This window comes from Globicephala melas, chromosome 11 (genome assembly GCF_963455315.2).
Source record: "Globicephala melas chromosome 11, mGloMel1.2, whole genome shotgun sequence".
NCBI lineage: Eukaryota > Metazoa > Chordata > Mammalia > Artiodactyla > Delphinidae > Globicephala > Globicephala melas.
This window is the reverse complement of record NC_083324.2, coordinates 98,106,400-98,232,663: the sequence shown is the minus strand read 5'-3', so window position 1 is coordinate 98,232,663 and position 126,264 is coordinate 98,106,400. Positions and strand designations below refer to the sequence as shown.

The 126,264-nt window shown below is 48.7% G+C and overlaps 1 protein-coding gene across 1 annotated transcript; it reads left to right on the top strand.

The window, feature by feature from the left end:
• Positions 1–7,873: 7,873 nt before the first annotated feature.
• On the top strand, positions 7,874–57,482 carry LY86 (lymphocyte antigen 86). The gene is made up of 5 exons (XM_030881491.2): positions 7,874–8,033; positions 32,399–32,485; positions 33,740–33,868; positions 53,467–53,519; positions 57,102–57,482. Exons 1-5 carry the CDS (start codon positions 7,907–7,909, stop codon positions 57,183–57,185), a joined length of 480 nt encoding a protein of 159 aa, XP_030737351.1. The 5' UTR covers positions 7,874–7,906; the 3' UTR covers positions 57,186–57,482.
• Positions 57,483–126,264: the final 68,782 nt, after the last annotated feature.

Sequence of the window (126,264 nt, the reverse complement as noted above, 5' to 3'; positions counted from 1 at the left end):
GGAGGGAAGAAGAAAGATTTCTTATATATCATGAGGGACTCTGATGTTAACCAGAGGGTGGCCTTGAGCAGTGCTGTGAAGAGGTGACATCCCCCCAGGTGCACAAGCCTGTTTTAGGGGGATTTGCCAGTGGTGGCAGTCGTGGCTCTGAAGGAAGTTCAGGCATTAAAGCAAGGAAGAGGGTGAGCATTCCAGGGCAAGGTAACAGCATGTGCTGGAGATGCTGGGTAAGGAGGGAGCAGGGTTGCTATAGAAACAGAGAGAGGGCTGGGGGCAGCAGGGGCTTGGAACGGGAGAGAGGAAATCAGGGGCAAGGCCTTATGGACGCATTCAGGGCCCCCCAAAGGGCTTTGGATCTGAGAGGGGGTAGGGAGGATCCTGGGAGACCCTGAGGCTTCCCGTCCCGGGTGGCAGCGGACGGACATGGGTGGGATGAGCGATCCTCACACAGTCACATGGAAAGCGCTTGGTAATGGACAGACTATTTTAAGAGACTTCATCTCTGACTCCCTGCTGGGGAGTCTACAATCTTAAGTTCAAAAGCTCAAACAAAGGAAAGACCAGCTTTTTGAGCAGGAAGTGACAACACAGGGCTGTGGCTTTTTAACACAATTAAATCCTACGTGAGTAGAGGCCACAGCCATGGAAAGCACTGTTTTGCCTGAAAAGTACAAAGTGATTTTTCCCGCTTTATTCAACAATAACCTTACAACTGGAGCTGACACATTCAAGCTTCAAAGCAAAAGCAAAGAGCTAAGTTTGTGAGTATTAAGTGACTTGCTGCGAAACGGTCTGACCTTTGTTTCAGTGGCATCCGGTGGACACAGGAAAGGGGATGCTCATTAGACCCCTTCGGGGGCTGGTCATCTCACAGGCCACCTTCTGTGGCCTCTCTCTTCTGAGCTTTCAAGGTCCTGTTTTCCATCGTGACTTCACATTTCTAGTGGGAAGATATTTCTTCTAATGAGAAGGTGTTTACGTCCCAGGAAGGTCCATCCCTTTAGTCCCTTGCCAGGGGGTGTAGGGCCTGAATTTGGCTGAAGTGAAAAGTCTGCAAACTAGATTACTGAGAAACTCTTGAGCCTGGCACTCAGGGCATCTCCCCGTATATGGTTTCCTCTAAAAATGAAAGTAGTAATTAAAAAAAGTTTACCATTTATTAATTATTATTGACTTTTTCAAAGGTAAAGAAACTTACATTCAGAGAGGTTATGTGACTTGCCAATGCCACACAGTAGAGGCAAGATTTCAGTCCAGGCCTATCTGACTACAAAACCTGCTCCCTCTGCACGACTCCAACTTGCCCTCCTCCCCCATAGCTGCAATTCTTCTCTGAGGGAAGCCAAGGTCCAGCCCACTCCTGGAAGCTTCGCAGGTCATGTCTCATCAACTTCCAAGTAGTGGGGATAAGTTGCTTCAATATCACTTATAGGGGAAGATAAGCAAGCATAAAGGCACAGGGGAGAAAAGATAATTTTCTCAGGGGTCAAGAACTTGGGTTCTGGGATCCAACCATCTGACTTTCAACTTGACACTAATACATGTGTGATCTTGGACTAGTTACTAACTATGCCTCTTTTTTCTCATCCGGAGGACAAGGATTAACATAATACAAGCCCAGAATCCCTTAACTAAAACCTGTGGGAACAGATGTATTTTAAAGTTTAGAATTTCTTGATTTTAGAAAGGCAAGAGGATTTAGACTTCATAACACCCCCAGTGGGGTCGGGTGCAGGACCCATCACCCACTAAACAGTCACTTTAATATTTCTGCAGTGAAACAAATTAATATTCATATAGTGAGATAAATTAAGACTGTAAATTAAACCTATTAAACTGATGACATTTTATAGTCTCATCAATTTAGATCAGATTTTCTACCAAAAGGGTTCCAAAAACATATATATTCTTTCCTTTTTCAAGACCTGGGGATTTCAGAGTTGTGGATGGGAGAATCACGATAATGCACCTACCTTGAAAGGCTGTTGTGAGGATTAAAGAAGTGAGGAAGTATGTGTATTAAAGTGTTCAGAAGAGTGCCCTGCATATAACGGGTCCAACACACTTGGTTGCTCTTACATATTCCAGAGGAGAAAACACACAGGCCACTTCAAAGATTATTATTTGTATGTCAAAATTACTGCTGGATAATAGGGAATAAAAAGGGAACAGAAAGCTCTCCGTTGTACCTCTTCGGAAGAATCCTAGGTGGATCCAGCAGCCACTGCAGGAGAGAGAAATGAAGAAAATCTCCAGGGGTCTGATGCAGAGAACAGGTAAGTTCATTTATTCCAGCTACCACCTGCCAATCCAGCAAAATGTGCTCTCGGATAATGTGGCTTTTCTGTGACAGGTACCAATGCCCCCATGACTGGAAGTTTTGGAACCAACCGGAATTGGTGGCGATATTGAAGCCCAGGCATAGGGCGCCAGCTGCCACAATGAATCAGGAATCTTCTTTATACCACGGAAGAGAGATCCGTCCATTCGTTACCACACTCCTGGTTCCCTCCCGAATGCTTTTCCTTCAGCTTATTAAAATCACTTTGATCTTATCCGAATGAAATCTTGAGAGCACTCTCAACTTGAGCAGAGGTTTAGCTACAAGTTGCTGGTTTGTCCCATGCTGTAGAGGATTTTTAGGCAACGTGTGTCAGTCCTTTCAGACTAGACCTTTCCTCCCTGAATCTCGGAGCAGTTTCTTCTGCCCTCATCAGATACTGCAGTTTGCTCTTTTCATCATTGGGAAATTGATCAGATGGACCTACAGAGCCCACCTCCTCCTTGGTCCAGCACAGGTGTTCCTCAAACAAGCAAAATTCATTTCTGTTTGTAGTTTGTCATAGGACTTATAGATCCGTTTAGAAACCAAGTACTTTGCATGTAGTGTCTCCAGGATAATTAAACATGAACAAATGTTGCTTAAACATTAGTAATGATAATAAACGGGGCAATAATAAGGAAATTGGGGAGCGATATTTCAGATAGGCCTGCTACAGTTTGTCTGTTGGAGCAATTATCAAAGAGCCCTGGTGAGCTTCCAAGCTGGGGTATTTTTTTTTTTAATTTAGTGCATATATGCAATAAGTTGAAAATGTTTTGGAAAGCTCGGTCCAATTTTCTATGGAAAACCCAAGCAATCTTTCAAGAAGCAAAGTCTCTTTAATAAACAATGATACTAAATAAATCTGTTGACTGTTGTCTCCCCCCACTAGGAAGCGCCCTCTATGATAACCAAGACTTTGTTTTCTGTTTTCCTGGCACTCGCGATCGTAGCTGCCATGCTGCAGTGCTTCATAAATATTTGCTGAACAAACGAGCGAATGAATCTGAAGCAAGTAGATGAATAGATGCATTTTCCCCTGTTTTCTGTAGAAAGCAGACTGTTTCTATGCTTTTCTATCAGATACAGACATATACTCCATGATATCAAGACTCCAAGGGGTTTTAGCAGAATCTCACACTTTCCTTGGGATGAATGTCCCGGAAGCCTGGGAGACCGTGGAAAGACTCTACTGAAAAGCCTAGCTGGCCGGTACCAACCCTACAAGATGCTCGTGTAGTCCACATAACAAACAGTAGGTGTGAAAATAAAAAGCAAAACCTCAGCTGTTAGCCCTGGAGGGGGTTGGGGGGTGGCGCTAAATGGTGTTACACAGGAAGTAGCACAGCTTCCTGACTTCTACACACGAGGGGAACGGTTTTTCGGTGGCACTCAATCTGGAAGACAAAAGTGAGAAGAGATCACACCTGTCTCTTCTCTCTGCAACGTGGCAGAAACCCAGGGACAGGCCACAGAGAAAGGGAGCAAAGCGGCAGTGCTGTATGAAGGGAAAATGTCACCTAAATATTGGAAGGGCATTAAAGGAGAGCAGCCACCGTTGAACGCAAAAGACGGTGAAGACACATTTGCCTCTATTAGCGAGAGTCCTCTGTCAGCAGGGTTGTATAGTCAGGGCTGTCGGCCAGCCGCTGGCACGCGAAAGGTGGATAGAATTGGTCTGAAGCCCCTGTCGTGCACTGCGAAAGTGCGGAGCCCACCCCGGGACTGAACCACTTTCCAAAGGGAGCTGTACATCCTGGGGAAACACAAGCTGAGGCCAACGTGAAACCCTGTCCTCTTCTCAGTACACACACACGCACACACACGCACACGCATGCACATGCACGCACACACATGCACACAGGTGTGTACACGCGCATTCCTGGAGTGTTTAAGTCTCCACTGAACCTGTGAGAGTCACAGGATGGAGAGGGCATCACACAGCATCTCCACAGCAAGCAATTTAGAATCTGTCTGTCCTTAGATGACCTTGGGCTCTCCCAGCTGCTTCCTCCTAACCGGCAGCAGCGGACTTTCAGCGGCTCACGTCTCCCTCCTTCCCTCCACTCCTTTGTCTCTCCTTTCCCTCGCTCTCTGCAGCATAATCCAGTAACCTGGTGTAATATATTTTTTTTTGCATAGTTCTTTTTTTTTAACATCTTTATTGGAGTATAATTGCTTTACAATAGTGTGTTAGTTTCTGCTGTATAACAAAGTGAATCAGTTATACATATACATATGTTCCCATATCTCCTCCCTCTTGCGCCTCCCTCCCTCCCACCCTCCCTATCCCACCCCTCTAGGTGGTCACAAAGCACCGAGCTGATCTCCCTGTGCTGTGCAGCTGCTTCCCACTAGCTATCTATTTTACGTTTGGTAGTGTATATATGTCCATGCCACTCTCTCACTTTGTCACAGCTTACCCTTCCCCCTCCCCATATCCTCAAGTCCATGCTCTAGTAGGTCTGTGTCTTTATTCCCGTCTTACCCCTAGGTTCTTCATGACCTTTTTTTTTTTCTTTCTTAGATTCCATATATACCTGTAATCTTATCTTCTCCTGTGGAGGAGCTTCACCCTCACTTCCTCATGTCGCTGGACTCTTACCCTCAGCCTCCCTTTTATTCTTAAAGCCTCTCCTTAAACATCAGAGTTTTCTTAAGAACACTGTCAGTGACAGCCAGCCTGACGAGAACGTTTCCACCTGGCAAGAAAAGAAAGGCGGCATCCCCAAGCGAACCTCTGTGGAAAGAAAGCAGCTTGAGACACAGAGGAAGAGGATTATTTAAAAGAGTAGAAGAGAAATCTGAACGGGACAGAACAGCACAGCTTCTTCAGCAGGACATGCTCAGGGGCTGGAAGTCTACACCAGAGCCTGATGGTATATTCAGTTCCATTTACACAGATGTAACCATATTTTAAATAACCATCATAAACTGATCCTAATTTTATTTTAGAGTTAGGGAACAAGACCTTCTCAGCTAACTCTTTTACTGTCTTCATGAAGCTCCTAATTAAAGAACTCCTCAAGACACTATGTGCTGATTGAGCTAGGCGAGCCGTATCTGATGATTTCAGGTCAATCGCGGCTCTCAGTAGCAGAACTCCTTAGAGAAAGTGGCTTATTCCTATTCCTATACAGATGTGCTACATGTTCTACAAAATGTTGCCTGTCGTTTAGCAGAAGAACATTTTATTAAGAACTTAGATGAGGGGCCTATTCCGGGGCTTCCCTGGTGGCGCAGTGGTTGAGAGTCCGCCTGCCGATGCAGGGGACGCGGGTTCGTGCCCCGGTCCGGGAGGATCCCACATGCCGCGGAGCGGCTGGGCCCGTGAGCCATGGCCGCTGAGCCTGCGCGTCTGGAGCCTGTGCTCCGCAACGGGAGAGGCCACAGCAGTGAGAGGCCCGCGTACCGCAAAAAAAAAAAAAAAAAAAGAACTTAGATGATTTTTTAAAAATTGTACACTCTGCAGCAGACCAAATCCCATCATCTAGAGCAGAGGTTCTCAAACCTGGGCCCCCAGCCCAGCAGCAGTGGCCTCACCTGGGAACTTGTTAGAAATCAGGTTCTCAGGCCAGACCCCAGACTTCTTAGACTGTGTAATCTGTGTGAATGAGCCTTCCAGGCGATGGTGATGCCCTTTCAAGTCTGAGAACCACTCCTCCAGAGCTACCGCGTCACCAGAGTCCATATTTCTAGACGTCAGTGCAACCCCTGAATTATGATTCTTTTCATGGCTAGGTCCTTTGATTTACAAAAATCTATCGCCCGGCCCTAAAAGGAGGATCTCGTTTCCCTCTTGGGGCCGCTCGTGGTCTCTGCCTGGGTTTCTGCTCCCTGCCCCGCGCTCCGAGGTCCTTCAGCTGGTGGGCGGTGCTGCCTGCGGGGTCGAGGGGCGTGGCCTCAACTGCCCCCCTGGCTGACTGTTCACAGCTGTCTCAACAAGGCGCTCTCAGAAGTCCCTCGGGAAAGCCAGGCTCCACCTTGCTGTCCTGGAATCAGCGGCGCTCTCAGGCTTCCTCTGGAGCCCACGGCCCTCCCCATAAGTTCTCACCCCCTGAGCTCCTGTTCTCAGCCCATCCGCCCTCCCACCCACACAGACTAGATGGGGCTACCTTGTCTCTTCTTACAGCAACTTACCCGCCTCTCGGGCGGGGCTCTAATTTCCCCTTGAGTCTCACAAAAGCCAGGGGTCCTTCAGCTGGAGCGTGTGTCAGACCCACGTGATGGGCTCATTAAAGCACATCTGCAGCTCCACCCCAGAGTTCGTGCTCCAGTGGGTCTTGAGTGGAGCCCAAGAACTTGCATTTCTAACAAACTCTTGGTGGAATTGATACTTGTGGTCCAGGAACCGCACTTTGAGAATCGCTATTAAAAGCCAATGTCACTGAACTTAAAAAAATCAATCCCCAGGTGACTATGCCCTGCTCTCTCCCTAGAAATCCGAAGTGTCCATCAAGTAAGTCAACTTATTTGTTTGTCTTCACGGATAATTAAATTCCGCTTATTACAAAAACAAGTTTGGAAAGGCCTTTAATTCTTATTTAAGCCATGGGCAGAAATCGTGAACTTACCCAGGGCGCTCAGAGAAACGCTTTTCCTCCCGAGGGAAATAGTGTTTTCTGTTGCTTCTAAAATCTGCCGGCCCTGGTCCTGACTCTGGTTCTCTTAAACTACGGTGGAGCTGGGGCTGGGGGTGGGGAATTAGGGTTGAGAAACTTTGCCGTCACGATGCAGGACCGCAGAGGAAGGGGGATAGAGAGACAGATTCTTGGCTTTGAAAAGGAAGTGGGACATGACATTAATAATCCTGCCACTGACCAAAACAGGTCTTCAAAGGGAGGCCCTCACTTCCCCGTCCTTCCTCACCCTTCCCACCAAGCTGAGCCCAGAAATAGAACCCAGCTCGCTTCTCAGGGCTCTTCTCTCCACCTCGTCTCCAGAGACCACAGCTACTGCCCCCAGAGCACTGCCCTGTCCTCCCGGCTGCACAGTCGCTTCTGAAATCTTAATCCTGGAGCTGAAGCCAGAGAAAAGCGCCAACAAGGCAAAAGCCTAATTCCAGATCCCACATGTCCTTCTGCAGCCCCCCAAATGCCAAAGGCTGCTGGCCGGCCCCAGCCAGGCCCCTGGGCCACAGCCCACATCAGAGGCCCCTGGGAACAGGGGACCCAGTGATGGAAAGCCTGTGGAGGCCTGTGGTTTCGCTTTCCTGAGTTCTCTGCCCCACCCGGGAGGCAGGGCTGTAAGGAGGGTGGGGCAGGAAGGAGGGCTCTTTGGGGGCCCAGTTGTAAGGTCCTGCATCACTTGCTAGCCCCTCTCTTTGAAAGCAGAAAGTCAAACATTAGCCACCCCGGACCCAGACGAGCCTGACCCGTTGATTCAAGCGCCAAAGGTTCTGGGGAACAGCATTCAGAGGCCTCAGCTAACTGCCTTTTGCTTCTCAGAGTGGTTCCCCAAGGAGCATCAAATTTGAGAAGTGAAACTGAACATGTCACCCCTTTATGAGAGGAGGGGGAGCACCCTGAGGGCTCTTTCTCTTGGGCCAGTTATTCTTCTGTTGGTCACACACAGGACCTCGCCATGCAGGTGCTCATGGCCGCCTTTCTTGTCTGGACTCTGCTGTCTCCCCAGGGCCGTGGCGGGGAAGCCTGGCCCACACACACGGCCTGCAGGGATGAGAGCTTGCAAGTCCTCTACCAGAGCTGCGGTAAGCGCTTTCTGAATGTCCATTTCTGTTCATGGGGAAATTAAGGCCCACAGATGTGAGCTGCTGGAGTGTTTTGTTGGGGTGGGGGAAGGGTGAGGGGGACAGTGGCCAAACAGGTCTGAGAGGACCCCTGGGAGCCCTGGGCAGAAGCAGCGATCGGCCGGGAGAGAGCTTAAGAGTATGGCAAGAGGAACAGAAAAAGACAGTGAGAGTCTAAATACAGCAATTCATTAACATCACAGAGCCCGAAAAAGGACAGACTGACCGGGGAGTCTACCAAACAGTGAAACATCGCCAGTTCAAGATCAGGAAGAGATGCTTCTGTCGCCTCCCTCGATTGTACGCCCGGGACACCTTGCCAAGTTATTTCATTTGCAAGTTGAGTGAAAAGGTCATTTACGCCAAAGGAGAACACTCCTGTCCTCCTGATGACACTCCCAGAGCTTCTATCAGAGCAGCAACATCATTCATTCATTCAACAAACACTTATCTGGCAGCTGCCGATGCCAGGATTTTCTCTAGGGCTGGACATAACAAAAGGGAATGAGCTACGTTACCCTATGGGGCAAACGTAGATACCAGCCAAAATTGCAATCTAATGAATAGAATGCTGGGAACTGCCGTAATCAGTGTCGGAACCGAGGCTTTGGAGTGTATATTCATCTACTGGAGCTGTTAGAACACCACAGACTGGGAGGCTTAAACAGCAGAAGTGTATCGTCTCACAGTTCTGGAAGCTGCAAGTCCAAGATCAAGTGTCGGAAGGGTTGGTTTCTCCTTAGGCCTCTCTCCTTGGCTTGCAGACGGCCGTCTTCTTCTCCTGTCTTTGCTTGGTCTTTGCTCTGTGCCCACATGTTCCTAGTATGTCTGTGTCTCTTCTTATAAGGACATCAGTCATATTGGATCAGGGCCCACAAGTATGACCTCGTTTAACCTTAATCACCCTTTGAAGACCCTTACTCCATATACTGCCATATTTTAAGGTACTGAGGGGTAGGACTTCCACATATGGATGGGGTTGGGGAATTCAGTCCATAAAGGGGGCCTGAGTGGCCAGAAAGCAGCCCAGTCTCAGGATCACAGCTTGAATGAAGATTAGGGGGACTGGCTCATGACATTGTGAAATAGGCCACTTTGGAGGTAGACAGGAGTCAGAATGCTGTTGCACTGTAGGAGGTGGAACAGAGATGCTCTTTAAGCACCCAAGTCGGCTGCATGATAAGCTGAGGAGTAGGGTAGATGTTACACTGAGCAGAAGCTGATCCCTACGGCTGCCACCCAGGGAGCTGCCTCACAGAGGTCCACACTTTACTCTTTTAAAAAGAAGGAACATCGAACATTGAAATGCACACACACATTTTTTTAGCGTAAAAGAGAAGGAATGGCTGGATGCTGGAAGTGTTGATCCCCGGACTCCTGCTCTGCCTGCGGGGATGGGATGCTTTCTGTCTGTTCATTTCAGATGCAGGACCCGAAGCAAGACTCGAGATGAATGCCCTGCTCAGGATTTGTTTTTCCAATTCGCCCTCCCGTGAAGGGTTGCCATGGCTGGTCGATCCCTCAGACCAGCCTGACGCCTGCAGCATTCGTCCAAGCCTGGCAAGCCCCTGCCATGAGAGACGAGAGGAGCAGATGTATAAGGGAAAGGGTGAGAGCTTCTCACCCACCTGCCCAGGGAAGACTCCTCCCTCTGAAGGGGTGGTGGCGCCGTGGGGTCAATGAATGCTGAGCACAAACGCTGCTCCGGGCACTCAGCAAAAGGAATGGCGGAGACGCAGTCCTAGTCCAAGAGTGGTGGGAGGATGAGACAGGCACCAGGGTACAGGCTGTGTGTGAAGGGCTGCAACAGAGGCACAGGTCCGGCACCAGGGGACATGATGGTCGGAGAGGGTGAGATTGGGACCTAAATCCATTGGGGAAAGGTCATCAAGCTTGAGTTCAACCTTAAAGGATGATACAAACAGTAATTATAGCATCTCATGTTCATAGAACGCTTACAGGTGCCGGGCACCGCGCTAAGGGCTTCCTAAGAGTTATTCTCATTTACAGATGTGTAAACTGAGGATTAGAGACGTCAGGTAACTTTTCCGAGGCCACAAAGGTAATAGTAGCAGAATTGCATCCCCAGTGGCATAGAAGAGGCGTTAGGTAAATATTTGTGGAATTAAAATAAATGGATCCCAGGCCTGTCTGACTCCAGAGCCTACTCTGAATCACCTGCCGTCTAGAATTTTGTCAGAAGGCCAATGGAGTGGAGGTGGGCAGCGGGAAGGAGCATTGCGGCAGAGAACAGCGTGTGTGAAGTTCGGGAAACGTGCCCAGGATTAGAGTTTACGGAGCTGCAGTAGGGCTGGGACGTGGGGGAGGGGGAGAGATGAGGTGGGAGATGTGGGCAGAGCCCGGGTGTGATGGGTAATTTTAGTGTCCGTGTGACTGGGCCACGGGATGCCCAGATAGCTGCTTAAACTTCATGTCTGCGTGTGTCTGTGAGGGTGTTTCCTGACGAGGTTAACACTGGAATCAGGGGACTGAGTAATGCACATGGTCCGGCGATGTGAGGGGGCCTCAGCCAACCTGCGAGGGCCTGAGTAGAACACAAAGGCAGAGGAAGGTTGAGTTCACTCTCTGCCCAGCTGCAGACCTGGGGCCCTGATCTCCCACTTGCAGCCCTCCTGGTTGTCAGGCTTCAAACGACACCACCAGCCTTCCTGCCCCATCTGCGGGGGGCAGATCGTGAGACTTCTCAGCCTCCATCCTCATGTGAGCTGGCACCTTGTAATAACTCTCTTTCTAGAATAGAGGCCTATATGTAATTCCATTGGTTCTGTTTCTCTGGAGAGCCCTGACTAATACACCAAGAGACCCAGACAAGGTTGGGCTGTGTCCTTTTGGCAATGAGGAAAGGATTGCGTTTTGGCAAGATTCCTCGGGTAAGGGTAGGAGCGTGGATATGAGACTGAAAACTGTTTGAGGCTTCAGGCAGGATTTGTAGCCTAGAGAATCAATCATCCAGGAAAGAAATCATGGGAGATAAATAGCAGAATTTCAACAGGCTTCATGTCAGAAGGAATCTTTGGTGTACATTGAGATCAGCAGAGAGGAAAGCAGTGTCCTGGGAGCTCCTCTAGGGATGGGCCTCCCTCCTCTCTTGAGAGCCTTTGAGCTAGCGGGGACTGAATGGCTGCATACCCCTCCGCAGATGGAGGTGCCGCCTCCGCAGCTGGATTCACAGCGGGGCAGCCCCTCGAGGCCTTCGCACTGATGACACAGACATAGCATGTCCTTCAGTTGTGATGCTTCATCCAGGCCTGGGGTTTAGACATCCCTGGGCACATCAGGGGTCCCGACATGTGCACAGATGTGGGAGGATCAGCTGACAAAGATAAAGGATCTACTGTCTTCTGGGTTTAGCGCGGAAAATCCTTCATTTTTCCTTTCTCTTTTTGTTTTATCATTTTAGTGGGAGGGGGGATTTTCAGCTAGAAACTGTTCTGAATAAGACAACAATCCTCGAGGTGAATGAAAGAATTTCATAATCAGTTATGGGGCTCTGAACGCAGACCAGGAAGTGAGCAAAAGTGTCTGAAAAAGCAGAAGTTCTGCTCTGTCCAACCGTTAGTGCTGCAGCAAAGAAGAGAGGGACAGTCTTCATAAAAGCCAAAGGGGGAACAAACGCAGTCAGGGGCCTTTCTTTTGTTAAATCATAAGACAATTTCCAGGGCTAGAAAAAGCCCAGGGGCCCCACCCCACATACATGCCCCAAATGTCCACCAATGTGTTTACTGAGGTGCTGCTTCTACCACACAAAGATGTGACGTGGATCACCAAAGTGCACGTGGTCGGAAGATGAACTAGACGGTAGGGGAAGCGGTGGGGTGGGGAGGGGGAGGGGAATAATAAAGCCGAGGCGGGGGGTTGGGGAGGTCAGGACAGTTACAACAGAGGGGGCAGCGGCCTGAGGGATAGGAGCTTGGGGTCTGGAATCATTCCAACCCCTAGGCAATACTCTCTGTTTCCTGTCTTTGATTGTAAAGTGGGTTTCCTTGGTGTTTGGTGGCTTTAAAGGAAGTGCATTGATTCTTTTAGAGTTTTGGAGGCCAGGAGTCCAAAGTCAGTTTCACTTGGTCAAAGGGCACCCTCACTTGGACTCTCCAGGGGAGGATCCTCTCCTTGCTTTGTCCAGCTTCTGCAGCTGCTTCCCTGCATCCTTTGGCCCACAGCCCCCTCCTGCATCTTCAAAGCCGGTAGCATTGCACCTGGCCTCAGCTGTCACATTCCTTCCTTCTTCCGTGTCAAGTCTCCCTCAGCCTCCCTCCTGTGAGGACGCTTGTGATTAGGATAATCTCACGACCTCAGGATCCTTATAGCTTAATCACTTCTGCAAAGTCCTTTTTGCCACTTAAGGTACCATTCACAGGTTCTGGGGATCGGGGCATGGATATCTTTGGGAACAATTATCCAGCACACTACAATAGGGCTAATCATTTTATCGGCATCTCAGGGCTGTGTGAGGATTGAGTGAAAAGGACTGTGTGAACAGTGCTGAGCACATACTATATGCTCAGTAAATCTTTGCTGCTGCTGACTTGTAAGATATTTCACCGTCACAAGAGGTATATTTGACTCTGAGCTCCCCTGAAGCCAGATCAAACAAGGAAATTACACTGTTTACAAAGTCAAACCAGTTTTCAAGGAGATGTCCAGCTTTTCCTGACCCTGGAATAAGCTGTGAGAAGCATTTCTCCCTGGAGCAAGTGGCATCTGGAGAACATCTCTACAAGAGATGCCACAGTGACTCACATCCATGGCTTTTTGTGGTGCCCCTCAGTGTAGACCAGGGGCTCATTACCAAAATGAAACTCAGGATCGATTTTGCAAAAGGCCACAGTAGAACCGTCCTTGAATACAGCACTTGCAGGTCTGGGTTGCTCAAGGGGAATTTGGACACCCATATGAACGGGTGAGCCGCAGGTGCTCCAGGACCCATCCGTAAATACCATTCTTGTGGCCATTCCTGCTGTTATGGGGTTTTTGATAAGGGTTGGAGAGCAGAGATCTAAGTTGTGTTTTCTGGCAAGAGCCTTGAGTGTACACCTCAGTGTTGTCAGTTAACCTGCCTTGACGTCAACCAGGCAGAGAGAGAGTCATAAAAAGTAAAGGACCTGGGCTTCCCTGGTGGCGCAGTGGTTGGGAGTCTGCCTGCCGATGCAGGGGACACGGGTTCGTGCCCCGGTCCGGGAAGATCCCACATGCCGCGGAGCGGCTGGGCCCGTGAGCCATGGCCGCTGGGCCTGCGCGTCCGGAGCCTGTGCTCCGCAAGTGGAGGGGCCACAACAGTGAGAGACCCGCGTACCACAAAAAAAAAAAAAAAAAAAAAATAGTAAAGGACCTGTGACACATGCCCAAATCACTTCATGTCCCCTTTTTGGTTTCTCTGATGCTCACAGTCAACCTGGCCGTTCACTTGGCTCCTGGGGGTCGTCTAGGGCAAAGGTCAGCAAAGGAAGCCCACAGGCCAAATCCCACCTGCTGCCTGTTTTTGAACAGCCCACGAGCTAAGAATGGTTTTTACATTTTTAAATGGCTAAAAAAAAAAAAAAATCAAAAGAAGAATAATATTTGTGACATGTGAAAATTATATGAAATTCACATTTCTGTGTCCACAAATAAAGTGTTTTGGAACTGTGCCACAATGGCACAGTGAGGAGTGTGACAGTGACTGAGGGCCCACACAGCCGAAAATATTAAGTATTTGGCCCTTCATCGAAAAAGTTTGCTGCTCCCTAGTCAAGGTCAGAAAGAACCTCTCAAGCTCTTCACCAGATCAGAGCCTCAAGTCCTGGGTCTTCTGGATGATTCTAGCCATAAAGAAACTCCATGGCCAAGTGAACTTGGCAGCAAAACCACCACGACTGCAAAGGACTTGTAGGATCCCGTTGAGAGAATCGTGGTTGCCATAACAATCTCCTGCTTCTGAATAACGTTTTACAATTTATAAAGTTCTTCCACTTGTAAGGTCTCATTCAGTCCTCATGAATAGCCCTAGGAGGTATGAAGGGTGTGTATTTCCATTTTCCAGATATAAAAACAGAAGCACATATATATTAAATATCTTAACAAAGTAACATACCTGAGCCCTTGATACACCTAAGTGACTCCATGCCCGGTGACCTAAAGCTGTTATCGCGGAACTCTAATATGGAGTAAAAGCCATGCCAGCTGACCCCAGAAACATAGCGTGGGGACAGGGAGAAGGCACAGCTGAAAAACGAAGGCTTTGGGTGAAGAGGTGAAAACCCTAAGTACTAGCAAAAGGAGGAGGAAAAAGAGGAGGGGGGAGAGGGAGAGGGAAGGAAGACACAGGGAGAAAGGGGGCTGGGCAGGAGAGAGAGTTGTCTTCTGAGTCAAGGGTGGTTTCCCCCTCCCACCCCTCCCCACCAGTCTCCCCTCTCCGCACAAGTTGCGAGCTGGGCCAGTATGGCTCTTCCCAGGTGTCCACCAGGACCTGTAGCAGCCACAGAAGACAAGGAAACTCACATCTGTGTTTATCAGCCTTGGGTACCAAGTCCTCTTTTGCGGCAAGGTGTCTGGAAATGACACCTCCCAAATTAAAAGAAGCAAATGAAAGGCCATTCTCCTATGGGTGAGAACAACATATTTGACGGCAGAGCCCTCCTGCGCAGATGTCATGCTCACCTCATAGGGAAACCCTATTTCCCTCACACCCGAGAGCAGTTTCCTCTGTGAAGAAGCTGGGGGAAGCCCCATCTCCGGCAGTAAGCTGAGGGCTGTGGGTGGTACCTGTGGGACAGACCAGCCACTTGGGATGTCCTAGGGTCAGGGGACCATGGCATCTGATCACTGTGATTCAAACTTGCAGCCAACACCGGCTCTCGCCCCTTGAAGGGATCAGCTTGGTCCACTTCTGCCCAACTCAGTTTCACTTTATCTGACCTCCAAAAAGTCCTTAATGACAAAGTCAAAATCAGGTCACATGCGCCTGAATAAGCCATAAGGAGAGTCACACAGGACAATGCATCAGACTCTAAGAATGCGAAGCGACGCTGGCCACATTTCCTTCCGAGCAGAGGGTGAACCGCAATGGCTTGGCTGCAGAGCGGAAGGACTTTGATAAAATATCCTAGGAAAAAAATTGTTTTAAACAGCCTGGAAGGAAAGGGAGGGGGAAAACCTCCTTTCCTCAAAGCCTAATAATTCTTCAGTAAACGGAGCATAAAACAAACAAAAGAAGCAATGACATCAAAAAATAATAATATGAATGGAAAACATCACACGCCATGTAGTCATTTAAAAATACTTTAAAAAATTACACGCAGAAAGCAATTTCTCTGTTTATTTTCCTAGATTAATAGGGATATAAATACTGGGCAATTAAAGAAAAGTAAACAGTCAGAGAAACAAAGATGCAACTTCAAAGGGAAAACTTAGGGCCTGCAGGATTCAACAGCTAGTGGCCTTGAGCAGAGTGGGGCCTTTCTACCAAACTTAAAGACAGGAAGTTGATTAAAAAAAAAAAAGAATGTCAACATTGAGATGCAGATTTTGAAAAATGGGAACAGGAAAAAGTCAAAACTGGACAGGAGCTGGAGGGGAAACAGCCCAGCCCACAGATGTGCTTCTGCCAGAGACCCTGTGTTCCTCCCTGTTTCCCTCTGGTTGTTACCATTTATGGCCAAGTCTCCAAGGTGGTGTTACTTCTCCTAAGAGCTTTTTAAGAGATGCTGAGTAACTTACTGAATAGGGACCTATGGAGACAAAAGACCCAAGAGTCTGTGAGTGTAAGAGGCTCTTTCCATCCTCAGGCAAAATCGGAGGGGCAGCTTAGCTCGAGTTTGGGGAGGAGCCTCTTTGGAGAGTTCCGATGGGCGGGGGGTGGGGGGGGGGGTGGGGGGGGGTGGGTGGGGACCGTCCTCCAGCTCTGCAGCTATTTTGGTAAAGACTACAACGCAGAGGACACACTGCAAAAGCAGCCGCCAGTGTGAGGTCCTGGGCCGGGCTGCAGACTTAGGCCGGCAGAAGGGGCAGCGCGGGTCCAAAGCAGCTTTTTTCTTAGAGGCCGAGGAAAGCGAAGGAGAGAGCCCCCTTCCCAGCTCCAGCTCTTCTCGCTGGAGCACCTGGCAGAGCCCGGCAGGTACCGGGCTCCCGTCACCCAGGAGCCCCAGGCTGGCAGCGCCTTCAGCATCACTGGTGAGAGCAGTCGGAAGGCACAAAGCAGGGGCGTGCTGGTCAAGCATACAGGTGGGGAGTGGCGGCGGGGGCACCCTCCAAACCTCAACCCTATACAACAGTTCAGGGAAAAGGATAATTGAAAGAAAAGGGCCACCCACCCAGGAACTCTGTGCCATCTGGCTTAGCGTGCGTTCCTTCTCTGGGATGCCTTGTGAAGTGACAGCCCAGGCTCCTGATCTAGTATTTCATTCTGGGGTCCTAGAGTAGCCAGGTGGGCATCCCTGGAAGTACTCTGGGGTCTCCCGGGAAACAAGCGCTATAGAATTCGCGCATGCGTCTGGGTGCGGCCGGGGTGATTCCTGCGCAGTGGGCAATGGGCAAGCCTGTGTCTGCTGGCCTCCCTGTGAGGGATCCAAGAAGGCCGAGTTGTGCCTCCGTGCCTTTTTGAAATTCTGCGCCCGTTTCCCCTGCGGTGCCTCTCCGCTTCCGGAACAGAAGGAAGTAGTAACCAGGCCGGGAGGTAATGGCCAGGAGGAAAATGAAAAAGACCCTTAGCCCAGAAAGCGCTGCTTCCAAGCACAACTTAACAGTGGGAGATTCACACAGGCTGTCTGGGGACCTAGAGTGAGGTCAGTGGGCTCCCTTATTTGAAGCCTGGCATCTCCCCTCTGGCCAGGTGGGAACTGCGCCAGCCCCGGGGACAAATCCAGACGAGAATGATCAGGGTTCCCTCTGCCTGTTCACCGTTAGAATCCTTTCCCGTAGCTGGGAACTTTCTTATTCGGAGGGCTTCTCTGTACGTTTCAGTGCTCAATTTCATGCTTCCCGTACTGAATTAAAAATAGCCCTTTAAACAGTTAAACTCTACTTGCATAATTAATAAATCAAAACTTTGTAAATTTAACAAATTACTTTTATTGCAGGCATATATCCATGGGTCAGAAATTTTTTAATAGAATTCTCTTAAGCATGGAAACAAATACAGCGGATTTCCTTAAATGCTTTAAAATCTTTAAAGGCAGAGGCAAGGCAAGCACAAATTATCGCGGTGATTGTTCCATTTACTATGACCCTTTCCTTAAACTAGTGTCAAAATATCGGTACTATGCACTTAACTTTATTTCTTTATCATCTTTACATTGATGTTTATTCTTCCCTGTATTCTTATTTTTCTTGGAGTTATAAAAATACTTAGTGCAGTATTTTCCTAGCTGTCTAGTATGTTCCAGACAAAAGATGAATACTATCACTCAGACCAGCCAGGACGCAGGTTTTGAGTTACCAATCAGTTGATCCTAGGCCTGGCGGCACCGGGTCAGCAAGTTGAGGTCTCTGTACTTAAACTTGACCTATACATCCTGAAGAGCTTTTCAGCCCCTTGCTTTCACAGGGTTCCCTGTATCCTGCTGCTCTTTCATCAGTTGATGAGTGTTTTGCTGGGTCATTGTGATGCCATCCTGGCATAATTATGCATTAACCCAGCCTGTCAGCATTGCTGGAAACGTACACCTACCACCCTAATGTCAGAAATACAGTGAGAGGGGTCATTTAGAGGAGATGAAGAAAATTGCCAATGGCTCTCGGTTTACTTGAAGCAGTGGTTGAACAGCAAGTATCAAGTGTCCAATTATGTCTGAGGTTTTAGAGCTGGGAGCCAAAATAATGAGCTAGGAGTGTGTAAACACTGCCTGCTCTCGTAGTCTCAGCGGTGCTGGCTTCCTGGGGGAGCGGACCTTCAGAATTCTGGAAAGCGGTGACAGAGAGAAGACCATGGTTCCCTTCCTGCAAAACTCATCATTTCCTTACATCTCACCCATTCCAGAAGCTATAGAGCTCGGCTCAAACGCTCAAATACACTCATGGAAAAGGCAAATTATGAAGGAAGTGGGTCAGTTGTAATTTACAATAGGAAGTTACAGGGACTATAGCTCTCCTCTCATCTCGAGGAGGAAACTACTATTCAGCTCCATCCGATTGCTGTGTGGGATTGTGGGACCTGGGACATCTAACCTTCTGTTATACTTTTTCAGAAGAAAAGTTCCTAATCTAGAAGGACAACCTCCTAATTTATGAATACAGCAATTAGCCTAAGTGTTTTTTTTTTTAACATCTTTACTGGAGTATAATTGCTTTACAATGGTGTGTTAGTTTCTGCTATATAACAAAATGAATCAGCTATACATATACATACATCCCTATATCTCCTCCCTCTTGTATCTCCCTCCCACCCTTCCTATCCCACCCCTCTAGGTGGTCACAAAGCACCGAGTTGGTATCCCTGTGCTATGCGGCTGCTTCCCACTAGCTATCTATTTTACATTTGGTAGTGTATATATGTCCATGCTACTCTCTCACTTCGTCCCAGCTTACCCTGCCCCCTCCCCGTGTCCTCAGGTCCACACTCTATGTCTGCGTCTATATTCCTGTCCTGCCCCTAGCTTCTTCAGAACCGTTTTTTTTGTTTGTTTTTTTTTTTGTTTGTTTTTTTTTTAGATTCCATATATATGTGTTAGCATACAGTATTTGTTTTTCTCTTTCTGACTTACTTCACTCTGTATGACAGACTCTAGGTCCATCCACCTCACTACAAATAACTTAATTTCATTTCTTTTCATGGCTGAGTAATATTCCATTGTATATATGTGCCACATCTTCTTTATCCATTCATCTGTCGATGGACACTTATAGCCTAAGTGCTTTTAAACATTGTGCAGGCCAAAAAACACATCTGAAAGCTAGGAGCAAATCAAGCTCTAGCCATTTATGGCCTCTGCTGTAGAGAGGGGAGACTTTAGTCTGGTTATGCCTTTTTTTTTTGCTACCTAGACCCGAATGGCTTCCCTTCCTGGACTCAGAGTATCTCTAAAAAACCATCTTACAGTTCAGTTTTAACAGCACTATCCTCTGTATCAAAGTGACGTCACCACATGGATCCCCAAGATTGCCAAATATGTACAAGTTAGGTAACCAGTTACTCAATTTGGAATATTCTTGCTGGCCTAAGAATCAAGTATTCAAGTATGTCCAGTCCGTGCTATTTCCATCATCATCCAAACACCTGGAACTGCTAGTTAGATTTTGACCCAGATCTGTTGAAATGCTTCTTGCCACCGACAAACTTCACTAAAATGTGTATTTCTAAAAAAAATGCTAGAAAGCAGGAGGCCTAGAATATAAACTACTCTAAAGATGAAACTATTTCTTTGCATTTGTCTTTGAAACCACAACAATTAGTTCCATATACATAGTCAATATTCATTATAAAGTAGAGGAATAAGTTTAAGTGTTAAGTTTAGAGTCTCCTGAGAAATGATCAGTGACACAGGAATTGAGTGCAAATTTATTTAAGAAATGATTCTGGGAAGAACCAGAAGAGAGTGAAAAAGTGAGGCAGGGAAGAAAAGGAAGCCAATCCAGGTAACCACTGTGGGCAACTGAAGCCTGGTCCTTCTGGGGACCCCTGGGAGACCCGTGAAACATGCCTTATGGTGGTCAGGTCTGAAGGGAGAAGGAATTGGGGCATTGGTCTAGCAACTTCTATCTGTCATGGTTGTTCCTGGGTACATTGACTCCCCAGCACTACTGGCTTGACAGTGTATAGAACAAGCTCACTCCCACACCCAGAGAAAGCCCTCAGGCAGTCATAGGTATCTCCAGGAAGGCTTTGGAGAGAATAAATCCCCTTTGTGCATTGGAACTTCTCATATACACAAAAGCATTCATGAAGAAGACGCTGACAAAACAGAGACAAAGACAACCCACAAAAAGTGGCCATTGCAGATGGAACGGGCAAGCTTCTGGTCTCCACATCATGAAAAACTGTCTTGCTATAAAACATCTGGGTACAATGTGACACAAATCTTTTTAAATGCATAGGTAAGCTTGCATGAAAGAACGGGATGTTTCCAAGAGCCAGAGCTAAAAGAAAGCACAAAAGCAGAGTGGAAAGCCAGCACCGAAGCTATGTCTGTCCTCAGAACAGGTGTTTGACTCCGTGGGCCAGAATGTGGCTTCAATGGCTCTGTGAGAGCCTGGCAACCATGCCCTGCCCTGTGCTGTGCAAGACGGAAATCAATCCCATCATGAAACAAGGACCGTCAAAGGGTTATAGCCACAATTAAAAGTGGACAAAAAAAAAAAACAAAAACACATTCTTCAGCAAAATGGAAGACAAAGAAACTTATCTGACTCTGCTTGGCCTCTGGAAAAAGTAACTCTTCCCTGAGGAGCAGTAACTCCAGACCTGATATCACCACTGGTTTGGGGCTCAAACCTCTATATACAAAAATGTATATTCCCTTCATGATCCAAGCCTAGAAATGAAATTAAAGTGGGTCTTGACTGGGAATACCTGGGACATATTGACAGAAGAAAATGCAAACTTTCTCTGGAGGAATACATACTCTCAATTCAGGTTTCACATGATTTCTGAAGATTGAGCTCAAGATCCAAAATTTAAAAGCACAAGGAAATAAGCCACCATGAGGGAAAGTCAGCAGAAAAACAAAAAGCAAAATTATAGCCCTATATGTATTAGATTTGGAAAATATAAGATACCGAATATAAAACTGAGAACATGTCATTTGTTTAAAGAAATAAAAGAGGGAATCTAAAACATGAGCCAGGAAAAATACAATGTAAAAAAACACATCTGAAAGATTTGAGAAAGAATCAGAGAAGCCCTTAAAATAAAATATTTAATTGTTGAAATAAAAAAATCATGGCTAGGTTAAAACACAGATTTTAAAATAGCTTAGAGAGAACTAATGAACTGGATGAAAGGTCTGGAGATATGACTCAAAATGCGTCATGGAGAAATCGAGAGATATGAGCTACAGCTATAAAACAAAACAGAGATAATAGGGAAAAGGCAACTTCTGAAGAAAAGTACTGGGATTTCCTGGAATTAATGAAAGACATGAATCTTCAAATTCAGTAAACACAACAATTCCCATGTGGGATTCATAAAAAGAATTCCACAACTAGACCCATCGGAGTAAAACCACAAATTAACAAAGGAAAAAAAAATAACTGGTATAAATATATAGCAAGAGAAATCATGTAGCAAAAAATTATATTTAGACTGATAGCAGATTTTAATATAGCAACAGCAATATACTCAGAGAAAAGAGAAAACAGCAATCGACTTCAACTTCTCTATTTAACTAATTACCACTCAAAAATAAGAGGAAATTAAAGACTTTTTTTGACAAACAAAATCTAGAGTTTGCCACCAAAAGACTTACAGTAATGGAACTTTCTAAGGCAGGGGTCCCCAAGCCCCCAGGCCGTGGACCACTACTAGTCCATAGCCTCTTAGGAACCGGCCCACAAAGCAGGAGGTGAGTGGCGGGTGAGCAAGCGAAGCTTCATCTGCTGCTCCCCATCACTAGCATTACCGCCTGAACCATCACCCTCCCACCCCCACTCCCCCCACCCCCGCACCCCATCTGTGGAAAAATTGTCTTCCACAAAACCGGTCCCTGGTGCCAAAAAGGTTGGGGGCCACTGTTCTAAGGGATACTTCAGAAAGAAATAAAATGTTCCCAGAAATAAGTTCTGAAATGCAAGATGGAATAGGAGAAAAGAATTAATACATTAAAAGAAACAATGAATGATAATAATATCTAATTTGAAACAGGAATGTATTTGTTTCCTATTGTTGCATAATGAATTACCCTAAAACTTAGCAGTTTAAAACAACAACCATTATTATCCCACAGTTTTTAATGGCTGAATAACTTACATATATATAACTATAATAAAATGTTTATCCATTCATCCATCAATGGACATTTAGGTTGTTTCCGTGTCTTGACTATTGTAAATAATACTGCTGTGAACATGGGGGTGCAGATATCTTTCCGAGTTAATGTTTGTGTTTCCTTTGGATCTATTCCCAGAAGTGGAATTGCTAAATCATATGGTAGTTCTATTTTTAATTTTTTGAGGATCTACCAGATTGAATTTTAAAAATAAGCTCTCTGCTCTTTAAAGAAATGTACCTAAAATACAAATCTACAGTGAACATCACACTTAATGGTGAAACATTGGAAACATTCCCTTTAAAACCAAGAACCAGACAAGAGCACCCACCATGACCAGTTATATTGAGCATGACACTGAAGGCCCTCACCAGCACAGTAAATAAAATGTTTAAGGATTTGAAAAGAGGATACAAAATATTATTATATGCATACAATATGACTGTCAACATAGAAAAACCTAATTAAAATTTATTGGAATTAATGGGAGTTGAACTAACAATTTATTTTGAAATCAGTGTATTATATTATTCCAAAAGATAGCTAGCATACGTAGCTTTGGTTAATTCACTTTCACAGATGTAGAATATATCATTATTTGCATAGACTAAAATTATATACATTCTCCTTTTTTTTAATCTTTTTTTAAACTTATTTATTTTAGTTATTTATTTTTGGATCTGTTGGGTCTTCGTTGCTGAGCATGGGCTTTCTCTAGCTGAGGCGAGCAGGGGCTACTCTTTGTTGTGGTGCACGGGCTCCTCACTGTGGTGGCTTCTCTTGTTGTGGAAAATGGGCTCTAGGTGCACGGGCTTCAGTAGTTGCAGCACACAGGCTCAGCAGTTGTGGCTCGCGGGCTCTAGAGCCAGGCTCAGTAGTTGTGGCGCACAGGCTTAATTGCTCTGCGGCATTTCGGATCTTCCCGGAGCAGGGATTGAACCCGTGCCCCCTGCATTGGCAGGCAGATTCTTAACCACTGCACCACCAGGGAAGCCCCTATACGTTCTCCTTTTAATAAATATTTAGGTTGCCTCCAATTTTTCACAATTACAAACGGTTGTGAGCATCTATTATTTATGTCTCCTTATGTCAGAAAATGCTTCCCAACCCAGGACTTTTCTTTCCATTTCTCTGAGGCTTAATTAAGCCTAGGCAAAGGTATGTAGAAGAATTTCTCTAGTTTAACCAGTTTTGTCTAGTAATGTTTCCATACAATAACAGTTTTTAAATGCTATGTTCTGAAAACACATGAACAGATGGCAAAAAAAAAAAAAAAAAAGGCTGAACGATATCCAAATGGTTCCAATGATGGCGTGAAGGAGATGGGTGAGGTGTTGAGTCAGGTCTGCTTGAAACTTTGCAGTGATCAGCTCACATGCTGCACTGAACTTGTGTGCAGGTCATTGGGGCAGGTAGTCTGTGGTTATTCAGTAAGTGCGTGACTCATTTATTAATCTGAAGTCAGGTTTCCATCTTATTTTTCATGTCAGTTTGCAATCTTCCAACAGAATTATTTTTATATTTTTAGCAAAAGTATTTTTAATCCTCTAAACAGGAGGAAACTAATAGGATTGTGTTGATTCAGGAAGCAGAGAAATGAGTCCTTTTCTTAATTAGTAATTTATTTTGCTGGCAGAGGATCCAAACTAAAGGCAGCTGGTTCTTTTCTCCTCCAGTATCGACCAGTGAGTGCTTGTAGACCTATGTCATTCCTGTCACGGGATTCTGTTCCTGGGTGGTCCATGCCACACAATGAGAAACATCCTTCTCCTTCCCATCAGGGAGAGCTCTACTGCAAAGCTGGGACATCCAGCAGATTCATTCTGGTTCCATCTCCTAATGTGAGACATGCAAGAATAAGTGGTGAACCAGTTCTGGGAATTCGGAATCCTGCTTCCCGGATTTCAGTACAAGACATCCTGGTGGAAACTCTCATTGGGTACCGACATTGCGGTGGTAGTAGCTGAAGGAGTGAATAACAACAGCGTTACTAAGATTGTGTTTAACCTGCAAAGGGGCCAGGCCAGGTAGTGTGGAGTGAGAGCATGGGAGATACGTCTTGCATGCAGAAGACAGTTTGACTCTATGTTGACTATAAAATGAGAGATTTAGAGTGTACGTGTATCTTTTCTTGAGTTTGTGTTTGGGCCACGTAGTATCGTAATTGGGTGATGGAAGTGTTATGCTCCAGGTGAAAGCAGCAGCCTCTTCTGGTTTGTCTTTGTATCCCCAAGGCCTAGTGTTCTTCCTGCCATGTGTCGGGTGCTCAGTAAATGAATGAGAGGCTAAGTTGCAGTTCCCATTCTCCAGCCGCTAAGATGCACTGTCACCCGTAAGACAGGTTCAAGTCTGCTCGTACGCTCATGTTAAGATGTTTTGTGGCGCCGTGACACCCCCTTGGTAACACACAATAAAACTGCATTTAGTGTTTATTGTCCATCTACACTTGAGATGCAAAAGATCAAGCTTAATAGCTTCAAATGGGTCGTTATTTTCCTTGAGACATTTGGCAAGGTGTTTTGGATGGACCCTCATCCTCATTGCCATGTCTCTCCTTTTGGTCTCTAATGCGTATACTATCGCACAAAAACCATCTCCCCCTAAGCTCGTGGAAGCCAAACACAGGTTACTCCTGGGGAGTGGAATTCAGAGGCCAAAAGAGGATGCAGGTTCACACCCCTTCTCCATCAATACTGAGTTCCAACGAAGCCGATTTCCTTTGCAGTTAGAAGCAGACAAGGTGAGGGATCCAGAATTTTGAACTTGGCCGCCCAAACCTACCTTCACACGCAAAAATGCATGCACCAGGCTTACCAGGCAGCCTGCGGGCTGTAGGAATTCTTGCCCTCTGTACAGCTACAAACAGGAGCTGTTCCACTGTGATGGTGTTCATGCATTTTGGTCGTGTTGGGTATCAGGGACCATGTTTAAGCATTTTCAAACACCCACTCTACACGTTCAAGTTGAAGAAACAGAAAGCCAGATTGTATACCCAACTTTGGCCAGGTGAGTCAGTTCCCAATGAAATGCTGACCAAAGAGACTGGAATGGGGGCAGAGCTACTACTATTTGAAATATAATAGCCCATCAGGGAGCTTTGCGGTGCTATTCTATAGTAATAAGATTTGACAGGTGGAGAAAAAAGGAAAGATCAGGAAATAACAGAACAACTAGCTAGAATACATTTACCACCTTGTTAGTCATTTCTTTCTCTTCAGTGGCAGGGAAGGAGGATGAGGGAACGGGGAAGAAACACACCACAACGCATCCAGGACAAAAAAGAGGATATTAATTTTCTGTTGCCATGGTAATGGATTTCCAGCAATGGCTTCTCACCGAAGACTTCCCCCCCATCCATATTTTTTAGGGATCCATAATGACCCTTGAATGTTATCCTAGGAATCACACAAGAAAATTAAACCCCCCCCCCCATGAAAATACTGCCATGTAAGAAAGGAAACTTTCAGATCCGTGCACAACCAGGTCTGTACTGTAAACAGTACAAGCTTGCAGTACAAGCTCACCCAACCTAAAAGAAGAAGTCAAAAGCAAGGTCTGTTTGTTTTGTTTTATTTGCAAAAGAATTCTGAAAGATAGTAGAGGTACATCTGCTAATATTTGGCCTGGGACTAGATTTTCAACCACACTCAGAAACTCCATCCTAAGTGCCAAGGCAAATACCCTGGTTATGATGATGATGAATTAATATGTACTAACACCTTTCCAAAGAGCCTTCCAAGTGTGGGGAAAATCAATCACTGGCTTCAAAACTCAGGCTTCCCAAGTGATCCCTGGCACCCATCACAGATGGACGTGAAAGCCCAGCTTCCCTCCTGGTGTCATCAAACTGCCCAACCTTCTCTCCTTTTCATTTATTTGTCCAACCAGCTGAGATTCGTGGGCATGTCCAGTACTAGATGCTGGTTATGTAAGGATGGATAAATAAGACCGAATTCCTAACCTCCACAGCTTATACCCTAGTGTCGTCGACCTATGCGAGATACAAACCAGCAAGAGTTCCCGCACTTCATGATGATAAAGGTATGATGAAGACGTACAGAGCGAGCCGTGCATGAGAGACCTTAGGAAGGACAGATCTGGAAACTCCAGGGCATCCTGGGAGGAGAGTGGTTGAGCCGGATTGTGAAGATACAAAAGGCAGGAGAGAGACGAACAAGGTTTTCCTATGTGAGATCCAGCCGTCTCTCATTTACTGGAAATTGCCCAAATTTTCATGCTGCAGATAGAGGTAAACAGTTTCAAAAGGTAGAGAATAAAGCGAGAGCCATTTATCCTGCAACTCTGAGTTAGCACCTGCGCTGGAGATACATGAGGTCAGACGCAGTGAGAAGGGGAAAGTAATCAAAAATATAAGAGGATATAACAGAATGATACATAAGGGAAAAGTTCCATCCTCTTGGGCCTGACCTTGGTTGAGGAGGAAGGACAGTATCATATAAGATAGTGTGTATGTAGTATGAATACTAGGTAGTCTACGCTAAGTAACTGGCATAGATCTAAGTTCGTAGGGGCAGAGAGAAAGAAGCTGGGGGAACAAGGCAACATTTCCCAGAGAGGCCAGGATTTGGACAGAAAGGAGAGAACTGATCGCAGGCAACGAAAGCACAGGTCAGATCCTGTCACGCCCTTCCTCTAGAACCATCGATGGCTCCCCAGGCACCGTTTCTGGCTCACTCTCTATGCTTCCCTGGGACGAGGACAGCCCTATCTATAATACTTCTAAAAACTAAGTTGGCTTTTTCTCACCCTCAGCCCCTCTTATATGAGCCAGTTTCTTAAGATAAATCTCTCGATAGATATTATATATATTATATTTCTATATATGTACATGATAAATACCCTCTATGTGTTGTATCTGTGTCTATGTCTAGCTAGCTAGCTAGATATCATCTCTATATATCCTATTGCTTCTGCTTCTCTGAAAAACTGTAATATATCGGGTTTTATTAAAGAGCAAGAAGCTATCCAGTGCTATTTTATTAACTAACCAGAAGCAGATCAGCTTTGCTCACATTCTGTTTGCCCAAGTTTTTCTTCTCTCCATAAACCATTAGAGTCGATTTCACCAGTGCATCCGAGCGATGTGCTGACAGTAAGTCCCTCCGCTGTCTCTGTTGTCCTTCTCTACCCTCCCCAAGCCATGCCTCTATTGGAAACGTGCCATAAAACATGCCGTGGAATATCGAACTCCCCTGGAGCAGCCTGTTTTCTGCCAACAGCACACGGAGGAAGCGATATCAGCTCCTAAAGTCATGGGTTAAGGGATGGGTGGGTTAAGGGATGTTAGAAGAAAGTCAGTGCTCTGGATCTCAGGATGTAGCCCACCTAAGTGCTGGAGGGGAGCACAGAGAAAGAGGGAAGGAGTGGGAGGGAGAAAGAGAGAAAGAAGGAGAAAGAGAGAGAGGCTACCTTCACACAGCAGGAAGGTCGTGGACAGCCTTGGATGGACTTGGACGTGAATGTGGGGAAGGCTAGTGGAGGGGAGGCCGGAGGGGTGTCAGCTCTTTTTCAGGGTGACACTGCTGTCGGAATTCCACCCTCCCCACCACGGGAGCAGGAAAGCCAATTCTTCACCCACTTTGCAACAATATTTAAAACCTAAGCAATAGAACTCCAAGCACACGTGCGCACACGTGAACAAGTGTGAATAACACTAGTCAAATCTGAAAGAGCCCTGTGGGTTGTACCAACATTGGTCTCTTTGTTTTGATACTGTACTATGCGTAAGATGTCACCGTGGCGGGGAAGCTGGGTGAAGGGTACCTGAAACTTCTATCTTTTTGCAACTTCCTGTGAGAATATAATGATTTCGAAATACAAAAATTTTGTAAAAGCCTCAAGCAGAGCTATGAAATTGGAAAATGAGACTCGCAGCATGAGAGACAGCCCCCCGTCCTCTGTCCTTCAAACCATGAAACCAGCAGCACAGAGGATGGACACAGGGCACAGAGCAACAACCACGGACTCGAGGACCTAGGGATGCGTGGCTCGCCCGAGACACACCGGCTCCTGGCCCCACCAGGCCCTCGGCCCCGCCATCCTCGGGGAGGAACTGCACTTCCAGAGGCTGAGTTTTGTCTTCTTCTCCCTGATTCCAGCTGAGAGCCCAACGCTGGCCAGAAATACCCCAGGCCAGCTCATCCTCTCCTGGACAACTGCCCAGGGCCAGCCCTGCCAGGGAGAGCACAGGCAACGAACAGAACTCAAGGCCCAAGAATGGCTCTGAAGCTGAGATGTGTAAAGAACCTGCACATGCTAAACCTTACCCGTTTATCCAAGTCTATGCTACTCCATGAAGGCGCATGAAACAGTTCCAGGACGCATTTGACTGCCCTTAGCAGGAATGCAGATGCCGCTGGCTGCTTCCCCAGCCTCTCTCCCCACCCACCGAGGGATTTCCTGTCAGCCGTTTGGAGGAGTCTGCCTTCCAGGCACACCTGTCCCTGGTGTGTGTGGACAGCAGGGCAGGTCGCGGCGCATCGGCCTCGCCCACTGTAACTGCGGGCCTCTCTTAGGCAGAAGTCACACATGAGGACAGAACAGACAGAAAGGGGGTATAGCTTAGAGGCAAAGGAAAACATATTTTCCATGAACAGGTCATATATTTTCCTATGAAGCTTTGCCTCTTTCCTCAGTCCATTCACTGCTATACATTCAAGTGTCTGGAAGAAACATTTATCTCTGCGCTCGAAGCCCAGGAACGCCAGCTCTCAGTAACTTTCCCATTTTATTCTTTCAGAGAATCCACATTCGGATAATCCAACGTATATGTGCTCAAAACTACCTGAGGCAAGTGTCCAAGGAAAAATCCCCCCACCCTTGCCCCCAGTCAATTCTTACACTGTATAAGGAGAACTCCTTTAAAAATGCAACCCACTGTCTTGAATTTTGGTAGGTGATTCTGAGGCATTTGTCTGGCAATTGAGAAAGCAATTCTTTAAAGCAATGGTTCTCCACCAGGCGAGTTTGTCCCCCAGGGGATATTTGGCAATGTCTGTAACCTATTTGGGCTGGAATTGGGGCTGGGATGTTACTGGTTTCTGGTGGGTAGAGGTGTTGCTGCACAGGACAGCCACCCCCCAAAAAAGATTTCTGACCCAAAATGTCAATAGTGACCAGGTTGAGAAATCTGGCTTTAAAGTTCTGCACAAGTTGATTACAGATAACCTCTATTATTCATTCAACAAACCACTACTTGGAACCTAGTATAATCTTAAGATATTATGCTGGGCCCTGAAGCAGGGGAGCCTGCCTTGAAGCATCTAGTAGAGGTTTACAGGAAAATATAATGTCGTGTAAAGCAGCGGTCCCCAGTGTTTTTGGCACCAGGGACTGGTTTCGTGGAAGACGGTTTTTCCACAGACAGGGGGTGGGGGGTTTGGGGGTGTAGGGGTGGTGCACGCGGTAATGGGAGCCATGGGGAGCACCAGATGAAGCTTCGCTTACTTGCCCGCCGCTCACCTCGTGCCGCGTGGCCCCGGTTCTTAACAGACCTTGGACGCTATCGGTCCAGAGCGCATGAGTTGGGGACCCCTGGTATAGAGCATGCCAAGCGCCAGAGTGAAAATACAAGTCAAAAGAGGAAAGGCTATAAGTGTGCAAGGCTGGGATTGGGGGGATGGGAGGAACGGATGTCATTTTCCCCAAGACAACTGCAAAGTGCATACTCACTCCCAAATATAAAATTCACTCTTAAATATAAAATTTGCTCTCAAATATAAAATTGAAATAACTGCTAGAAAAGAGCACCAAAGCCCTAAGCACTTTTTACGCAATCTATCTTTCTGTTTTTATACTCACATCCTCAGAGAGGAGCAATCTGCTGCTTCCTTTTTAACTTTGTTTCTTATTAAGATTATTTTCCTAACAAGAATATTTTTCCAGTGCCAGGGAGATGTTTATTTCCTTCTCCTGCCCTTGGTTTATTCTCTCCATCTATACATTTAAAATATTGATAAGCACAGTGTCATTTTGCACCTGCTAATTAGCTAAGCGACACACGGTTAGCCTCTTTTACCTTTCCGCAGATCGCAACTTCAATTCGCTCACAATTTTGAGGATGCTCGTTCCCAAACGTCTGTTCGTTGGTCTCTTTCGATCCCGAGGGCCAAATATGTGGCAGAAACAATTGTCTCCTTACCCCCTGGTCCCATTTTCCAAGACGAAACAAACCCTGGGATGACACGAAGATGCCAGTGAAGAACTAAACTAAGCATAAGAGAAAATGGCTTTTATCCCCCCAGAAAATTAGTGACCAGATCGTAGGGGGGTTCATCAAACGAAAGTGCACCTAGATTGATTCGCAAGGCTGAATAGCCTAGTGCTCATTTCCACGGCAGATATCACAGACAGTTATATGCCCTCCAGGTCGGCGATGTGGGTGATTAAACGGTCTGGAACGCTCCCATCGACAATGTGAGCTCATAGCTAAGCCGAAATTGAAGCCAGTTATGAAACAGAACCGCCAGATGCCATATGTCTGCATGCAAATGCCATATGTCTGCATGCAAATGTTCCAGGCGATCTTACTAATCAGAAACTTAGCATACGTCTTCAAGGCTCTACTTGTGAGTGCCTCTGTGCAGTACTGGGTGGCAACTTCTTATTTATTTGTTTTTAAGTCTGGGTTTGAACCTTGACTCTGCCACGTTCTAGTTCTTGAACCTAGGTAAGTCAGCACCACCTCTCTGAGTCTTTATTTTCCCACCTGTGAAATAAGGACAGTCATGCCTATCTCTCAAGATTGTCACTCATTCTATCAGTCTAGGTCCGGTCAGGAATTCAGAGACCCTGTCAGTCATCTCCACGGAGAAAATTTAATACAGAGTGTTGGTTAAGCAGTTGTTAGAGAACCAGAAAAGCAGAAGGAAGCAGTGAGGAAGCAGCTGCTCCCAGAGGGCTATGAGCAGAGGACAGAGGCTAGGGTTGTTAGAACCTGGAAGCTTGAAAGAAGGGCCTGAGGTGCTGAGACGCTGCCAGCTGGGGAAGGGGTGATGGCCTCCGAGGTACCGTCATCACAGAAGCTTGGAGCCAGTAGAGCTGAGCCTCAGCTGATGCCAAGACGGTGCAAAACTCCAATAATAAAAAAATAAGGCAAAATAAATAAAGTGTAGTATAAAGTAAAAAAAAAAAGAGAGAGAGAGAGGGAGAGCTGGACACTGGAACCAACAGCCACTGCCAGGGTGACAGGCCATCGCCGGACAACACGCTCAAGCATCAGCAAGCAGGGAAGAAGAAGCAAGTCCTTCGCCCGCTCAGCCCCAGTCTGACCTCCGGCACATCTCTGGCAGGTGGCAAAGGAGAAACGTGGTTGAAGAGCGCCCCCAGCTTCACACAGCAGAGCCCTGAAGGGTGGATTTGAAGCTGAGGCAGCTTCATACGTAGCCCATTCATCCGCTCATGTGTGCCTTTATGGAGTGTCCGACTGCAGGGCTCTGTGCTAGGCACTGGGGAGTCGGAAGAATTAAGTCGATAGCTCACAAAGTGCACAGTTCAGTGACTCACATAACACAGACTCTCAGTTAAAATCAGTCGTCCTCTCTGGGGCCCAGTGGGAAACATGAAGGAAAAGGACATGGAAAGCAAAACAATACAAACAAAACAAACACTGGCTCTTGCCTCTAGGAGCTCTGTGTTTAGGTTAATTGTTGTGGGACAAGTCAAAGAGCAAAGTACAAAGTCATACGTGCTTGTATACTTTAAAAAGTATTTCGAAAAAAAAAAAAAATTGGGGCTTCCCTGGTGGCGCAGTGGTTGAGAGTCCGCCTGCCGATGCAGGGGACACGGGTTCGTGCCCCGGTCCGGGAAGATCCCACATGCCGCGGAGCGGCTGGGCCCGTGAGCCATGGCCGCTGAGCCTGCGCGTCCGGAGCCTGTGCTCCGCAACGGGAGAGGCCACAGCAGTGAGAGGCCCGCGTACCGCAAAAAAAAAAAAAGTATTTCGTATACAGGAAGGAAGGAAGGGAGGAAGGGAGGAATAAAACAGGTATTGAGGACATGGGGAGGGGGAAGGGAAAGCTGGGACGAAGTGAGAGAGTGGCATGGACGTATCTATACTACCAAACGTAAAATAGATAGCTAGTGGGAAGCAGCTGCATAGCACAGGGAGATCAGCTCGGTGCTTTGTGACCACCTAGAGGGGTGGGATAGGGTGGGAGGGAGGGAGACGCAAGAGGGAGGGGATATGGGGATATATGTATACGTATAGCTGATTCTCTTTGTTATAAAGCAGAAACTAACACACCATTGTAAAGCAATTATACTCCAATAAAGATGTTAAAATAAATAATAATAATTAAAAAAAGAAAAAAGAATTGCTGTACATTTTGAATATGAGCTTGCAGCATGTGCAGTGTCTTCACACCTAATCTGCTGTCTTCTTCTTGGCAGACGCATTACAAGATTTTGGCTTGTCTGTTGACCAGTGTCTCAAACAAGTAAAACCAAATATCAACATCAGATTTGGAATCATTCTGAGTAAGTAAAAATTATTGACATAATATAAAACATTACACAACCTCTTCGCGGCCCAGACGCCCAGTTGCCCGTGTTTACTGTGGCGGCTGTGGCGACACCACTGCCCCCATCACTCTCTGGAATTAACTCTAGTGCCATTTTCGTCTTCATTTCTCTCTCTGGGTAACATCCAGATAGAGCAGAACTCTCACTTAATGCTGTGCTTTTGTACCAAAAAGACCCCAGGCACTCATTTGGGTATTACAAGCACCTGGAATCAGTATATGCAGCAAAATAAAGAAAATATTTTGAGCCTAAATATTGGTGTCTGCTTGAGAGACCTTTTTTGCTTAGTTATCTCAGCCCCAAACAAGCCACAACCAGCAGCATGGTTTATCTTTGCATTATTTCATTCCCCAAATAGCTCTTATAAGTTCTTAAACCTTGACACAGGCAAAGACATGGAATATCTTCTCCCTGCACCCCAATCCGTGAGCCAGAATGCTTTCTGATTGTTTATTTTTACGTGGTCGTGTCATTACCGTTGGTCATTACATTGCTATAGCTGCTAGTGTATCTCCTTTCTAACACAGATTCATCAAAACCAGGGCAGAAGGAGTTAATAAACTGAGCATGTGGGATCACTCCAGAGAAACGGAGGGAACATTCCGGAGGCCAAGAACTCTCGCGCATCTTCATATTTCCAGACCCTGCACAGCCTCTGGGCTCTATACCAGCAGCTCCATGGATGCTTTAGGGAGAGACAGAGAGGAAAGAGGAATAGAAGGAGGAGTGAGTGAAACATAAAAGGGAGGGATGGAGAAAAGGCAGAAAGTCGGGAGCCAGCTCTGCAGAGCAGCCGGAAGCTTCCCATGTGACAACGGGACAATGTCTGCCTGCCATCAGCGGTGAGGGTAGGCAGGCTGGACCACAGCCCACTGCTCTCAGGGGAGGCACCTGGGACTACGTAGCTGAGAAGCTGTGGAAGCCAGGCCCCCGGCCGCCACATTCAGGGGCCATGGCATCAGGCCAGGGGAGCAGGTCAGCTACCTGCTCCAAGCAGATGAAGTTCGTGAAAGGGCCGCATTTCATCCCCAGGGCTGTCCCAGTAGCGTTGCCCCAATGCTGTTTTACCAAAAAAGAAAACTGTTCCCCATACAGTGCAGATTTCTGGAAAAGAAAGGTCCTTTGGCTCATGCTTTTATGAAGTTGGAACACTGTGACGCACAGCAAATCCCACACTAACAGGAAAGCTGGTCTTCCCTTTCCCTTCAGGGGAGGACATCAAGGAGCTGTTTCTGGACATTGCTCTCTTCAGTAAAGGCCTGTCCATTCTGAACTTCTCCTACCCCATCTGTGAAGTGGATCAACCCAAGTTTTCTTTCTGCGGAAGAAGGAAAGGAGGTAGGTGTCTGGCTGGCTGATGGCTGGCTGAGGCCCAGAGGGAGGTGGACAGGAGCTCACGTTGGAGGTCAGGACACCCAGGCCGGCGTCTGGGTCTCCCCCCTCACCTGTGGACGAGCTTAACCTCACGTATCATCACGTGTTGTACAAAAACGACCACACGGCCCATCCCACAGGGCCTGCCTTACAGGGAGTGTGAACAGCAAATGAAATGTGCCTATCGGGTGTTTACAAAGAGAAACTTGTTACTGTTAGTGGTGGCACCTTGTGAAAAATGACTAGCGACAGAAAGAACCAGTAGCTTCCCCAAATCCACTGAGATTCAGTGTTTCCAGGCTTCTCGTCAGCGATCCCTTTAGTGCAGGGTCTCCTCGATATACGCTGGCGGGATAAAATGAAGCTTTCCAAATGTCACTGTTGAACTGTGGTCATTCCCTTTGAGCCAATGTCCAATAGGGACATTAGGTATCTTGATTCAAAATATATTGAATAGAAGCGTGAAACCCGCTGTATTATCTCCTCTTTCTCCAATTCACCAACCCCCAACCCTCTGCTAGTCGTACCCCACTCTGGCCTGTCCCCCGCCACGTCCTCCTTTGTCCTCACCACCGTCTTCACTGAGGCCCTGAGATGCCTCTGTGTATTTAACTAAAACTTGGGTCTGACCTGTGACTGACCTTCCCCGGAAGCTGCTCTCGTCCCCCTTCCCAGGGCCTCCTTCCCGTCCCCGTCGGCCAAGGGGGAGCAGACCCTTAATCCCACAGCCCACAAACACCTGCTTCTCTATTTCCACATTCACGCAAACTAGAGAGAAATCAGCCAGTTATGCTTTCTGAACAAACAATCGAGAAGAATTGGGGTCCCCTTCCCATCCTAAGGGATGCAGACAAGGGAGGTTTGTGCAGGAAAATGGGGGAATTTAGGGCGTGCAGGCTGGAAGGAGCAGGCTGGACTTGGCTGTGACGTGCAGGCGACAAGCCTCAGCTCAGTCCTCCCTCGCGACCCTCCTCTCTGCTCCCCGAAGTGCGGGACTCATAACTCAGTTCTAGCACCTGCCATGTTGGCCTCCAATCGCTCACTCTCATTTGTCATCCCCCATAGACTTCCTGTGGATGGGGTGCTACCATCTCCACCTTCTTATTCCCAGGATATTGAATGCACTGATACATAGGGAGTGCTAAGAACAGCACATAGACAGAGTGAAACAGCTAATGCAATATTAAGCACTGGTACCACACACTGTTCTAAGAGCTTTTCATCCAGTGAGTCATTTGCTTCCTACCCCACCCTCAAGAGTTAGTATTATTAATACTCTACAGATGCAGAAAACAAGGCACAGAGTTTTAGGACCTTGTGCCGTCACAGAGCTGGTGAGGGACCCATGGCTTCAACCTGGACAGGCTGGCTCCAGAGCCATGATCTTGGCTTCTAAGGAATGAATGAGCAAAAGAACAAACAATGAAATGTATGAATGTGCTTTTGACCAGGAGTTTATTTAAAATTTATTATTTAAGAACTCTTTCTGGCCAGTGGTCTGACTTTGTTTCGAATCAGGACATTTTAAAATTCTTAACTAACCTACCAAAGAATGATTAGTCAGTTTTCCTTTTTCAACTTACTGGAAATATTTCTGATTAATCGGGTGCATTGATGTATTTCCCCAGCACGGTGAACTCTTCATGAGTTGGCCCCTATTTAACTTTTTCTACCTGCCCTCGGCCATGCCTGTACCAAACTCCTCACCCTACAGTCATCCATCCTTCCTACCTTCCTTCCTTCCTTCCTTCCTTCCTTCCTTCCTTCCACACTAAGTCCTACTCCATGCCAAGCACTTTGGGGAGCCTGAAGATGAACCAAAAATAGTTTCTGCCTTCAAAGCCATTCATGACGGTCTGAAGGGATTGGAGAGTCACAAGACAACTCTTCCAAGTTGCATTAAAGAGGTATAAAATGCCAAGGAAACTGGATGGGTAGAGGTCATTCCCAATGGATTCAACCTGTTGGAACAGGGCAATCTGGGAAATTTAATACAGAATTACTTTCCTGATTGCCTTAGGTTCTTTGAAAGCCAGTTAGAGGCTATATTAATATAGCATAAAATGCTGATGGTCTGCCAGCATTCCTGATTTTACAGAATGTTTTGGAGGACCTCAAAGCATCTTGAACTGATAACTAAATAATAACCCCCCTGAGAAAGATTGACGTCTTCATAAGCTGATACCTCTAGCCAGCGTCTACTGTCCTATCTCCTGTCTTTGGCTTATCTTTCCAGTGTTCTTCCCAAATAAGTATTCTTGAACCCAAATGTATGGTATGCATTCTTCCAAGCATACTGGCATAGTGGTATGCTTGGAAGTACCGCCAGCTTAGTAAGAAAGGACACATACTGGGCTGTCCTTCACTCCTCCTTCCTTCTACTCCCTGGATAAAGTCTCCCCATCTCCCTCCTGGATGACAGAAATGGCTTCTAATTGGTTTCCCTCCCTCCCTACTGCCACCAGCATGGTTTTCTCAGATACCGATCTGATCACGTCTCCCCTCTTCCCAAAAGACTCCAAGAGTCCCCATCTCTACAGAACAAAGTCTAAGTTCTTTAGTGACCAAAGTTCATCACACATTTGACTCTAGCCTGTTTCTAGACACATGCTGCCCCACGAGGATGCACCCTTAGCGCCAGCTTTATCATAAGTCATTTGCCACTGTCCGACCACACCCTGTGTTTTCACTCACATGACGTTGCTCTGATGGTCCCCTTGGCCTCGAATATCTGTTCCCCCTTTGTCTTCTGCCCAGACCTAACTCAAGGATCACCTCCTCTGGGAAACCTTCCTCCAGCCCCCAGCCTGGTGAAATGCTCCCTCTGGATCCTCCTGGAGTATCACATTCTTACTTATCTCAGTTGAAGTTATACTATATAGTGTGTGTGCGTGTGAGTCTTCCTTGAAGGAAGACACTTCAAACTGTGATCTCCCTGAAGGAAGGGGGAATCTTTCTTGCTCCTTTCTATCTCTGCAGACCTGACAAAGAGAGCCTGGCACCGAATAATAAATAATTGAATTTGCATATGATGGACTAAATGCAAGTTTACCAGCCCACTTCAGAAGTGACCATCTGATGATGTTTATGCATGCCACAGGCAAAAAGCACATCAAACCCTAGTAAATATCTTGGTCCTCCAAGTTTAAAAACACTGAGCTAGTTTTTCCTCCGTGAATGGTTTTAATAAGTTTAACAAGACGGAAGAGATATTATTCCCCAAAACGGAGGTCGTCCAATTCAGTTCAGCAGCTTGAAAGGCTGGTGTTTATCTTATCTGAACACTGGGCAGCCCTGCAGCCATTTATTGGCTTTCTTGCTGTGGGGTTAATAATTGCACCGGGGGGCTGAGAAGCCAAACTTGCGGAATCGCCAGGAAATTTGATCAGAAAAGCGATACACAAATGCGGCATAAACAAATGCTTATGTAAATTACATAAGCCAAGAAAGAGTAAAATCTTACATTCAGAGTTATTAAATTTTTTTAACCCACCCACAAGCCTACTGCAGGAATGATTCTATTGAAAAGAAGTGATTAGAAAAGGGGACAAAACGGCACCAATGAGCAGTGAGGTCAATTCCAGCTCAAACACCAGTGATGGCTGGTGATGTATTAAGGAGAAAGCTGAGTGCCTCCGGGGTTGCAGGTCCTTCTCAGCAGAGCGGTGACAAGACTTGTGTCCCCACCACAGGCCACACAGTACGTACGGTATCAGCCACAGTTGAGTTATGTTTCCACGGCATTACGAGGCATTCCTCTGCACCCAGCCGGCTGCTCCCCAAGCCAGACAACACTGCAGAATGGATCAGGCTTAATAAGACTGTGTGAATAAAATGTTGCCTTTTCTTCTGCATCTTCCTCAGCTAGCTCTAAGGCAAAAGCGCATGGGATTCGAAGAGCCAGTGATGCTCTTTTGACCTTCCCATTTAGGGTGTGATGGATAATTTGGGGGAAACAGCCTATAGGTCCAATTATAGGGAATTGGCGGAATTCAGCCAATTTTTCAGCCAAACAAAGGTACAATCTGCTGTGCTTTTAAATGATGCTGTAGGAGATTATGAAGGTACATAAAAGGATACTCATAAAAATATTGTTAAGTGACAAAGAAGCTGCCATAAAGAGTACCCACTATTGGATTTTGTTTTTATTAAAATGTATGTAAGTGTATACACCGAAACACTCTGCAACAGGATACACTTGGGTGTTAATCATGATTACCTCTAAACGGTGGCACTGCAGAACCTTATTTTCATCTTTTTGGAAATCTCTTTCGTTAATATAATAAATTTACAAGGTTGCTCTTTTAAATATTAGTTGATCTTTGTAGGAAAGACTAGAGAGGATGAATTCTCTCCCCTCCGGATAGTAAATAAGAGTCTTCAAAAAAGAATCATAATCTACTTAACACTCAATGATATTTGGAGTTACACAGAATCTGAATCAAAGTGTTGGATCATCTCGTATCCATTCTGTACTCTTTCCCTGTGTTCCCACAGCGCCCTTTACTGGCTGTGGGTTCATTTAGCAGGAACCAAACTCGGCCCCTGTTTTACTTCCTACTCTACTTCCTGCTCCTTTCTCTCCTCCTGGCATCAGGTCATATAGATCCATTTGCTTTGCTTGGTCTTGATGCTTTCAAACTGGCTCCATTGATGTTTACGACTGAATTGGGATTAAACTGAATGTCCCTAGAGACCACACCTAATTACTAACCCTGAGGAGGGAAGCTGCAGTAAACTTTTTTTTTTTTTAACATCTTTATTGGAGTATAATTGCCTTACGATGGTGTTAGTTTCTGCTTTATAACAAAGTGAATCAGCTATACATATACATATATCCCCATATCCCTTCCTTCTTGCGTCTCCCTCCCTCCCACTCTCCCTATCCCACCCCTCTAGGTGGTCACAAAGCACCGAGCTGATCTCCCTGTGCTATGCGGCTGCTTCCCACTAGCTATCTATTTTACATTTGGTAGTGCATATATGTCCACGCCACTCTCTCGCTTTGTCACAGCTTCCCCTTCCCCCTCCCCGTATCCTCAAGTCCATTCTCTAGTAGGTCTGTGTCTCAAGTTATAAGACTAACGCCGGTAGAATCTCCATGTGGTTAGATAGCGTGTGCCTGCGTGTGTGCACATGTGCATGTGTGTGCACACGTACGCACAGGATATATAAGATCATAAACTAGGAGACCTTCAGGGTAAGGGCTCTTCTTTGACACTTGACGGCTGTGATTGACATGGAGGAAACATGATGAGAGGACTTGACGTCATACATGTGTCAGAATCGCAGAGAAGACAGCAGTCCCGTGAGAACTGCTGACGCAGGTGCACCCATCCCTGACCATGTGCAACAACCGCTTTCCAGAAGGAGCAAAAATCTATTATGAGATACACACAGCAGATATCGACATACCTCACTTCGTGCAATATATAGGCTACAGGCAAACATCAGTTGTGGACTTAATTTTAAATGCATCGGGAAAGCTTGGAATTAAAATAAGTATGATAGTGACACGTTTTGCAAGCTGATGAGTCAAGAGATAATTGCTCCCTAGTTTATCTTTTGTGTAAATCCAAGCTTACCTACGTTCAGTTGTTTGTCCAAAGTGGGGAATACATCATAATTAGATGAATTTCAATATACGGCAGAGAAGATCCCCTGAGAACAGTTTTTCAGGACTGACTTGACATTGCCCGCAAGGCAGATACTATTCCTGACGGCAGCTAAGGGAGGCTCCTGCACATCTCACTGATTTCACGCCTATGAATAGATGAAGGTGAAATCTGAGTGAGCGCTCATGCCAGCCACCTGTCTTCTCTCCCTCTTGAAAAACCTGGGCGTTTCTTGTCTGCCCTGGTTCACACTGAGCACGTGAGCCCGGACATCGCCCGAGACCATCAGTTGCAGAGGCTTCTCAATCTGACAGTAACTGTAGAGTTCAGTCCTAACAGCTCTGTCTAGATCAGCAATTCACGTTTCATCAGCGAGAGTTCCATTGCCCTTGCTGTCTCTGTTTCTAAGTGCTCTTTTTCTCGGGTCTAAGAAATGGAAGAAACTTGGAAATTGCCTCGATTTGGAAAAATTCCCACAAACGCCTTCTGCAAAATGCCTCATACCTTGCACCTATAGGAGAAAACAGGACAAAACACCTTCCAGGCAAGTGCTACCTTGAAGAAGCTCCACCGTTTATCCATGCCAGTGGCCCAAAAGCCTCTATCAAGCACACCGCAGCCTGACCTCGGGCCTCAATTTTCAAATGTTCTGCATTCCCGGCACACGTTATTAATAAACGCAGGCCCCAGGAACGCAGTCACTGATTTCTGCTCTACAAGAAGGGGGATAAGTGGCTTCACCTGAGGCCTCGGTTTAAGAATACATCTTCTCTGGGGTAGCATCGCCTGCCTGTTTGCTCATCTTCGATTTCTGGGCCGTTGTAGACCTCTTGCTTCTCCAAGTTGCTTTGCTTCAGGCTTTCTGCTCTGCTGGTCCTTGGAATTTTTCCTCAGTCTCTCCCCATCCCAGCTTCTGGGCCTGTCCTTCACCCACCACTGGTCAGAGCCCAGATGACAGTGTGGCCTACGTGGGAACTCGTGTGTCTTGGTTCCGTTTCCTCTAGATGAGTCAACAGACCCCCGGAGGGGGCGATGCTTCTCCGCCACCTGGGAATCACACAGGTTCTCTGCCGTCAACATCCTCACTGTCATGTTAGAGCTGCAGGCAGCATGCCAAAGCCACTATTACTTTGTAAGGATTTTCTGCTGCCTGCCTCACCCCTGGAGAGCGGGCAGCTTAGCCCGGTCCAGTGGTTCTCAAACTCGAACCTGCCTCAGCATCACTTGGAGGATTTCTTCAACCACAACTTGCTGGACCCACCCCCAGTGTCCCCTTCAGCACCTCCGGGGAGAAGCCTGAGAATTTTCCAAGTCCCCAGATGAGGTTGATGATGCTGGTCTAGGGACCACACCTTGGGAACCTGGTTACGAATAAGCACGGGGTTGGAAGCCACACTTACATAGTGACGAACCGTTACTGTCCCTTATGGTTACGTGACTTCAGGCAAAATTACCCTGAGCCTTGGTTTCTGCATCTGACAACAAGGAGGTACAAGTGACTTCACGGGATTGTTGTAAGGATAGAATCGGACAATATACACAAAGCCCTTAGAACAGAGTCTGCCATACAGGACGCCCTCAGCAAGTGATGAATGGCAGCGACTTGCTGCAGCTGATGCGGGATTTCTCAAGCAAGGGCTCTGAGCCCCTGAAGTCGTCATTCTCAGAGTGGAAGTCTGCATTTGAACAAGGCCTGGAGAGGCAGCAGAGCCTTGGAGGCTTAGAAGTTTAGGACCTTCTTCCTCAGAGGTAGCAGGAGCCTGACTTTGGTCCAAGCTGTGTATTCTCTGGTGGCTGACGAAGCAGAGCCTACGCAGCCCCCTTTCGCCTGAGGAGAGAGTCCTGTCTGCATTTCTCATGGAATTGGAAATTTGAAGCACCAGCAGTTTAGCCTTCAGCCTTTCTTCTCTTCATGTTTTATTCTTTGTCTGCATACTTCAGGTAGCTGTGGATTTCCTGCTTGTGGTAACCAGGCAGCAGCTGCTGCTGCAAGTTCATGGAGAATCAGCAAAAACGGTGGTTTATTATTGCATTGGCAGAAAATGCCCACCTTGAACTGCCCAAAACAAAACAAACAATAGAAACAATGGTCACCCTAGAGAGGGTGCCCGCAATGACCAAGCAAAAAAAAAAAAAATGACTTTTTTTACTGAGAGAAGAAAGAAAGAAAAGGAAAGAAGGAAGGAAGGAAGGGAGAGAGAGAGAGAGAGAGAAAGAAAGAAAGAAAAGAAAGAAAGAAAGAAAGAAAGAAAGAAAGAAAGAAAGAAAAGAAAGAAAGAAAGAAAGAAAGAAAGAAAGAAAGAAAAAGAGAGAAAAAGAAAAGAAAAAGAAAGAAAGAAAGAAAGAAAGAAAGAAAGAAAGAAAGAAAGAAAGAAAGAAAGAAAAAGAGAGAAAAAGAAAGAAAGAAAGAAAGAAAGAAAGAAAGAAAGAAAGAAAAAGAGAGAAAAAGAAAGAAAGAAAAAGAAAGAAAGAAAGAAAGAAAGAAAAAGAGAGAAAAAGAAAGAAAGAAAAAGAAAGAAAGAAAGAAAGAAAGAAAGAAAGAAAGAAAGAAAGAAAGAAAGAAAGAAAGAAAGAAAGAAAAAGAAAGAAAGTGAGAAAAAAGAAAGAAAACATATTGCCTGTTAAGCATACGGCCTGTTAAGGAATCCTGTAGCCCTGGGAGCTTTCCCTCCATCTTCAAATTCATGCCTTTTTGTAAATGAGCCAAGAATGTGTCGAACTTGTCCTTTGAAATCCATCAATTCTTTATTTTTGTCGAGCCCAGAATATTGAGGCTAATGATGACCTAGGACCAAAGAATTTTTAATTCTCCAAGACAACATGGGATCCTTTACAAATTCTCGGCCTGTTGTGGAATTTCATAAATCTGATTCAGTGACTTACACTTCCGTGTAATAATCATTTAAGAAGCTAGTTGAGAAGGCCAACTCCCAGCTCCCCTGGATCACTCCAAAACTCGGACCCCATGGGTTGCTGGGAACAAAGAGCCTGAGAGCTCTGAGACCCCCAGTCTGAGGAAGGCCACACTCTGTGATGCCTATTTCATCCTTTCCAGTCACACTGCTGTTTCCCGTGGCCGCCACAGGTGCCTGAAGATCAACTCAACTTCTCTTCTCTTTCCTCCCACCACCATCTTCTTCATTTCTATTTCTGGGAACCTAATCAGCCCACCGATGCACAATTTGTACTTTGAGAGTCACAGTAAATGCTTATCCACAGAAATCCAAAACTAGCTTGGTAGGGAAAAAAGTTCAAATCCTCCTTCCCTTCTTACTGCCAGATGTTACAGGTCTCACAGAGGAAACCTGGGCAGCAAAGACAAAAAATCCTCGTAGGAGAAAGGAAGTGGGGGAAAATCATTTCACCTCCTGGGCCACCATGATGTAATCATTAGCCCTGTCCAGTACAGTAGCCACTAGTCTCATGTGGCTTTTTTTTTTTTTTTTTTGCAGTACGCAGGCCTCTCACTGTCGCGGCCTCTCCCGTTGCGGAGCACAGGCTCCGGACGCGCAGGCTCAGCGGCCATGGCTCACGGGCCCAGCCGCTCCGCGGCATGTGGGATCTTCCCGGACTGGGGCACGAACCCGCGTCCCCTGCATCGAAAGGCGGACTCTCAACCACTGCGCCACCAGGGAAGCCCTGAGTGGCTACTGAGCATCAGAAATGTGGCCCGTCCAAAGAGAGATGTGCTCTAAGTGTAGAGTATATACCACATTTTGAAGACTTTGTACAAAAAAGTAGTATGAGAAAAGGATTTAAAATATCTCATCAATACTTTTATATTGGTTGTATATTGAGTTATAATATTTTTAATATTCAGGTCAATATACATGCATTATTAAATTAATTTCACTTGTTTCTGTTTCCTTTGTTCAAATACGAATTACAAATGTGGCTCACATTATATTTCTATTAGACAGTGCTGACCTAAAACTGCACTGTCCGATATGGTAGCCACTAGTCACAGATGGCTATTTAAATCATTTACATTTAAATGAAGTTAAAAATTTAGCCATGCTAGCCACATTTCAAGCTCTTAATGGCCATATGTGGATAGCGGCTGCCACATTTAATGCTGCAGATATAGAACAGTCGCATCTTTGCAGAATGCTATATTGAACATCACTGACCTGGTAGTTTCTATATGGCTCTAAATTTTTTTAACCATCTGTCCTGAGTTCAGCTGTATGAATTTATGCTAGAAATTTCACTCTCTAGTCCAGCCATAGGCCCGGGTACCTTCTCTTTTGCTGAAATCCTAGATTATGCTGGTGTCCTGGTTCCAAAGGGCCCTTTGCTGGGACCCCAAATCCAAACAAGCCACCACCCTTGGCCCCTCTCTGAGTCCAAGATCAGTGTGTTAGTTTCTTACTGCTGCTGTGAAATCACCGCGACCTCAGTAACTTGCAACACAAACGTATTCTTTTACGGTTCTGGACATCAGAAGCCTGAAATCAGGGTCAGCAGAACTGTGTTCCTTCTGGCGGCTTCGGGGGCAAATCCATTTCCTCGACGTTTTTAGTTTCTAGTGGCAGCTGGCATTCCTTGGCTTGTAGCCTCATCACTCCTCTCTGCTTCATCCTCACATCACCTTCTCCCTCTGAGCTCCTCCCTCTTATGAGGCCCCTTATGGTTGCACTGGACTCACTCAGATCATCCAGGATAATGTCCCAACTCAAAATCCTTGACATGATTGCATCTGCAAAGTCCCTTTTGCCTTGTACGGTAGTATTTACAGGTGCTGGGAATTAGCACATGGACATCTTTGGTGGGGCGGGGGGAGGGCATCAGTAGCCTGTACAATCTCCAAATGGAAAACCAGTACAGCTTGTCCGACCTCTGCATACCGTGACCATGTGAAGAGGCCAAATCATTGTCCATAATCCAAGGAAAACTCATACTCTGTATGTTTTCAATGAAACATGCCCTCTGAGAAGTCACAGTTCTGAGAACTTCACAGATCATATAGCTGCTCGTGTAGCTGGGGCAAGATACGGGTTTCTTGGTTAGGGGATCCTATCACTGCTCAGAAAAGGTTTGCCTTATTGGGCTGTTCTTGTCGCCCTTTCCCAGACCCCATAAAGCTCCCACCTGCCATGTCACCTGCCCAGAGAAAAAACTATGTGGCTAGAAGTCAGTGACAAGACCCACGTGTGAGAACATTTCTCTAAAGGGAGTAAGATGGACAATGAGCCCTGATAGGAGTTTGTCATTGAGAAGAGGGAGCGTGATATTAGGGTAAAAAGGGCGGGGTGACAAGCTGGAGAGGTGGAATGGCAGGACCATGAATGAGTAAGCCCTGGAAGGATGCTCATTTTATAGTTTTATACATGATCCATTGCAAGTACACAGTGAATGTCTCCAAGTATAAATAACAGTAGGTTTCTCTAGTAGTAAAAGGTCATACAGGGCTTCCCTGGTGGCGCAGTGGTTGAGAGTCCGCCTGCCAACGCAGGGGACACGGGTTCGTGCCCCGGGCCGGGAGGATCCCACACGCCGCAGAGCGGCTGGGCCCGTGAGCCATGGCCGCTGAGCCTGCGCGTCCAGAGCCTGTGCTCCGCAACGGGAGAGGCCACGACAGTGAGAGGCCTGCGTACCGCAAAAAAAAAAAAAAAAAGGGTCATACAGAAGATCTCACAAGCCTGTTTGAATGCACAGGGAAAGAAATCAAAGTAGTCAGCATGGGCAAAACTAAGGTAGCTTGTGTAGGAGCCCAAACTCTGATTAGATAGTCACGAGCTCCAAAGCACCACTGTGATTCTGACAAGGACAAGCTACGATTCCTGGAACAGGCTGAGCCTCCATGCAGCCAAAGGGGCCAACAACGGGCTGGACATCTCGTGATATGCTGGGGATGAAACTGATCATGTTCTAACCACTGAGCCTCCAGTAGCAGCAGAAATGATCCTCCCAACGAAAGGGTCATCTGACATGCCAAGGAATCCCAAAGCTCTCAACTCCAGGTTTTTCAAGTTTACTTTATATATTACAGGCTACACCACTGGGCGGACTACTCAGTGACAGTGCAACTCCATCCAGCTGAATGAAGGGGAAAAAGCCCGCGAGGCTGGCCACGCGCCTCTCCCCTCCTTTCTCTGCTCCCTCTTCCCTCAGACTTGCCGGCGCCCTCCTAGCCGCACCCACATCCAGCTCACCCTCTTCCGGGCACAGCTGCGGTCCTCACCTCTCTCTTCGCCGTATCCTCTCTGGAAGGGTGATGCTGGAGCCGTCACAGGGACGACCCAGGGCATCCACCCTCCTTCCTGTTCTTTGGGGCTAAAGTCAGAGAACAGGTTCCAGGGGCTTCCGATTTACATTCTAGGCTGCGTGGCTCCATCGCCAGAAACAGGTCCAAATATACTGGCAGCCAGCTTTCCAGGACCACCTCTAGCTCCTACATGGCCTTCATACAAACTGGGAAAAGTGTACCTTCTGCCAGGAAGCGTCTCAGTTTGGGGTCCCTCCCCGCCCACAGCAAAGCCAGAGACAAGGACTCGGGGGGTAGTTTATTGGATAGTGATGTCAGGAAGCAGGGTGAGAGAGGACTGAGACGGACTCGGGGCAGGAGGAAAAGCCAGGGAGCGATGTGTCAGGGACCTGATTACCAGCGTGGAGTAGGGTCGGCCCACTGGACCCTTGGGGAACCGAGATGTGTGTCTCAGAATCATCCTTCTGAAGGTCAGAAGGCTGCGGGCATTTATCCCTGGATTCCAATCCTCCCTGGTTGAGGGCGTCCTCCGGGGGACACGGTCCTGCACCGCCCAGTCGCCCTCCATGGACTGCTGAGCAGCAGGAAAGTGGGAAGCCCTTGACCTGGGAGGATGTCGGAGAGCGTGGTGGCTGCCACCTGGGCTGCCGTGATTCCACGGCGGGCTAAGGGACGTGGCCCGGGACACTGGGAGTCTCCGCTCCCACTCACATCCCCTGTGGCCCCGTCTGCCCTACTGTACCGGTGTAGCTGCAGGATCGCTCTTGAGATGGTGCAGGCATGCTCACAGCACGGAAGTCCTCCTCTGACCTCCCCTCAGGGGGGACCTGCCGAGGCTCTAGAGGGTAACAGGCTGCATGGCCCAGGAGACAGAGAAGCTGACCAATCAGGACACACCAAAAATATATAATAAAAAAATCAGATCTGGGCCTGGACTTAGCCTGGGGCTACCTGCCCACCCCTGCCCGGAATCCACTGAAACCTTGATAGAACCTCAAGGCTTTGGGGCCGCACAGGGGTTCAATCTACAGCCACATCCACCCCAGAAGAAGTGAACACTCCTCTGTGTCCCCACCCCAGGCAGGTTCTTTATTAATTTAAATGAGGGCCCTACCCAGCAACTAGCTCAGCACTGCCCGGTGGGACCAGAGATGCTGACACACCCTCTGGGGTCGGAGACCGAAGGAAGCAGGGCCGGTCAGGGCTCGGGAGCTGAGGATGTGGTTCACAAGTGGCTGCATCTGGTGCCTTTAAGGAAATGCCGGAAGGCAGAGAGGAACGACAAGTGTAGAGTTTACTCAGAGTAAAGCGCTCACTCCCTCTCACTCCAGAGACGAGGCTCTTGGTCTGCCTGGAACCTCCCTCTTCACCCTGGGACCACTGCCCACAGCAGCCCTTGTTCACGCTTCCTGGACCCCATGACGCCGCCCACTCACGGGACGGCAGGACGTGGGCTGTGTCCTCCTAGTTCAACGCTGCCCCCCAGTCCCTGGGGGTCAAACGGGAGTAAATGAATAAAGGATCCATGTAAAACAGTCTTTGCTCTGAATATACAATCGGCCTATTTTTGATAAATTGTAACTCGAAGTATTTTTATACCGTCAAGAACCTTAATGATGCTTAAATATTGATGACATTTTGTAATAAGTTTGAAAGACCGCAGGGAATTCCCGTAAGATACTAGCAAGGGCTGGGAAATGGTGAGACTCCATCTAACGAAATCCACACAATCAACAAGCACTTCCCTCCGGGCCAGGATCCGCCCCGGTTGCTGAGCAGCTCGTGGCCTCTTATCAGTCTGATCCACACTCTTTGGGACCTTTAATTTCCACATTTTAAAATCCATTTCCTCTCTAAAAAGACACTGTGTGCCAATCACACAAAGACCTGGGTCCCCGGAAAAGCTGACCGGCAGAAATGACTTCAAGTATTCAGAGGCAGAAGGGTGAAGTTCTTTAACTCACTGCAATTAAAAACTGATCAAGGGCTTCCCTGGTGGCGCAGTGGTTGAGAGTCTGCCTGCTGATGCAGGGGACACGGGTTCATGCCCCGGTCCAGGAAGATCCCACATGCCGCGGAGCGGCTGGGCCCGTGAGCCATGGCCGCTGAGCCTGCGCGTCCGGAGCCTGTGCTCCGCAACGGGAGAGGCCACAGCAGTGAGAGGCCCGTGTACCACAAAAAATGAAAAAAAAAAAAACTGATCAAGAATCCAAAAGAAGGAAAGGAAGAAGTGGATACAGACATACTGAGGCTCTTTTTATCGTATTGGAGTGTGAGGATGTTAATTAAAGGAATCTCCGAATCAGAGATGATCTGGAAAAGGAAGGTGTTGTTTCATCCGGTTAAAAAAAAAGATAGTTTCATGAGTTACTTGCAGCAACTCTCAGGAACTTCGTGGGTCCCCAGAAAAGCTCCAGTTGAAACCGTAAAGTGAAGAGGATCTAGTTCATGACACTCTTTCATCCCAGTAAAGGACCTTAATCGTGAAGCACAAATGAGCAAATCTTAGAGCATTAAATGAGCAAAACAAATGCTAGCTATCACTCGACTGGTGTTCTTCCAAGAACAGCACTCATACATTTTTTAAAACAGAAGTTAAAAGAAAAACAAAAAAGATACCAGCAGAACTTAGCAGTTCTGCACATGGGCTCAGGAAGAAGGTTCCCAAACCCAGCCTTGGTGCGTTTCTCAGCATCCCCTACGCGAGCCGTCACACCTCACTCTCCTTCACATCCAGTGAATAATTGTACAACGAACAACTGCTGTCTCTACCCTTCCTGGGGACCCCAATCTTCTCCGTGAGCTGACACACAAGTTCCGAGTCCTCTCAATGCCTTGCAGGTGAGGTATTCCTATTTCTATTTTGCAAGCGCAGAAGCTGAGTCGCAGGATAGTTGAAAGCAAATCACCCATCGACACTTAGTGAGTAGGAAAGCTGGGCCCTGAGCCCGTCTATCAGCCTCCAGGGTCAAGCAGTTTGCACTGTGTCACCTCAGAACACTAGATAGAAGTAGGAAGTGGGTACGAGACGTGTCCGAGGGAATCCAACCAGACCTGACACGGATGGACACACTCACTCCCGTCCTGGGACCCTGCCCCTGCGTCGGCTGTGTCCCATTCTCCAAGGGCCGGCATGAGGGATTTTAACTGGTTCCTGCCCCTAGCAACCACGGTCCCTGAGCTGCAGGCAGCAAAAACCTAGTCCAGCCAACAAAAGCAAAGGGATTTTCTTGGAAGGCTACCTAGGAGTCACAGAATCAGCAACAAGGCTGCAAGTGGACAGCTCTGGGCTGAAATGAAGCAAAGCATCTCTTGCCAGAGTAGATGGGTCCCCAGTCTCTTCGACCCTCTGCTCAGATCGTCCTGACTCGGGTCAGAGTGTACACTAGGGAAGAGATAATAGATCACGTCCTAAAAAGAAGCCACGTACTGGCAGCTGGGCCCCTGTGCCGCACAACCCCAGAGGCAGCATGGATCCTAACGGGAACGGTATGCCCTGGGGCCGTAGACCCTCCAGCCCTACAGATGAAACCCGGCAGCCCCGCTGAGCTCTCTGCTCTCTTAGGTTCACCGCCCACACCCTCTGCTCACCCCTCACACAGTTAACTCTGTAGCTAGTCATTGTCTCTTCCCCAGTCGCACTGGAAGATTCCTGAGGATATGATTCAGGACCTCAACATTTCTATTTCTAATACCACATCGTACAGAGCAGCAGTTTCCAATAAGCCTCTTGCTTACATCCACAAACAAATATGTTTCCTTTTAACAACGAATGGAGCAGTACATTTCGAGCAATGAAATAGGGATGTCTTCCCCCCCACCAGGTTTGCGTGTCATCCCTGCAAGGTACCAGGAAGTGACCGTGGGAAGGAAGGGTAGGACATGGGCATTGAACAGAAGCCAAAGGCTATGCTAAGCACAGGTCTTGTGGTAGAAGTTCAGGTCTCGGGTTGCCCTCATGCCCCTGACATGGTTCCATGTGGGCAGCTGCTCTGGCACCAGCCACGCCGCCCCTGCCCCTGCCCCTTAACTGGGGAGAGCTTGGTCTGTCTCCAAATACTAACTGAGCAACTGTTAAGCAGCAGGTGCTGGGCGAGGTAGGAAATCACCGTGCCATTAAGGAGCCCGGCACCCAACGCCATCAATAAACCGATAAGCGTTTGTTCTCCTGCCTCCTCCCCCACCATCCCTCCACCGTCATCACCGCATTGGCTGCTCTGAGTGGCTCCTTCCCTAATCCTGTCTTCTCTGTCAGCACGTGCCAGGCCTGGACCCTTCCAGCAGAAGGAGGATTACAATAGCGTGAGCAAGAATGAAGTTGGTTGGCAAACCGCACCCTGGCTCTGGGTCTGCTCGCTTGATGGCCTCATTCATTAACCGTATACTGCTCCCCAGCCGTGTGCTGGGCTCTGCGCCGTGTACAGGGAGCTGTGTAAACCAGGAGACACAGAGGTCCTCACCGGAGAAGGAGACAGCCCTGTAAACAATTGGGTAGGGTTCTGGGTGCTCAGTGATTCAGGTGGTTCACATAACATTCTTGTCTACTGTGGCATCAGCACCTAGCATAGCGCCTGGCCTCTTTTAAATAGACGCCAGTAGTGTGGGTTGGCGGACGAACTAGGCAAGTCCTAGTTGAGTGTTTACCATGCGCCCGTCCCTCTTCGAACTCTGTTACAAGAGTCTTACATGTGCTCAACGTGCACAACACATGGGGTGGATGTTATTATCACCCCATTTCCTGATAAGGAAACTGAGGCACAGAGATGTTACGTAATCCATTTACTTGGCAAGAAAAAGAGTCAAGATTCAAGCCCAGCCCGGATAGTCTGGCCCCAGAGTCTGTGCCACCCTGCTCGTCGTATGCTAAGTGCACGGTGCTGGGGGATCACAGAGGAGACGGCCACCGTCTGAGGTTTCAGTATTCAACACTGACACGAACCCACCCAGCACCACGATGTCTCAGCCCCTGGACCCCCTCACCTCCAACACCCAAGCCCCCCTTTCCGCCTCAGCACTGTCTCCCACGTGAGCCCTGCACGTGGTCACTGCAGCAAGGGCGCCATTTCTGAAATCTCGCCGTCAAGCCGTCCTCCCTGTGGCTTCACCACATCCTTCAGCTCAGGTACTCTAGGTCGTGGATCGCAGTGACGGAAACTCCATTCAGCCGACTCCACCGCAGATTTTACTATCGATCAACCCCTCCCGCCTTCATCGTCTCCCGTACCCTCCTCAGATTCCGTGGTCTGTTATCATCAACTTCCCTGCATCTCTTCCCATCATCATCTCCCGTACCCTCCTCAGATTCCGTGGTCTGTTATCATCAACTTCCCTGCATCTCTTCCCAACAGCCTTGCCTTCCTCTCCTTACATTTGTCCAGCAAGACCCCAACTCAGCCATCTACCCCCTCTACCCTTGATCAGAGCTACTGAATGTTGCTGAGAAAATACGCATCTGGGCTGACTGCAGTCTCTTGAAATTTATGCCACAAATCTCAAAACAAAACCCAAAAAACAACAAACAAACAAACAAATGCAACACTGCCTAGCAATCCTGTCGTTTTTCAAGTAACTTTCTTCCGCACCGTCCACATTCCTCCACCTCTTTGCCCATGACCTTCACTAAGAAACAGAAGTAATCAGACAGGAGCCTGCCATCGATCCACTGGCCAATCTACAGATCTGCCTACGTCTGAACCTGTTCTGCTCTGTTTTCTCTCCTATAAACATGGGAACAACCCTTGTGCTCCTCTCAGGGTCAAATCCCTCCCCTCCCGCCTTCTGAAACACTCATCCTTTCCATTATTTCCTCTCTTCTGCGTCTTCAATCTCTCTCAAGATCATTAACTTCAAATGACAAATATGGTACAGTGTCTCCAGCTTAGAGAAACAACCTTCTTAACCCACACCCTCCTCCAGTTTTCATTCATTTTTTCTGCTTCTCTCACCTCCGTATTGGTCTTCAACTCACCCCATTTGGGCGTTTGTTCTCACTTCTCCAGTGTTTCTGTCAAGGTCACCAAATGACCTCCATGTTGCCAAGTCCACCGCACATTTCTGTCCTTATCTTACATAAACTCTCAGCTGCATTCAACATGGTTGACTGTACCCTCCTTTTTGAAAACCATCCACCTCCTGGCTTCTCTGCTCCCTCCATTCCCTGGTTACCCTCCACTCCATGGCCATTCCTTCTTAGTCTCCTTGGCTGTCCTCCCCTCTTCTCCCTAACTCCTGAATGTTGGAGGGACCCAGGAGTGGTCCTGGCCCTTCCCCCTTCTCTGTCTGTTAAGTCTGTCTTCTTAGGGGAGGTCTCATCCTCATCCTGACTCCAGTAGGTCCTGGCTCTATCCCTGACCTCTTCCCCCATATTCCAAAGTCATGTGACCAACTGCTTTCAAGGACCCTTAATAACCACCTCCCAGAAATAGGGCTCTTTAGTTAACACACACACACACACACACACACACACACACACACACACACACACTCCTTCTTCTCAAGCCTCCCCCATCTCAGTGAATGGTACCCCATCTACCCAGATGCTCAGTCCCAAACCCTCCCGATACCATCCTGATTCCATTAGTTTTTCTCCATCTCCCCCCTACCACCATGCTTCACCAACCCATCGCTCTCCTCGGCCCCTAAACAGCCTCCACTCTAGGCCTCTCCACACAGCGGAACGATCTCCTCAAAGCATAGATCAGGTATTTTCACTTGACTTTTTGCCACCTGGCTCCTCACTGCGCCCTCAAGGTCCTGGAACATCTGCCTCCCCTCAGTCTTTCCAATCTCTTCCCAGCATGGACCCCTGCGTTCACTCTGCTTTGGTAAATCCACCTGCCTTCCATCCTTCCACATTCTCAAATTCTTTTCCACATCAGGGCCTTTGTCCCTATTCCGCGGCGTTGCAGTGCTCTTCATCCAGCTCTTTAAATAACTGCTGTATTTAAAATAGATAGCCACCAACAAGGAGCTACTGTACAGAACAGGGAACTCAGCTCAATATTCTGTAATAACCTAAACGGGAAAAGAATTTGAAAAAGAAGAGACACGTGTATATGTGTAACTGAATCACTTTGCTGTACACCTGAAGCTGACACACAACGTTGTTACTCAACTGTACTCCAATATCAAATAAAAGTTTTCAATAATAATAATAATAATTGCCTCACTCTCCTCCCTCAGGGAGATCGTATCATGCAACGTCGTCTCCTTAGCGATGCCTTCCCGGACCAGCCACCTTCTCAAAACATGGCATCTCCCAGTTTGTAACTTTAGTAAATATTTATTGAGGGCTTTCCAGACATTGTTATCAGGGCTTTATGTTGATTAACTCTCCTCATTCCTCTCAGCTCTGTTATTGTCATTATTATACCCATCTTAAAAACGAGGAAACTGAGCCCAAAGAGATCAGAACTGTCTAAGGTCAATCAGTTGTCAGAAGTTGTCTTAGGATGTAACCTGGAGCATCCCAGGGCCAGCCTGGCCTCCTAACCGTCCCTCCATCTGCCTCCCTCCCGTGACCTGCGTGTCTCCTTCTCGCGCTTTTTACAGTCTGGATGCTATCTCATTTAGGGATTTAGGTTCCGTCAGTCTCCTCATTAGCATATAAACAACGTTTGCACAAAGACATTTGTCTTCATCAATGGATCCCCAGAGCACAGCAATCACAAATAATAGAGCAAATCGTTCTTGTTTTCAATGATTGAATGACCTTACGTGTGTTTTCTCTGTTTCTCCAGAGCAGATATCCTATGCCGGCCCTGTCTATAATCCTGGATTTGAAATTCCTGAGGTAAGGTTTTGGTTTTCTGTTTTGTTTTGTTCCTTAATGACTATATCTAGCAGTTTCTTAAAGAAGGAGACGCAGAGGAGGTGGAGGAGCGAATTAAACTAGAAACGTAAAGCTTTTGTTGGCCCGTCACGAAGAAAGCCCTTTCTCAGTGAAGCGGCTACCTCGTCGTGGGCACTTACTAATGCTTGACGCACAGGTTTCGGCATTTTGGTTATTTAACACTTTTGTCCTGTGGGGCAGCCCCTGTGTAGACAGCTCCCGTGGGGAGGGATCCTGGGGCCCTGTCCCGCAGGTTGGCCTTGTCTGGGGAGTCTCCACACTGCTAGAGCTGTTGAGGCAAGGGCGGCAGCCACAGACGGGCTGTTCGTTCAGAGAAAGTAAGAAACACACAGCCCGGAAAGCGTAAAGCTCCCCAGTTACTGTTCTCGCACAGGATTCACGAGCTACCACCCAGCAAATAAAATGACCACGTCCCGCACATTCACTACTGAGGTTCACAGCTACGAGTAGATTTTTCCTCTAATTCCTTTTCATTCAATATACTGTGACTTTATGAAACAGCTGCACTCCAGCAGCTCTGACATAGCGATCCATTCGCCACACACTACTCCTGAGAGCATCCTTCAGGAATACATCAAAAGAGTCACAAAAATGTAATCATTTTCATTTTTTGTCATCCTTTGCATCTTCCGAAACCTGATATGACTCTAGAAAAGAATCTCCTTCTCCATAAAGAATCTCTTGAACTCGTTTCATTTCCCTGTATGTCTCCTTTCTGTCCCAGCCTCTGGGTTCCTCAGTCTCAAGCCATCAAGCCTCCAGACTATGTTGGACTTTCACTAGTACTCCTCTGGCAGTTGGGAAGTGTCCAGCCTTCCAGAGTTTTCTCCTCAGGCCTTTCAGCATAATATGAGAGTTGTGCAAACTCTCTTCCCGTCTAGGATGTGAGACAATTTCTCTCACGTAGTTTTTTGCCTTAAATCTTTGCCATTTGAATTCTTTTTCTTCCTCCATTTTCCTTTGGACCCTCCCCACACCTCCCCTGGAGATTGACTTAAAATTTGCAAACAATTAACTTTAGTCTTGCATTATTAACTTTTAAAGAAAACCAGTTACTCTTAGCAATTGCTATGAAATAGAGGCGAGAGAACTTAAAGTCACAGGATCACTTTGAAAGAAAAGGTAGCAGAGATGTAAAAAGCTTTATTGCAACCACCTGGGATGCGTGAGTGAGCGCATTACCTGCGTCCCTCAACAACAGACGGTACTCCTCGGGGGCACTGCCCGACGTGAGACTGAGACAAGGCCAGGTCACCTGGCCCCTGGCCTCCTTGTTCAAGCATCTACAGATGCCCTCTGCCCAGCCCTCCTACCTCTTCCCCTTCTGGGGCCTGGGCCTGGGGAGCAGAAACCCGGCCAGCCCTGACCCCGCCCCAGCCAGGCCTGACAGGGGACAGAAGCAGAGTGGACACATGTGATCTGTCACGTATGCGGCAGAGGCAGCTGGAGGCCTTAATCCCCAACTTGAGCTCCCACGCTGGCCCAAGACCAGCCCGGCGCCCCTGGCTGACAGCCAGCCTGCAAGGCTCAGAGACTTTGCTTCCTAATATGGGACAGAAATGGTGTGAAGACGTTTGGTTTTAAAAGACCTGCCCCAGATCCCGCCTCTTCCCGCCAAATCCCCCAGAGATGGGCTTTGTGCTAATTCTACTCCCGCTTGGCCGAAAAATTTTCCACTCAGCAGTCAGTCTTCAGTGTCTTGGTGTTATTTTCTTTTTAACGCAACCAGCCCCTCGGCCCCGACTGAAGCGCTGCCTGCAGCGGGCATCTGGCTGCTGCTTTCTGACTTAGAATTTAGAGGCCCTTCGGGCTTCCAACTTGGACGCCAACAGGCAGGTACGGCCTGGACTGTGTAAGTGCAAAGGGTGCAACTACAGACTCCTACCTGACCAATCCAGCGCTCTTCAAACAGCAGAAAGACCCCTGCTCTCTGGGCATCATCCTCTCCTCCTGCCCACAGGTGGGCCCTGTTGCCTAAATACTCTCGCCCCTTAAAGCAGAGTATGTGTGTCTTGTAATTCGTCATCTGGAACGCCTTCATTCAAATTCTACTGCTTTCACTAGGCTTAGAAAGCGATGGGGAAATTCAGTTGGTTTTCAATAACTTTGTGTGGTGTGTACTTAAGGGCACAGGGACAGTTAAAAGTAGCTGATGGTGATACAATGATGAAACACCATCAGACGCAAACGTGAGCTGGTCTCTACTCAGAACGAATTCTCTAACTTTCACACTCTGATGTAAACTCCCAACACTGCTTCTGAAATCACAGCTGCTGATATCTGAGCAGACTCAGGGAGCCCAGACCGTCAGAGAAGCTTCAAGGTGAAGGGTGCTGGAAGACACCCTCGGCAGCCCTCATGCCCGAGACACCATCAGTGCTGGGGAACTCACTCACTCCTGGGCCTCTGCTAATTGCTAGAAAGCGCCTCTCTCGTAGCCCGAGACCTTTCATGCAACAACTATCCAGTGCTCTGATCTGTTCCTTCCCTCCGGCTTATATAGATTAAATGTCTTCCCTTCCTCGGGTGACAGGGAGTCTGCAGGTTGGCCCTACCACGTGGCTTGCGGGGCCGGTGGAGCTTCAGCCACGAGCACGGCACACGTGGCTCAGGCCTGGGTTCCTTCTGCAGCTCCACACTGCCTGGCTGGCATTCCCTGACCACAGAGGAGGTCCTCTGCAGTGCGCTGTCGCCAGAAAGGAACCCTAAAGGGCAGAAATACTTTCTTTAGCGGAGCGTTTGGGTTTCATGCCGTTGGATTTGGCTCCCCAGCTGCCTCCCCCTTCTCAGGAAACAACACTTTATCCCTCCTGTTGCTCCGGCCACAGTCCTCGGGGTCACCCCTGACCCCTCTCTTTCCCACCCACGTGGGTTTCCTCAGCCAATCCTATCGGCTCTTCTTTCCGAATCCATCCAGAATCCCGCCCCTCTCCCCATCTCCACCACCTGCTCCAAACCTTCGCCACCTGCTACCCGGTCTTACTGCTTCCTACCCGCCTCCCCGGCTTTTCTCCCCACGGCAGCCGGAGGGATCCCGCTGACAGGCACGTCGGGACAGGCCACGCCTCAGGTGGAAGCCATCGCCAGCCTCTTCCCCTCTCCTCCTGTGGGCATCTCCCCCCGAGCCCATCGGGCCCTCGCTTTCCGCAGCCGGCATGGCGTGCTTCCGTACCACCTTCAGGTCCTCACCCCAACGTCACCTCCTCAGGGGACCTGCCTCGACCACCACCCTCCCTAAAGCTGCACACCAGCACACGCCAGCCCAGCACCCCCTGGCCAGCCCAGCACCCCCGGGGGAGCTCCGTCGGGAACACGAGAGCCCTCCGTCTTAGCCATTCATCACGGGCACCACCTGTCTCTCCCAGCCAGCCCGGGAGCCACAGCGGGTGGGGACGGTCTGTGCGGTTCGACTTTATCCCCGGTGCGCAGAGCAGAGGCTGCACGTAGAAGGGCTCCGCAACGCTTGCTGAAAGTTGATGGTTCTGGGCTCACACGCCTCCTGCTTTCCCCGTATCCCTTCAGGGAGAGTACCAAGTTCTGCTGCAGCTGTACACCCAGGACCGCTCCACCGTGGCCTGCGCCAACGCCACCATCCTTTGTTCCTGAGCGCGGCGAGCTGTCCCGCGGGGACCGCAGCTTCCCACACTCGCCCTGCCGTGAGGAAGGACCAGTGACGACAGAGCAAGCCTCTGGGGACGCGCAGGTGCTGGTTTCAGCCCCAGGACCACAGGTCCCCAGGCTCCGCGGATGTAAGGAGGCCCCCCGAAACATCTGCTTCTCAGGAGCTCCTGGGGGTCATCCAGCAGTCTTGAGGGGCCGTCCCTCTTCCCTAAGTGCTCACCTGACATCACTCCCCTTTTTTCAGCTCCTGGGGGCCCTTCCTTGGTCACCCAAAATAAAGAAACCGGCACCACAATTGTGCCTCCTGGTCTGTTACAGAATCTTGGTACAGTCCTGTAGCTCTAACGGAAGTTCCTCTGCACACAGAGCCGGGGCTGCCACGGCATCGGTGATGCTGAGAGATTCAGGACAGTGGCGGCCCAGTGGCAATGACAGCACTGGGGAGTGAGCCGTTCCTTCTCCTGGGGAAGCCCAGAAGCCGACGAAACCGCACAAGCAATACATCACAGTCTCCCCTGAACACACCTCATTATCCTGAATCGTGGCTGTCCTGGCCCCGGCGCACCATGGCCCTCGTGAATGTGTTCGTTAATTCACTCAGCAAGTCACGGCCGGTCACTCACATGCTGGGCCCTGTGCTCAGCACTTAGGCTACTCCAGGGAGTAAGACAGACACTGTCCCTGCCCTCATGGAGCCTGCAGTCCCCTGGAATATTAAAAAGCCACATGTCCACCAGGGGCCACATCACGCATGTACGGAGCCACCTCCTTTGACGCCCCCTGTAAATGACGAGGTGGCCTGTATGTTGCCAGAGCCGTTTGGTGTCCCTGGTGTCTCCTGTCCCCGGATGTGCAGCATCCCTGGGGGGCTCCACCTCCCCTTCCACATGCTGCGCTCCCCCCACCTCTCTCCTTCCAGCATCCCTGGGGGGCTCCACCTCCCCTTCGACACCCTGTGCTCCCCCCACCTCTCTCCTTCCAGCATCCCTAGGGGGCTCCACCTCCCCTTCCACATGCTGCGCTCCCCCCACCTCTCTCCTTCCAGCATCCCTGGGCTCTACATCTGGCCCCCTTGCTCCTGTAGAGGGGCCGAAGTCGGGAGACTGGGTTGACCTTCTCAGTTGATAAAAGTGCCACTGTGTTAGAGATTAAAGGAGAAAAGAAATGCATAGTTTAAAAATGTTCGTTGCTATTAATTACTGTCTGTACACAGTTGAACTACCCGGAATAGCAGGCCATAAATGCCTGGTGAATCAAAACCTTAAAAGCAGCATCTGAGGTTTTCTGGGTTGTGGAGAGAGAAAATTATAGCAGTGTCCTCGCCTACGCCCAAAATGCTCCAGAGAAGTGCCCTGCTGTGGCCATGCCAGGCTTGGGGGCAAGCGTCTGAGCACACACAGCGGACACTGTTGTGTACCCAGACAGCAAACTGGACTGCTGGTCCTTCCCCATCCCCTCTGGTGAGACATTTCCTGCTCCCTTTCCAGAAACATCCCTACATCCAGTTAAGGGCCCTGGGTGGCTCCCGAGTGCTCACATGTTCCGACGGCTCAGGACGGCTGTCACAGCCTTGCATAGACGGGGGCAGGGAACAGGGAACAAGCAGACCGAACTGTTCCCTTTCCTGTCCTTCACTCTCTTCTTAAAATTCATTGAGAGTGTGTGTGTGTGTGTGAGAGACAGAGAGAGAGAGAGACAGAGAGAGAGAGAGAGAGACAGAGAGAGGGAGACAGAGAGAGTGAGAGAGAAAGAGAGGAGAGAGGGAGAGACGAAGGGAGAAAGAGGTTTAGTTAAACAGAGATTTCTGCACATGCACAGGCTGACCCTAGCCTTGAGCACACGGGAGCACACGGCCGCTGCACTAAGGGTGTAATTTGAGGGGGGAAAAGAGTGTTTCTCTGCCTCCAAAATCTGTCTGTCCTTAGCGTGGGCCTTACATTTCACTGAGTTTCACTCCTGCAAGTTGAGAAAGCTTTTCACTGTGTATAACTCTCCTATTAAAAAATACAAACAGTCCTGGTAGGAGAAAGCCAGAAGCAGTATCAAAACTCCAGTAGAACAGAATAACGAAGATGAAGTTTGGAAGTGTCATCCCAGGAAGAGGGAGGTGTTGAGGGGCAGTGGGCAGCCCAGGGCAAAAGCCCTCTTAGCTGGTCACCCACGTGTGCCTGGGTCGGGGGAGGGGGGAGGGCGACCTGCCAAAGAACTTCATTACTTCTCATCTTCCCATAAATGATTTGCCACTGTTTCAAAATCAACATCAAGTATTCTAAAAACTTTTCCTGAATAAACTTCCCTGAAAAAAAAAAATCGGTTTTATTCAAGATTATGCTATGCCTCCAAACCGAAGAACTCTCGTGGAAATCAGCCAGCTCCAGTCATTTTGGTGTCCGTAGGCCCTTCCTTATATTTTAAGGGAATGTGTGTGTGTGTGTGTGTGTGTTTTAAGGGAATGCCAATGCCCAAGGAAAGCTTTGCCAAGCAAGGTCCAGGCAGACAGCTGAAGATCCGTTTGGCCACTGTGATCGCCCCACTCGGAACGTTCGGCTGTAAAGAACGGAGACCAGCTCTGTCTGGTTACACACGCAGCTCAGCTCTGACTGCTAAGTCCCAGCTGGTTCAAGTGTCAGCCGTGGTTTGCTACACAGGTGCACACTGTCATCAGCACTTTACCTCTACTTCTCTGAAGTTCCTTCACCTCTGGCCTCCGTGAATATTGGCTTCACCCTCAGACAGTCTTTCCTGCAATGGCAAATAGTTTCACCCTTGTCCAAAGTACCAAGGAGACAGACCTTTCTCCCGGAGCCCTGCATTCACCCTGATTTCAACTGGCTTGGGTCATATGACCACTCCTGGCCAATCACTTTGGCCCCGTGCTGATCGGCTTGCCTAGATCACATGACCCACCCCCAGAGCTGGATTGGCATTAGTCCCACTGGAACCACACCATTCCTTAAGTGGACACTAGGGAGGTTGGAAAGGGTAAAGGGAGGAAAGGGGGAGACGCTAGTAGTGGAGAGTGCGTCTAGAATTAGACAGGCCGGCTTTTCAGCTGTTAACTGGGCGAGTGCCTCAGATTCTCTAAGCCTCTGTTTCCTCATCCGTACGTGTCAACAATAATAACACCTGCCTTACAGAAATACCCTGAGAATTAAATGAGAGAACAGTGCCAGGCACGTGACTCCATGAATGTGAGTTACTACTCTGTGCGGAATGCTATAATAAAAATACATAAGCTGGGTGGCTTGCAAGCAGCCGACATTTATTTCTCACATTTTTCTCAGTTATTTCTGGATGCTGGAAAGACCAAGACCAAGTTGCCAGCAAGTTCAGTGTCTGGTGAGGGGCCGCTTCCTGGATCACAGACAGCTGTCTTCCTGCTGTGTCTTCACGCGGTGGGAGGGGTGAGGAAAAGCTCTCCGCGGTCCCTTTTATAAAGACACTAATCACCTAATCACCTCCCAAAGACCTACCACCAATACCATCACACTAGCGGTAAGAATTTCAACATATGAATTGGGTCGGGGGCGGGGGGGGGGGGGGCCGGACACAAACATTCAGTCTATAGCAGGTGGGTATTCACCTTGGAGCTGAAGCCCTGTTTCCTAATTTCCCTCTCCAATCCCTCCGACATCATCGCGGCCAAACTGTCTTTGAGCCTTGACCTCACCCATAAGCCCACATTCCTTTTTAAGTCCTGAAATGGTTCCTTGGCACCTTGATTTCTTCAAAGCGTAGCTGGTTTAAGTAGACCTGGGATGTTCACTGAGCTACATGAACTCTGAAAAGAATTCAAGGGAAACATTAAGGTACAAGTTTCCCCTGAAACAGAAACTTTATAACCAGGCCAAAAAAAAAAAAAAAAGGCCTAGGAAAGAAAATGTGTGTAATTTTTAATTAAACTTGTTTCCTGTTAAAAAAAAAAAAAAAAGATACACATTCAGGATGTGAAGAACTAAATGTAACAACAGCAAATTACATCTGCCTTCTGAAAAAAATCACCCAAAATAGCCAGGAAGAGAACGGAAAAGGCCACATCCTGATTTTGACCCAGACTTGTTAGGGAGGGAAAGTTTTTCACGCCAGCAGTTCAATTTCAGATTGGAATCAGCTACAATTTTCTCAGTCAACTTTCTCAGACGCGTTCTTCTGTCTAGTTTCCCGATCATTTTATCTGGCAGGCAGGGGTTCCAGAGGAATTGGGAAAGAGCTACTTCACATCTAGTGTGTAAATAACTTCAGTTGTTCCATTGGAGCTGAAGCCTTCAGCTGCCTTCAAATGCACAAGCCTGAATTTTCTTTCTCCTCTAACCCAGCTTGCCTTTAAAATGCGTGACAAAACCAAATTCCTTCCTGCAGTATCTTGGTCTCCTCACTCCTGAGGAAAAGCGTATAAGCATCGATGTTATTTCTTCCTCCAGCTGATATTTTTATGGACTCCCTGAAACCCAAGCCAGGATGGAAAGAAAGAAAACATCCAGGCCATGCAAGCCTGTATCATTTTATTTGGTTTTCCCTCCTTTTCTTCTACTCAGAAATAGTGGAAGAAAACTGGAGAAGGGGCCAGAGAATGTTATGGAAATGGTCAAAGGGATACAGCGAGGTTTCCACACAGAGGTAGACTAAAAAGGTTAAAATGTGTGAGTATAGAAAAATAACATCTGAGAAGGCAGAATAATAATAACAACTGTTTAAAAGCGAACAATGAGTTGAGCATTTGCTATGTTCCAGCATTGAGCTGGGTATTTTACCTGTATTTCAGTTCTTAATCTCAATAACAGCCCATGGGGGATAATCCAAGGACCCCCCTTATAGAGGAGGAAGCCGTGGTTAGTAAAGTGAGGAAACAGACAGACCCCTGCTTCTTCAGGCTCGTGAGCTCAGGGACCGGGACTCAAATCTGTCCGAGCCCATCCTAGCTCTCACCAGCTGACGCTACCTTAGCTGTTTGGCTGGAGGCTATATAAGAAGCAGCACTGTGTGTTATAGCCTGGCAGTTTCTTTCAAGTCAAGCAGCAGACAGGCTGAGAACAAAAGGTAGCGACTAAAAAAGTGTTAGATTAATTCACTGATGGGAGCACAGAAAAGAAAGAGCAGGTTCAGCCTAGCTGTCAGCCCTGGTGGTTCACTCCCGGGGACTGGGACACTTTATATTTCTGCTATAATTGGGCAAGGAACTCAGTGTCAGACAAAATAAAGTATATAAGGAAAGATGCATTCGCCCAAGCCCAGGCTTTTCTCTCAATACTTAGTGTGATCCCTGAAACTCAACCACTCAGCAGGTATTTACTGGGGCCAACTGTGCACCGAGATCTCACCCTAGCCCGTGCCCCTGCTGGAGTCCCCCATCACCCTCCTGAGCAGCTGGTCAGCATCCCTCGCTGGACAGAGGTTATTCTCTTCACCAAGCGTGGCCTCTCCACCCCTTTTCACATGTGACTCATGTTGCCTGAGTTCCCTTCGGTGGCAGCAGGTGTGGGGCTGACCTGGTGGATGAGGGCTCTGTGCAGGGTTCCATGGGGATGGGATGAATGAAGGAAGGACGGGGAGGGGAGGGGAGGGGAGGGGATGCCAGCCTGAGAAGGGCATGCGGACAAGGAGGCAGCATTGAAACCAAAGGCTGACGGCGGGAGCAGAGGCTGGAGGGGCAGGGAGCAGCCGTTCTGAGGGTGGAAGGAGATCGGGGCACACACGAGGCCACAGCAGCCTCTCTATGGACCAGAAGCCGGAGTTTGCGACGGGGCAGCCGAGAGCCGCCGGGCACTCAGTGGCCATCGGCTTCTTCCCAGGTTTACTTCTCCCAGCCAGACACACTAACACTCGAGTCATGACTTTCCCCATGGCAGGATCACGTGTTTGTGATCTCTCGTCCTGTCTTAGTCCGTTCTGCTGCTGTGACAAAGACATCACGGAGCAGGGAGTTGAGGAACCACAGAAATTCACCTCTCACAGTTCCGGAGGCTGCAAGTCCTAGGTGTGGGCAGATTCCGAGTCTGGTGAGGGTCCCTTCCTGGTCCCTGGTTCATAGACAGATGGCCAGACAGACGGTCTTCCCACTGTGCCCTCAGTGGCCGAAGGGGTGGGAGCTCTCTGGGGCCTCTTCGGTAAGCACCGTAACCCCACCCGTGGGGAATCCACCCTCATGACCTAACCACCTCCCAAAGCCCCCAGGAGGCAACACCATCACCGCAGAGGGTCAGTTTCAACATCAGAATTTTGGAGGGATGCAAACATTCAGACCTCACAGCTCCCTTACGTTTTTCCTTTCCCCACTTCATTTTTGGTAATGAAACAGAAGAAATTGAAAGCTTAACATAGAAACTCCTCTATGAAAATGATCCCAACCACCAAAGAGAAAGAATAGTTATGTGATGTGATAGAAGTGCTACATATCACTTGGAAAGCGATCGGATTACAATATATAAACGTATCAATGTAATGCCTCGTACATCTTAAACATACACGATGTTATATGTCAATATATTTGACTTTTTTAAAAAAAGAACGGAAGGAATAAACTCCTGTATTGGTTACCTGTCCACGTCTGCCGCTGTTAGTAATGACCCCCCTTGCCAACCTGGGAGACAAACGTCATGTCTGGAGTCATTTAGAAGAGAAAGGTGCTTTTCACCCCTGTCTCGCTCCCTGGCCACCATTTTTCCTAATCGTATCGGATTTTCCCTTTGTTGCCTCCCAAGGTACCAGACTATTCGTTTGTCTGAGTTGAGTTTTTTCCCTTCACTTTCACACCCTGAGGCCTATCTGTCTACAGTTGTTTGGTTTTTGTTCAATTTTTTAATCGGATCTCATTGTTCACTATTTTATGTGTTCTCACTTTAATATTTCACGGCCACATTCAGGCTTCCAGAACCTTGGGCTCAGGAACAAGCCACTGAGGTCCACCCCTGAGAGCCGAGTGGCGCCTGTTCCACTCAGAGGGTTCATTCCCAGACCCTGGAGAAACATCCCTAAAAGTTAGAAATTTAAAAGGAGCACAACTATGGTAGGAAACCAATCCTCCCTGTAGCAAAAGACATGGTTTCATCTCTTCTGGATGTTTTGGGCTGGAAGTGGTGATGTTGGCTCTGCCTTGTGGGCGAGCTTCTGGGGGCAGAGGCGGACAGGAAGGGGGGCCTGGTGTCCCAGCCCCGCAGACGTGCGTCGGAGCCTCAAGGAGAGAGAATCGACAGCAGGAATCTGGGCCAGCAGCTGACTCATCAGGGGTTCAGAGCCACCAGGGTACCCGTGGTATTTTGTGGCACCCCCATGGCACTGGGGTACAGGGGCAGGAAGGGAGAACACAGCACGGCTTGTTCCACGAACCTGGGAGAGCCAGCCCAAAGCAGGGAGGGGAGAGCCAGGCCTGAGCGCAGGTGCCACGCTGCCCCCGGAACACACAATGGCTCTGCCTTCCTGCAGCTTGGAGAGCTTGGATGAGAACCCGGGGGAGACAAGAATGAGAGAGGAAAGAACTGCTCTTCTGCTGACAGAGGCCCCAGAAATAACCAGTGTGGAATGTGACGAGAGGCTGCAGAGATTCCCTGATACACAAGTGGGGGGACCAGTCGGTGACATTTCATTCCTTTCTCCTCGTTAGCATGTCTTCACAAGAACCCACAGACTGACACCTAAAACGTTCCAGCTTTTCTGGTGGGCAGGATTTCCCTCCTCCAGAGCCACGCCAGGAGGGGAATCCATTTCCTTACCACGTGCTTCCACCCCAGCCCCTTCTGTTCCTCACTGACATCTGGGGGTCCACTTGGACCTCCTCGTAACCTCCGCGCCATCCCCGTGTTACTGCTTTTCTGTCCACTTGAGGACAGGCGGGACGTGCTGCTCCTGCTGGGAAAAGGGCCCCTTCCTCCCCACCCTCCTGATGACAAGCGTTAGAATGTCTGTCTGTCTGTGTCCTGGATGAGCACACCCCAAATCCCCACAGCCTATCCTTTACCTTATGCCCAAAGCAAATGTGTGGCAGGGTTTATAACAGAGGAAACTCCAAACTCAGGGTAATTTACAAAGAATTAGACCTTCGTGTATATGACCGGAATGCAGTGTGTAGGGAACATCATCCTAGCTACGCAGGCAATGTTTTTAAGTAACAGTTAATGGCCAACTGCTTGGAGCTCTATCGTGTCCCTTCTTCTTTAGGCTCCACAAAAACCAGATATAATCTCATCCTCAGGGTCCTGAGCCAAACGTCATACGGCAAAGGTTCAGACTAGCAAACTAACCAGGAGGAGGTAAATTAACCAATGAGAGGAGTATACAGTTAGAGTTTCAGCTCAATCCGCTCTCTAACTGTATGACCAGGACTCCTGGGGCAGCTTTCCAGCATGCAGAATAGACTTTATTTCAAAGAAACAAATGCCTTGTCATGCAGCCAGACCAAATGCCATGATGGAAACTACCACTAGGATAGACGGCACCTTTGGGTACCCCCTCCCAGGGGAACCAGAATCAGTTGCGTATGACTTGACAAGAAGATGACACCCTTGTGCAAAGCAAAGGGGTGCCCATCCTCTGGGCAGACAGGGGCCCATGCTCAGACACATGGCTTGGTAAGTGGACACATGCCAGATTTCAGTCCCCAGTCTCCCCTTGTGCAGTCCACAACCTATACAACCTTACCCAGAGACCCAGGCCAAGCTTTGGAATCTTCTCCCACCACATGGCACAGGTTGAGCAAGGAGCGCTAAACAAAGGGAATCTTCTGCCTCAAGAAGGCACCAGTCTCTGCCTGTTGATTGATGGTCCCTGATCTCACCTCCAACCCACCCTACCCAGTCCCCACTCACCTCTACCAACCAACCAAAGTTAATAAGGTGACACCCTAGCTAAGATTTATTCTGGAGGCAAAACTGCTAAGTGGAACAAACACATTGACTTCTCTCTAATCTTGCTTGTTCACTGCCATTCCTCATGTTGACTCGGAACTCACTTTGTTCCATTATAACAACAGTCATTCACAACCTTGCTCCATGACCTGAAAGCTTTGGAACGTCGCTCCCTCCAAGAAGCCGTCTGTCTCTGGTGCCCAGGCTGGGTGAAAGGTCCCTCCTGGGGCTCCCCAGCACCTCCCCTTGACCATGGTGTGACTATAATCGCTTTTTGCTTTTTGTCTCTTCTACTAGGACATAAGCAACCTGAGAGATAAGCCGGGTCTTGTTCACCTCTGCACAAATTCCAGCACTGGGCTTAAAATATTTGTTGAATAAATGGTCTAGGACAGAAAAAGCATGCTGGTGGTGTACTGCACTAATTTGCTAGGGCTGCTGTAGCAAAGACCACAGACTGAGTGCCTTAAAACAACACAAGTTTCTGTTTAATCCATTTTCCCCGGCACCGGAACCCCACAGGGTCATCAGAGAGACCTTTCTAAAGCACGAATCTGGTTATGTCACTCGTCGGCATAAAGTTCTTAAAAGCCCCCTGCCTCGTGCCTGCAACACCCTCCGTCTGTGGTACCGTGCCCTCTGTAACCTGGGTCCTCCGCCTCTCGCCAGCATTCCCACCGTTCACTTTACAGTGAAGCAACACGGGGCCGCTCGCGTCTCCTGGAGCACAAAGTTCCCCTAAGCTTCCAGCTTTGCACAGGCTGCTCCCGTGCCTAGAGCGTGCTTCTCCCTTACCTGGCTGCTCTCCCAAGGTCTCTGTTGTGATTCTGCTCTCTCTGGGGAGCTGTTCCTCATTCACGATGGGTTAGCTTCCAACAAGCTCCGTTGCATCCTATCACAGGGCTACTCACTGGGCTACGATCACCTGTTTATCTCTCTGTCTTCCCCACTGGACTGGGAGCACTTTGCAGGCAGGCACTGCGTTTTCTCCAGTTTCTAATAGAGGGCCTGGCACTTAGTAAACTCTGATCGATTCCTGTGGAGTTGAATTGTGTCAGAACCAACAGGGCCCCCAGAAGTGGATTTCCTACCGCTCCTCTGCCACCCCCTTGGTCAACGTCCCTGATTACTACCCACTGTTTGGTCTCTTGTCAACAATATGCTCCACCCTGGGTCCTAGACTCCACCCTGGATCCCGGTGTGCCCTCTCCAGACCTCCTTGTCTGAGCTCCCAGATTTTCAGCCTGTCTTTAGACTCACGTGGCTGAGTGCTGAGTGAGGACCACCCTTTGACCCCAGTCATCCTCTGTGGAATTGAACCGTATCAGAATCCACAGTGCCCTGGGAAGTAGATTTCCTTCTCTGAACCTCTGTCTCCTTTGTCTGAGCCCCTACTGAACACCAATACTGACCAAGTGGACCACAGTTTCCTGGTTCACTTTTCCACCCTGCCACACCCATCTGCCTACACCCAAGCCATCCAGGAGAAATCTGATGTGCAGGCCATCCATGTCATTTAAAATTTTCTAGAAGCCACATTTTAAAAAAGGAAAAAGAAACAGGAGAAATTAATTTTTAAAGCAATCATTCCACCAACAGCAGCTTTATTGCTTATGGATTTTTTTTTTTTCTCTGTACGGCTTGGTGTAAGTGATCTGAGTTCCCCCACCAGCGATCGAACCTGCACCCCCTGCAGTGGAAGCATGGAGTCTTAACCACTGGGCCACCAGGGAAGTCCCAGGTGAAATTAATTTTAATAATATATTTTATTTAACATAATATGTCCAAACTGTTATCATTTCAATATGTAATCAATAGTTTAAAAATTATCAGAAAAATATTTGACATTCTTGTGTTCATACCAAGACTTCACAATCTAGTCTGTATTTTTTACTTGCAGCACACCTCGATTTGGACTACCCTCATCTCGGTGCCTAACGGCTACAGGTGACCAGCAACTGCCATGCTGGACAGGGGATGGCGTGTTAGTATTAATGGTAATAGCTAGTGGATACTGTGTCCTTACCACTTGCCCAGGGCTCTACTGAGCCTCTAAGACTTTTCATGCATTATCAAACTTACCTCTCACAGCAATCCCATAAGCTAGGGACTTATGGTGCCAATGAGGAAACAGTCTCAGAGATTAAGACACTTACTTACCACTGGTCTACACTGCCTCCTGACCAATGGAACACTTAGTAAACATGGGATTTGCTAACACTTAGAAGTCACATATCGGAAGTGCATGTGAAGGCTAAAAAATGCTCCGGATAACATAGCTAAAAAGTTTTGATGAGTAAATTCACATTTTGAAAGTCATCAGAGAGAACAGCCATATCCTTCCAGAAAATACCCCTCTGTGCCATGGCCAAAAAGTGGATGAAAAGTCCGACAAAGGGTAACATTTATTAGGTTCTCAGGCTTTGAAAACTTCGAAAAGAATTAGTTTAGAGAAAGTTCATTTTCAACAGGTTAGACAGACAATTAAAATCAAGCCGGTTTCCTTCTTTGGTCCCTTCATCCAGCAAACTCTGTCAGCCTCTGGGGCCAGTGCTCTTAGCCCGACATGCAGTGGCAGGGGCGTTAGCTGCTTTCTCAAGTGCTGTTTTCCAAGACTTCTCTGTGATGGGGATCAGTGGTTTCCTTCTCTTGTCCTTGTGAACTGAGAGGGATGCCCTCCTAGCAACAGGAAGGGGAGACCTGTCACCATCCTCAACCTATGGAATAAAGATCATCTCCCAGCAATAGTCTTAGGTAATTAAACTTTTCTTTGTGCCATGATTTATCCTCTGGGAAATACTTACCCCTTTAACCTTTAGACTTTACATATAAAATGTAGCTTCTTTGCAATTAGGATTCAGTTCTGTTTCAAGGGACAGAAAATCAAGCAGTGACTTATACAAGTTAGAAGACGAGCTCTCTCTCCCATGAACCTAGGCAGCCCATGATCAGTGGGGCTTGAGTTTGTCTTATTTTGTGGCTTTAATCACCCTCCACAAATGGCTTCTGCCTCATGGTCCAAAATGGCTGTCCAGATCCAGTCATCTCATCATATTCCAGCCAGCAAGAGAGGCAAAAGGGCAGGGAAGGAATAACCCCTCTTTTAAGGACTCTTCCTGAAAGCTGTATATCCCATATTGACCAGAACGTAACACAAGGCCATCTAAGCTTCAAGGGAGGATGAGAAATGTAATCTTCTCCCTGGGTGTCTTCAGCAGCATGTGAACGTGCCTCTCAGACATCTGACCGCAGGGAGTGCAGTCGTGCGAGGGCCCAGCTGCTGTGCTCTGAAACCCATCACTGCATTTGCAGTGAGATCAAGCTTGCAAAACGCTGCTCCCAGCCTGAGGGCATCAGTAATTCTAAGGCAGCTCTTTGCTAAGAGTCGTATGACTTCTGTGATGGGCAACATCGGCTAGAGGACTGTATGAATTATCTGCGGCTGCGTAACAAATGACACCACGTTTTAGTGGCTAAAAACAACACACATTTATTATCTCTCAGTTTCTGTGGGTCAGGAATTCAGTGCTGTTTGGCTGGATCCCCTGCCTCAGGATCTCCCTCAGAGCTGAAGTCAAAGTGTGAGCCAGAGCTGAGGTCTCATCTGAGGTCCGACTGGGGAAGGACCTGCTTCCAAGCACCCCGGTGGTGGTTGTCAGGATGCGTCTCCTCACAGGTTGCTGCACCGGGAGCCTCAGCTCTTTCCTAGGTCATGGCTGGAGGCCACTTTCAGTCCCAACCTGGCAGCTTGCTCCATCAGAATCAGCACGAGAGAGAGAGAGAGAGTCCAGGAAGATGGGGGTCACAGGCTTTTGTAACAGCATCGGGGAATGGACATCCCATCACTTTGCCATCTTCTATTCATTAGGCGCTAGTCACTAGGTCCAGTTCATTCTCAAAGTGAAGGGATTATACAAAGTCACGGGTACCTGGAGGTAGGGGTCATTGGGGCTCATCTCTGAAATCTGCCTGTCACAAAGGTCCAAAACTTGCCAAACTTTCTTTAGAACTGCACTGTAGTGTAAGATGTTCCCATCCAGCTCCTTCCTTCCTCCCTCCTTCCCTCCTTTCCAACCTCCCTCCCTCTCTTCCTTCCCTCCCTCCCTCCCTTCCTTCTTTCCTTCCTTTCCTCCCTCCCTCCCTCCCTTCCTTCCTTCCCTCCTTTTCTCCTGCACTTGAGGTCAGACCTGCTCTGTGTTCTGGTGGCCCCTCCAGCCTTCCTCTAGCTGCCTTTCCATCTTTCCTAGCAGACATTGTCCCTAACAAACTCCTTGCACGTTTAATCCCTTCTTAGCACCTGCTTCTCAGAACACCAGGACTAACACAGTGGCCATGGGCAGCTAAAATTGTGCAGTTTCTGTTGCTGAGGAATAAGAGAAGAAAGGATTCTGAGAAGTCTTGCCAATATCCCTAATATAATTCTGAAATCACCCACCTGTGGGTCTCAGCACATTCGATATTAAAGGTAAAATACAACTTTTCCCCCAAGAAATTTAAATAGCTGGAAAGACCTATTTCTACCTTGGTCCATATATGTGTATTGTACGTGTTACAGTAATCCTTAACCTGACTTAGAATTTAAATTTCTAGAGAGTAAGAGTCTAAGAATAAAATCAATATGAAAAAATGATGATTCCAAATCTTATTTTTTATTGCATAATTTTAAAGAGAGAGCTTAGGCCCCCAAATATTTTTAAGTTGCAATTTTCACCTAAGTCCTTAATTCTGTACCGATTTTCCAAAAGTGGTTAGTAGATTCATCTAAATTTGCTAAGAACTCAGCTTTAGAGAGTGGGCAGGTCTTAGAAACTCAGATAAGGGCTGAACACTTAATTTGGAAAAGGTAACACTGAGTCAAAAGGTATAATAAATTGCTCTGACACATTCTTTGCCTCACATGAGAACAGTCCACTATGTTTTTATTCATCGTTGCTGTGTCTGCTTTATCATCGTTTCTAATATGAAATATGCAAAGAAATACTCTATCTACAGAAGATTCCTCTCATTCCCCTTTTGCACCACTCAGAGCTGATAAAAAGCTGGAGAAAGGGGTTAGTAATCTTTCTTAATACTGTTTCCCTAGGAAGTCCAGATTGTGTAGTTCACAAGCTCAGCCAGGAGGTGGCAGTCATAACCAATGAGAAAATCCTGACCCTCTGCCTCTAGCAGTTTTGCATTGCCCAGCGGATGCTTCCTGGACCTAATCTCATTCTTATGAACGCGATTTCCTTCTTACAAAAACACCAGGCACAAACAGAAACTAACCTCATCCTGCAGATAAAGAATGTTTGTGCCTTACATGTTGTCAGACTCTCTTAGCTATAGCCAGACCTTTGGTATTTTCCCAGCAGCAAGACAAGAGGCAGCTGCACATCACGGGAAGCAGAGTGGGCACACGCCCCGCGCTGAAGCCCCACATCTTATCACATGGGCCTTCGTGGTGGGCGGAAGGTGTATGAAGGGGGAGGACTCAGCTGGGCTGCTAGACCGAGTCCAGCTCCGGGAAGGCTGAACAGCTGGAGGATTCTGCAGGAAATAACAAAGAAGCGGGGTAGCTGTTCTGTTGAGGTCACAGTGCTGTCCCCAAGCCCTGAGTCACTCAGACCAAGTGCTTTCCCACCAGCAATGCCCACGTGTCTTCCTCATGCCAACACGGGTCTGGCGAGCTTTCCTGAGAGGCGGTTCATTGAGATGGAATTATTGCCACCTCTTAAGCTACAGAACTAGGATGGCTGCTCAGAGAGTAAAGGCTTCTGGAGGGTTGGGGAAGCCACTTAAAGAGTCCAGACCTGACCCCAAGGGCAGTGGGTGCCAGTCAAAGATTTTAAGCAGGGCAGTGAGAGGGTGGACGGAACAGAACGCAGAGGTGGCAAAGGAAAGGAGACAGAGGACGTTCTCTTCCTGTCCCTGAGTCTCAGCATCCAGCCACTTTCACCGTACTTCTCATAACGTGTTGTGAAGAGTGACAACGTTCCTTAGGCCCCTTCCTCTACTGCATCTTCTCCAGGGCAATAGCCCCCCCCCAATTTCCAGCGAGTCCCGGGTGAGACAAATGATGGCAGAGCAGCTCGTGGGCTGTGGCGTCGGAGGGAACCAGCTTCAGAATTTGGAGCAGTAACATAAGCTCTCAAACCTTATTTCCTTGTGCGTTAAGTAGGGGTGAAAGTACAGCAGCTCAGGGGCTGCGGTGAGGGTGGAGTGAGGCCAGACAGGGAAGTCCTTAGGACAGCGCTTGAACTAGAGAAAACGCTCGATAAAACTGGTTACCATAGACGGAAACTCTACCTGGGAAGTGCTCATGAAGCCGGGCAAATCCACCAGCAGATGCTGAGCGAGCCCTGGGGCTCATCACACCCACGATTCTATAAAGACCCTGCGCGCGCGCGCACACACACACACACACGCATAAAGGGCTTCTCCCCCGTCCTACACACACCCACTGGGTCTGCTTAGAGCCACCCACTTCTTTGCTTCTGCCAAGGTGCCCTGGAGGTGTTCCCTTTTCCATCTGCATGAAAGTGCACCCAGAGGGCCCACCTGGGGTTCAGCCCTCTGGGATTCTGTACCCCTGGGATGGCCCTGACTCTGGCCCACCATCCAGGGCTTACCGGAGCCAGAGAAAGGTCACCGGCTGCTTTTGATAAGTAACTAGAAATGTCGGCCTCTACAGCATCAGACACCTTGAGACGACACCAAGGCTCTGCACGTGTTTGAACCGCAGGGAAGGGCAGGTGTCCTGTGAGGTTAGAAAGATGGTGGGAAATCACAGGAGTCACGTGAGGAAAAGCCACGCCTAGGAACACCACGTTCACACCTGTCGGGCCCTGAGCCGGAGCCCGCGCCTGGGGAGCGAACCCGGCGCGCTGCCTACCCTGCCGCAGGGCCTGCCGGCTCCTCTCGCCCAGCATCCAGTGAGAACCTGCACTGCTTACCAGCTCAGCCTTCACCCAGATCGACTCCAAATGCCTTCCCATGCCAAACGGGCGGGCAGCGAATGGGTCAGCCTTCCATGTCCAAGCTTCCAAAGCTCTGAAAAGGGGTCCCCCAGGAGGCAGCGGCAGCTGCTGGGACCAGACTCTTCTAATGTAACTGAAGTTGTGTAGCAAAACCTGTGAGGCCCAGCTTACAGCCCAGCTTACAGCTTCCTATGCCCCAAACGTGGTTTTGAAGGTTGGTTTGGCATGTTTTCCCATCCAAACAAGGAGGCTTGGAGAGTGCATTTGTAGAACTCCCTAAAGGCAGTCAAACCCACTCCAGGCCTCATGCAGAGACTGGGAAGTCAGGGAAAGCCTGACAAGTTTTGGGGGACTGGACCAAGGTCAGAGTTGGAGGAGAATTGACAAGAAGCGACCCGGGGGAAGGTACACAGACACCCAGGGAGATGATGAAGGATTTTGGAAGCCACTTAGGAGTTTGGATTTACCTTGAGGGCAATGGGGCACCATCTAAAGGTTTTATACAGGGGAGACGCCGGACCACAAAGTGTGGAACCCTTCTCCCCTCAGGGGTTGGGACGGTGGGTGTGAGCTCAGCAGGGAAGAGCATGCGCTTGTGAGGAAGGACCTGGCCTCTCCCCCGACCGTGGGCAGGGAAGGGGACCCTGAGGATCTCGGCTTTAGTATTGGGAGACAGAGGGGGGACAAGGGGGTGTTTGTTCAAATGGCCAACAGGCCACCAAATCGGAGATCAGAGGGCTAGTTTTAGGTGGGGTGCAGGTGTGCATAAACTTGGGGGATGTCTGCACTCTGCTTTCTTGGAAATGCCATCTCCTCCCAGTCTGGAAGCTTCCATCAATCCAGACACAGCAACTGCGTGGCAGTGCCGGACTGAAAGAGTGGTGCAAAACGGAAAGAAGTTTCTATTGTTTGTGAGGCATTTGTTATCTCTAAATGTGGGACAAAACCAAAGTCCACTGCCCTTCAATATAGAATAGACTGATTTCTCTCTGTGCACAGGGACTGCACGGAACTTGAGGCTTGTGGGAAGTCCTTTAAAGTTGAACTATTTTTATGATATCATAGTGTTCTTCTAAAAGGAAAAATAGTATAAATAAATACACAACCTGTAGCACCAATGATAAGGTTACATTTTTTCTTTAAATTAATTAATTAATTTATTTTTCGCTGCGTTGGGTCTTCGTTGCTGTGCACGGGCTTTCTCTAGTTGAGGAGAGCGGGGGCTACTCTTCATTGTGGTGCGTGGGCTTTTCATTGCGGTGGCTTCTTTTATTGCAGAGCACAGGCTCTAGGCGCGCAGACTTCAGTAGTTGTGGCGCACGGGCTTAGTCGCTCTGCGGCATGAGGGATCTTCCTGGACCAGGGCTTGAACCCGTGTCCCCGGTATTGGCAGGCGGATTTTTAACCACTGTGCCACCTGGGAAGTCCCAAGGTTACATTTTTTTCTATTTAAATATATTAATAAATAAATCCAAGGGCACTCAAGGACACACATCCCTAACCACGGGTCAGTTAGTGCAGGAGCAGACTGGCCAGGCTTTTGAACTGAAACATTTTTATCAAAGCCACACCGACGTTGCACAAATGACCACTCGTTCTCCAAATTGCACATTTTGTAATACACGCATTTTAATTTTGCTTGATATGTATTTCCTTTACTTATAAATTTCACCTATTTATATATTTTTCATTTGTTTGTTTGTTTGTTTTAGACAAAAGCCAGGGTTAACAAAAGTTAACCAAAAATACACCCAGAAACATAGGCTTAAAGTACCGGAAACTCCCCTCTCGAAAGCAAGAAAGTTTCTTAGCTAATTTGTGAAACCTTGGTAGGCTTCCATGAGATTTCGAAAATAGTTGCATGGCAAGATGGCTCACATATTTCTCCATGAATAGATTAGAAACAGATTGATGATTATTGAAACAGAAAACATAAATACTACTGTATTTCATGTAATCTGAGGCTCCTTCGGTGTTATTTAATGAAACACCAAGCAAGGGAAACTGTTGCCGTCTCACTGTATGTGTCACAGTGCTTTCTTAGCACTTAGAATTTTTATTTTAAACGTGTTAAAAGAACTCTTTTAGACCTGTTCGAACACAGAATGTATTATATCACGTATCACTCTTCTGCATACACAAAAAGGAAATAGAGGCTAAATACATTGGTTAAGGTATGCCTAAAACTCTTCCCCATGCAGAATCTACCTCTTTGGAATCACATTTGAGGCAGGACCTCTGGAATCCATGTTTCCCATCCACCACTGTCCTATGAGCCATCGAGGGCTTTCAGGAGAATTTTGGTAAGGCCGTATTTCTTCTAAAAGTGCTCCACAGTTGTCTTCAGGATTTTCCTCCAAACCTCTGACACCCATTCTCTAAGCTTTGATGCCCATACAGTACCAGCAACACTATGACACACAGCTGCCTACTTCACAGCTAGAATAAGAGATCTCAGAATGGCTAGAGCACGAGAAAGTGTTCCTCCTAAAATCAGTGAAATGGGTACAATGGACTGAATGTCCCCCTAAAATTCATATGTAGAAATGCTAATCTCCAATGTGACGGTATTCAGAGGTGGAGCCTTTGGGGGGGTGATTGAGTCATGAGGGTGGAGCCCTCAGGATGGGATTAGTGCCCTCGTAAAAGGGACCCCAGAGAGCTGCCTCCTCTTTCTGCCCTGTAAGGACAAAATGAGAAGTTGTGACCTGGAAGAGGGCCCTCACCCAACCCTGCTGGCACCTTGACTGCCATGTTTCAGTCTCCAGAATCGTGAGCAATAAATGTCTGATGTTTATAAGTCACGAAGTCTGTGGCACATTGTTATAGCAACGGGAACTAAGACACACGATCACTTGAATTTAACATGCGCTTTTGCTGTCTCCCATCTCCACTTCCCCCCACTCAGATACAGGGGGGTGTGTGTGTGTGCATGAGTGTGCGCACATGTGCATACCTAAAGATAACTTTGGGAGAAGGAGGAAAACCTGGCATCCATGATAAAAAGTAGGAAAGACCACATTTGAAAAATGCACGACAAACCCATGGTTTCAGACGATCACAGCTGTCAACCATCCAGAATATCCGAGGCTAGTCCACAGCGTGACTCAGACATACGGGAAGCTAGACCTCGTGCATTAGGAAGCCGGGGGGATACTCACCAGACAGAACAGCACAGGCTTGGGGGCAGCCCCTGCGGGGAGTGGATGGTGGTTTTCTCCTTTAACTTGCCCAGTGACGCTCCCATGACCATGCTCCCTGAGTTCCAGGTTACTCAGCTGCAAAAAAGGACAATTATGGTGCATGTCTCACAGGGGGTGGTAAAGAATAAATAAAGCCACCTATGGAAATGACATGAATAAAGGCCAAATACTTTTTGGTTGCCCCCGCCCCATTTATCCCGCCCTCAATATACAGCCCCAAGCTTGACCCCAAAGACTGAAAATAAATCAGAACTGAAAACAGAAAAACCAGAAAAAATCCAGAGAAACAAAATTAAAGCGTGTTTTTATCTGTATTTTACGGATTCCTGAGAGGAGACAACTTCTCCTGAAAACATATTTTTGTGCAACAACATAACAGCTAAAGATTGGGGGCATTTTTCTGGCATTCTACTACAGGGTTTTTTTAATACAATTTTTAAAGCTTACACTCAATTTCCAGTTACTACAAAATATTGGCTCTATTCCCCATGTTGTACAATACATCTTTGCGGCCTGTCTTACACCCAGTTGTTTGTACCTCCCATCCCCCCACCCTTATATTTCCCCTCCCCCCCCTACTGCTAACCTCTAGTTTGTTCTCTGTATCTGTGAGGCTGCTTCTTTTTTGTTCTATTCACTATCTTTTTAAGAATAGTATGTTTGCATGACTCAGATCTGTAGAGAGATGAGTTCTGCTCTGTCCTTGGTATCCATGAATGGAGTCAAACTCTTCCCAGGCAGTGGCAAGTTCAGCCATGGGCAGACGGTCAGCGATGACGCAGCAGATCCCGAGCCTGGCTGCTCAGAATGGCTCACCCCTCCCTTTCCTAGGTATACCTCCTGCAGCATCCTCCCGGGCCATACCAGGTGAAAGGCCCCAGCACAGGACAAGCAAATATAAACCTCTGCCTTCCAGGAAGCCCACAAACCTCCTTCTCTGGGGTTGGTTCCAGTCAAAGGTTGGGCTTGGTTCCAGTCAAAGGTTGGGCTTGGCTGCGGTGGGCAGGAAGCCCAAAACATAACCCAAAACTCAACGATGACTTTCTTTTATGGCTCTGGGAGATCAATGAATCACTTTGCCTTGGTTTCCCATCTCTATAATGAGAAGAATAGCCTCGTCTCCTCTGTAAGTGTGTTCGGAGGACTAAGAATTTGTGAAACGTGACTGCTTTGTACCCTCTAACGAGGGGAACACAGAGGTATTGCTAAATACGACTAAGGCATGATTACGGCTGAACTTCCAGCCTGACCATTCAGTAAACCATATTGCATATTCCCCTGTGTATATACACTGAGAGAGAAAGAGAGAGAGAGAGAGTAACCCTCTCTCTCATTCACTCCTCCCTGTTCTTGGTGTGTGCCGTTTTTTTCCCCTCTGCTTCTAGAAACAGCTCTCCGTTTCATTGGGCATCTGCACTCTCCCCACCATAGCCACAGCACCCCATCCCGTCTCATTCCTATTTGAGAGCCCCAGGCAAAGACCCAGGCCTCAGGTCTGGCTAGTTAGAAGACTCCATCTTCATTAGCCCTGGTTTCCCTGAAAGCAGAGTGCCTCACGTAGCAGTTTATTTGGGAAGAAGGTCCAGGGAGCAGGAGTGAGGCAAGGAGGAAAAGTCACCACAAAGATGTGCTACTGGCCATCAAGGCAGCTGCCTGGAGAGAGATCTTGCGAGGCTCTTGGAGAAACCCATACAGGGCATCTCAGAACCATCCGCCTGATGGACGAAGGACAGGAGCGTTTCTCCGGTGGTCCCTGCCCCAGCCTCACTGGCCCTTATTTACAGGTTGATCCTGTGAGAGTGCTGGGAGGGGGCCCTGCAGGCGTCCCTCACCAGGGCTTAGGGGAACCACGGTGGGAGCTGGAAACATCCCAAGCTGAGATGGGACACGTGAGCCCCGAAGAATCCTGACCGACGGAGTGTGGACGCAGCGCCTAAACAGCCCTGCAGAGCAGGGAACATCGTGACAGGAGGGATCACCTTGCTGGACAGGACCACCTTGCAACTCACAACAGTCAAGCAGGAGCCCCTTGAACTTGTCGTGTACTTGGAGACCAAGCGCTTAAGCCTCTGATGATTGTGGTGAATTTTCTATGAACATATTTAGACAACCAGGAAATCGCAACAAAATCTTATTTTAGGAGATACAGAACTTATAACAGATATCATCTATCTATCTATCTACCTATATTGATCTATCTCTATCTATCATCTGTATTTACCTCTATCTATCTCTATCTCTATCTATTTTATCTGTATATCTATCTATCATCTATATACCTCTATCTATCTCTATCTCTATGTATCTATCTATTTTATCTCTCTATTTCTCTATCTATCATCTATCCTACAGAGGGAACTGTCAGGAGGGAGCTTGGTGATCTAAATTTTCTAACGAATCACAGTCCTCAGGGTCTCATCTCCTTTCACAGTGTCAACTGTCACCTCTAAGCATGCGATGCTCGCTCCACATCTTTGGGGCAAACCCCTGTCCTGAAGGTCCCTCCTGCACTTGCAGTGGCATTCTGGTTGCTCCTGCGGGTGCTTTCAGCTCTCCACGTCTAAAACAAATCTCCACGACCACACGAAACCTCTTCTTCCTCCCAACCTCCCTGCCACCTTCCAGAAGCCCCCGCCTGGCCTCCAGAGGAGCTGTCCCCCGCTCCCCTGTCTCCTGATCCAATCAGCAGCAGAAGTGACCTCTGTCTGCCTGCTCTGTTGCCTTCCTGCTGCCTGCACCACAGTCCAGGCCTCGCTTCCTTTGCGGGAGAGGCTCCAACAGCCGCCCCTGCACCCTCCACCCCCGGGCTCCCCTGCCCTAGTCCCGCCGGCACACAGCACCCCTGGCCACTCGGCTCCCATGGCTCTCACTGTCCGCTAAATGCAGATTTCCCGTCCTGCGACGTAGAGTTCTGTCTAATTCATGTAGCCAAACAGCCACCCCTGCCGGTTCCACCAAAGCACCGCTTTAAGAAATCCTTCCCAGGTGGCTTCATCAGTAACACTGATAGAAATGGCTGGCCCAGCAGGAATGGAGCTGTGTTTCTTCCCCGGCATTTGCTTTCCTCTCCTCTCCTTCCTTCCTTTCCCCTCCCAACACACACAGAAAACAATTACACCTTTAAATACAAAAGGACACTTCTCTGAAATAGTCAGCAAACATCAAGGATGTGCAGATGTCACACCAAGAGCAAGGGGGGGAAGGAGCATAAGGAAAATATAGAAATCCCAAATTTTAACCAATAGTCACCAAGACCTCTTACAGCCTTCACTAAGAGACGCATTTGTGACCCAGATCCTTCCAGAAGGATGAATCAAGGCTAGAACCAGAGATTCCCCGGAGGCTGTCCAAAGGCAAAAGAGCCTCTTTCAAGGCCTGGAGATAGAAGTCTATATGCCTGAAAATCATGAGAATCCTTTTTCCTTGACACCAAGGAGTTAAATAGGAAACTGTACATGCAAACAGCTATGAGGGGAAGGAGGAAGGGAAGAGAATGTGGCCCATTTCCTCACTCGGGCAAAAAGAAATTATGTTTAAATAGAACAATGAGAAGATGGTGTCATGAGGAGATACTGCGTAGCGTGTCAGCTGGTGAGCTATTCATACGCAGCCTGGCCTGGAGCTTGGCCGACCACGGAGACACTTCCTGCCTCCTTGCAGTGACCCCTGTAGGAAACTGCTGAAAACATTGTGTGTATGTGTGCGTCTTTGTGTGAGTGTGTGTGTGCATGTGTGTACGCAAGTGTGTGCGTGCCTGTGTGTGAGCATTTGAGTGTACATGTTTGTGTACTTTGCACGTCTGCATGTGTAATTGTGTGAGTTTGTGTACATGTGAGTCATGTGTGTGTTTTGCACGTGTGGTTTGTTGCATGTGTGTGTGTTTTGCACATGTGTGCGTGTGTGGTTTGTTGCATTGTGTGCGTGCATGTGTTTTTGCACACGTGTGCATGTGTGGTTTGTTGCACGTGTGTGCATGTGTTTTTGCACACGTGTGCATGTGTGATTTGTCTGCATGTGTGTGTGAGTGCCTAGTGTGCCCATGAGTGTCTCAGTAGAGGCCAGCACAGGCTGCTTTGAGGAACATCCATTCCCATTCCACCCAGAGCTGCCCAAGGCCAGTCTGATTAGTGGGGAGAGTGAAAGAGAAAAGAGCAGACAGATGAAAAATTGTTCCTCTCCCTTCATGTTCACTGTACTCCTAAATGCAGGAGCCTTTGGGGTTGACGACAATAACCCAGTACGTCTTAACCTGTATTCGGTGGACACGGACCTGTGACCCTCCCTGTGGGACCCTCAGAGAAGCACACACCTTCCCCCTCCCCCTCCCCCAGCAGAGAAATAGACCCTTCCCGGCCCCCCCCACCCGCGACTTCCGCGTGCACCCAAGCTCCTCTCTCCTCTCTTCACCACGGTAGCCCCCGCCCCCAACTTCCTTAAATCAAAAATTGACAAATAACCCAAGGAAATGAGTACCCTCCCAATGAACTGAAGTTTTGCTCTGTGCTGTTTGGATAATACCATCCTAACAGAATACCTGGAAGTTACAGAACAGACTCATTAAACACAGCTACCAGTTCACAAGCCCTTGAAATGCCTTGGAGTCCCAGCGAAGACTCTTCCAGGGACAGAGGGCCGGGTGGTGCCTAGGTCCGGCTTAGGAATTAGATTTCATTTCAGAGACCGCTCGCTACACTGTACTGACACTGTTTCAGCGGCTGAATCAGGCCGCCCTGGGGAAAAAAATAATTTTTTTGTGAATTTGTGCCACTTGCCTTGGGCATGGGAAAGGGAGTGGCACCGGCTTGCTATCCTCAATGGGCTACGTGCTCAGGCTTTGTCTTATCTGATCCACACAGCTCCTTGTACAATAAGTACCACCCTCATTCCATAAACAAGGCATCAGAGGGTTTCGCACTCAGAAGGGAGGGATCCTTGTGTCCGGGAGACGCGGTTTGGCCTTAGGACTCCCCATAGGCCTGGCTGAAACTTTCTTAGACCTGCACCAGTGCCCTTCTCCTTCCATCGGGGCTACACCTGCATCTCAACCCAGGGTTCTCCCAGCCTCTGTCACAGGAACCTGGGGCCCCTCGGGAGCACCCCACCCCTTCTCTCTGCTCCTAGCTGATAAAGGCTGTCGCGTCCAGCATAACCTGTTGGGGATGTGCTGTGCTGATGAAGAAGGAAAGAAACGACACACCAAAGCTGCTGCGAGAATTAGCCGTGTTTACTGGCAGGAGCTAGGTGAGCCCTTCTGGGACTGGATTTTTACGGGACTCGATCAAGGAGGCCAGAATGTCAGACTGCAGAAATCAGGAATTCATAGATTCAAGGGCAATTTCTCTAGAGTCAGGATTTAACATCCTCGCAGGGACCCCAGGGGATGGACGAATTCTCTGTTGGAGAAACTGATGGGCGGTGCTGGGTGAAGCAAAAAAGCCCCAGCCTCCCTGGCAGGTGGCATGGTGGGATGGGAATGAATATTAGGGAGGCAGAAGACCCACCAGAGGATGGTGCCCCGCAGGCAGCAGAGAAGACGCAGCTTCCCCCAGAAGGGGGACGTGCTGGGGAGGCGGACCCAGCATCTCGAGATGTTCAGGATGGCTCTGCTCTACAGATCGTAGGAGGGCTGGCCGCAGAGCTGGGCTCATGAATAACCATGGTTAGGATGAGGGAGAGCCCCGAAGCTCTAGCAGGAGCCTGCATTTAACCACCAGAAGCTACAGGGCTGCTACCACCCTCCTGACTGGCGAGGCCACAGAGGCAGCCAGAGAGGCGTGACCACCAGGGAGTCACAGACACGGTTAACAGCGCATGGTGTTCCCAAGGGAAAAAATAAACAGGCAGCCAAGAAGGGTGCTACTCAATATCTGCAAAAACAGAGGCAAGAATAGAGGACCAGGAGACGGCGGGGCTGCGCCCCCAATAAAATATTACGGCTTCTTACGTAGTGTCTAGATTCAAGCCAGCTTTCAGATTTGGAACCCGTTGACCAGAGAGGGAGAACCCTGCAACACCACTGCAAGCTGTACTGTGACGATAGCTGCATTCGTTTCCTAAAGTACCCCAAGTAGGTGGCTGACAAGAGAAATGTATTCTCTTACAGTTCTGGAGATCAGAAGTCTGAAATCAAGGTGTCAGGAGGGTCACACTCCCTCTGAAACGTGGAGGTGATCCCTCCTCGCTGCTAGCTAGCTTCTAGTGGTTTTCCACCAATCTCTGGCATCCCTTCGCTGACAGATGCACCACCCCAATCCTCCCTCTTCACATGGATTTCTCCTTTGGTCTTCACACCGTCTTTCCTCTGTGCATGTCTGTCCCTGTGTTCCAATTGTCCCTTTTTATAATGACTCCAGTTACACTGGATTAGGGTCCGCCCTAATGAACTGAACTCATCCTCATGCGGTTAAATCTGCAAAAATCCTATTTCCAAATAAGGTCACATTCACAGGTATGGGGGTTAGGACTTTAACATATCTTCTTTTGGGGAGAAGAAAACTCAACTCTAACAATAGTATCACTGAAAAGGTCATTTCCTAGGTGAGTAATCACTGGGAAAAGGTGAAAACTCAGACAACGTAAGAACTATTGGGTCTGAATTGACACTGACCCCTGGAGACCCAAAGCGTCATCATGACCCCCTGTTAGAGTGGGGACCTGCGAGGCCGAGCAATACATGGAGTCCACGTTACTGTCCAGCTCACAGTGGTGCTGTGGTTCCACTGACATGCCTATGGCCATTTCCTTACTAAGTGCACAACTGTATTAGCTCTACTTGGTGGTTGGATTAGCTTCAACTTTGGAACTCTGGACCTTGGGATAAGTCCTATCATAGTGGAGAACGACAAATAGAAACCTCTGAAAATAGCCCTACCTGTCAGGGTAGCAAATCAAAAACAATATTGCCTTCTGAGGGGGGTGGCAGAAATTTGTACCACCGTTAAAGACCTCTGGGGTGCACAGTGGTTGTAACCATCCTATCTGCATTTAATTTACCAATTTGGCCCCTGCAGAAACTGAATAGATCTGAGGGAATGATTAAAACCTACAACAAATTAAACAAATAGTAGCCCTGCTCACGGGTGCTGTGTTGGATTTAGTCCGTGGCAAACAATCATTAAAGAGAATTAGAAACTGTTTGCGTTTATGTGGGATGGAAAACAATATTCAATTAGCTCTTTGCCTCCTGGCTGTATGAACTCTCCTGCCTTCTTCATAAAATGGTCTGAAGATATGTGGACCACCCGAACATCCTACGGAACATAATGACATCATGGAGATTGGACAGAAGAAATAATATGAGGTCTGTATTTCTTCCCTGGTATTTGCTTTCCTCTCCTCTCCTTCCTTCCTTTCCCCTCCCAACACACACAGAAAACAATTACACCTTTAAATACAAAAGGACACTTCTCTGAAATAGTCAGCAAACATCAAGGATGTGCAGATGTCACACAAAGAGCAATAATATAAGGTCTCACTGGAGACCTTAGTAAAGTACATGCACCAGAGAGGATGGCAGATAAACCCTGTGAAGATTCAGGGGCTCACATTTCAATGAAGTCTTTAGGAGTCCAGCGGCTAGAGAATTCCTGAATGCCCCCTCCAAGGTAAAATACAAATGTCTGCAGCTTGCCTCCCCTACCACAAGGGAAGCAGCACCATGCCTGTTGTGCCTCATTTGATTCTGAAGGCAGAACATTCTACACCTGGAAGTACTGTTCCAGCCCATACACTGTGTGGCACAGAAGAATATTAACTCTGAGTGGCACCTGCAGGGGGTCCAAACTGCAGTGCAAGCACGCTCACCACTGGAGCCATATGATCTGGTGGCCCATGAGGTTGGAGGTGTCAGTAGTGGGATAAGATTACAAGTTAATCACCAAAGGGGATGCTGCCTATAAGCTTAAACTATGCATCATGGCCCATCTCTGGGAGCCCTGCCTCCCAGGTCATGAGCATTAAGCTAAAATACCTTTGTTTAGCTCACAGGAAACATCCTGACTAGGCCCTCCTGTGAAGGACTGCAGGGAGGAAGAAATTAGCACATCCCCTCTGGAGGATGACCAGAGCCAAGAAATGTTTGACTTTACTCCATCCCCTTTTAGTATAAAAAAGCCTGAGCTCTAACTCGGGCAAGATTGCTCTTTGGGACATGAGTCCACCATCTTCTTGGTCTTCTGGCTTCTGAACAAAGTCACTATTCCTGGCCCCAACAACTCGTCTCTCAATTTATTGGCCTGTCATGCAGGAAGCAGTATGGGCTTGGACTCGGTAACAATCATAGTTGAAACTAAAAGTAGAACTACCATAGGACCCAGCAATCCCACTACTGGGCATATACCCTGAGAAAACCATAATTCAAAAGGACACACGTACCCCAATGTTCATTGCAGCACAATTTACAGTAGCCAGGTCATGGAAGCGATCTAAATGTCCAACAACAGACGAATGGATAAAGAAGATGCAGTACATGTATACAATGGAATATTACTCGGCCATAAAAAGAAACAAAATTGGGTCATTTGTAGAGATGTGGATGGACCTGGAGACTGTCATACAGAGTGAAGTAAGCCAGATAGAGGAAAATGAATATCGTATGTCAATGCATATATGTGGAATCTAGAAAAATGGTACAGATGAAACTATGTGCGGGGCAGAAAAAGAGACATAGACGTAGAGAACAGACATGTGGACACGGGGCGGGGGGAAGAGGAGGGTGGGATGAATTGGGAGATTAGGACTGACATATATACACCACCATTCGTAAAATAGCTAGCTAGCAGGAACCTGCTACAAAGCACAGGAAGCCCGGCTCGGTGCTGGGATGACCTAGATGGGGGGGATGGCAGTGGTGGGGTGGTGGGAGGGAGGTCCAAGAGGGAGGGGATATAGGTATACATATAGTTGGTTCACTTCATTGTACAGCAGAAACTAACACAACATGGTAAAGCAACTATACTCCAATAAAATTTTTTTAAAAAAAGTACTGCCTAGACATGGAGATCTTTCAGGAGGAGACAGAAAGGCACTGGGTTCTCCCAGGCTTTTCTTTGGTTGCTGATCAGAGTCAGCTGCCAGTCTCCAGTGACATGGGATTTCCAGCCCATGTGTCACCCTTGGTCTTGCAAGTCCCACAGGATCTTCATCATCAGGCAAAATGTGTGGCGTCCTGAGCTGCAGGGCTGTGTGAGGAAATGGAGGACCGATGAGAGCCTATTTTTACTTTAAGAATCGCCTCTCATTCCATTCACATGAGACACTTAGAAAAACCATAGAGACATATAGGGCAGGGGCTGCCAGGGGCAGGGGGCGGGGGGGTGGGACTGTTTGATGGGGACAGAGGTTCAGCTGAGGAAGATGAAAAGGGTTCTGGACACGATGGTGGTGATGGTGGTACAACCGTGAATGTATTTAATCCCACTGAACTGTTCCCATAAAAATAGTTCCGATGGTAAATTTTATGTTATGTGTATTTGACCACAATGGAAAATTTTGAAAGAAAAAAAAAGGGATGAAGCATGTACTGATACATACTCTGCCGTGGATGAACCTTGAAAACATGATGCTAAAGGGAAAAAAAAAGCAGTAGCAAAGGTCACATACTGTCTGATTCCATTTATAGGAAACTTCCAGAACAGATAAATCCACAGGGACAGAAAGCAGATTGGTGGTTGCCAGGGCTGGGGAGGGGGATGGGGGGAAACTGCTTCTGGGGTGATGAAAACATTTTGGAACTAGATAGGGGTGGTGTTTGCACGACATTGTGAACGCGCTACATGCCACTGAATTGTTACTTTAACATGGTTACGTTTACGTTATATGAGTTTCACCTCAATAATTCATTTTTTAAGTCCAACAAAAATCACCGATCCGGCTGGTGGGTGTGAGTGGGAGTGAAAATGCTCAGGGCTGCGTACCGCCCTTCTGCAGGCGGCACTGGGCCCAGATGCTCACTGGCTCCCGAGGGTCTTCTCCGGGGGTCTCCTCCAGGGACCACCACCACAGTCTGTGCACAGAAGCCCCCCCTCAGGCCTCAGGAGCCTTGTGGCAGTGATTTTTCCCCTTTTTTGTGGGTTCTCTGTGGTTATCCATACGAGACAGGCCCTGTGTGTTTGCAGGGAGTCACCAGGGGCAGAAGCTCGGATCAGAGCAGCTGGGCAGGGAAACGGAACCCTGGGCGCTGCTGGGTCCACAGGGGGCAGGCGGCCTCCACTCTCTCAGCACGACCTCCCCTGCCCGGCTCAACCAGGGGCTTGCAAAGACCTTGCCAGCACCAGGCAGGCGCCCCGTGGGACCAGACAGGACAGGGGTGAGGGCCGGGGTCGGGGAAGATGAGACCCTGCATGACAGAGCGAGGCTGGGTCTGCACTGGGGGCTGGAGGGAGAAGCCAAGTTACTGAAGGATGCAGGGAGCAGAAGAAGAACAGCCCAACTCAACAAACAAAACAAAACGATGCTTTGGTGACGGAAACGCTGAAGGTGCAGGAAAGGGTGTGATGAAGGGCCACGTGCCAGAGCAGGTGGGCAGTGAGGGCACCCTGATGGGGGAGAGAATGTAAGGGGGGGGCGTGTGGAGGTCGTTCGAGGGTGGAGGGTGGGAACTTCAGGGAGCGCAGAGCAGATGGCCTCGATCTTCTAACTGGGAAAGGCGGCCATGCAGAATCTGGCCGAGGAGATGGTGGGGCAGGACTGGGCAGTAGGCAGACAATTCCCCAGCGGCCAAGGGGTCCAGGACAGGGCGTCCTGTGTGAACAAAGGTGCTTCCCAAGATGCTTCCTGAGGAGAATCCCCAGGAGGGATGTCAAAATGCAGATTCCCAAACTGCTCCCCAGAACTGGGACGGGACCAAAAACCTGCATTGTTAGGACAGCCGGAGTACACGCTTCACACCAGGCAAGTTCGAAGAAAGAGTGGTTAAAAAGTGCTGAGCATGGAGAGCCCGGGGCAGGCTGGATAATGTGAAACTGCGGGGAAGATTTAGCATCCTTTGGCCTCGTATAAAACACCGCTGCCCAAAAGCCCGTGAGGAGAAAACTGACGATTGGGGTAAGCCCGGTGAGGGGCGTCTACCCAGGAGGGTGGGGTCCACCCAGGAGGGTGGGGTTTCCACAGGAGGGTGGGGTCTACTCAGGAGCCTGGGGTTTACTCAGGAGCCTGGGGTCTACCTAGGAGGCTGGGGTCTACCCAGGAGGGTGGGGTCTACCCAGGAGGGTGGGGTTTACCCAGGAGGGTGGGGTTTACCCAGGAGGGTGTGGTGGGAAGGCTTGGGGGGGTGACTGTGAGCACAGTTGCAACGCTTGACCTTGGACCCACACTTAGCAGAGACTGAGAGTGAAGGCAGGAGAGAGCTGCAAGACAGTGAGAGAGGAAAAGTGGAGGGGAAAGGTCAAGATCGGAAGTGAGTGAGGGTGAGGAAAACAGGAGCGTCTGAGCAGGAGGTGGGGTTTCAGGGTCGGACAGGGGAGCTGGAGTCCAGGCAGCGCTGCTTGGGGCCAAGAGCCATGTTCCCAGGTCACCCATCAGTCCCAGGACATCTTCCTGAGGCAGCCACTTTACACAGATACTTGGGGAGGAAGTTATTTTTCTATTGTAACAAACACTTTCCATTAACTCACATGAAACAGTAAGATTTTTTTAAAAAGCCTTCAAAGGCCCTTCTCCTGGCTGCTTCAGGCTCCGCACCCGGGGTCCGCGCCCCTCTGTGGTTTGGTGACGTGGAAGCGCTGCTGAGGAATCCACACAATAAAGACAGACATTGGACTCTGGATCTCTGGGTAGGGAGGCGTGGCCAGGCTTAATAACTGGAACGTCATGAAATTGCCAATAACTGACCATTTCTATACGAATGGTTCCTTCCTGCGATTCATCCCAAATCATAGATTCCTTTCTGAGTTCTCTGTCTCACCACTGCCTCCACCGTGTGGCCTCAGGGGGCACTGCTCCTCCTCCAAAGGGCAAAGGCCACTTCCTGGGCCTCCCGAAGCGTCACCAAGTCAGGGTTGGAACAAAGAAGACTACTTAAAAAGGAAGTAACCAGAAAGATGCAGGAATCTGGGCAGGGCAGCTCCTTGTCCCCTAACACGTGGTCCCCAGACCTGTGGCATCACCTGGAAGCTTGCAGAGTCTCTGGCCCCCAACCAGACCTATGGAATCAGAATCAGCATTTTAACAAGCTTCCCAGGTGATCTGAACGCACACTGAGATCTGAGAAGCACGGGTCTAGCTGGCAGACCCTGCTTCCTGGGCATCCACCGCCTAACCTTAGCAACCTGGGCCCTGCCCATTTTGCACCCACCCTCAAAAGTGTTCTCTTAGACCTTCCTCTCCCCAGAATCTACAGAAAGCCTGGCCCTCCCAGGAATACAGCTTCACCTCTTCTCTTGGGAGTGTATTAGCTATCAATTGCTGTGTAACAAATGACCCCCAAACTTAGTTTAAAACAGCAAACATTTATTATCTCACAGTTTCTGTGGGCCAGGAATCTGGACATGGCTTAGCTGGGTAACTCTGACCCAGGGTCTCCCACAGGCTGCACAGAGCCAGCAGTCACCACTGGGCTCCACTGGGGGGCATTTCACTTTCAAGCTCACTTGTGCTGGGGCGTCAGTGGGTCCCCACTGGCGGTTGGCTGGCAACATTCATTCCCTGCCACCTGGTTCTCTCCACAGGACAAATCACAACCTATCAGCTTGCTTCCTTCAGAGCAAGGGCTCTGGACGGGAAGAGGGAGGGGGCAGAGACAGACAGACAGGGCAGGCAAGCAGAGGTCACAGACTTTTGTCACCAAACCTTGGAAGTGACATTCCATCACTTGTGTCCTATGCTATTGGTTAGAAGCAAGTCACAGCCCAGGCTTAAGGGGAAGGGGTTACATTGTGTGGGTGTGAGTACCAGGACGTGAGGGGTCACTGGGGACTGTCTTAGTGACTGCTTACTTCAGGGGGTGATATCATATCTAAGGGGCACCCCACAGGGAAGCCATATCAGAATACGAGAACACAACCGCAATGGTCATAGGCAAGGATTGGCTTACTGTCAATAAGAAGAGGTTTATTCCCTTTAATAGTAGCTTAAAGGGCAATTCTACATTAGCGTCACTTGGGGAGCATTAAAAATGCCAGTGAAGATCAACTGCATCCTAATTTCCAGGCACTGATTTTTAAAAATTTCCTGGGTTTGAGAATGACTGCAGCAGATAAACAATTTCAGATGCTGCAATGCCAGGGCTGGGACAAAAGAAGACGTGGGGCCGGCAGCTCGGAACTCAGATGGGTGACCTGCAGGGGGAAGGTGGACGGGGTGGGTGGCGGGTGAGCCAGGGGATCTAGACCTCAAGGAGAGTTGGGGTCATCTTGCAGGTGAGGAGATAAGACTGACAAAAATAAATGACTTTTTACAATTGCCTACCGTAGCCAAATGACACATGCAAGAGTTAGGAAGAAAGGCAGGAAGGAATGGATATATATATATGTGTGTAACTGAATCCCTTTGCTGTACACCTGAAACTAACACAACATTGTAAATCAACTCTACTCTAATACAAAATAAAATAAAAATTAAATTATAAAAAAGGACGAAAGGCAGGAAAGAATGGATGCATGTAGATGTATAACTGAATCCCTTTGTTGTACACCTAAAACTAACACAGCATTGTAAATCAACTAGACTCTAGTATAAAATAAAAATTAAATTTTAAGAAAAGGAAGGAAAGGAGTGAAGGAGAGAGGGAGAGAAGGGTGGGCGGAGGAGGGAGGGCAGAAAAAGAAACCTGTCCGTTTGTAAAGCTTGTCCTCGACTCCGGCTGATGGCTTCAAGGAAATGGAGGGAGAAAAATGAAGACGACATAACCAATAAAAGTGCCTCGTAACCTTTTACTCCTCAGTCCACAGACACACGGAAATTCAGAACTGGAGAGACTCTGACCATCTCACCACCCCGATTTTATGGGTGCGGAAACCGAGGCACAGAGAGGTCACGTGATGGGTCGTGGCGTTGCTGGGATTGGAACTCACAGCTTTGCACGGGGCCCAGAGCTCCAGCGGCAGGCTTCCCACACACCGCCCATCTCTCCCCGTGGGGTGGGTTCCGTGCCTTCTCCTGCCCAGCGGCGTGAGGATGAGACTTACGGGAAAATCGGTGGGGGGAAATACCACGCACTCTCTTATCGTGGTCCTGGGAGAGCATCGTCCACGTAAATATTTCGATAAGGGTCAGCCCACAGTAGGTTGGTGGCGCACAGCCAGTACTGCGGCTGCTAATTTACTGTTTGATGGAGCCAACGGGTCGATTATAGCCTGGGCGTCTTAACAAGCTCCCCACTGAACTGCACCTGCTTCTTGGAGCCTGTGATGGACTCACGCAGGGCTTCATCCACAGCAGGAAGGTGGCTCCACCCTCTAGGCGAGCCCACCTTCCCCTCTCCACCCTGCACCTCCCCTGCCTGACCGCATCTTATCCGCTGTTCTCAATCCCAGGGACCTGGTCGCTCTGTCCCGTTGCTATGGCCACCAGCCTCACCCCAGGCACCCCAGCGCTGCGGTGCTCACGGGCTCTGGCTGCCACCCAGGCAGATGCTGAGCCGTTGGGGAAGATATCGTTCTTCTCCGAAAGTTGTTCCAAGGCTGTTCCACGGGACCCTCTAGGCTGTTGGCTGAGTGTTTCAAAGCTGTCCATTTGGCGGCCGTCCACAACCGAGCAGGGATAGTTCATTTCTCTCCTGCACGAGCTTCCAGGCGCCTCTAATCCCAACCTTAAAGAGCTAAAGAAAGCTGTGCCCAGAGCTCAGGACCCTGACTGGTTACTAAACCCTGAAAACGTCACTGGTTGCCACCGATTCTCCAAGCCCCTAAGAGGGTGGTGAGGAATATTGTCCCAAGAGGTCCAGCCTGACCCCTTCCCCAGCTCCTGAGTGTCCTGTGACCCCGGAGAGAAGGAAATCAGTGAGGGGTGGGGGTAGGCAAAGAAGCACATAGTTGAGACTAGAGACGTCCCCTCTTCAAAAACAAAGGCAAACCTCCCGTGTGTGACAAAGACTCAGGGCGCGGTCCTGGTGGTTTGCTGACCCAGTGCTTGTGTTCACCGCCATCACAAGCAGCGAGGGGCTCCGAGGGGCTCCCTGAAAACCCGCGCTACCAAGTAACACCTGTCCCTTGGGGTGGACAGCGTGCCTCTCCTCATCAGGACTCCATCCCGAATCCCGCACTGGGCGCAGGCAGGCAGGGCGCCCTCCAGGTCAGAAAGCAGCGTGGCAGCAGAGAACGTTGTTTTCACTATGCTGCTCCCACAACTCCACGCAGCTCCCAAAGCCCGGAAGATGGGAGCCCCGCGCCCCAGGGATGTACCCCGTTGTTGCAGAGCCCAGCCCGGGGGTGGGGGCAGCAGGGATGCACTGCCAGGTGTTCACCCACGTGAGAAGGGGTCAGGGTGGGGCAGGCAGCGGCCACTTCTGCTGACCCAACCGCAGCCATTCCAGCCACCGAGGGGCCAGGGCCACCAAGCCCCTCCCCAGGCCTCATCTTTGGCATCGATCTGCCCAGAGATACTTTGCTGAGAATCGCCCTGTCCTTTGCTTAGTTTGCAAATAACTAAATGGAATATTCAAGTTGAGCTGCCTCAGAGATGCGGGTTCTTCTTCAGGAGTAATGTCAAAAAGTATCGCTTTCCAGTGAGGGAATATGATCGTAAGTTAATAACTAGTTAAAAATTAATAAGAAAGATGCCAAAGGAGGCTGTGGCTTGAATTTCTTCATACATTTTTGTGCTCACTTGGAATAATTCATTCAGTTTACCATTTCAGTTTGAATGTCTTCATAAAGATTTATGGTTTGATTCTTAAATTGAGGGACAGTGTGTTTTCCTCTAGAGCTGGCAAAGCAAACCTCGAGTTCAAGCCTTGATATTAAGACCCCACCGCCAGGCCCATCACTACCACCAACTTTTAACCACATCCCCTAAAAGCGGGGAACAAAGACGGCGAGTATGAGCGCTGAAAAGGCCAGTGTTCAGAGGGCTGACAGCGTCACACGTCCCAGGAGGGTTAAAACAGACCCCCGTGCTTTCCTTCCCATTCTTCTCCCCATCACCTCTCCCCTCCCAGCACACACATCAGTCCCACTTATTCAAAATGACCCCCAGTCTCTGCAGAGAACATTTAGATGATCAAGAGGCTGGACAGGGTCCAGCAGGAAGAAGCCTCAAACCGGGCAAACAAACTGGGCTGAAATGTCTCCCAGAGCTGCTGGCAGGCTGTTGAGACACACCATTTACTGAAAGACACTTGGAAACTTCTTGCACCACGGAAGCCTGGCGCCTCATGCACACTTCGTGACCTGCACGGCACACGACTGTGATCGCCCCGTCACTCGTTCACAGGCCCCGCGGGTCCCCAAGGCGGCGGCTGCTCCCAGACCCGCCCAAAGCTTAGGCGGGATGAGCAATGTTTTCCAGCCGGGCTGGGCTGCATGTGGTGACTCACGGAAGACTCTGGATAGGGAGGCAGCTCAGGACTCCACTTTATGATGGCGGTGTCCCCGCGAGAACGGGCATGGAGGGAGGCCTGCCACTCTCTAGATGGGTAAGGGGAAATTCAAGTTATTCTATTCTATTCTATTTTATTCTATTCTATTCTGTTCTGTTCTGTTTTATTCTATTCTATTCTATTCTATTCTATTTTACTTTATTTTATTCTATTTTATTCTATTCTTTTTATTCTATTCTATTCTATTCTATTCTGTTACTGAGTTTCAAGTCGTTGGAAGGCTCACGTGCTACTGGCAGCTGCTGGCTTCCTGAGGCTTTAAACAAAATAAGAATTGTCTCGGGATATGGTATAGCCCAGCACAGCACGCTGGGGACCAGGAGATGGCTTGGACCTGGCCCTGCCCCTTACCAGCTCCATTGCCCTGAGTCACCTACCTTCTCAGGGCCTGTACCTCGGAGACAGGCTGCAGCTTCTCCTGCTGCTGCCCTGAGGCTCAGAGGAAAGGCAGGCAGGGCAGTGTCTGTCCCAAGGGGCTGCCACGGGAGAGGTGCTGGGGACATCTGCTCAGAGCCAGGGCATGGATAGGTTTTCAGTGTCTGTCACCCAGTAGTCACTCGGTCCGTGTTGACTTTGTGCCCCTCCTTTCCCAGATAAGCAGCCACCACAGAGCTGGTTCCAGCAGCTCCACCCGTCAGCCAAGCCACACACACGGCTTCTCAGAGGCGCTAAGTCCTCTCCACGAGGTGACTCCTGAGGGGAAGTCTTCAGACCAGCTGTCCAGCCCTGCTCTGTCACTAGTGCACCTGTGCATGGAGAGATCACAGTTCCTCTACCCTCCTGCCAAGCCTCCACTTCCCCATATTTAGTTAGAAACTGAGCTTTCTCTCCCATGAACCTAGGCAGCCCATGACCAGCGGGGCTTGAGTTTGTCTTATTTTGTGGCTTCATCACCCTCCACAGATGGCTTCTGTCTCATGATCCAAAATGGCTGCCCAGATCCAGTCATCTCATCTTATTCCAGATGGACCAGATCCATTGTGATAAGCCATTTTGTAGCACTGAAACCTTTCTTCTTGAGAAATCTTCCCCAGTTGAATAAAATGACTCAGGGGAGGGGAAGAAGGTCTGCTCAGCTCCCCACCCCACCTGCTCACAGAAGGCACCCCTTAAGGAACCCCCTGGGGTTCCCTGGAGCATAGTTAGAGAACTGCAAGACTACATTCTAAATTCAACATTCTGCTATTCGAAGTATTCACAGAGTCACTTGGGCACATTTCTGAGCCTGACAAAATTAGCTCAAGGATGATGTGAAACACATAGCAGCAAGAATACAGACAAGATTCCCCTCGGACCCAGCTCTGCAGATCTGCCACCTGGGCAGAACCCACTTGGCAGGAAGTTCCTGGTTAACTGATCTCAGCTGTACACTCAGCAGCTTTGGGGGAGGAGGGAGAAGAGGGGGAAGTAATAGGGAAAAAAGTGTAATCTTATACTGAAGAGAATGTAGGCTGTAGAGACAGGACCTGTAATAAATTAGCATGAGCGGTAAGGGAGTGGAGGGGGCGGGGAGGAGATCAAAACACCTCATCCCAGGTAGGCATCAACTGCTGACCTTGAGCAGATCACACCTGTGTCTCAGTTACCTCCACGGGGGCGGGGGGGGGCTGGATCATCAGGTAGGGCTTAAACTCTGTGGGACTTTTCCAACCATAAACTTCTGTGATTCTAAGGATTGCAGGCACTTGAGAATGTTGATAACAAGATTGCCCAACTGTCCCTGTTAGCGGTCTCCAGCGACTTGTGTTCATTACAAGGGAGATGGCTTTGAGTCTGTGAGACCAGAGTCTGTACAATTCCCAGAGGCAATTTCGGGCACTTCTCAAGTCCAGGAAGGATGTGGAAACATCTGCAGGCCGGTAGAATTGTCTACGTATCGACAAGGATTTTCTATAGCTCTGCTGCTTAGCTAATGTTTTCTGGGGTCACTTTCTGGGGGTCTCAGATTTACTAATTTTTTACTATTATTTTTTTTTTAAACTCCTAAATTGAATGGCCCTGAAGTTGGAAGCCTGAGGAACGAACACAGAGAGGCAGCGAGACTCCCTGAGTTGATTTAACCCTGAGTGTGACTGGACCAGGCTTCTTCAGGTCACAGGTGACTCTTACAAGGTCATCCATTGGCCTGAAGAGGGCAGTGCAGGTAAATACAGCATCTTCAGGATGGCAGGTGTCTTGGCTGGGGACGGTGTGGGATGGCATTCCATCCAAAATCTGACAGCAGGGCCTGGTTGCCAGCTGGGCCGCTTCAGTCTTCTAAGTTCCAAAGTCTTATCTGGATGGACTAGGTGGCCCCTAATTTTATGTGTCCACCTTTGTCAGCAGCAGGGAGCAGAGACACACAGCCAGGGAGGGAAAAGGAAGCAAAACAGGACGGCGCTTACCCACTAACAACAGAATGTCCCACTACATACGTTAGAACGCTTTTGACTGCAAGAAACAGAACACTCAGCTCCAACCAGCTTTAAAAACAAGGCTGTTTTTATCTCAGGTGATAAGAAGTCCAGTAAGTTCCCAGGGGATTAAAACCAGTGGTTCAATGATGTCATCAGGAACCCAAGTTCCTTCAGTTCTTGGCTCTCCCATCCTCAGGGCACTGGGGTTGGCCCTAGGCATCTTGTCTCATGGTCTCCAGAGCCCTCAGAAGTCCTGGTTTCACGTCTAGACCAGCAGGGCGACTTCACAGGTCGTCCATCTGTGCAGGTTCACAGGGCCCTGTGCTCACAAGGGTCCCAAGCTTCGTTTAATGCTTTGCCGTTGCCATCTTGAAATTTCTAATAATTTTATCTCTGAACTTGTGTTTTTCATTGCTCCTGAGGAGCAAGGAAACATGCACGTGAGCAGAGGAGGTGTATGCAACGTGGTGCCCACCCTTCCCTGCTGCCCCATTCATACGATCCTGATGCCAGGAGCACAGAACCCCAGGGTACCCACATGCCCGGGAATCCAGTGAGATTCAAGCGTGATACACCGGCACTGAGTAACTGGGGGCACCAATGGCCCCTAAAGGCCACGCTAAACACAGAAAGAAGACAACAGAGTTCTAAGAAAACACAGAAGATGAAGAAACCCTATCCTATTCTTTCTAACTTGTGTTACTTCCCTGTATTAGCCAAGCACTTACTCTGAAAATGATGACATAGAAGGAAAAACAGAAGTGGTTGGCTAATACACTAGTGTGGACTGTTCTGGAAGAAATCCAGTAGAACTCCAGCCTGTAACTCCGAAAGCCTCAGCTTCTTGCTTTGTTCCTATCCCTTGACTTTTTCTCCTTTTCCTCTATCAATAGAGCAGCAGGGCAACCACCTAAGCTGTGTGCAGCGGTCTATCTCGCTGTGGATGTCTGTCCAGAACTGAGTGTCATCTTCCTGGACTCTGGCCCCTCCGGCCTCCTTTCCTAAGATGTCACAAGAAAGAGTCCCCTCAGTTTGACGTTCTCTCCTCTAAAGCAGCAATTCTCCAACTTCTTCAGTTCCCCCGGGACCATTTTGAGACGAAAACAAGGAACATCTACCCCGGAGCTGGGAAGAAGACTTATTTTTCACTGTATACCCTTTTTCATATTTAAATGTCTTACCATGTGTATAGATGACCTATAAAATGTGTCCACTAGGTATATTTTTAGAATCACCTATTCTCAATTGTTTCAGAAAACAAAACAAACAACTCAAACCTCTTGCATGAATAGCAAAGAAAAAATTTCAGCTTCTGGAGTTGAGACTAATAAGAACTAAGGAAAGTGAGCGATAATTCGTCCCAGAAAAGAGTATATGTCTTCTCAAAGAGTGGCATCAAAATGTCGGGGCCAGTCATCATTTCTTTCTTGAGAATAACTGGCATGTCACAGCTCCCTGGACCCCAGTGTGGAAGCACGTCTCACAGAGGTCCCTCTGCCCCGAGTTGGGACGGTGCCCTGGCCAGCCTTTGGGGACCTCCCCCTGGCCAGCCTTCCTGCCTCTCCACCCCCTCCTTTCTCAACAGCTGCTTCTCAAGCCCGTGTAGGGACAGGAAGCCGGGCACGCGGGGAGCACAGTTGGGTGTGGAAGGGCAGAGCACCACGGGCTTCTTCTTCCTTCTTCCTGTTGTGCTTTAGCAACTCTCCACACTGACTCATGCATGGACTGGTTAGAGAATAAAAACTGTTGGAGCCAGAAAAGAGCTGAAGACACTTATTTCCACCCCGAGGAGAGCAGAACTCCCAAAGACACATGGCAGTGCTACAGAGCAAGGACCCCGGGCACCGTGCTCCTGGCCAAGTTCTCTCCCAAGTTCTCTCTTGTATTTGCCCAGGACCAACTTTTGTCCAGAAACAAGAAGACTATTCTGTTGTTTCTATTTCCACACTACAGCTCGTAATATTTAAAGACAGAACACTTCTATAAGCATCAGCTTCCATCACTAAAGCAAACTGGGTGATTTCTTTTTATTTCTTGAATCAGATTGGAGAGTATCACAGAAGCAGTGCTGTCTGCATCAGGGTCTCCCAGCTTGGGCAGTGCCGACACTTCCCGCAGGATAACCCTTTGCCGTGGGGCTGTCCTGTCTTGGTAGGTGTGTAGCAGCGTCCCTGGCCTCTGCCTGCTAGGTGCCGGTGGCACCTCTGCCCCTCAGGTTGCGACAACCAAAAGTACCTCCAGAACTGCCAGATGTCCCCTGAGGGGCAGAGTTGCCCCCAGTTAAGAGCCACTGATCAAGAGGAAACTAGATTATTTGGTTGTCCCTAGAAAACACTTACCAACAACAACAAAAAAATTGCTCACATTATCTTGGCTTTGTAGCCAAATTATACGGGACACTGGGAGAGTCCGAGGCATTCCTCCACATGCTTTGTGTTTCCACGTAAGCGTGCGAGGAGCACCCCTGCCCCTTCTGCCTGGCGTCCTGCTCCTGGAGTTGATGGGCAGGCAACTGCGGTCCTTCATGGCGGAGCCCCACGCCTAGCGGCTCTTAGCTTCCAGCTTTGGAGTCGGAACTGGGATCAGACTCATGGGAACTGGGACATGAGTTTTTCTGCATGTGTTTCTTTTTTCACCTTTTTTTAAAAACCAGTATACAAACAATACATGCATACTGATTACAAAAGCCAAACGATACAGAAGGAACATATACTAACTGTAAGAGGAAAGTCCCCCTCCATCTCACTCCTTTCCCCTTGGGTGACATCCGGTTATCACTTCGCTGCATTTTTTTTCTGGATCCTTCACCATGCATTTACATAGATGGGGACGTAGTTAAAATTGTATTATTTTTAATGTAATTCTAGGCTTAGTTTTCTGTGACCTATTTTTAAGGTATTCCATGTCAATACATGTGACGCTTTCTTTTTCGTTTCTAAATTTTTATGACCTGTATAATTTGCATGCAATAAAATATTCCTATGTGACAAATGTATACCTGTGTAGCTACCATCACGGTCAAGGTAAAAGCATTTCAATCACTCAGAAGCGCTCCCGTGAGGCCCCTTCCCAGACCTTCGTGCTCAGCCCCAGGCAACAACGGACCTGCTTTCTGTCACTTGTCTTTTCAAGAGTTTGATATAAACAAAATCACGTCATACGCTGTTTGTACTCTTTTTGTGCGTGGCTACGTTCTCTCAACATAATGCGTTATTCAATCCAGCCGTGGTGAGCGCTCATCTTAGTAGTTTGGGGTCTTTTAATTGCAAAGTAGCGACTCATCGTACGGATACCCCAGCGTGTTTATCCATTCACCTATGGATGGATAGCTGGGCTGTGTCCATTTGGGGGCTGCTGTGAGTAATACTGCTGTGAAGACTAGTGGTTAAGTCTCTACGTGGACATGTTTTCATTTCTTTTGAAGAGAATGAATGACTCAGAGAGCAAATGCTAGGTCTCATGGTAAGTGTATGTTTAACTTGGTAGAAAATGCCAAACTGTTTTCAGAGACAGTGGCACCCATCCGTATTCCCACCAGCCACGCATGAATGAGCATTCCGGTTGCTCTGTATCCTGCAAGTTCCTTTCTGAGCTTCAGTTTCCTCATCGGTAATACAGAGGTGGTTATGATACCCACCTCACGGGGTTTGGGAAAGGACCAGATAAGGTTATGCTTAGCCCAGTATTTCTAGGCATTAGGGAAGCCACAGTTACATGCATTTTCAGGCACTTGCTTGACCCTGCCTGCTGGCCCCTCAATTATTTTCATATTTTTCTCTATTCCTTTACTATCACACTTCCTGAAAAAGTAATCTATGCCTTTTTGCCTTTTCTCACTAACTCATCAATCCTCCTGCTGCTCTGAAAGGCTCTCTCAACATCCCTCATTGCTTCCATGCACATGGTTCCTAAGTCTGCATCTTGGTCCCAAAAAGCTCTCCTGAGTCCAGAGCCCAATTCTAATTGAAGGACACAGAGCCTGTTCTTAACCTGTAACATCCTTCCTCATCTCTACTCAACAAAGCCTTTTCCAGCCTCCAGTACACCCCTCTAATGCCACCTTCTCATAAGCTTTCCCCAGCCTCTTACTTCCTGGCCTTCCAGAGCACTTTCCATCTCTATTATTAGTACAGCAAGAACGAATGTATTAATGGTTAATGTGGGAGACTTCATAGCCATAGCACAGAATATAGAGAAAGAACCCTGCCTGTGAAATCCCAAATCTGCCGTGTCCTCTCATGGGATGTGAGAAGTTACTCTGCTTTTCCTCTTCAAAAAAATAGGGGGAAACCTGCACAGCTCCCAGGGTTATGGTGAGGATTAAATGAAACACTGCATGTATAGTCCTTAGAACGGTGCCTTACCCATAGCAAATGCTCAATTAATAACAGTTTCTACTGTGAAAAAATGAAAAACAAAGAGGTAAAGGCATTGACTGCACTCAGGCTATTGCAGTCGGGAGAGAATCCCAGCTCTGAAGACCAGAGTGTCTTGGCTATGGGTGTGTCTAGACTTTCAGAGGGAGGAGAGGACAAGTCACAGCTGGGTGATTTCACAGTTGGGATGTTTTTTATAATCAAGGGAGTCTGTCAGCTGAACAAGAGATGTCTCTCCCTGTGTCTAGCTAGTTTTGAGGGGCAAATAGTTCAGCTAATCACTTATGAAACAAAGATGGGAATTTGGAGGGTCTGTGTCAGGCCTTGTCACAGGTGAACATGGGGTCTCATGGGGTCACAAGAATGAGTGGGTGTATCAGTCAGCAGAGGTTGCTGTAACAAATAGCACGGACTAGGGAGCTTAAACCACAGAAATTTATATTCTCACAGTTCTACAGGCTAGAAGTACTGGCAGGGCTGGTTTCTTCCGAGGCCTCTCTCCCTGCCTTGTGGATGCCACTTCCTCCCTGTGTCTTCAAGTGGTCTCCCTTTTGTGTGTGTCTGTGTCCTGACATCTTCTCCTTACAAGGTCACCAATCATTGGCTTAGGCCCCACCCCCCATGACTGCATTTTAACTTAATCACCTCTTTAAAGGCCCATCTCCGAATACAGTCACATTCTGAGGTGCTGGGCGTTAGGACTTAACACACGAATTTGTGGGGGACACATTCAACCCATAGCAGTGGGTCTTATCTAAGTCTGGAGGGCGAGGGTGGTCTCCGCAGTAAGTCATTCCCCAGAACACACAAGGTGGGAGAGCTCAGTCACAGAGCTTGGGAGGATTAAGCTTTGCCGTTATCCAGGAGCTTGGAGCCCAGGTAGAACTCAGCACTGTCACCAAGGACCCTCCCCCTTGCTTGCTGTGCCCCCCTGAAGCCTCCCCTGGCTGATGGGGGACGTGGTAGGAAAGAACCTGTGAAGAGGCTGAGAGGGGCCAACAGAGCCACTGAAAAGAGCCCATTGAAGGGAGCGACGCAGTGAAGCAGAGAAAGTAAGTGAGGAAGGGGATTATGGGGGAGGGGACGGAGGGGGGAGGGGGCATGTGGTGTGAGGTGGCCAAGGGGAGAGAGGAATGAGACAGCCAAGCAGCAGGACACAGGACAATAAGAGAGGAGAGAGTTCATCCATCTCAGGAGGCCAGGAGCCAGAGAGGCAGATGGGTCCGGGGGTGCCTTTTTCCAGAAGTTTCCACCGTGTTGGTCCGTGTAATGCCCAATCCCTCACCTCTTCACAGCCCCCTGAATTGTTTAGCAAACATATTCATTACTCTCCAAGACCAATGGAGTCTAATCTGTGGTCCTTTGTGTCCATCTGGGCTGAGAAAGGCCTGGAAGCAGGGAGAGCAGGAAGGCTTGTCTCATGGGGGCGGGAGGAGGTCTCTCACCTGCCAGCCACCTGGTTGCACATCTCGTTTCCCTCCCAGACTGGAAGCTCTTTGAACGCAAGGAGCCCGTCTGCTTCACGTGTCCCCTGCCCCAGAGCAGAGGCTTACATACGAGTACTTCCTGGGTCCCTTGGAAAAGCCCATAAACCGGTCACTTATGAATCCACTCTAAACCTCGCTGTGAACCCCATTATTTCTTCACCTTGTACCGCCTCTCGCGGACACCGAAGTCCTAGTTCTTCCATACGCCCCGCGCGTCCTGACCAGGCAGGAGCTGCGTGACCGTCTGGGCTCTCCAGGATTGTGAGCAACGTGGTCAGAGTGTCGAAGCAGAAAGACGGCCAGGCATTCTGCTTTCCCAGGGCTCGCAGATCAGGGGGCGGGAGAGGCACAGAGCCAGGCAAGGGGCCACCCTGAGGGCCCAGCAGAGTCAGGCGCGGGCCTGGGGCCCCAGCCTGATTAGCATGTGCCCTGAATGCTCTTTGATGATCTGAATTTAGTTCTATTTTGGAAATCTGTTGGGAAATGAGCTAAGTGCCAAGAAGAGAGATCTGGGGGTGAGGGCAGCAGGGATGACAGAGGAAAGGCCGGCCAGTTCTTCCCACCCCAGCCTCCTTGGGGAGCACATGGGTGAGGGGTGGCCCGCTCCTCTAACCCGGCTGCTCTACTCAGCAGTAGGGGCGGGTGGGGCAGGAGGACGGCAAAGCAGAGGCCTGGAAATGACTCGGTGATGTCTGAGGGTGTTTTCTTTCTGGGAGGCGTGCAAAGTGAATGGTAATGACTTGCCAGGGTTGGACCAGCACCCTTCCAAGGGGGCTGCAGCATCTCGGAGTTTTCACCCCGCACAGAGGAGCTTTTATAGCTCGGTTTGGCCTCCAACCCAGACTAGCCCGGGGGGCGGATGGTTTTAGGACCCATTTGTGTACCATGAAAGCAAACTGCCGACCTTCCTAAGGAGATCCGAATTTCCAACTGTTTGAGCCACAGCAGAGAAAAGCCTAGACAAACAAATGCCGTTAGAACATAAGGTTTTCCTTGTGCCAATATCCCCACTTCCTCCCCCCGAAAATGACTCTCTCAGGCACTCACCCTCCAGCAAAACACTGTGCTGTCTCTTCAAGTAAAAATAAAGCCAGCAGGGCTTCCCTGGTGGCGCAGCGGTAGAGAGTCCACCTGCCGATCCAAGGGACACGGGTTCGTACCCCGGTCCGGGAGGATCCCACATGCCGCGGAGCGGCTGGGCCCGTGAGCCATGGCCGCTGAGCCTGCGCGTCCGGAGCCTGTGCTCCACAATGGGGGAGGCCGCAACAGTGAGAGGCCCGCGTACTGCAATAAATAAATAAAGCCATCGGAGCGAGGAGATGCAGCAGGAAGAGTGAGACGTGACCTTCCTTGACGTTAACTCCCTCGAGGCCACTTTGAGGAGTAAGTGGCCATTCTGCACCCCCAGAGGAAGCCCTGTGCCCCATCGAGGACCAGGGTCAATGATATGCTGAAATCAGTTTAATAAAAGCACCCGTGACACGCATCCCCATCCAAAAATGTTTTCATTAAGATGCAGCTAACGGGGCTTCCCTGTTGGCACAGTGGTTAAGAATCCGCCTGCCAATGCAGGGGACATGGGTTCGAGCCCTGGTCTGGGAAGATCCCACATGCCATGTAGCAGCAAAGCCCGTGCACCGCAACTACTGAATCCCGTGTGCCTAGAGTCTGTCCTCTGCAACAAGAGAAGCCACCGCAATGAGAAGTCTGGGCACCGCAAAGAAGAGTAGCCCGCTCGCCGCAACTAGAGAAAGCCCACACACAGCAACGAAGACCCAACTCAGCCAAAAATTAATTAATTAATTAATTAATTTTTTTTTTTTTTAGAAAAGATGCAGCTAACGTGATATGCTGGGTCAGCAAGCACGACTGCAAAACCACGACCCGGGTGCAAAGGGAACGCTTTCTCCCATTACTTTTAGTGTTTGCATTAGGGAGTATGCACCAGTCCCGGCATCTGTCTGCAGTACAGGCAATGCTGCAGAATTGCATGCAACCGGGTCCAGCTGCAGGAGCCACTGGCCTGGGGAGGCGGTGTGCAAACAGCTGCACGGCAGCAGGGAAGCCTCGGTCTACCCCTACCCAGCTGCCCCAGACTTGCCGAGGCAAAGAGCACCTACCCCTCACAGGCAGGCCTTGTGTTCATCTCAGGAGAGCCGAAGGCTGTCAAGATGAAGCCAAGCTCTCGGGAGTGATCTCGGAAAAGCCACTGTGCTGAGAACAGATCCCTAGATTCCAGGTTTCATCTTCTTTAAGAAAGACATTGTGCATATTGTTTAAAGTAAATAACATAATGAGGAGATGAGGAAGAAGAAAGGATAATCATTTGCAAAAGACATCCTTTAATTCCCTGAGGAGAGCAGCTCTTGGTGTCTAGAAAGGGCTTCAGCTACACTTGGTCAGTGGACGGAGCAATCCCCTCGCTGGGACAATGCCCCCCTCCATGGACGAGCTCACCACGCGAGCAGAGTGGGCAGCTGCATGGAGCCCAGAGCTGGTGCCCTGGCACTGCCCATGAAGCTGCTTCGTGGGACCAGGAGTTTGTCCCCACCACTGGCAGTCACTAAGGAGGCTGATCCATCTCCAAGTAGTTTGCTCTTCCTCTTTTCCGAGACAAGCCTCCCGTTCTCAGCTTAAGGCATCATATTTTCCATGTCCCAGGGCTGGGACTGTTGTCCTGGAGCCTCTATGACCCGACACCCAGCACACCCAGTGGGGTTAGGGATTCTCAGTCTCCTGCTGATGCCTGAGAAAAACAGGGACCATGGAGGAGAAAGGCCAGGATGCAGCCATGGGTCAGACCTCTGGGAATTCCCAAGGATCCCTCAGCCTCTTGACAGCTCTGCATCTTTGGGGCCAGCCCCTCATTAAACAGACCGGGCTGGGGAAGGAGCCACGTGTGAGAGCCACACGGCTCCTCCAGTCTCATTTTTAACCAGCTCTGAGCGCCTCTCTAACTCTGCCCTTAACACGAGCTAACGACACCGTGGCCAGAGCTGGTTTGAGCCCCGCTTACACATCATCTACTGAGCTGACAGGCTGCAAAACGCACAAAGGTGGCAGAGGAACAAGCAGCAGGTCTCAAAGCACCAGCTGAGTGGACGGAAGGCTGTCTAGAGTTTGTCAGCCAGCAAGTGTGTGGCAGGTAGAAAGCGCGCCTCCCTGCAGGGCTCCTGGTCGGCAGGACCACACAGAAAGGGCGCCGTCTCTGTGGAGGCTGGATGGGCACAAGAAGTGCTCAGAAGTCACTGATGCAGGAAGCGAGGTCTGACCATCTCCAGGAGTGTGGGACCCGGGAAAGGACATTTTTTTATAGGACCCCCGGGGCCTGGCCCGTGGCTGGAGGAGGGCGCCCAGGGAGCTCTCACAGCTTCAGCCCCTGCAGGGGAATCAGGTCACCCAGACAAACGCAGGAATGCAGTCGGCGCTGGACGCCCAGGTGGGGAGGCCAGAGCAGCAACGCCAGCAAAGGAGGCCGAGGGTCCAGAAAGAATAGAAAAGAACCAGTTTACTTAACGTTGAAACAAACAGGGAGGGAGGCTAGTTTCTATCTGAAGTGGTTCCTTGCAGTTCATTCACTCTTTCACTCGCTCATTCTCCTATCAGCTTCTACAGACATTTCTAAAAGTTCCGTATCTGCAAACTTCTGCGGGGGAAGGACCCCCGAGGAGACCCAGGGAGGGGAAGCACACTCGGTCACTGGAATTTCCAGCTTTTCACTGACCGATGAGAACAAACATTTAAATGGATGTTCAGAAAATGGTTCCTGGTCGTCTCTAATTGGAAGATGCTTTCCCGACACCCTGTGCTCTGCAACCCCTGTCCAGAGCTGGCCCAGCTTCAGCGACAGGCTCCTTGCTGACCTCAGCATTTCCTTTGTCTCTCGGGCTGGTCCTCAAGTGTATGAATTTTCCCTAAATTTTCACGAAGCACAAAAGTTTCTTTTGTGATGTGGAACTCTGGAGGGGTTTGGTTTCTTACCCGTGGCCTGTGTGCTGTCACTTATACTCATCTACTGAGCTGTGCTGGAAAAAGGGTTGGAAACACCTACTACCATCACCGCCTGAAGGAGGCCACTGGAGACTTAGGGAAATGCCCTGGGGCCAAACTCAGGAGACCTGTGTGTCAGCACCTGTCCTGCCACCAACTGGCTCATTCTCACTGCTGCGGGGTGGGGGGGGGGGGGGGGGAAGGGGAGAGGGAATTAGTCTAAACTAGGATTCCTCAACCTCGGCATTACTGACATCCTGGGACAGATGATGCTTTGTTGGGGGGCGGTGGCGGATGGGAGACTGTCCTGTGCATTGTGGGATATTTAGTGGCATCCCTGGTCTCTACCCACTAGATGCCAGTAGCATCCCCTCCAGTTGTGACAACCCCAAATATCTGCAAACATTGATAAACGCCCCCTGATGAGAGGGACGACTTCCCCCAGGAAAACCACTGGTACAAACCAGCACCGTCTAATCCAGAAGCCAGATGGGGCCACTGAGCACGTGACGTGTGGCCAGTCCAAACTGAGATGTGCTGTGAGATAAACTCTACCCTGGATTTCAAACATTTAAATGCAAAACAAAAAATGTAAAATATTTCATGAATATTTTTATATTATTATATTTTTTCTTGATTACACTGATAGCATTTTTAAATACATTGGATTACCTAAAACAAATTGTAAGAATTAATTTCACCTCTCTTTTTTTTTTAACTTTAATAATGTGGCTACTTAAGAAATTGAAATAACATATGCGGCTCAGCTGGTGGGGCATTAGGTCTCCACTGGTCAGCACAGGTTCAGACGCTGCCCCCTAAGGTCCTCCCCACTCAGGTCCAGATTCCCTGGGAGGGACTCGCTACCACACAGGCTAAGCAAGCGCTTGTCAGCACTACCTGCCGTCGGGATGGACCCGACGGCTGAGGCATCACGGACCGGACACAGAATCTATCAGAAAATCTCCGACGCCTGCTCCCAGGTATTTGAGAGTCTCTCTCTCCTCAGTGACACAGTCAGCAAAAAGTCAGCGTTTAGAGGCGACGCCCGGCTCCATCCCACAAAGGAAGCAGCCCCAGCTGTCAACAGCCTGATCCTGTCTGAGGGATGCAACAAACCCTGGACACGCCATGCAGGAGCCCGGGAAAGTCTACCTCCCTGAGGTGACTTTCCACTCCCACCGACCTGTAAGAGAGCCTGGGGCCGAAGCTTCCTCTGTAGCCAGGAGAGCCAGGGTCTAATAAGAGCTGGTGAGGTGCTTCATGATTTGCTAAGTGCTTCCCACCTCCATCAACTCCCTTAATTCCCAAAATAGTCGTGTTATAGAGAACAGACTTGTGGTTGCCAAGGGGGAGGGAGGGGGAGGGAGGGCTGGACTGGGAGTTTGGGGTGAGCAGATGTGAGCTTTTATATATAGAATGGATAAACTACAAGGTCTTACTGTAGAGCACAGGGAACTATATCCAATATCCTGGGATAAACCATAATGGAAAAGAATGTAAAAAGGAATATATATATGTATGTATAACTGAGTCGCTTTAGTGTACTTTTTCTAAAAATTAAAAAAAGAATAGTCATGTTAGCTGGACACTAGGATGTCTCCGTTTTATTTATGTGGCCAATAGGCACTTTGCTCTATAAACTCAGGTCATAAGAAATGTTGATTTCTTCATTTTTATTAAATCAAAGTAATTCAGTCTTAGCCTTTTTTTTCCACTATCACTTCTCACCCCAGTTCCTTCGGTTGTTCGAAAGGTAAAGGTCCCAGAGTTGTAAGCAAAGAACATTCAAGGTAGCCCCTCTGGTTTTCTGTACCCCTGGTTATCCCTGATGGGCCATTGCTTTGGCCCACTTGGTACCTGGAAGGGGTCTGTATGCTGCTTATAGGAAGGACCAACCAAGGTTTGGCCACTTTCCCGAGAACTGGGACGGTGACAGCACAGGACTCAAATTCTTTGGGCTCCCCACCGACTGCAATCCCCAACCCACCGACTCTCTCCTGGATGCAGGAAAGCTCTCTCTCTGCTCTGCAGCTTTCCCTCTGACTGAAAAAACAAACCCAAACCAAACCAAAACAAAAAGCACCAGCCTCAATCCCCCCACCACTTCCCCCATGCACACACCCCATTCTCCCAGCAGCGCTAGCATTATCTCCTGAATGACTTCAAGCTTTCAAAATAAAATCCAGGACACTGGGTTTCGATTCAGGCAAACCCTTCTCTCCGTCCTGCACCACGAAGCTCCAGTGAGATAACACGCTCCAAAGCCTGAACTTCTGGCAGCGGAGACGCCAAAAAAAGACAACAGGCAATTTAAGATCTCTATAAATTATGCTCTTTCCACAAGTGGACAAAGCAAGAGTCCGTGCGGGTGAAGACAATCGCTCAGAATCACGTTTCTGGTAAATGTCAGATGAAGAACTCAAACCCAGGACCCCTGACTCCACCTAACGAGATCACACCGCCACCACACCCCGTCCCCAGATTCCCAGAGAGCCTGGAAGGATTGCTGACGACCTAGGGAGGGGACCTCAGCTCTATTCCTGGAGTGCCTTCCTCTTGGGAAACTCTTACTGTTATATGGCTGCCAGCCTCAAAAAACCAAGTTAGGACACGCTTCCGTATTCCCTTAGCATCCCTGGAACCCGCTGGAACATTTAAACAGGACCTTGTTCGAAGCTGAGGTTCACACCTCTGATTTACGGGATACTTTTCACACTCAGCTCTCTACAGAAATGGTTAACGAAAGGAAAGTCTTCCATGAAATCCATAGGTGCTTCGGGGCTTCTATAAATACGGGATTCCAACAGCAGTTTTTTTATTGGGTGGATGTGGATGGAAGGGTTCATGAAGAAATCTGGTTGAGAAGCGGCGTGGAAGCCTGAACTATTGTATCACATGTAGCCAGTTATCACCAAGGGAACTGAGCAGCCGATCAAAGTTCTCCATCGTAAAATTATAGAATCGACATTCACATTGCACATTTGACATCAGAGTAGGCCTGGCTCATGGACTGGGCAGGAGTCTTCACTTGGATGTCTGCCTCTCCAGGCTGTGAACTCTGTGAGAGCGGCAGAAGCAGAGAAGCAGCTAATGTCCCCACGGGGGACCTGAATCATAGAACCTACCATAACTCCTCCACCTGTGTCCAGCAGAGGCTTCTGTAGAGAGTAAAAGAGGAAATGTACCACTCCACCCAAACCCCTTACAAAATGCTACACAGTTAATCGTAGAACTGGAAGGATCTACCTAAGAAAACATAGCTTAAGAAGATATGGGATAGAGCACAGGGAACTATAGTCAACATTCTGTGCTTAAACCATAATGGAAAAGAATATTAAAAAAAGAACGTTTGGGCTTCCCTGGTGGTGCAAGTGGTTGAGAGTCCGCCTGCCGATGCAGGGGACAAGGGTTCGTGCCCCGGTCCGGGAAGATCCCACATGCCGCGGAGCGGCTGGGTCCGTGAGCCATGGCCGCTGAGCCTGCGCGTCCGGAGCCTGTGCTCCGCGACGGGAGAGGCCACAGCAGTGAGAGGCCCGCGTACCGCAAAAAAAAAAAAAAAACGTATGTCTGGGTAGGTACGTATAACTGAATCACGTCGCTGTACAGCAGAAATTAACACAGCATTGTATATCAACTATATTTCAATTAAAAAGATATGGGAAGATATGAAACACAGACAAATAAAACTCAAGTACATTATAACTTCTTACAAAACCTGGATGCCTGTTAAACATGTACCAACAAAGACTGAGTTACACAAAGTTGAGGGAAAAAAGCCAGGCAAAACAGTGTGTACTGAACAGTTCCTGCATAGAAAGTTCAAGACAGGCAAAACTAGCTGTGGAAAATAGTGTGGAGGTTCCTCAAAAACTCGCAAGTAGAATTACCACATGACCTAGCAACTGTACTTCTGGGTATTTAGCCAAAAGAATTGAAAGCAGGGTCTCTAAGAGATATTTGCACACCCACGTTCATAGCTGCATTATTCACAATTGCCAAGAGGTGGAAGCCACCAAGTGTCCCTCAATGGATGACTCTGGATAAACAAAAGTGATATTAACAGGGTGGAACAGTAGTCAGCCTGCAAAAGGGAGGAAATTGACACAGGCTGCAGTGTGGATGAACCTTGAGGACATTACTCTCAGTGAAATAAACCAGTCACAAAAGGACCAACACTGTTTGATACTTACTTATATGAGGTCCTTAGAGCAGGCAAGTTCATAGACACAGAATGGTGAGGGCCAGAGGCTGGGGAGTTTTAGTGATTAACGGGGACAGTTTCCGTTTTGCAAGAAGAAAAGAGGTCTGTGGATTGAGGGTGGCGATGGTGGCCCAAAATGAATTTATTTCATGAAACTGAGCTGGACACTTAGAAATGGTTAAGATGATAAATTTTATGTTTTGCATCTTTCACCACAGTTAAAAAGTCATTTTTTAATAAAGGGAAAAAAGAAACAGGCAGCACTAAACTGTGGTGCGAGATGAGCGCTGGTTCTGGAAAGGGGACCTCCTGGCTGTTGGTCAAGTCCTGTTCCTTAGTCTAAGTGCTGGTTGTATGAGTGTTTTCAAGTTGTGAACTGTTAGCAAATTACACATTTAGGCTTTTGGCACTTTTCTGAATGCATTTTTTTAATTTTTTAAATATTGTAAAATAAATGGCTTCATCCGATTCTTCCTCCCCACTCCCCATAATATACTTAAAGGTTAAAAGAAATTATATGAACAAAAATAAAAATCCAATTCTACAGGAAAGGCCACAAGGATGAAAGATAATCTAAAGTCTGTAATAACATCCGACTGACTTCCCTTTTGCCCATGTTTTGCTCCCTAAGAACATCTGGGGCTCTCGAGTTTATGAAGCAACTCCTCTTTCTGTTTTCTTTGCCACTTCTGTTAATGGGCAAGAGCAAACACCCCCAAAATGCCAGGTTTTTTTAAAACTTTGTCCCAGGGGTCCCTTCCCCCAAGGGCTGCTCAGCACAACGTGGGCTTAGTCAAGCAGGCAGAGTGGAAAAGGCCTGGGCGTGTGGAGGGCAGCCCAGGGGCGAGCTCGGTGGGGATTAGGGGAACACCAGGTGCACCCTGACCTGGACAGCCTGCAGCTTACTCATTAATCAGGCACTTAACAGGCTGGCGCTCCAAGGCCCCTCTCAGCCTGGCAGACTGGTAACTTTGGCTTGGTTCCCAGTTTGCACCCCACCCCAGGGCCCCTTATCTACTCCCAGGCAAAACCTCTCTCCGCAGGTATCCAGACCCTAAGCCCGGGGCTCTGTCAGGTTCTCTCCGCGGCTGGATCGCCTCGCAGAGCTGAACCCTGCTCCATCCTCCACTTTCCCCAGTGTCTGCTCCCACACCTCCACGGGCTCAGGTTGCGATGGGACTAGCCTCTCCAGAAGGAGGGGTCTTAGTTCTCCCCTCTCTGTTTCTTCATCTTCCTCGCAAAGCTTTTGTTTCTACTTTTACCCCAGTTCCTTCCCTCACCTGACCGCAAGCCGGATGAGGCACAAGGCTGGATGAGGCACAAGGCTCGAAGAAGCCAGTTCTACATCTCATTTCCTTTGGGTACTTTTAATCCAGACTTTAAAACAATAATCATATTGCTATCTTATAAATGCTAAGCATTGGACTTCTAAAATAATGCTCACAACATCTCCACCCCCCACGGGGGACCCTGAGGCTGGGAGAAGTAAAGTGCGTCTGATGCCACCAAGAAGCAAAGCCCAGAAGAGGCACGTCCCGCCTGGACGGTGCGGCCCCATGACCTCAGGTGCGCTGGAGCCTCAGTTACACTCTGACAGTCGTGGTCCTGCTGTTGGGCATTTCAGGCCCTTCCCCAGGCCAGCTTCCCCTAACCACAGTGAGAACACTCACAGGGAAACACGGAATGCCGGGAATTTCAAGAACTCTTAGAGGTATTCTTTTTTTTTTTTTTTTTTGCGGTACGCAGGCCTCTCACTGTTGTGGCCTCTCCCATTGCGGAGCACAGGCTCCGGACGCGCAGGCTCAGCGGCCATGGCTAATGGGCCCAGCCGCTCCGCGGCATGTGGGATCCTCCCGGACCGGGGCACGAACCCGCGTCCCCCGCATCAGCAGGCGGACTCTCAACCACTGCGCCACCAGGGAAGCCCCAGAGGTATTCTTTAAATAATCACGCTCTTCTGTTTTAAACATCACGTATAAGGCCAGGGCCCTCTGTTTACCTCTGATTTTACCCAAATAAAACCAGGGAGCAGTGTGTGCAGCTCAGCAGGAGCCCAGCTTTGGGGAAACACTTCTCTCTTCAGAGCTGGAACTGGCCTTGCACGAAATATTATGGAGGAAGAAGGGCTTCCTGCTGAACGGGACAGAACATCTCCCAAAGCCTCGGTGCCATCCTTACGCTGGAGGGGCGGGGGGAGGCGTGGCTATCAAACAAACCAAATCTTGGAGTGGACAATACACGTGTTATTTCAGAGCCGGCTCTGTTCCCCGGAAGAGCCAGCACTCAGAGCTTCACCCTCTGCCTGCCGGGCCCTTAGAATCCGCAGCGGGAACCGCTGTTTCTGCCCGGCCTGGATGGGAGGCACACAGCACGTTTAGGAAGATGCTGCACACCTCTGAGGCTGCATCAGCACCACCAGGCGTCCAAAGGCAAGCAAGGCCCAGGTTCCAAGTGAGGGCTGTCAAAAGACAGGCACCTTTTTTTTTAATTTTAAGTTTTTTCAGAATCTGCTCAAGATTTTCAGAAAGGAGAGAAAAAGCCCGCTTTTTAAAGTTGAGTGGGGAAAGATGTGTTTCTGAATGATGACTTTCTGCAGCTGGAGACCCAAATAAAATAAAAAATACATTTTTAAAAATGCCTCTTTTCCATTGCTACAAAGAGCGACCATATCAGAAGTGATGAGTTGCTTAAACCCCACATGAAAACCAGGCTTATAATTCAAATTTCAGTGCAATCTGCCCCACTTTCTGGTCTCTGCGCCCATTCCCCTGGGCTGAAGAGAGCCGTGTTTGCTCCCACCAAACAGTGCTTTCAATTCCCTGCGAATTAGCGCAGCAACCTCTGTGACCACCATCCCCGATTTAAGCAAAGCTGAAGGCGGCCAGCTCCAAGCTCCGTTTCACAGGGAGTCGTTTTTCCCCAAGGAGCTTCACTCTATAAAACACTCTAAACTCGTGAAAACGCACTTTCACGTCATTTCCGGCCGAGCGGCAGAGCTCCCCCACGATGCTTTACTTTTGCCAGATTTGGGCTTAATTGGAGGAAAACACGAGTCCTTTCCTCTTTTAGCTTCTTTCCATCACTTCTGGAGATAAGCTTTCCAGCTACCAGAACAAAATGTTTCCCAGTTTCTCCTCCCACACCCGTGAACTTTGTTCCTTAACTAGGTCCCAGATTCCCCTCAAAACAGAACTGGACTATGTCCAACCAATTTCTCCAGGTTCTTCAAACATTAACTCAAGGGATGTTTCAAGAGGTTTGTGTGTCCTCCCTCCCTCGCCTTTTAGCATTTGCACTGGTTTTCGAGGCTGAACAGGGAAGGCTGAGGGGTGCGTCACACCCATCCCTCACCTTGCCCCGCGGCCCTCTGACCAGAAGGGTGGGAGAAGGAAGCCACTTTGGGTGCACGGAGGACAGGCCCTGAACTTCCCTCTCTAGGCCCGGCAAGGAACTGCGAACGAGCAGGTGGACATCACAGCCATGGGATAGACTGGTCCAAGGCCCTGAGCTCGAAGAATCCAGTTATTTCATGTCTGGCAGGGAAACGCTGGACCATTTTCCTCACAGCAAGACACACCAAAGCTGCCTGACTTTTGACATCCCCCCCGACCCCCTCCCACGAGCAAGGGCTGGTTCTTTGCACTGAGCGAAGGGAGAGAGCCAGCTTACTTGGAAGGAATCTTGCTTTGGACCTCCAAGAAGGCCCAGGGCAGCTGTTGCCAGTGGCGCTGGGAAACTAGAAGACGCGGCCGTTAGAGGGCAGCGTGTGCTAACCTATAACTCAGCGCTGGCTCCTTTTCCAATTACAGGCAGGGCGTCTCAAAGAGCAAAGGCACTAGGGTTCCACTGTCAGCAGAAAAACAAGTTGGAAAGACACGAGGGAGGGCTGGCTTGGAAGACAGAGAAACATCCCTCCAAGCCAGAGCTGTGCCCGTGAGACACTGCTCTTGGAAGAGCCAGGCTACATGTCCCAGCACATGCCAGGAATACAAACCCGGGAAGACACAGGCCCCAGAGAGAAGCCGACACCTCCTGCCCCGTGAGCCTGCATCTGATGGCCTGGGCCAATCAGCCAGCTCGGTGCCCAGACCTAGAGCAGAGAGAGGTGTGGGGAGGACTCGAGGTACCATGTGTCCCTTCGCTCTTCAGCCTTCTGGAAAGAGAGGACAAAGGAGTGCCCTGAGGCTGGCAGACGGGGGTGTCGGGGGGCAGGGGGGGCAAGGCCTGGGTTTGACGAGGAAGGACGAAATCCGACCCCACCAGTCGGGATCTGTCATCTTTGCTGGTCTATCAGGTGGGCCAGTTCTGAGGGCAGAGCCTGGCTCTGAGCAGTGGGCATCACCCTCCCAGCTCTCAGCCCCGGGCCTTGCCAGAGAGGCATCCTTCCATGGGACAGACGCGAGCTGGCGCTGGGGCATGCCCTGCAAGAGCAGCTCTGCGTCGCAAAGGCTCCCGGCAACGAGGATCGGCCTCTGTCCCTCTCCCCACAGCACCTCTCGTTGTGATTCCCGGGCTGCCCTGCGGAGGGGAGAGCTCGGCGCACTGACAAGCAGAATCTGGAGCGTGGCCGGGCCTCACCTCCGTCCAGCTCACCAGGGGAAGGAGTAAGGGCGTTTGTGCAACCCAGGTATTCATTTCTTCCCACAAGCCCTTGGGGGCAGCGCCAACCACGATGCCACGGGCCTGTGAGACTCGAATGACAGGCTCTGCCCTAACAGGCTTGGGAGTGTCAAATTGAAGGTGACAGGTGACCAAAGTCCCAGCACTGAGGTCTCAGCAGGCGCACAGGCCCAGGCTCTCACTCCCTTCTCCACCCCTGCTTTCATTTCATCTCCTCCCCAAGATCCAGCCTGGCCTCGAACCAGCAGGCGAGTCCTCAGCTAGTGCCCCCACTGACGGCGCTGTGGTTCAGTCTGTCGCTAGGCCTGCGTTTCTTTATGGAGCAATTACTTTTTCTCGAGCACCATTCACATGTTTTGTTTTCAAATCCTGCCCACTGAAAGCCAAGCGCAGGTCCTGGGCAGGCAGCGCAGCAAGACGGACGGTGCCAGGACCCCCGAGCATCCCCAGCTCTGCCCACATAGCCATCGGGTCGGCCTCCCCCTCCCTCCTTCTTCAATCCAATGGTCCAAGGGAAAGGGACTGCTGGGCCTCTAAACTGGGGACGTGCTAATTATAGAAGTAACACTCACCATCTAGAATAGGACGCGCTTGGAACTGAATGGGAATCTCACGCTGTCGGGAGGGTTTCCAACTCCCAACAGCTCCAGGCACGGTATTCAGACTAAGTTTTCCACTGACAGCAATTTAAAAGCTGGACAATGCATAAAAGAACTCCAGGTCTTTCTGTTTTAATTTTTAAACACAGAGAAGTAAAGAATATTGGCTCTTGATGCAGGGAATAAGGAAGGACTGGAATTCATTCCTCTCCGATCACTTAGGCATCAGAAACAAAGTTATATAGTAAGTGTTCAGCCTTAAGGAAGGAGATGCCACCATTTGTGACCACACGGATGGTGCTGGAGGACACCGTGCTCTGTGAAGTAAGCTGGACAGAGAAATACTATATGATTCCACTTGTAGCTGGAATCTACAATAGTCAAATGAATAGAAGCAGAGAGTAGAACGGTGGCTGCCGGGAAAGAAGGGGAAGAGAAATGGAACGGTGTTGGTCAAAGGGTTTCAGTTATGCAAGATGAGTAAGTTCTAGAGAGAAATCTAGAGAGTTGTTGTACAGCATGGTGACTGTAGTGAGTACTTGGAAGTTGCAAAGAGGACAGAGCTAAAAGGAAATCATCTCACCACAAACACATACACACACACACACACACACACACACACACACACACATTCGGTAACTACAGAAAGGTGAGGGACGTGTTAATTAGCTTGGTTGTGGGGATCTTTTCACACTGTTTACGTATATCAAAACATCAGATTGTACACTTTAAATAGATATAATTTTCCTGTGTCAAAGATATTTCTAAGGCTTCCCTGGTGGCGCAGTGGTTGAGAGTCCGCCTGCCGATGCAGGGGATGCGGGTTTGTGCCCCGGTCCGGGAAGATCCCACATGCCGCGCAGCGGCTGGGCCCGTGAGCCAATGGCCGCTGAGCCTGTGCGTCTGGAGCCTGTGCTCCACAACGGCAGAGGCCACAACAGTGAGAGGCCCACATATGGCAAAAAAAAAAAAAAAAAAAGATATTTCTAAAAAAAAGAACTTGAAAAATGGGAAGCAGAAAACATAGTGTAAGAATGACAAGGGGACACAGGAAGGGCAGCAGTAGAGGTGGACCACCACCTGGACGGGGCCAGACTGCAGAGGCCTCCAGGCCAGGCCCACAGCCCTGGGACGGGAACCAGGTACCAGGTTTTCATGCTGATGGTGACCTTGCCCGGACAGAAGGATGTTTTCACTTCCTAAAAATCTTTAGGCATAGGAAATACACCCATCAGTCTTTGCTGAATACAACTGCCCAGAAAGGGCAAGACTGAGTGAAAATAGGCCTTGAAAGCAAACCATGATCCTAGTACGTTATGTAACTCAGCAGAAGCCTAGCATCTCTTCTGGTCGGAGGCTCTCCAAACATTTGGGGAATGCGGCCTTTTGACAGATGTTTGCTGAGGTTACCCTGGACACTCAGCGCCTGCTGTGACCCAGCCCTGACCACGGGGGTGTTGGGGGGGGTGAGGGGAGCAGAACTTAGCCAAGCTCCACGTTCAGTGTCCAGAATCATGCCTAACAGGCCCACCAGCCTGCTGCCTGGCTTGCTTGGGCATTAAGCGTATTTCCGGAGCGCTGTTTCTTCCTTGGGAACACAGAAATGAATAACATGATTTTGAGTTGCTCTGTGGGAGTGAACAGTTCTTATACGTATACCACGCAGTAGCTCATGCCCATCGGAGTTGGGTGGGCTTGCTATGTCCTCTTAGCCTCACGTACCTGTAAAACCAACCCGAAAAAGACAGTATTGCTCAGAAGAGACTTCTTTCAAGTAATGCTTCCCAGATAATTTTGGGTGCAGCTTCTAACGAGAAACACGTTTTACATCTCTAGCCAGGACACACAACCTAGGCCTACTCAACTGAAACAATATTTAATCTTACTCTGTGCGATACACACAATCTGGTATTTTCTACTCTGTTTCATTTGTTAAAATACTGGACACAGCTCACTCACAGGCTACAGCTCACAGTGCGAGGAACACTGGCTGCAGCTTCCAAACAGGGAGAGAGACTGCACACACATTTTCACCCCTCCCTTCAGGGATCCTGAACAAAAGGAACAAAATGGCACAAACCCACAAGGGCAAAGGACACAGGAGGGGACAACAGCACATAGGAGACACATAGAAGAGAGATCACCAAGTCTCCATCACAGTAAATGACAGAAGAACCCCCAGCCGCTGTAGCAGACAATCTGGTTGCCCACCAATAATGCCTGCCTTATTTTTTCTTGTAATAAGATTCAGATTCTATTTAAAGCCCTCACGTTCCACTGCAAAGTCATGGTGTCAGGAAAGACCAACCCCACCTTCAGCTCCAGGGATTAAATCTTGATTAGTCGAAGACAATCAAATTAGTTTGATTTCCTTTGTCTAGTGATTCATTTAAGAAGGGACATAACACCTAATTTTGGACATGGGGTCTCGATAGAAAGTCTGCCAGTGACGGGATTCATTCTGGGAAGTACTCTACAGTTTTAAAGAGTCAGAGAAAGAAGTAGATCCAATTTCTGCCTCTGGAATAGAAGCCACTGTCATATGTTGTCCATGAAAGGGAGCTACGCAAAGCATTCTGGCAGAGCAAATAGATTTTTTAAAACCTGGGTTCCCGAGGATGTAATTCAGCCACTAAGTCAATCAACCTCAGAGCCACCTTATCCCAGGACTTTTTCATTTTGTGCAAGAAAAAAAACCCACTTGTCCTATGAGCCATTTTAGTTGGGCTTTCTTCCCTTCCAGCATCCTAACGGAAACAACAAGGTGCATCATCATGAAACTCCACCACACCAGGGACAAATTGAGGGCCCTCGAACTTCCAAGGAGGGAAAAGCAAGGGAAGACACAGAGGAACAAGAGCGAAAATGGTACAAGTACAGCATTGGATGCTAGGAGGACAATAAATGACTTCAAAATTCTAAGAGAAAATGACACTCTACCTCGAATTCAGTAATCAACCCAGCTATTGATCAAGAAAGCAAGCAGGTAAAAACATTTTTAGACATACAAGGATTAAAAAATTATCTCCCATACACTTTTTTCCTAAGAGCTAGTTGTTGATGGGTTTCAGGGAAAGAAAAGAATAAAAAGGAAGAAAAGGAAGCCTAATCACTTCACAACAGTCAGAATAGCCATCATTTAAAAGTCGACAAATAATACATGCTGGAGAGGGTGTGGAGAAAAAGGAGCCCTCCTATATGTTAGTGGGAATGTAAATTGGTGCAGTCACTATGGAGAACGGTATGGAGGTTCCTCAAAAAACTAAAAACAGAGTTACCATATGATCCTGCAATCCCACTCCTGGGCATATATCCAGAGAAAATTCTAATTCAAAAAGATACACGCACCCCAATGTTCAGAGCAGCACTACTTACAACAGCCAAGACATGGAAACAACCTAAGTGTCCATCGACAGAGGAATGGATAAAGAAGATGTGGTATATACATACAATGGAATATTACTCCGTCATAAAAAGGAATGCAATAATGCCATTTGCAGCAACATGGATGGACCTAGAGATTATCACATTAAGCGAAATAAGTCAGACAGAGAAAGATAAATATCATATGATATCGCTTATATGTGGAATCTAAAAAAATGATACACATGAACTTACTTACAAAACAAAAGGAGACTCACAGACATAGAAAACAAACTTACAGTTATCAAAGGGTATAGCGGGGGTGGGGGGTGGAGAGAAAAATTAGGAGTTTAGGATTAACCTATACACACTACCATATATAAAATAGGTGAACAATGAGGTGTACTATATAGCACAGGGAACTCTACTCCATATCTTATAATAATCTATAAGGGAAATGAATCTGAAAAAGAATATATATATATATACAACTGAATCACTTTGCTGTATACTTGAAACTAATACAGCATTGTGAATGAACTAGACTTCAATAAAAGAATAAAAAATTTAAAAATAGATTTGAAATAATTTTTTTAAAAAAAGGAAAAGGAAGCCTAAGAAAGGCTAAGAGATCCCGGAACCAGTGCGCCCAGTCAGCAGGGTGGGGAAGGTGACCACTGTGCTGCAGGTCTTGAGAGTAACCAGTCCAGTGGCAGTGGGAAGGTGGAGAGACCCAGGGAAACGGCATTAGACTTGACAAAGTAGATCATGTGGCAAGTCTAGCGACAAAGTGATGATCAGAGTGCAATCCAAGGTATTATATTCATTATTGCTGCATAGCCAGTCATCCCAAGGCTCACAGACTTAAAACAGTAAACACCTATTATCTCACAGTGTCTGAGGGTCAGGCATCTGGGAGCAGCCTGGCTGGGGGATCCTGGCTCAGAGCCTCTCCTGAGGCTGCAGTCAAGATGTCAGATGGACCCCATCAGCTGAAAGCTCCGCGGCGTCTATCGGCTCAGCTCCCAGCCTGGCTCACTCGTGGAGCTGTTGGCTGGAGGCCTCAGCTTCTTTCCACAGGCGTCCGGCAATAGGGCTGATTCAGTGGCCTCACAACATGGCAACTCTTTTCCCCAGAGCAAGATCGCCATGAGAAAGATCAAAGAGGAAAGCTGTGTTGCCTTTTATGACCTGGTCTCAGAAGCCACACAGCCTCCTCCTGCCATTTCCTACCTGTTAGAAACAACTCACTAAGTGCAGCCCACTTACAAGGCAAGTGAAATAGGGCTTTACATTTTGAAGGGAAGGGCATCAAAGAAATGGTGGACAAATTTTTAAACCGCCACAATTACGTATATGAAAATAGCATGTAAGTAATAAATTAGGCAAACATGTAATTTAAGGGAAAACAAAGGGCTGCAAAAATATAATCATAATATACTAAGATGTGCTACAGACAATATCAACATGGTTTTGGTATCATAAACAGAATGTTGATTTAATTTAAAACAGAGATATGAGGAGAATGGGGAGAGATGAATTCAAGAGTATAAGAGAGCTAACTTCTCATTAATCCTAATAGGGAGTCAATAGCTATGACTTATAATTGATAAATCAAAAATAGCACTATAATCAAGACAGCGTGGCACTGGCAAAAGAATAAACAACTAGATCAATGGAACAGGATAGAGACCCCAAAAATACACTCACAGAAATAAAGTCAACTAATTTTTGACACAAGAGAAGGAAATGGTGCAGGGAAAACCGGACCTCCACGTGCGAAGAAATTAATCAAGACCCAGCTCTTACATCCTTCGCAAAAAATTAATTCAAAATAGATCACAGGTCTAAATGTAAAATATAAAACTATAAAAGTCTTAGAAGGTAACATAGAAAAGAATCTAGATGGCCTTGGGTTTGGGAATGACCTTTTAGATACAACACCAAAGGCACACCCATTCAAAGAAAGCTTTAGTAAGCTGGACTTCATTAAAAGTAAAAACTTCTGCTCTGCAAAAGACACTATCAAGAGAATGTGAAAACAAGGCTGGGAGAAAATATTTGCAAAAGACACGTCTGATAAAGGACTCTTCTCAAAGATATACAAAAGAGTTTCGAAATCCAACAAGAGGAAAACAACCCAATTCTAAAATGGGCCAAAGATCTGCATAAGCATCTCACCAGAAAAGATATACAAATGTCAACTGAGCTTATAAAAGATACTCGACGTCCTGTGTCATCAGGGAAATGCAAATTAAAACAACAAAGAGACACCACTACGCACCTATTAGAACGGCTAAAATCCAAAACACAGACAACACCAAACGCTGGTGAGGGTGTGGAGCAACAGGAACGCCCATTCACTGTTGGTGGGAACATAGAATGGTTATAGCCACCTTGGAAGACAGCCTGGCAATTTCTTACAAGACTAAATATACTCCTTCCATATTATCCAGCAATTGCACTCCTTAGTATTTACTCAAATGAGTTAAAAACTTATGTCTACACAAAACCCTGCACACAGATATTTACAGCAGCTTTATTCATAATTGCCAAAACTTAGATGCAGCCCAGATGTCCCTCCATAGGCGAATGGATAAACTATGGTACATGCAGACAATAGTATATTATTCAGCACTAAAAAGAAATGAGCAATCAAGCCACAAAAGGACGTGGAGGAACCTTAAATGTCTATTATTAAGTAAAAGAAGCCAATCTGAAAAGACTACTTATTATATGATTCCAACTATATAAAATACCGGAAAAGGCAAACTAAGGAGACAGTAAATGATCAGTGGTTGACAGGGGCTGGGGGAGGGAGGGATGAATAGACAGAACACAGGGTTTTTAGGAGAGGGCAAACGCTCTGTATGATACTGTAATGGCGGGTACATTTGTCCATATGCATAGAACGTACAACACCAACAGTGAACCTTAATGTAAACTATGGACCTCGGGTAATTATTATGTGTTAATGTAGGCTCATTCATTATAACAAATATACCACAGGGAAGGGAATGTCGATGGTAAGGGAAGTGTGTGGGGCTGGGGGGGCTGGGATCTGGGAAATCTCTGTATTTTCTACTCAATTATGCCATGAACATAAAACTGCCCTTAAAAATAAAGCCAGCTAAGAAAATTAGCCCCGTTGTGGTCTCTGGTCTATGAGCAAGCTCTGCTGTGCACACTCCCAGCCCCCAAGCAGCCTGCCCCCCTCCCTTCCCGGCCCTTCCTCATGGTAGCGTCTTGATCCCATGTGCCCCCTGACCCCATACTCACAGCCTCCCCGCCATCAACATCCTGCACCAGATGGTGCATTTTTACCACTGATGAAACTACACTGACATGTCACCACTGCCCCAGGTCCACCGTTCCAGTGCGTGGATGACCCCGAAGGCCTCCCTCAGGAAGTGAAATGAACCTGGTTTTCAATGAAGAGGCTCGAGGCAGGTGGGAAAGGAGGACAAGAATCGCGGGGCTCGGGCCAGAGCCCTTTGCTCCCTTGGCCCCTGGCCCTGTGTCTCGTCTGCCCTCCCGTCTTGAGCTCCTCCTCCGATCCCCACACACCCCCTTTCTTCCCACACCCTCACAGCACTGATGGAGGAAACTCCAGACCATCAGTGCCACAGTCACCTTGAATACACCATCGACCTCAGCTAGGCAAGCAGCAAGGTGGAGACCACCTCCTGGTCCCTGCCCGTCCCCTCTCAGCCCCCACAACTGCCGAACCTCAGATTTTCTCATCACACCCCATCACATCCTTGTCTTCCCCTCCATGGATGATCTTGCCGCCTGCCTGTTGAGCAGGGAAAGTTGGGCATGGGTCCCCTGAACTTCCTGCCCAGGCGCACACCTGCCCCTGCCTCCTAGGCCCTCCAGCTCCCCCACCCTGGCCTTTCACCTGCCTGCCGACCCCATCCGGTCTTCCCTCCTCCAGAATCCCCTCCCTCTCATCCTCTCCCTCTCCCCTCGTCCCCTTTGTCTCGGCACCAAGATTCTCTCCAGTTAAAACCAAAACAATAACAAAGAACAAAAATGTCTCCCAGCAATAGTAGGAATCGCACAAAACAGTTTCACCAACGAGGTGGAGCTGACCTTCACTGGCCGCTGGAAGAGGTGAGCCTGCAGGTGTGGAGGTGAAGGCAGGGGTGGGCCAATCTCGAAAAGCGGGGTGGGGGGGACTGGATTTGGAAAGTGGGCATGCTCTGGGTCCGTTACTACCTGGGCCTTTCCCCAGCACTGCTAACCTTCCTCCAGACACGTGGAGCGACAGCAAGACTTTGACAGGACAAACCGGCAGGTCTCCATCACACTGAGTCCCAAAACAAACAAACAAACAAACACTGCAATAGCAGACAGGCTGGGCTGTCAGCCGATAGCACCTGTTTTCTTCTTCTTTGTAACTGGAGATGAAAGTGCAGTGACGCCCTCCCTAAGTTCCGCGCGAAGCCAGGCAAACAGAGCCCCTCCCTCCACCCAGTGTGCTCTTCTGCTTCTGCCCTGTCTCTCTTCTTCTCCAAATTCCCTACAAGTAGCTTCACTTGCTGCCTCTGTTGCCTCACTTTCCAACCTCCTGTAGGCTGGTTTCCGGCCCCACCCCTTTCCTCTAACCAGCTCTGCGGAAGGCACCAGTTAGCGCTGAATTTCTAAATCTAATGGACACTGTAGCGATGTCTTAATAACCGCCTGCAGTGTGTTGACTCATCAACAAGTGTCCCTTCTTGAAATTTGCTTCTTCCAGACTTCCACGACTCCCCACCGCAGTTCTCACCACCCGCGCACCCACCCCCAGCCGCCTTGCCTCCCCGGCTGCCCTACGAGCTCCCTTCCTGCTGTCTGGTCCATCCCAGAGCTCCGAGCTCCATGCTGGTTCCCTCTGCGTCTCCCTGTACACACCTCCCGTGAGCAATCTGGCCTTCACCCACCCCTCATGTTGTCGTGACACCTCAGTTTGCACTTTATCCCAGTTATTTGCAGCAAGGATCCCCAAAGGGGAGCAAATCCGCAGCTCCAGTCCTGGGAGTAATCCCGGTACCAGCAAAAACCAAGCAACGCAGGAGAGTAAGAAGGGCTGCAGGAGAGAGAGGGAGAGAGAAACCCAGACTGGTGCTAGTGTTCCAGCCTCCCCTGGATGGTGAATCAGCTCTCCCTGGCCCTTCCTCGCCTGGCCCATGGGCTCCACACTAGACCACAAGAAAGCCCCTCAGCAGTTCCTGCACATATGTCCCAGCTTCAGTCACTCAAGTGCAGTTTCTAACTCTATGGTACAAGCGGCATCTGTTTCCAGCCTTACTTGAGGGCAGGGGAAGGCAGGAGGTTGTTAGAGTCGTTTTATTTTTATTCTTTAAATTTTATTTATTGTATTTATGTATTTTGGTTGCACCAGGTCTTAGTTGTGGCCGGCGGGCTCCTTAGTTGCAGCTCACCGGCTCCTTTAGTTGTGGCACGTGTGCTCCTTAGTTGCAGCCGGTGGGCTCCTTATTTGCGGGTCATGGGTTCCTTCGTTGTGGCATGCATGTGGGATCTAGTTCCCTGACCAGGGATCGAACCTGCATCCCCTGCATTGGGAGGTGGATTCTTAACCACTGCGCCACCAGGGAAGTCCCTATGGTCATTTTATATGAAGAATCCATTGAACTGAACACTGTTCCTATTTGATTAGAACAACTAAAAGCCATAGATAGCTGCCATGCAAAGTAGAAATCGCACAGGACGCAATAAGCGTGAACGGCAGGGTCGACTGCCACCTGCATCCCTGTAAGTGGGCATCTCTGTCCAAGTCTAAGCAGCTGATGGCATCCTGACCATCAGCTGCTTAGACACAGACCTAGAAGTGTTGTTTCAAGTAGGCTATCAGAACCTGGTCACTTAGAATGTGCTAGAAACTAATGTAACACTTTTAGCAACATGGATCAAATGAAAAATTAAATCCTTCCTGTTTAGTGACTAATAATGAAATAATAAGGTTATACCCACTGTAAAAGTGTCAACAAGCTGGGAAAATGTTAAGAGAGTAGAAGATTTGCGCTAGGCGATGCAAAAAGACAGAAATGGAGAACTCGGGGAGAATGCTGCTGGTCGGGGGTCAGGATGGCAAGATTTCCTGCCGCGTGGGAACCGCCATCAAGAGCGGGCAGCTACCTGGGAGCCCCGCGGGGAAACCGCGGCGCCGCTTGTGGGCTCAGCTGGAGAGATGAAGGACAAACATCAGTCTCAGGCAGGAGGAAGAACGTGACCTGTGTATTTGCAGCCATGACCCAGGGCGCCCTGGCACTGGCCAGCGTCTATGCAGAGATCAGAAGGTGACCACACAGAAATCTCCTGCAGTCCTATACACTAACAACAAAAGATCAGAAAGAGAAATTAAGAAGGTGACCACAACCGTAGTGGCAAGAGTAGAGGGCAACTGGGGCCTGACCATACCTATCTTTTTAATTATCACCCATGACTCCCAAATTTAGATCCCAGCCCTGACCTCTCTTCACATCTCCAGACCCACATCTCCAACTGTCTCTTTATTTTATTTTTGCGGTACACGGGCCTCTCACTGCTGTGGCCTCTCCCGTTGCGGAACACAGGCTCCGGACGCGCTCACGGGCCCAGCCGCGTGGGATCTTCCCGGACCGGGGCACGAACCCGTGTCCCCTGGATCGGCAGGCGGACTTTCAACCACTGCGCCACCAGGGAAGCCCAAGAAACACTTTTTTAGGGGTTTTTTTGTTGGTTTTCTTTTCTTTTTTTTAGTCTATTTTTTTTTTTTTTTTTTTTTTTTTTTTTTGCAGTACGCGGGCCTCTCATTGCTGTGGCCTCTTCCGTTGCGGAGCACAGGCTCCGGACGCTCAGGCCCAGCGGCCATGGCTCACGGGCCCAGCCGCTCCGCGGCATGTGGGATCTTCCCGGACTGGGGCACGAACGCGTGTTCCCTACATCGGCAGGCGGACTCTCAACCACTGCGCCACCAGGGAAGCCCTCCAACTGTCTCTTTAAAACATCCACGTAGGTGTCTATGAGCATTTCTAACCCAACGGGTCCGAAACCGAAGTCTGAATCCCCTCCGGAGACTTGATCCTCCTCCAGGCCCCATTGCAGTGGCTTCATCATTTTCCACTCGGCTGCTCACACCAGAAGTTGGGACGCCTCCTTGATTCTTCCCCGGGTCTGGCCACCAGACCTTGAGCCCATTTGCCGTTCTCCGCGTCCATGGCTTCCACCTGGTGCACAGCAGCGTCATCACCCGACGCCTGTGAGAGTCTCCCGGGCTGCCTCCTTGCTTCCTTCTTGCACCACCCCCATAGTTCAGCCTCCACACAGCAGACAGAACCACTACTTTAAAGCCCAAGTCCGATGGCGTCCCACGCACTGAGGGTCCATCCCAGCTTCTGGAGGATGGCCCCCTCGGGCAGTGGCATCTCGTCCCTGCCCGCGTCTCCTTTCTCCTACAGGCACTTCCACCTGCCGTGAAAACTCTGCCTCTGTGATTTCCATTCCCACCGAGTTCTCTTGCATCTGCTAGTACTTTCCAAAGAGAAAGCAAGTTTTCTTTCAGGCTAAAATGCAAGATAGAGTTTGGCTTATTTCCCGAGAAGGCCAAAATCCAAGCCAATCTTGTAACATCTTTTCAAATTCTTGAAAAGCAACCGCTGGTCCCCAGTCAGGCTCCCCGCCCCCGTGCTCCCCACCCATGTCCCTTCTGCACTGTCCGCAGCCTCCGGTCACTGCTGCAGCTGGGCTCTGCCCCTTCAGAAGCCAATGCTCCAGCGAGGGCAGTGGATTTATGGTGCAAGGTTACACAGAGCGTAAATCTGGGCCTCAGGAATCAAGGGCTGTGACATTTTTATAGCCTCCTCCTCCAAGCCCCTGCATGGATATGAAGCAACTGGAGGGAAAAACATCTGGTTTCACTTTTTTTATTCACTACCACAGCTCCCATCTGACAAAACCCTCGATCCTGCCAGGGTTCTGGTGGCTGGCGGGATGAATGAGCAGTGGGGCAGCCCTCGGCTAGAGATCTTGCTTTGCCTGTCTCATCGTGGGGCAAAGAAACCGCCAGGAATGAAGGGATCACCACTGCCGCATTGAAACAAAGCACGCGGCTGAGTCAAGGCCGGGGTGGCAGCCTGCCAGCTTGCCAAAGATACGGAGGGGCATTTCTGGGGGACGGAGCGAGGGCCGTGGCCTCGCCGTTAACAGGGGGCGTGGCCGGGACTCTTGTGATGGATGCTGGGACTTGTAGTCTCTGCGGGCAAGATGGCCGTCGGTGAGAGGCTCTGGGACAGGACTTACCAAAGGAAGGCTTCCCGTGGTGACTAAAGGTAGCACTGGAGGAAGGCACACCGAAGATAAGAAGCCGTTCAGATGACTTATCTCGTGTTCAGCGTGGCTCGCCCAGAGCCCCACCTCATGACAGAGGCTTACTTCTCATCTGATGGAGACAGCCCTGCTGGAGCCAGGTAGAAAAACGTGTCCCTCCTCACCCGTGCTATCAGTAGCCAGTCCTGG

Bases quoted from the DNA above. Each gene is read 5' to 3' on its own strand.
- LY86 (XM_030881491.2), top strand. From the start codon at position 7,907: ATGCAGGTGCTCATGGCCGCCTTTCTTGTCTGGACTCTGCTGTCTCCC. The intron at 8,034-32,398 runs GTAAGCGCTTTC...TCTTCTTGGCAG, and splicing joins AGTCCTCTACCAGAGCTGCG to ACGCATTACAAGATTTTGGC. The intron at 53,520-57,101 runs GTAAGGTTTTGG...GTATCCCTTCAG, and splicing joins CTGGATTTGAAATTCCTGAG to GGAGAGTACCAAGTTCTGCT.